Source organism: Diadema setosum, chromosome 12 (assembly GCF_964275005.1).
Source record: "Diadema setosum chromosome 12, eeDiaSeto1, whole genome shotgun sequence".
Lineage (NCBI taxonomy): Eukaryota > Metazoa > Echinodermata > Echinoidea > Diadematoida > Diadematidae > Diadema > Diadema setosum.
Window position 1 is genome coordinate 19,717,909 of NC_092696.1, and position 117,623 is coordinate 19,835,531.

The window sequence follows — 117,623 nt, forward strand, 5'->3', positions numbered from 1 at the left end:
CATGAACAGTGAAAGTATAAACATAAGCTGAAATATGATCAGATGAAAATGATAAGGTCATGAGTAATGAATGAATACCATTACATAACCCACGCTTTCCATATTGCCAGCACACTATAGGATAATAATATTCGTATTTGTGTAGGCCTAATAAACTATTAGACATGTACACGCACACCACACGCACACACACATGATTATTGAATATAAGTGTATACGGAGAAAGAGAGAGAGATGGGGGGGGGGAGGGTCAGAAAGAGCATAGAACATAATGGCCCGAATTCACGAAGGTGGTACAAATGAAACCATGGATTAAACCATGGACAAAACCATGGAGCGCCAAGTGTCGCACGGAATATTTCGTTACGAAATCAGTCATTTTGTCGATGAAATGATTTTTTTTTTGTAACGAAATGACAACATTTTGTAACTAAATGAACATTTCGTCCACGAAATGATATTTTCGTTAACGAAACGGTCATTTTGTCGACGAAATGACCAATGTCGTAACGAAATATTCCCTGCGACACTTGGCGCTCCATGGTTTTTGTCCATGGTTTAAACCATTACTTCATTTGTACCACCTTCGTGAATTCGGGCCAATGAGACATATAAGAGCACATCCGAACTAAAAATCAAATGATATATCTTTTTACTTGAATTGCAATTCTTCCCAATGAATCCGACCTCACACTGGCAGTCATACCCATCGATCGTCTCAATGCACGTTCCGTTATTTCGGCAGGGTGTGTTCAGACAGGCTGAAAGACGTTGGTTACGACACAGGAAGCATAAAGTAAAGGTACCAAAAAAAAAGAAGAAGAAGATTTGTTACGAAATATTTTTTTTTTTAAATCAAATCAAACACTTTTATTCATTCTAAAATATAACGATACATGTTCATGACTGTACAGTTGTATTTGCAACAGTTTTTTTTTTTTTTCCGTAGCATCTCAGTAAGTGAGATGCTATGGAAATGAACACTTGTACGTTTTAAGCTTTTATAAAGAAACTGGACACTGTATGGGGAAAGATTAATTTATTCTTGAGATGTCCCATTATCTGCATGATTTCCTGGCGCCAGCTTTTCCGAGTAGGAGACTAAATCCTCAAGGTCTATTATCTAAATCAGCTATGTGGACTTATACATCTGTCAGGGTTGGCTCAATGTCATGCCATTAGCGTTGGTTATTTGGGATAGGATGGTTTGGATGGGGCGTGGTGGGTTCTAAAGTCAAAGCTCACCAGGTCTCGCGCAGTACATCATCTGACCGCTTTGCTCTTCTTCTGGCAGCTGTCTTACACGGTGCCCCGCCGGTACGCGCTTCGGGAGAAGTTGGAAGTGCTTCCCGCTGGGCTTGTGGTATTGACTCGGACAAATGATCTTCGACATCCCGGGACAGACATCTGGTATTACAATCGATCCTGTCATGAGATATGTTAGAGTGAAAATGTTTAACATATTTTTTTTTCTTGGCATGTACTCGGAACAAGGAGGTACAGGCGAGGTAATAGGCGAGCATCGGACTAACAAGTGAGCATGTAATACATGTAGAATTTTTGGACTCCGATACCATAGTGTAAAACCAAGAATCATGAAAGATTCGTGTGATTTGTAATCTCAAAGGCCAAAGAAAACCGCCAGAAGTTTATCCTCTGTTTTTTTTTTTTTTTTTTTTCGGCATTGAACTTTACATGACACTGTAACCATATTGATTACGCAAGCGCCCTTTGAGTAATAAACACCGTTTTGGAGAAACATCATAATTCAAACTATTCCGTAACTTTGAACTTTGAGCATTTTGTTGAAAGTCAAATATCGCTCTCTCTTTGTCTTTTTTTTTTCCATAAAGTATGCTAATCGAATGTCTCCGATCAAGTATCGATTTTCAGTGACCCTTTTAACGTCTGGGACGTTGACCATGTTGACCATGGGTCATACATGGGTCATAGGAGGGAGAAATTTAAGATCAAGACAGAAGACACACACGCGCGCCCACGCACGCACGCACGTAAAGTGAGAAACGACAGCAAAAATTATAACCATAAGAAAAGTTGACGTCGCCTCTTCATAGGATTTTATTAATAATCTTACTCCATGCATTCAGACTTAATCACTGGACGATGAATCAAAAATAATTTCAAGCTTTATATTCATGTTAATGCTACATTGTATGTGCATAATATTCACACACACACACACACACACACACACACACACATTATACAATACCAGAGAATCACTAAAGCACAACGGCTAACCGGCTAATTCCGTTTCACAAGCATTCTAATGAAAACAAGCAAACCAACATACATACTTATAATTTGTTTGTTTTGTGTGTATGTATGTATAATTTTATGTTCTAACCTACTGTACTATAGCGTTGCCCTGGAATTAAACCTTTTAAAGTGTTTCACTTTATAACATAATATCTCTGTCACATTCTGTCACTTTTTCCTAACGATCTGGCAATTACAACCAGAACCTTGACCTAGTAATCGCCAGATGAAATAACTGGACTTACCGTGAATACCTCCGATGGTCCAGAAAAATACTACTTCAAAGATTGGGAACTGTTGAAAAGACGTAATAGAAAAGCATGATAGAAAATGGGATTACTGAAAAGAGCACTTACTATTCAAAAAAAAAAAGTAATTGGTCATGATGTATTCTGTTCTATGCGTGTATACAAAAACAAACAAACAAACAAACAAACAAACAAACAAACAGGAGATTAAAGGCTGCCAGCGTTCTGAAGCAGAAGACCCAATATTGCAGCTGTACACTCAACAGTTATTTCGTTGAATACGGGATCTAATTCTGCTTATTCCAATATTACGGGGATTGCCTTGCTTCTGTATGAATGGGATCTCGGTTATCTTACTTTTTTTTTACCATCTACGTTATAATGAAGTTTTGGGATGCGTGTTAGCAAAACAAAACAAGAAATGGAACTTGTTCATTATTAGATATGAATGTACACTGCATATAAACCGTAACATAACGCAATTTAATTTTCAACCGCACTATTGTACATCGTCATAATGATCCAGTCAGTGACAGTAGCACATTGATCATTCACCGCCAGTTGCAAGAGAAATATCAATGAAAAAATGTAATGATTGTTGTTATTACTGTATTTCGCCTCGTATTATGCATGTCGTTCATGATTATCATTTTTTTTTCAAATGAAGATGCAACGGGGGGAAAAATGAATGCACTTTGGGCAAATTCGGCTCGGATAATAAAGGGTGACCGTGTATCTGACAGAATTACAATTAATTTTCGTACAACATTGCAATGTATGTGTTTGAAGTGCGAATTTGATTAAGGAGAGCGTTTTCACTCTCTTAAAAAAGCGATTATGTTTTAGCATCAAATTAGTGTCATTTGTTTCGAGTCATTTTTTTGAAAGAGTGCATGAATACTGATTGTCTTTTTAAACAAAAACAAAAGTATATTAGATACTCGTTGAATTGATCATTTCATCTTTTACCTCATGAAATATGCTGTCCATTGCACTCACAGACATTCATTATTTGTATAACATAGAATTATCATGAGTCCCATTTTGTATCGCCGAGGGCATCATTCGGCCGAAATGAAATAGATCTGCTTGAGGGATAATTTAGTATTTGGATTTATCGTCCAATATACGGGTACATCAATAAAAGCGCACACACTAGTTATAGCAAAAAGCCCCCTCGATCTATGTGCACTTTTTGTATGCAATGTATGCCCTACCAGATGCACTTCTGATTCCGTTTGTTTTAAGATACAATAGTGTGTTACATTTAAAACAGAATTAACTCCAAATTCTACATCTCAAACCTTGAACATCAAAAAAAAAAAAAAAAAAATGAAAATGAACGCTGAGAACACCCAAAATTCAATGGGATCTTGAATGACTGATCTCTTACACAATCAATCGTTTAACATGTAAGCCCTGTATGTCTTCATTTGTGTGTGACCTGTGTCATTAAGTGTAATTCGTTCCATGAAGGCCTTAAATTTATTAAAATTCATGAAATTCTTCCGTCGAGGTGCTTTTTCTTTAATGCAACTGATTGACAAAGTGTCCTACCTCGACTTAGATATGCACTATAAATAGATCGAAACTTTAGTAGTACTCATGATAAAAGAAATATGCGTTGTAGGATTCGAACCTCCGATCTCCTGATCTCCGGACAGGCGTCATCTCCACTAGACCAGCGAGCTTCCGCCCGACAGCAAGTCCTGATCCAGCAATCGCTGGTTCTAATCCTTTATACCAGAGAGTGCTGGTTCTAATCCTGAAACGCTGATCAATTTATTGCTTGTTTACGTCAATGTATAGGGCAATTTGTCAATCAGTTGAGCCTTTCGTTTGTACTTTTTCCTTTCAATGTCTCTTATAATTCTCTCTTTCTCTCTCTCTCTCTCTCTCTCTCTCTCACATGGTCCTGAGGGACCCACGTTATTAAAGCAGTAAGCTTTTTCAATAGGTCTCTCTCGAAATAAATGCTAAGATTTATCCCTTCGAGTTGTACTTTTCCCTGCAAATGCTATATTGAACGGATATGAATCCATTGGCATCATTTATAGAATCAATACCCGTTTTCTTACGAATAAATCGTAAAATTTATTTCATCAAGTTGATTCTTTTCCAATGCATAATTTATGTTATATTTGAAGCAATGTCAACGCTAAAAGGTTAAAATAATATTCGCACGCTTTACAACTGTTTATTTCTATAGTAATTATGATATGAATCAATAAGCATTTCACATTACCCGTTATCTTTCAAGCACCTACATGCTCTGTGTGCATCGTGTTTTATTGGGTTATATTAGGACATTAGGAAATATTGAAATGACTTCAATTCAATTCAAAAACTTCGTACGTCACTGTGAATTATAACGAACTCGGCATAGCACTTTGCGTGATTCTGCATGCATTGGATCTTGTTTATTATAATCAGAGTAATATCCTCGATTGCTTATCTGTATACGCGTTGATGCATAAGGTTATAAGTGCAAACTCAAGGTCATGACCACAGAGGGTTTTTTTTTTTCGCCTTTTTAGGTTATCGGTAATAGCGTTGTGTCCGGTCTTCAAACAACAAAATTGTCTGTTGCTAAAGAGATGTGCAAATACAATATCTTGATATCGCAGTTTTCACGGTTAGACTCGAAGGGTATTCCTCAATCTAATCATGGATATCCAATCAGCTAATGGACCTTCATCAGATTCTTCTGTTCACCCGATGACGTCATAAGAATGACATCGGCTAAAAGAAAAACACGCCAAACTAGAAAAAGGAGAAACACGGCTGCTGCACAGTTGCTTAAAGCAGCAAATCAAAAGAACAAACGTGGACTGTTTGATAAAATGCATTATATCTATCTAATGAGTGTACTAAAGATAATTGAACACAATTACTAAATAAACATTTTTGTATTTTCTTGTCTGTGGTGGAGTTTAATATAGAAGTAGCGCATATTTCATATTCTGTACTCGTGTCTTTGCGTATGAGATTGATGTGATATAGTGGTTTTTTTCTGTCATTTATCAGATAAAGCGTTAGTAATTCTATTTTAAAAGAAATACATTGTGAAAGGCCTATATCTGTTTGTCATTTCTTTGCTTGTTTTACGGATGTATGGGTCACCTTTTGGTGATCTACAGCAATGATTGTTTTCAGAAAATTTACAAGAAGGTCCTAATGCCAAAAATATTATTGTAGCAAATGAAAGGTAAATACGGAAGTCATTATTACCACATGTCATGGGTTATTAGATATAACAACACACACACACACACACACACACACACACACACACACACTCAAAGTGAAATGAATAAAAAAGAAACAAAAAAACGGCCTCATGCCGGACTAAGTAAGACCTCGTTGGTAAGATTAAACAACGCTTTGGGTCTGTCAGTGTGTGTTTCAGTGTTTGTTTGTTTGTGTGTGTGTGTGTGTGTGTGTGTGTGTGTGTGTGTGTGTTTGTTTGTTTGTGTGTTTGTTCATTTCCATCTGAGAAGATGGCTGGATAGCCCATATTCAGCTACGTTTAGCTGGTCTTCCATGGGGTCCAGTTGGATGTGAGTTGCGGGACCACTTCACCGGGTTAAACACCCTGCTCTTTGCGATGAATGAATGAAGCGGGATCTTTTACGTGCATGAGTTGTTACTCTCTCACATACGGGACCTCCATTTTATGTCCTATCCGAGGGACAGAGTGTTTTGCCTCTTGCTAGAGGGGACGGTATGCTTACACACAACATTGCTCAGTCCAGACTCGGGTTCGAACCCGGGTCGCGTGATCGTGAGGCAGACGCGCTACCGACTGAGCCAACTTACCGCCCTGTGTGTGCATGGGTGGGGGATGGGGGATGGGGGTGGGGGATGGGGGATGGGGGATGGGGATGGGGGAATTTTATTGACTTGTATGCATGTGTGCAGAAGATCTCTTAATGAAATACGGGGGTCACAAAGTTGGAGCGCCTAGCCGTACAAGGGCGTGTGGGGTGTTCATTTGAGTGACAATTTTAGTTGATGCATTAAAAGAGTTGATTACAAATTGGACGGTAAAACGTTTTTCTCGGCTCGCTGCAATTGACGAATTTTACAAATTGAAAGTAATACCTACTCCACTTGTAGTCACTATAAATGTATTCATGACATTAGTTGCAGGTGAATAACGCTTGATGCCTAGCGCAATTAGATCAAGCCCCGTAGGCAATTTTCCGATTAAGGGTATAGGTAAAATGAATTGACGTTGGTCACGCTCGGCCGAAGTGTCTCACCGGAGGAATTAATCAATTCAGCCGAGAACAGGAAAGGATGTGTGTGTATGTTTGTTTGTGTGTGCGTGTGTGTGTGTGTGTGTATTTGTATATAAACTCTTTCACCATTATCGAAATTTTCAATGTGTAAAGTGTTTCAGTAGTTATTCCCGTACATTTCGAGTTTGATGTATACAAGTGTAGTTGTGTTGCGTAGTGTCATGATTAATCGAAAAATCATACATGTGTGAGTTATAAAAATAGATGTAATATATATATATACATATATGTAATAGAGAGAGAGAGAGAGAGAGAGAGAGAGCTAGTTGAACAAAACCCAACAACCCACAGCTGCAGAACAGGTCAAAACTCATCAATAGTTGCCAGATCAATGGTGTACACTTTCAATGTTTTTTTGCGAGGTAAAATTCACGCAGGCACTTACACACTGTACTATTTGAAATCATACCAATGTCAGGTTGCTCATGTAAAACCGACAGATCGAGATCCTAGTCCTTCTTGGTGTTTCATTACCAGTCCTGCGTTTTGTCGCATTACGTGATTACAGGAAACCAAAACCCAAAGAGGAATGTGCATGGATTGAGTAAAAGCAGCAACATTGTAGAAGACATCGTTGAAAGTTTGAGGAAAATGGGACAATCGATGCAAAAGTTATGAATTTTTAAAGTTTTGGTGTTGGAACCGCTGGATGAAGAGACGCCTAAAGACTATGGCGTCGTGTGTGGACAATAATATAAAGAAAATATAAAGGGAATTCCACTAAAATTCCCTTTTTTTAGCATAATGAAAGAGCACTTGACTAACCGCTTTCAGAAATCAGGAATAATAATTGCTACCCTTAACTATGTCAGTATCAAGTTGATGGAATGTGCAATTTTCATGAAAAATGAATTTTTGTGGAATTCCCTTTGTACTTTCTTTATATTGTTGTCCACAGGTGACGTCATAACCGCTAGTAGTCTCTTCCTCCAGCGGATCTCGATCGTTCGGTATCCAAAAGTTAAGTTTTTTTTTTTTCCTTTTTTTTTTTTTTTTTTTTTTTTTTTACTGCAGTTGTTACGTTTGTCTTTAAGAAATACAAAATAGGAGATTCTTAGTTCGTACTAAGAAAAGTTCAAAATAACGCCACTGAGGTGCAAGAAAGAAAAAAAGGAGTTTCATAGACGTGTTAAGAATGAGAAGAGTAGAGTTAGGAGCAAATCCAGCGAAAGTAAAAGCACGTGGGAGAATGAAGATGGAATGTGATGAGTAAAATAATCTGAGAAAGTAGGCGAGTAAAATAAGAAAGAGAAAGAGAGAGAGAGATAAAGAGAGATGAAGAGGACGGCAGGAGCGAGGGAGAAGAAGAGTGGATATAGGAAGTAAATGACTAAAACACAGTTTACAATTATGAGAAAAAGCAGAAAATCTCTTTTAAAGGACCAGCGGGAAGCTAAAACACTGATTTCAGATACACCATCAAAAACAAACACAATCAAAGGAACAATAACAAAAAAGATTTTTCACTTGGCAGTTGTGATATTGTTAGAGAAGGAAGATTCGAGGCAAAAATGCTGCTATATCATAGTTATAATTCGGTAAAGAACAATGTGACTGTGAAAAATTAACAAAACAGTCGACGGTAAAGCATTGATGCATTTTAGCTCTAAAATAATATCAGGTAATTTTATCTTTGAGTTCCTTTTATGCCTTCAGCAATTCGTGTCTTGTTTTTAATTTCAATAACTCGCTCTACTTCATTTTCTTTTCTTGGAACTACTGCCACATGTTTGATTTGAAGATATACTGTTAATAAATCAGTTTGTTGAAATAGTGAAATAACGGTTACTTACCAACATATTTGATAATCAGGTATTCCGTAATATGCGGTATTAATATCCAAACTCAGTCATCAGCCATTCCGATCCCTCAACAGGCAAGGGAAAACGTTCAATGTCGCCGTGTTAAAGCAATAATAATGACAGTAAAACTGATACAGCTAATTTCAGCGTCCGTCAGATGATTTCATCGGTACAATAAACCGGCGGATTTCAGTTGACTGAGCGAGCAGTATGCGCTCGGATGAAAAGCTAAAGTTTAATCATTGAATTAGCATCATCTGCGCAGGGTGTCCACGAATCGTGAGCACCAGAGTGGGAAATCCCGGTTGTGTGACCATGAAGTCTAATAGCGAAAAGTCGGCGTGAAATAAGAAGCGTTATAATTCATTGCATGCGACCCGATGAGAGTTTGATCCACTAATTACCGAACCCATCATCATAAAATCAGCTTTACAAAGGTTGTGGATTAGATTCTCTTCGCATCGCCCACGGTCACAAAGAGTATAGACCCAGGGATTCTGTGTCAGTTCTGGCTGGTGAAGGATGATTATAATTATTGGTCTGTTTGTTGTTATTCCGCCCGTCGCATCATTCATTTTGACAAAGAGCGGGGAAAACGGGAAGTTGGGTTGTCACCACTCATTATCAGGTAAAAAATGATAACTAAAAATGATTCATAAATGGTAAAACATCCTCTCCGTCAAACACGAACATAATACTGATCTTACACCACACTATGGGCTGCGTTTGTGTCGACATGAACGGCATTGTTCGTATTGACCATGAAAAAGACGTGTGTACCTGTCGAAAATTTGATCTGAATAAATAGCACTGTTGGAATAAAATGCATTTTTATCGTACTTCATCATCTTTTATACATATACATACATATGATATATATATAATTATTTGTGCGTGTGTGTGTGTGCGTGTGAGTGCATATGAATTTGATAGACAAAAAGTACAATTTGACACTATAAACATATCACATGAATTAGGAAGTATAGTGCAATGTGCCCTTTTTGATCGATTCAATGGATGATTTCGTCATGCAAGAATGATCAGGCCTATAGATGATTCTAGCTAAAATCTCAGAAAACCATTATGGGGTTAAAGCCATCAAAAATATGCCTTAGCCAATTACAAGAAAAAAAAATAAAGACCAGGCAAATGGGGAATCGAGCAATCAGTCATACGATAACTTATATCAGTTCAAGGTATAGTGCATTCCCATTATAATGACCACGGTTATAACGAAAGTCCGGTTACAACGAAGCAAAGATTAAGACCGCAACATTATTCAATTCTTGTTTTTTGTTGTTTATTTATTCGGTTATGACGAAATTTCGATGTAACGAAAGAAAACTGCCAATCCCGAAGACTTCGTTATAACGGGAGTCCACTGTACTAACAGTGTCGATTGCCACTTTGTGCGGTGATATAATCAAAAACATCAAAATGTCCTATATCTTAGTGTTCCCAAACCCTGTACTCTACAGTAGTAAAGACAAAAAATCTACTTACACTCAGATTTTCGTGTTCAGTGACTAAAACGAATTTAAGCAATTAAGAGTCTTGTCAACTAAAGTTGTCTTTCCAAGACCATTCATCTCGCTGATATCATTTAACCACTTTTTCTTTTCCTATGTTCATCATGTTCACGTTTGCACAATATCCATATCAAAATCCAGGCCACTTACACTTAAATCATCCAATAGTGAGAAACAGTGCTAATGATGCGTCAGGTTCGTATTTTGATATCAGAAGGATTTCAAAAGGCAGCCAAATGGAACTGTATCATCATTAGGCAACAATCATAATTGAGATCATATAAATGTCTTATTCATTCATTCATTAATTCATTCATTCATTCATTCACGTGATTCAAGTAAATTACATATCCAAGAAAACGTATAAGAACGCTTATTAAGAAGATAAATGCAGGCATTGACATTACAAAGTACAGTAATCGCAATCTACAAGGATGCCATTAACAAGAAACATGAAAAGAAAAGCGACAAAAACACTTAAAAACAATGAAAACGCTTGAAATGGGGAGGAATGCTAAAAGAAAAAAACATCAACCTCATATCCAACTTGACCCCATGGAAGACCAGCTTAACGTAGCTGAATATGGGCTATCCAGCCATCTTTTCAGATGGAAATTAACAAAAAAAAAACCAAAAAAAAAAAAAAAAAAACCAGCGCATGTAGGACGTATTCCCCCAAAGACAATAAAACAATTACAGAATCAACCTGCTGTTTATAAAAATGAAATATTAAATTGCATGAACTACGAATACAAACCTAACCAGCCCTTAACAATCACCAGATTAATCTTAACACTATAATGGTCTGTTGCAGGAATGTAGGTCTAATTGATAAAAAATGAAGATGAAGAGATAGACAGATAGCGAGAGAGCGAGAAGGAGAGAGAGAGAGAGAGAGAGGGGGGAGGGTTAGGGAGAGAATGTTCATAATATTATGTGCAGATAAAAAAAAAAAAAATGTCCTACGATTTGCCCGAGCCTTTGCCTGCCTCAATACAAACAACACTCGCCGCTTCGTACGGTCTGCAGTTGTATGTTTCGAATGGTGCATGTCGGCATTCAGCGAAGTTTCTTTCTTCACCGGTACACACCACATCATCCAGTAAGAAATAGCCAGAGCCCCGGCCGAATTTTGCACAGCGAGTAGCTTCCAAGGCCCCGACGTAGCCAAGCATCCGACAAATGACGTTTGCATCACGAATGTCCCAGCTGTCGTCACACACCGTGCCCCATTTAAATAGAACCTCCACTCGTCCTTCATTGTCACTGCTTCCATTAGCAAGTCGAATATCAAGTTTGTATGCTATGAAGAAATTAATAACAAAAGGGGAAAATAGTTAATGGTACATGGAATTTACGTATCGTCTGTTCTTCTGTAATTGATATGATATCTATTATATAAGAGGTGCTGGGTACCGTTAGAATAACAAGCATGCTGTCACATGAGCAACCTCAAATTCACAACCAACAGGTTTAACATGTGAAATCTAGCACAAGGAGTGTACTACATCAGCGTGTATCACCAGAATACAAAAACCCTCAATTCAGAGTCGTCATTGCAACAAAGCTTATTTCAAGTCACAAATGTAAGTTTCATTCATCATTCTTTTTTTTTTCTTTTTTCTTTTTGTCAAGTAGCAGAATCTCGGTGGGACCTCCTAATTGTCACATGAGCAACCTTTTTTTTTTTTTTTTTGTTATTTGGTCTGCTACTTTGACACGTAAGCATTCAAATAGAAACAAATCAAGTACAGTTATATTAACGTTTTGAACAATCGAGTTTTGGTTTTGGTACAAGGTTGGAGTTTTGATATGAAAATATCAAATACCAAAAAAAAAAAAAAAAAAAGAATAAACTAGACTCGGAATTTGACAAGACTGACAAATTAGGTGATCCGATTTTTTTTTTTAATCAAATGATTCGAGTCCTGATCGCAATAGGCATGACCATATAGGTGTCATCCTTGTTTAGAGACATTGGCCGTGTGATATTTGGATTCTCATTTAGAAAAGAGAGTCAGGTCTGCCATCTTTAGTACCAAATTCGGTATACACTATAACGAAGATACAGAATGAAGTACATATGACATTTGACCCCACTTTGCACAGACAAGATGGCATCTGAGCCAAAAGTTGTTATTTTGTGAAATGATCCTTGTAACATGGTCTTTACGTGTGCAAAATATGGTAAAGATAGGACATGTATTCACTAAGATACAGGATAAAACATTTATGACCTTTGACCCTAATTTACATACCCAAGATGGTGTCTGATCAAGTAGTTGTTATTTTGTGAAATAATGTACGGGACATGAACTAAACATGTACAAAATATGGTGGTGATAGGGTATGTTTTTCTTGAGTTATTGCAAAGAAAGTTGCAGAAACAAAGACATATTTCAATACATCGAAGATAAGCTTTAATTTCAACCAAGTTTTTGGACGTGATGCCGACTCCGTATGAAAAAACGAAGGGCACACTCACGATAGCCCAAAGTCTCAGCTACAACATACTAAAATCTTGGAGAAATTCACCGAAGCATAAGTGAGCTAGTGCTCAATAAAGATAGTCATGTCAGTTTTCATTTCCAGAAAAACTGCACTCCCATAGAGATAACACGTAAACTGGTCAAATTTGACAAGGTTACTTTTAATCCCTTTTCACGAGGTGATGCCGTCATCCAATCAAAATGTTGTTAATATATGACTGAAAGACCATTTAATAAGCTACAGCATATTGAAATTTGGATGAAAATCAACAAAAGAATAAGTGAGATATGCTTGAGTAAACTTAAAATTCGATGACGTCATTTTGAAAATTTACTTTTTTTATTTCATTAAGAAATTTGATATCTTTTCATCATTTTTCCAGCATTGCCAATCCATGAAATGACATGTACAACTCATCAGCTTTCAGAATATGTAAAAAAAATGGGGGGTCATCGTCCATCCTGACGAGTAAAATCGGATTCAAAATTGGCGGTTTTTTTGCATTGTTGCACTGTATATCGCCATTGACGCGCGCGCGGAATTTCAACTTTGACGGGCCCGTGTGACGTCATATTGAGTCGGATTGACTTGAAACTTGGTAGAAATATTCCTTGACATTTCAGGCATCCGATAAGTGTGAAAAAATGGGAAATTTCAATTGCATAAGAGCTGTACGTGCGTATATGTGCGCGCGCGTACGCGTCCGTCCAATTTTTTCAATTTTTCAAAAAATGCTCCAAATGGTCTGAAACGTGTGCAAAAAAAAATTGAGCTCGATTTGAGCATACAAATATTTCAACGCGCGCGTACGCGCACGTTTTAAGAGAAAATATGAATTTTGATCATATGAGTAGAATGCGCTTGACTTGAAATATATGTGACGTAAATTTCATTGAAAATTTTCATTCCATTAAAGAGATATGATTGAGAATGTGTTTTCATATAATGACGTCATAGTGACGTCATGATCGACTAATCACTATGATTTTATTAGAAGGATCGTCTTTGGGACATGATACATGTATGGTATAATTTTGACGTTGATAGGAAGAGGACTTTCCGAGATTAGCGATACACAATTTTTGCGGAGAAAGAAGAAGAAAAAGAAGAAGAAGAACAAAGAATCAGTACAGATACAGAAGGTGATCCGAGAGGATACTCGGATCACCTAATAAACGCGTAACTTTTGGCTATGCTGCTCTGGGTTCCGGGTTTGTGTCCCCCCGCCGCTCAGAAGTTGGTACAGTATAGCGCTGGCGTTGTGTCCGGTAGACTACCGGTACGAGGGACCAGCGTCGCTAGCTGAGCCAGACCTGCTGATGACCTGCAACCAACCTTGTACCAAAACCAAAACTCGATTATTAAAAACGTTGATTTAAATGTACTTGATTTATTTTGATTTGAATGCTTATGTGTCAAAGTAGCAGAGTAAATAACAAGAAAGATTGCTCATGTGACACATACACCTGTACCAAGCATAACAACCATAGCAATATACCACTTTTTTTCCATAATCTTTCATTGATTCCTATTCAATACAATTTCATGATAAATCGAATCATATGTATTACAGAATTCACGATTTAACAAAACACAATTATAATGAAATCAAAACAAGCTGTACTTTCAGCAGGAACAGTGTATTAGCAAAGGAAATACAATTCACCGAGAAAAAAAAAAACAACATACACTGCTTACTTGCTTTCATTAAAATCAAATGGATCTGTCCTTTTAACATGACAGCGCATTCATTAAAAAAAAATATATAAAAAGTATTTATATTAAATGGAGCTGTACTTTCAGCGTATTGGTGCTTCATACAAAGAAATATTTAACACATCAATATGCACCCAAATAAAATCGATATACAACCAAATGTACTCGATATTCCCGTTAATCACCCCCCTCCCCCTCCCCCTCCCCCCTCCCTCTCCCCTCTGCCCTTCCCCTCCCTTCCCCCCTTCCCCGTGGACATCTGGCTCCGGGTCCTTCCATACTTATTTTCAAATTTTCCCATTTACTAAAATGAATGGTTAAAGTTCCCTTCATTGATGCTAATTTCTTTTCCTCAAATCTATCCTCTAAAATATTTATAGAAATATTATTTTTTATTTCACGATATGTAGGCGGCTTTCTATATTCTCTGCTTTTAAAAATCAAATATTTAACCAAAATTAAAATGTGATTTAACAACTGATGTTTTCCCCTATTATCCTCCTTCCACCCAGACAGAATTTCTTCCCAAGTACAATTTTTAAATTCAACATTCTCTATCATTTCTTCACATGATTCCCAGAGTAATTTCACATGCTCACAAATATAAAATAAGTGTTTGTATGTTTCTTCTTCTTTTTCACAAAAAGAGTATAAATTACTGCAGTAAAACCAAACCTGAAAAGATGGTGATTTGTATAAACAATACCATGCATCAGTTTAAACTGAAACTCTCTTAATCGGCTATTTAATGTACATTGTCTTGGCCTTAAAAATATATTTTGTATCTCCTTGACAGAAAACCCATAATTTTGATTAATTCTATCAAAAATCAATACTGCACTTTCTTTTTCCTTAAGATATTGCAAATACATTTGTTTTGATCTAAAATTGCTAATGGCGATTGTTTTCCCTCCTATAATAAAATCAGTTTCCAAAATATCTTTTTCTTTTCTTTCTTATTTCTCCTCCAACCCATCGGTATATTTTCATAAATACATCTTGACAAAAAAATATCTTTAACTCCTAGACCTAAATCTCTAAAATATCACATTTCAATTCACCATTATTTCCTAATATATGTTTTAATCTATAAACTCCATTTTTATACATACTTTCATCATATATACAACTTCTATTCAATCGTATATATTTATTATTAAATATTATAACATTACCACTATACAAACTACTACTAACATTACTTCTCATTTGTTTCGTTTGTACCCACACTTCTAATAAATCCCTATAAAATAATGGAGCTCTCACTTTCAACAGCGCTGGTAAATAATCACACAAAAATATAAATTCTCCTCCTATATCTCTCGTAACAAAATTAAAATATTGCTTCCATTTTATATTTTCATCTTTATTAAGAAGTTTTCTTAACCCACATAACTCGCTGTGCTTTAACTAGATCAACAAAATTTATCATTTTTAACCCACATAATCTAAAAACAATATATCTTTTTTAATTTTATCTCTTTTTCCTTTCCATATAAAATCAAAAACCAATTTGTCTAAAGAATCAAAAACCCACCTAGGAACTGGAGTGAGAGAAGCTCGATATATAACTTTTGAATAAATATGTACTTTGAGTAATTGAATCTTTCCCGTCAAAGTTAGATCTCTTTGTTTCCAGAAATTCAAAAGAACTTTTATCTTACTCAAAATCTCTTTATAATTCATATTTTCCTTTATTCTCTCGTCTAAAGAAAAGAAAATCCCAAGTATCTTCACAAAATCAACTGTTTCTCCAAAATTAGTATCTAATTTCAAATGCTGATATAATCCCAATCTTAATACTTTAGTCTTATCCATATTTACCTTTAATCCCGACATTTTTTTAAATTCTTCAAACAACATCTTTAACCTTTAAATTGATTTCTCATTACGTATAAAAATAGTCATATCATCTGCATATAAAACTAATTTAATTTCCTCCTCTCCAAACTTTATTCCTTGTACAGAATTATCCCTTCGTAATCTATGCGCCATTATTTCCATGCATAAAATAAATAAATAAGGAGACAGTGGGTCACCCTGTCGAACACCTTTCTCCACTTTAAAATATCCGGTAGAAACCCATTCAAAACACAACTCAAAGCATTTGTATACAAAACTTGTACCCACTTTTGAAATGACGGGCCAAATCCAAAAGAAAGCAAAACCTTCTGAAGAAATTGATGAGAAACAGAATCAAAAGCCTTTTCAAAATCTATAGCCAATAAAAACCCTGGTAAATTATAATGAGATGTATGAAATATCATATCATCTATGATTCGAATGGCTTCCCCAATATTTCTTCCCTCAATATAACCTACTTGATCTCCCAAAATAACTTCATTCAAAACTTCCTTTATCCGTTTAGCTAAAATCTTTGTTAAAATCTTATAATCTACATTAAGAAGAGATATCGGTCTATAATTCTTCAATAAAAAAGGATCTTTCCCATCCTTAGCAATTAACTTAATTACTGCTTCCTTCTGTGAAGATGACATTTCCCCTAATTTGTATGCATGGTATCCATGGTATCCATGGTATCCATAATCGATTGTATAACTGATATTTGGCATAATTGACATGGTCTAGCCAATTAGGACTAACTAATTTGGATTCAGCGTTATTTATCACTTTTGAGAGCATTGCGTTCTGTATCTTGGATGAGTCCCTTATACTGTGTTAGAGTAAAAACGTTTACAAGGTGTACGCCTATAAGTATCAAAAGTGCTGTTAACTACATTATATAGCTAATGACTGGCGGGGAGGGAACATACCGAATGTTCCACCCGAAGGGTTTGAAATGCTATTGAGGGAGGTTAAAAATCCCGAGACGAAGTCGAGGGACTTATAGCCTCCCGAAATAGCATTTCAAACCCTGAGGGTGGAACGTTCGGTACATGTTCCTGACAACAAAAGTCATCATCTGTTATATTATATGGGTTAGTCAAATACGTCAAATACGTCAACCACCAGCACAACGCACTCGATCGCTCGCTCGCGCAGCAGAGCCAAATTCACTGTGTGCGCGCGGTCCTACATCTCTGTCATTTGATACGTGAAAATGTTTTCCCATGGGAGAACATTACAAGAATGTTCGCCCATGGGCAAACATAACGAATGTACCTCCATCACAATATGAATGTGTTTAGCCAATCACTAACCGGTATTTGACTAACCCATTTAATATAATACTTAAATGCTTACTTACGTTTTGGCGAGCAAATGACGCCTGCGTCTTCGTTATGATTACAATATTGTCATTGCCAAAGCCAGGATACTGACAGAGAGCCAGGTGACTTTCCTTCCCCGTTCACTCCATGTCGTCAAGGAGGATGCTGCCAGAACCCCGGCCAAAACTACTTCAGCAAGTGGACTCCAGGGCACTGTCGTAACCTAGCAACCGACAAGTGATGTTTGCCTCCTCCATCCCCCCACATGTCGTCACAGACTGTTCCCCACCAGCCACGCTCGACGGTAACTTCCACCCTACCTTCCCTCTCGTTCCTACCCCCGACAAGGCGGACATCAAATTGACGTGCTGTCGATAACAAAATGCAAGATGTATATTGAAAACAGTTACTTTATTATTGCACAGTATTCATATGTATTAATCATGATAAGTAGGCCCCATAACTTTTTATATGAACTATTTTAGTACAGGAACACTACAAAATGTGTGAAATGATGTACTTTCAAGTGTCAAATAAAACTGAAATTATACAAAGGGTCGCCGCCAGGCACTGATAGTTGTGGTTTGTTTAACTCCATCATCTTTTTTTGTTGTTGTTGTTGTTGTTTTTTTGCAAAGTCTACCTGGAACTTGATCTGATAATGTCAGCTATAAACTTACTTAAAAGTGTTCGATGAATTTCCGACGAGACGCCTCAAATGTTTAAGTAGTAAGAAGCCATTTGAGTTATTAATGGGTTTTTTATTAATTTTTTTAAAGCAATGGTACTTACGTGGAGTCTTGCATACAGCAACTGCCACTTCGTTGCATTCACGCGACCAAGAGCCCGTATACTGGCAGTCAGCTAAATTTTCTTCTGATCCGACACACTCCACGTCACCCATCACGAAATCCAAAGTCCCGCGGCCGAAAAAGGAACAGCAGGGGAACCACGTGGTCCCCTTATACCCGTGCGTCCTACAGACCACTGCGGCTTCATCGTAGCCTCAGTCATCCCTGCAGATCGAGCCCCACTCTCCATTGTACAAAATCTCCACTCTGCCCGATGTCGGTCGCGTTGACGCGACAAGGCGCACGTCAAATTTTGGCTTTGCTGTACCAGTCACCGAGGTGAATATAAAAGTGTAGGATACGCAAATTAGGCAAAGAGGAAATATTAGACAAGGGAAAAATTACTAAAACGGTAAATAGAGCTTTTCTACTAATCTCCACTCATATGTCCAAAGACATAAAAATCGGCGATGCAATTGGAAATCTTTTCAGTTGTGATTTCCCTAATCTTTTCGTAAATTCAGAATCCAAACCGATGTGCTAAAATTGAGCAAAGTACATGAATTTCGTCTCTTAATGCTGACGCTTACGCTCATTAGTGCATAAAATATGACACCTCCATCTTCGCTGTGTCCGCAATAGTGATGTCCAAAGCCGCCGTGGCTGCAGTTCAGTGGGGTGCCTTCGGTTCCGTCACAGAATAGGGCACTCATTAAGATTCTGCCAGAGCCTTAACCGAATCTGGCACAGCAGGGCGCCTCCAACGCCCTTTCGAAACCGAGCATCTTGCAGACAACTGTCGCTGACTGTGGCATCTTCAATACTCCAGAAGTCGCCACAGACTGTGCCCCACACTCCTTCGTGGCGAACCTCCACTCTTCCTTCATACTCATTACTTCCATCGACAAGACGAATTTCAAAACCTGGAATTAATGACACGGAATTGAATTATTCAAGTGAAATATTCATGTTTCATGTTGAATACAAGTACCTACTAGAGGATGAGTTTTAAATCAATATATCAGATATTAACATAATAGATATCGTGGCGCAAGTAGGTCGGGAAGTCGGTACTGCCTCTAATCCATTGAGACAAAATAAGTAAGTTTGGATTTAAAATGATCCCTGAGAACACACATGAAGCCTGTGAAACTATCTATATCAATTTCTCAATATAATTAAGAATTAAAAAACAAACAGACAAAAACTTCCAAACGTGTTTTCTTACAACAATTAAGTGAAGATGATTTTTTTTTTTTTTTTTTTTTTTTTGCCAGGACACTTTGTTATAGGACATTGGAAAAAAATCCCTAAACCCGGCAGGGTAAGGGATAAAAAAAAAACATCAACAACAATTAAGAAACAAACTTTTATGCTTTCATTTCCCTTTGTGAAACAGATTTCTACAAATTAAGGCCACACGTGTTGTTGGTTTCGTTCGCTGTACAAATGAATTGATATCAGTGCTCAATACATTACCTTCATCTAGAACAGAACACACAATGCTTGCATCTTTCTCGTGAACACAATTATGGGATTACAGCCGCGATGCTCACAATCGGCCAAGTTCTCCTCCTGCCCATCACATGACACGTCGTCCAATATGATGCTGCCTGAACCGGGACCATATTTAACGGGCCTCGGGAGGGGCTGCCGGGGGCTCGAGAAAACCCAGCATTCTGCAGACAACGTTTGCGTCATCGATACCGCAGGAGTCGTCACATACCGTGCCCCATTCTCCGTTGTATAGAACTTCAACTCTTCCTTCTCTGTCGGTAGCTCCTCCAACAAGACGAACCTTCGGTATCTCTCCTGTTGGATATTTCATTTGGTATTATAACGTACGAACTGCACATTACACAATCATTCATTTGGTTGATTTTAAGCAAAAACAAAAACAAAAACAAAAACAAAGCAAAAACTCAATACACAATTATATACTTTCATTCTTCCGTTTATGGAACGTTGTACCTTGACGTATACTGCAAAGACACATTTCTTCATACCTTCATATTTCTTTTCAGAGATGATGTTAATTTCATATTAGTTCGAATCATAGGACACTGCAATGAGATCGAAGCAATGTCTCATAACATTTACCACGGCAGTCCTCAGTCGATGTCTTGTTTGAAAAGTAATGTATCTGTATGGGTTCTTTAGATAGTGTTAATCGGCGGCAAACCATTGAAAGTTAATCTTTTGGAGTGAGGTCCAGTATTTGTAATACTGTGCGTCTGCGTGTGTGTGTGAGTGAGTGTGAGTGTGTTCTTTCCATCGGTTTTTACACCTCCTTATAGAGGAAAGTGAAGGTAAAGCTGCAGCGAATAACTTCAATTTCAGTTTTAACTTATATTCATATTTCTCACAAATAGCACAGGACAAAAAGAAAATAAACAATACCAAATTAATACAAGGTAAAAATTAGATGAAACTTCACAGTAATGCACATTAGTTTGTCTAGTATATATAATATCAGCAAAAGGTCTTTATAAGTACATTAGAGTTCGGCTATGGTTATAATACGAGAAATATGACGTGGCCTGCGTAAAAGCAAGCTAGTACAGCCACAAGTTCCGTGATAAGTCAGATAGGGGGATCATGAAATACAGATATCTACATTGTATTTAGACCATGATATGACTGGGAGAACCGAATTAAACAAGGGGAAAACAGTCAAATAAATGTTACTAAACAAAACACAAAAATTTTGGATATGATAACTTAAGAAGACAACAAGGCTCAGAGTTGGATACTAACCATCTGCAGAGCATAAATATGACACTTGCGTCTTCGTCGTATCTGCAGTTGTGTTCGCCGATATCAGGATACAAGCAAGAGCCCACATTGTCTTTACTTCCCTTATATAGCACGTTGTCCAGCAGGATATTTCCAGAGCCCTGGCCAAAATGGGCACAGCACGGGGCTTCGGCGGCACCTCCGAAGCCGAGCATTCTGCAGACGACAGTAGCGTCATCCATCCCCCAGGAGTTGTCACAGACCGTGCCCCATTCGCCGTCGTGGAGAACCTCAACCCGTCCTTCCATCTCATTAGTTCCATCAGCCATACGGTCTCCTAGTTCCTGACCTGATTGGAGGAATAACACGAATTGCCATAATGTAGGACTAACAATTGAGTACAAGTTGACCGTAGTACGCATTTCTCATAATTGGCGAAATCGTTATTGCAGTTACGTCGATATTAACGACATATAATTGTGATAATCGTATATTCATTTAACATATCATTTGTTGCATAAATGATAGATTTTTATGTTTGAATTCAATATCAAGTAATATACCCCTCCCGAGATGTTATGCAATTGTATCTCTTTAAGTGTTAACACTGAGAAGAGCAAAAACACATAATGAACCTTAGTGCAGAAGTAACATGAAAAATCGCGATAAGATAGTTATGATACACTTAACAGTGCAGGTAATATCAGAAATATTTTAGATACTTGTCTTATTGAATAAGTACGATTCATAATAAACCAGTCTCCCTGGAATTTCTACACACGATTGATACAAATAATGCCCGCATCTTCATCACCCGTCCGCGCGTGCAATTATTGATTCCGATACCGCCATGCTTACACTCCGCCAAGTGGTCCTCTGTTCCATCACATTCCACACTGTCAAGTAGAATCCGTTCAGATCCTCTGCCAAAGGTGGCGCAGCAGAGGGCTGCCCAGGCCTCTTGGAATTCCAGCATCCTGCAGACCACGTTGGCATCTTCTTAGCTCCAGGAGTTGTCACACACCGTGCCCCATTCGTCTTCTTGATGCAGAATCTCAACTCGTCCTTCTCTCACGTTTCTTCCATTGACAAGGCGAACTCCATGTGGAGGGAAAATAGAGAGAGAAATGAAAGATAGCTTGAAAATAAACTATCAGAAAAAATAAGAAAACGAGAATAAATCGGATTGTTACCATCTATAACACTGATAAGAAACACACCTTTCTCTGTCTCACTCTGTCGCATATAGTATACATATTTACCACATACTTTGTATGAAATCTTACTCGATGTTTAATTGTCTTAAAACGTATGTAAATACTCAAATATAATTTCAAAAAAGTTCAAATGCAAACTCTGGCAAATATAATGTCCATTTTCACTAGTTTGAGATTTTTTTTTTCATCAAAACTACTGAAAAAGAAAGAAAATGATCGAAATATGTGTGACAATTAAAAGTCAATCTTCAAAACAATATATTGTTATATATCAAGTGTAGCATCAGTAAAAATGATTAGATATTCTTCTTTTATGATGATTTTTAAGACGATCTTTAAAAAAAAAATCTTTCAATTGTTGTTACATTCAAACTGTTCGCATACATTCGGCTACTGAATGTATATCTAATCCTTATAAAGCAAAGATTGAACGGAACCAGAAACTAATACAAGTATATTTTTAAAGTTAATTCTCGTGTCCTTGAATCTGTCATCCCAAATTTTTCTCGTCATTGATTCATCGTCCATAAGTACATTTCATTTAACAGTTACTGGTGGATCTTCAATAGACAAATATCAGTATTGAAGTAGATGTGAGAAGACATGAAAATGAATTCAAGGAATGAAAAATCAATGTGACATTCAAGCGTGCGTTTACATGTCAGGTAAAATTTTCAAGATCATTTCATTACCAAAATGTTCATGGAAGATCTGAGATGTTCATGCACAAGGTTGTTTAAAGGAATGGAATAGTTTCATTTGAGACCTACACATTGTTTCAGCTTTCTTTAATTGACGAGATAATGAGAAACCTATTAAATGAAAGAAAGATATTATTCAGAGTTGTGAAGGTTCAGGTGCGAGTTTCTTCACTTTGTCTCCCTCTACAAATTGAATTTGTTAAGATCGCAACTGCTGATCTGTAAATCTGTAAATATGTTAATTTACAGATCAGCAGTTGTGATCTTAACAAATGAGAAACCTCTCATTAAATATGAAAGAGCATGTAATTCAAAAAGGAATGCAACATTTACTTGATGAAAATTGGTTTTGAAATGCCAGAGATATCCAGAACAAGTAATTTGAATAAAAGGTGGGACCCAACTTTCATAGGATGGTTTCGTTTTTGGATATCTCCGCCATTTCAAAGCCAATTTTCATTAAATAAGCAATGAATTTATATTAAAATGGTATGTTCTGTAAGATTTTTAAAGGAGGTTGCATAGTATCCAGCAAAAGTTAAAGCTCAATCCTCATCTCCACCTGACTATACCATCCCTTTAAGTACACTTTCTCGTGATATTTGAAATGGGTTGCTGTTTTGTATTTGTGTGTGTTTGTTTTGATGACAGCTTTATTCACTGTCCGACACAATAGCAACAAGCTAAGAATTCGGTTTCAAAAGGTACTACATCCATAATTTCAAGTTCTGAGAAAAACGTGATTTTTTTTTTTATTATCATATTTAGCAAGCTCAGACTGGAATGATATTTCCCCTTATTATACTGCTATATGATACAACACTAAAACCACTCTCAAAGAAAATCCAGGTCCATACATTTATTTTTAATGAATTAATCATTTTTTTATATTTTTGTGGATGTAGTACCTTTTGAAACCGAAATTTCACATACCAGAGATATATTCAGTGTGATGTTATGACATGTTTCAAGGATTTATTTTTTTTTCTAGCAGTCATGGTGTTGATGGGGATGGGATACGAGATCAAGGATGCCTAGATAATTGACAATGCCCTGCCCTAATTAGCAGCAAGAATAACAAACCAATGTGCACAGCTAATGCCCCACTTTTCGAATGAATGATTGTCATTGGCCATAAGCATTCCTACAATTTCCACATGCTTCAAATGTTCTGGATCCATCGAGCATGCGGAGGGGATCCATTACGTGTAAACGGTTATTGATGGGGAGGGGTTACAATATCTCACCAGGTGATTCTCTCTTCCCTGTTCTTCTTTTGTTTTTCTCTCACGAGCTTTTTCTTATGATTTCTTTCTTTTTCTTCTTTGAATTGATTTTTTTGGCAATTTTTCTCTCTTTGAATTCTCCCTTAGCGTGTCTCTCGTGTCTCATTTAAGTTCTTAAACGAATGCAATATTTTTTTGTGAGTCTCAATTTGGATTTAGGAAAAAAACACTCTACTACTCACGCTGTGCTTGCTTTTATCGATAAAGTAGCCCACGCTATTGACGACTCATCACATACTGTTGGAAACCTGGACCTGTCCAAGGCCTTTGACACTATCGATCACGGTATTTTGTTATACAAACTCTCGCATTATGGGATACGTGGAAAGGCCTTGGACTGGTTCAGGAGCTACCTAACTAACAGGAAACAGTTTGTAAATATCAACGGCTTCAGTTCCAGTTTAAAAACACTATCTTGTGGAGTCCCTCAAGGATCCCTTTTAGGCCCACTTTTGTTTATTCTTTATATAAATGACTTCAAAAAATTCATCTAATGTTTTATCTTTTCTTCTTTTTGCCGATCACTCTAATATCTTCTTTTCACATCGAAACCCAACAACCCTTTTAGATGTAGTGAACAGAGAATTAAAGTCGGTTCAAATGTGGATTCAAGCAAACAAGTTGTCTCTTAATGTAAACACAACTGTTTACATGTTATTTAGTACTTCTGCTATCCATTTGCCTGGCGATATAAAAATGAACAATGATTGTTTGATTCAAGTTGAATCGTTTAAATTTTTAGGTCTTTATATTGACCATGAATTAACATGGAAATATAATTTTATCTAAGATGCTTTCGAGAAATACCGGGATTTTAAATAAGCTAAAACATTTTTTTTTTTCCCCAAGTATATTTTGAAAAATTTATATTCAACGCGTATCTTACCCTATCTCTGTTACGGAATACTTGCCCGGGGAAATTGTGCCAAATTATATATTAATGAAATTTTCAAATTACAAAAACGGGCTATCCGTTCAGTTAATCTAGCCGACTATATTGTCACACGAATTATTTCTTCTTTGAAAACAGACTCCTTAAGGTTGCTGATTTGTTTTTATACAACTTAGGAACATTTATGTTTCAGTTATCAACCAACGGCTTGCCAGATGTATTTACTCAAATGTTTCAGAAAAACTGCGCCGTCCATGCTTACCGCACAAGACAAAGAGACTAATTTCACCTTCCACGTACTCGCACACTTCTTGCTCAAAAAACAATTGTTTTTACCGGACCTAAATTTTGGAATGATCTTCCCGCCGATTTAATGAATTGTTCTAGTATGTTTACATTTAAGCAAAAATTGAAATTAATGTTAATAAATGAACATAACCAGCCTGATTAGAATTTTTTAATGTGTAATATCCGCAGTATCCTTGTTTAATGTATATTTCTGGTTTATGTTTCCATTATAATCACTGCATCCGTACCTCTATTAACATTTCGAACTCATTATTAAATTGATTATAGATAATGTGCACGTATATACTTGTGTATCTATATCCCGTATTTCCACTCAGTTCTTATTCTTTGGATTCTTTGTTTTTTCTCACTTTTTCTTTTTCTTTTTCTTCTCTTTTAATTCGTTTTCCTTTCGTACCTTGATATTTTAGCTTTCATATCGTTTCGTCATTATTACTTTGTGTCCTATCTCCATTGATTGCATAGCAAATTTACACCGGTATTTTTTCATGGAACCTGCGTTTACAAGCTTTGCTTTTGCGGTTCCATCATATTTCACAAGTTATAGAGAATTGTCTTATGTACATTATGTATGCTGACACACTTTCTGTTCATGACCCGACTATAACATATTTTGTATTTTGCTTGGTTTGTATTCTTTTTTTGGATGTATTTTGATGTCAAGTGAAATATGAAAATAAACGTGCTGGCACTGTTCACTGTTTCTCTAGTGCAAGACCGGTGCAGTTTCAGTTATTCAATTCAAGAATACTGTATTCATTATCTTTTTTTCTTCACTTTTTTCCCCCATGGAAATTCGAAGGGAAAAGGTGAAAAGCAGCATCTGAATGTGCTGTATTTTCTTAACGCTGCATGTAATTGAATTTATTACATGAATTTCATTCTGGTATGTTCTTTATCAGGTAAAATAAATCTGATAATCTAAAAGCTGATAAAATCAATTAGACCGTCGATGAGTAATAGCTTTTATTAATAAGGAACATATTGTTGGAGTTTTTATGGACCTGAGTAAGGTATTTGATACTATTGATCACAAAATTCTTATCCGCAAATTAAAACATTATGGAGTTCGAGGAATACCTCTTCTATGGTTCACCGATTATTTATCTAACCGTGAGCAATATGTTGAATTTGATTCATGTTCCTCCAGGAGGTTAAAAATCAATTATGGAGTACCACAAGGGTCTATCTTAGGCCCTCTGTTATTTCTTACTTATGTTGATGATATAATTAATGTTTCACCAATATTAACTTACATTTTGTTTGCAGATGATACAAATATATTTTATTCACATAAAGATCCACAGATACTTATCCACACACTTAATTTTGAATAAATAGGTGAAGTTTCTTTCTGGTTCAAATTCAATAAATTATCTTTAAATATTGATAAAACTAATTTTATACATTTCAAAAACGTTCATTCTTCTGATATTGAATGTAATTTATATATTGATGGGTTACCCCTTGTAGAAAAAAAGTCTACTCAATTTCTTGGTGTAATTATTGACGCTAATCTTACCTGGAATGAACATGTAAATAATATCAGTAATAGTAAAAAAAAAAAATATTGTATCAAGAAACATAGGAATATTGTTCAAACTGAAAGATTTTTTTGAGAAGTCTCTTTTTATTTTATATAATGCACTGATTTTACCATACATCACATACTGCAATATGGTATGGGCAAATTCTAACAAGACAAAAATTCAATCAGTTCATCTTCTCCAAAAAAAGAGCACTCCGCATTTATACCAACTCACATTATCTTGCAAATTCTGAACCATTATTTTTTAACTTGAAAACTTTGAAAATCCATGATATTCATACATTACGAAGCGCAATATTCATGTACAAATACAAATCCAACACCCTCCCTTCCTCGTTCCACAACCTATTCACTGTGAACTCCAGCGTCTACGCTTACCCAACTCGACATTTTAAAGATTATCACCTCCACAATCCCAAGTTAATGATAGCTCACAAGTTATAGACATCATTATTATAATAACATAAAAGCAAGAGACCGCGATCATAAGCAGCAGCTTGACATGGATCGAGGCCTCGGGGTAAAATTCGAGACTTAAAATCAATTTAAATATCTGTATAACGGACGTGTCTACAAAAATAGAATCAATAGTCAAATCAAAAATATTGTAATGATTTATGAAATCAAAATTAAAGGGTTAATTCAAACTAGTTTTCGTTTATTTGTTATCAATAGGCATTTTTTACCATAATACTGTGCTGAGGTGAGTGCTGTGGATCGATCGATCGGCATTCCCACACAAAATGTTTTATCGATAAATCATTTCACATTTTTGTTTTAATAGTTATATGAGGTTACATATTTGCTGTTTAAGGTCATAAAACAGACAGGAATATATTTTATTGTTAGTGGTTTTCGTTATCACAAATTTAGTTCGTATTCATGTCAGCGGAGAAAAAAATTTAACGGGACAGTCGCTTCTCTTAATGTGAGAATATTATTTTCCTTTGACAAGATTAGATATATCCAGTGGATTGTTAAGTTTAGATTCGGTGACGTCTATCAGTTGCGGTTATTTGTCTGGGTTTATGATATTAGTTGTTGTAACATGATTTTAAGTATCGTTTGAATGTGAAGTTAGTAGTAGTAGCAATGTCAAGTATATCGATAGTTTATGTAGTGTGCATAGTGTCGGTTAGTTCACAGGTTGTGATTTATGAATGTAAATATCTCGTTATACATGTACAAGATGACTTATTTTCTGTATTTTTTTATGTTATCTTTACAGATCGTTATCTCAAATTTGCCTCAAATTCGCCTCAAATTCGCCTCAAATGCACCTCATATCCGCCTTGTGGATATTTTTGCAACTGAATAAAACATATGTTTGTTGGACTTGTTTGTGCATCGAGTGATTTGTGAATAACGACGATTAAACCGTGTGTGCGAACTGAAACTCCTCCGTTATCTTGTTGATGTAAATGTAAATGTAAATGTAGTACGTGGGACTAGGTGAAAGTCGCGTAATTTTTCCAGTCTCTCTGCTGTTTCTCCTTTGCTCTTGTCTACTAACTTTGATCCCTGATCCTTTTCTTGGGATGGTTTGTTTTGTCAATGAGTTCTCCTTCATTTTCCTCCATTGCTTCATCAAAATGTGATGAGTTTTTCAAGATATTTGTCAGATATGCGTGGTGGTTTTAACAGAAAGCCAAAACGCCAAAAGCTAACTTCTATTGTTTACAGATTAAGTCAGTAGACAATGGTAGAGGGTCAAGTCAATGCTGCTCTCTGATTGGTCAATTTCCCAATGATGTCGGAGTGGATGTAGTACCTTTTGAAACCCAACTAAAATGAATATAGTACCTTTTGAAACCGAACTGATTTTTAAACGTAATTTTAAAACACTTTCTGGTTGGAAATTCAGCTTTTTGTTAGTATATAGGTGTAAAGAGGTCCGAAAAATTAGTAGATCAAGACCAAAAAGTGGATTTTGACGGAAAATGGATGTAGTACCTTTTGCAACTGAGCTCTTCAAACATGTCGAGATATAAAAACAGCGCCCTCTGACGGTGACTTACTGTCTGGAGCACAGATGACATCTGGTTTAGTTATTACTAATGATTTAAATTACATAGTTTTTTTTTCAGTTGAAGGGTTTAATCTTAAAAATCAATTTATTCAAATCCCCTCTGTTGTATTCTTTTTTTTTCTAAAATTCGTTTAATGAAACAACGTGATATACTCTGAATGAATAATCAATTATTATTTACATAATCTGCAAGTGTTGATTTAACGATTCGCCTCCGAACCTTTCTTTTTTTTGGGGGGGGGGGGGAATGATATGCTACACGGCTTATACATCGAATACTGTCATGTTCATAGTGTGTGTGTATATGTACCTTGAATTAATTTGCAAGACAGTATATGCTTGCTTAAATGTCGTGTAACGTTGATTTCTATTACAAATATGTGTATTCTTTTGTTATGTGTGATTTGGAAAAAGGCAGAAATAAAATCAATCAATCAATCATATACATGATATTCTGCTATAGAGATGAGAGAAGGACGAGAGAGAGCGCTATAATATGAATGTAAGAATGACCCAAGTCCTCCATTCTTACATTCATATAATATTTAACTCATTCATTTCAGGCAATTCCGGGGGTGATTAAAATGTATCATTTATACACAAGATGAGTCCATGCAGAAGCTACAATTTTCCATGTCAAACTAAAATTTTACACACAGATGTTATGAATTGTGCAGTATTTAATCAGTACACAATAATACGTAAAAAAGTCTTTTTTTTTTCTCGATTGGTATTTTACAGTTCAAGCCCTGAGTGACATCCGATGATTATTCAATGTATGTACGGTTTACATTTTTACAAAAAGGAATATCTAATTAATGGTTATTCTTGTTAAAATTCATTGACTAAATTATTGGCGAAATTAAATTAAAATCTTAGATATGGATAATGTATCGTTCCTGTTTCATACTTTAAATTTAGTATCCGTAGAGATACGAAATTATGGCTGCATTAATACTTTCTGCTTGAGCAAAGGGGCAAGATGTAGACAATTTTAACAAAAACCAACGCAATGGTTACAGGTAGAATCCTTGATTTGCTGAAGAAAGAAGCACTATGAAGAGGCACCAGCGTAATGTGCTTCAACCATAGATATAACGGTTGATGACTAGACCTTCCCCACAGTTATGCTAATGTATATTTTCTCTCTGTTGCTCACTTGTGAATGGGGCTGTTTAAAAAACGGAGAATGACTCCAGAATTCTACAATTAGTGGAATATAGTTCATTGTGTGGGCGAATGGATTGCAATTAAAATTTCCTTTGGATAATGAGAGTATATTACTAGCAGATAGACACTTTATCCGCTGTCCTCCAGTGAAGTGCGCCTGAAGATTGAAACCAATCTATGTATCGACCTTGAGCAACGCAGTGAAGTGCTTGCCTTGCACACTCTGCTACCGTTCACAATCAGTGAAACCTTTTGTTTGTGCGTCAGTTTAATGATAAAATTGTCCTCATTTCTTCTTCTTCTTTTTTTTTTAAGGTGAGGCGGTTGTTTATCTGGTGAACGCACTTTCAGGCAATACGGGCCTATATGTGTATTGCATTACGTACATCACTTCAAAATTATACCTACATTCCATAATGAAAATTACGCATAGATCTAGTGCCGCTTTAGAAGAAAAGACAAAAAGAATAGAGCTTTAAAAGAGTAAAAGAACAAGGGCTATTTCGTTACATATAGTGAAGATTAAAGGGTGTGTACAGTTCTGGTCGAGGTGAGGATTTAGCTTTTAACGTTTTGCGAGATATTCAGAAACCACTCTATGAGATATCAAAGAGCATGCAGTTCCAAGGGGTATCACAAGTTTATTCGATGGAAATCGGTTTTGAAATGGCTGAGATATCCAAAAACGAGGTGAAACAAAGAGATCCTAATAAAGTTGTGGCATGTCGCGTTTTATCATTAGTACTTTTTTGGATATCTCAGCCATTTGAAAACCAATTTTCATCAAATAAACATTGAATCCTTCTTAAAATTACATGCTCTTTCATATTTCATAAGAGGCTTTTCATTATATCACTCAGGAATGTTCAAAACATGAATCCCCACCTCAGCCAGTACTGTACAGTCTCTTTAACTTTAAAGGGAGATGTAAACAACGATTCACAATCATACACACACACTGGGAAAAAATATGGCGGTAGCCCCCATTGCAGAGATTGTTAGACAATTGTTTTCTCAACGAAGGAAACAAAACATTCCAACATATTTATTGCAACATATGGGCCTACAGATTCTATCACTACAGTAGTAGCCATTATGAACTGAAAAGAAGTATTCAGCAGTTTAGACAGGTAATGAATTTGCGCGGCTCTATTCTGTTCTTGTAATATATGTGTATATAGTGCAAAAAAAAATGTACGTGTGGAAAGAAACCATACTACTTTCATATTCAAAGAGATTATACGCGAAAGGACAATTTGCAGACACATCACTGAAAAAAAAGCAATCCCACCAGTCCTGCTTTGGTGGAGGACGTCGGTTTCTGTGTGAGAGTCACTGAAAATATAAAAGCGGCCCAAAACATACCAATATGGCTCATGAACACGGGTGTGTCCTTCAAATATTTCTCGCATTTTTACACTGTGTTGTATGAGAAAATGTAGAAGCGCTTTCCGGTTTGATTAAAAAGAATGAGGAGGAGGAGAGGAGAGAGAAACATCATTCCGATCAGCCGAGCTGACAAGAATATGTGGCAAAATGTGACGAGCTTGAGTATCCTTACTACTGTCCCTCGGATAGGACATAAAATGGAGGTCCCGTGTATAAGAGAGTAACAAGTCATGCACGTAAAAGATCCCGCTTCACTCATTCATCGCAGAGAGCAGGGTGTTTAACCCGGTGAAGTGGTTCCACCCAACATCCAACTGGACCCCATGGAAAACCAGCTTAACGTAGCTGAATATGGGCTATCTTCTCAGATGGAAATGAACAACAACAACAACAACAACAACTGTTAAAAAAGTAATGAATGAATTAAAAAAAAATAATAATTTGTGGAAAACCAAGAAGAGATGTTCCATTGAAAAGAAAAAAAAATCCCAAATTTTCTTTTTCAGTGAAACATTTCTCGTCTTAACTCGTTGAATTTGATTAATTTTAGTAAAGAGGCATTTTTGTATGTGGGTCTCTTAAATTTTGGGTATTATTCCTTACATCCTTTTATGTCGTTTTTTGCAAAAGTATGTTGTGAGGGGCTTTCTTAACATGTCTCGTCTTAACTCGTTGAATTTGATTTAGTAAAGAGGCATTTTTGTATGTGGGTCTCTTAAATTTGTGGTATTATTCCTTACATCCTTTTATGTCGTTTTTGCAAAAGTATGTTGTGAGGGGCTTTCTTAACATGTTTTGATATCTAAAAGCACAGACAAATGAAATCAAAAACAAAGGAACAGACCTATGTTAATTATGTCTCTTACCTTCTTTGATATAGTAAGTCGCAATCAGGCCTTTTGTATCGTCCCCGACCGTTATAAGTCCGCACAAAATAACATATGGGCTACCAGCATTTCTTCTTTGAGAGGTTATCACTTTACTTCCACCCTTGGAGCCTCTCATCTTTTTTTTTTTCTTTTGTATAATTTTTTGTTTAAGGCCACAATTTTCAGTTTACTCTCTTTGGAATATCTTTGGTTTGCAGTACCAAGAAATAATTATAGATATGTGTACACATATCTATAGTTCACACGTGAGTGAACTATATTTTACTTAAGTTTACTCACATTAAGACCCATTTTTCCCCTTGAGACCATCAATAATGAATCTATTTTCTTACATCAATGAATTCAATTCAACAAACTTCCCCTAAAAATGATACGTACTTGATATTTACCAACTGAATCAAAAATCCTTGTGATGAAATAACAATTGGCAATTCTGCTATAAATTGTAAAAAATATAACAAGTTTTGTACTACGTCTTTATGTTGATTAACATTTAAATCAATTATAAAGCTCATCACAGATATTGAAGTAAACTTGCATCACAGTAATAACAGGAATTGATAAATGACTAAACTCATTTCTTCCCAAATATCTCTTAGTAATTCTGTATTCAACGAAAACATCACGGCGATTGAAATAAGAATGTTCTTTGACAATATCCTCGCAATAAAAAAATATGAAAAAAAAATGTACAGTGTCAATTATTTTTAAACTCACACGATAATAACCAAGAAATTTAAGAATTTTCAGAGTCCTTGTCTAAAATAATTTCATTTATTACTTTATACATTATACAACCGGAAACTAAATTAACATTTATTCTGTAAATACAAGGGATGTAAACAAAATAGTTATGGTATTTTGCAATATGGTATTTTTATCTTGTCATTCTATGTACTAACTTCATAACCACACATTCGTTAAAACCATTGCTTTTGATATACCAGGGAAGATTATATAATTATGCTGTGGGTCAAAGAGTTCTAATCTAATCAATTTTCTAATTTGGTGTGTGTGTGTGTGTGTGTGTCTTTGTGTTTGTGTATCTTTTGCATAGTAAAGTAAAAGAAATAAGAATGTTTTGCGCCTTGTGATTATTCAATAATAAACACAATAAACCCATCCAACTCCTGGTTCATGTACTTCTTTGCAAAACCATTAAATAATCGTAGTCGTAATTAGTTGGTTTATTAGTCAGGATTCCTTTTCTTTTTCAATTCTTTCAACTTTGTCAATTTGCGGAAAGAAAATTAATACACATTATGAACTCATAACCTGCCAATGCCTGCTGAGCCAAAAAGGAACATTATTTTGGCGAAACTCCTTATATTTCCTGGAAATATATTCATTCTTATCAGCTTGATGCAGAAAGAAAATGAGTTGCATCATAAAACATACAAATTCACACTTTCAATGAAGTCAAATTTATATTTATCACAAAGTTAAAAAAAAAACACACAATCAATATGGGTGCTGAAACTATTAACATGGACATTGCAGACATGATTCGGAAAGTGGGCTGATGAGAATATTGTTTGTATGTATTTTCTGTTTTTTCTTAAAAATCACATAGCACACATCAAATTTATTGAATGTACGCATCTGCATTGTACTGTCAATATGTAAAGTAATTTGAAATCAATATGCAACAATGCAATTTCACATGGTATTTACTCAGCTTTTATGCACCTATTTGACAAAGTAGGTGGTAGAAGTTTTTAGGAAAGGCAGATTTGAAGAAACATAGCTCAAGACCAGGTATCTTTAATCATCTAAATTAAAAATACTACGCGTGATACGTAGAACGTCCCTGTTTTCAATCACATAATAAGCGAATTGACTGTCTAGAATTGAACTGTAATGTTATCATGGAGTAAATAGCATATCATCAGCGTCTGATCGTTCAATTGTACTACTAATTGTCAGAGGCCCTGGCTTGATCAGCACAAACGACACTCGCCGCTTCGTAGGGACTGCAGTTATGTGTTTCGAATGGTGCATGTTGGCATTCAGCGAAGTTTCTTTCTTGGCCGGTACACGCCACATCATCCAGTACGAAATATCCAGAGCCCCGGCCGAATTTAGCACAGCAAGGGGCTTCCAAGGCCTCGACGTAGCCAAGCATCCGACAAATGACGTTCGCATCACGTATATCCCAGCTGTCGTCACACACCGTGCCCCATTTCCTATCGAACAAAACCTCCACTCGTCCTTCATTGTCACTACTTCCATTTGCAAGTCGAATATCAAGTTTGTATGCTGTGAACAAATAAGAAACAGGGGCAAAGAATGGTGTCAACATGTACCGAGAACAGTAGGTTATCACACTATCATCGTTTGTGACCCCGTAAGTGCTATCAGAACATTAATCATTTATTGACAGGATAAATTATTGAATAAACCGCTGAGACAGATGCCCACGGATTCTATAAGTGACATTAGGCACAATATTGATAATACTTCCTGTAACGAGTCTGCAGCGCCTAGCATTTGAAGCAAAAAGATCCATCAAGTGTAATAATCAAAACTTGGTAACTGCATAATACAGTAACCATGGTAACAATATTTATTGCTTACGTTTTGGCGAGCAAATGACGCCTGCGTCTTCGCGATGCCGGCAATTATTACCTCCGAAGCCAGGATACTGGCAGAAAGCCAGGTGACTTTCCTTCCCCATACACTCCATGTTATCAAGGAAAATGCCGCCAGAACCCCGGCCGAAACGAGCGCAGCAAGGGGATTCCAAGGCGCCGTCGTAACCTAGCAACCGGCAGGTGATGTTTGCCTCCTCCATCCCCCACATGTCGTCACAGACTGTTCCCCACAAGTCTCCGTCTTGGCTTACTTCCACCCTACCTTCCCTCTCATTGCTGCCCCCGACAAGACGGACGTGGAACTGAAGTGCTGTCGGTAACAAAATGCTACATGCCTTAGGCATAACTGCCCATGATTCTATACTTCACAATAGTATTGTTTTACTTAATCGTTTTTACTTAATCCTTTTAAGGGTTTCTTTGAAGGGTGCGTACAATGTTATAGTATTCTTTGTGCCAATTATCGCGCAAGGGACACAAAGGATCATCATCGGGCAGTGCAAGAATTGCATTTATATAGCTCAATCAGTCAATCGTGTTGTTACTTTCGTCACCTCCTATGGCGGCCTACACACGTGATACAGCATTCGGCATTTAAAAATCGTAGAAATTCAAATCACAACTAAACTTACTTTTATATTCGTTTCATAGTCCACGAAAAAGCTAAAATACTTATATATTTTTGATGGCGATCAAGACTATAGAATGTACAAAATGGAAGGGTATTTCCAAAGACAGTGACACTTACGTTGGGTCTGACAAACGTCATATGCCACTTCGTTGCAGTCTCGTGATGAAGAGCCGCTATACTGACAATCAGCTATATTTTCTTCGTATCCAGTACATTCCACATCGCTCATGATGGTATTCAGCGTCCCACGGGGAGTATCGAAGAATTCCCACCAGGAAGCTCCATACCCCAGCATCCTACAGACCACGGAAGCCTCGTTGTAACCCCAGTTATCCCTGCAGATGGAGCCCCACTCTCCATTGTACAATATCTCCACTCTCCCGGATGTCTGTTGCGTTGACCCTACGAGGCGCACGTCAAATTTGGGCTGGGCTGATTGAGTCAGCGAGGTGAGTAAGATAGTTAAAGACACAAGACATGACATCACAAGCAAATGACGATTGTCCTTTTTGCTTAACAACGAATTTCCTTTTGCGTTTCCATAGATATAAATCCTGTCAAAACGGATGAAATCTTTTCAAAGTTCAGTCGGGAGAACATTTTATGTATAATAACATTGTCTTTTCAGATATCAAGAGTTCAAATCTACGACTTTTCCACATGTTTTTCTGTGTTGATTACAATACACACACACACACACACACACACACACATCATAGTGCTGACGCTTACGTTCATTAGTGCATATGACACCTGCATCCTCGCTGTGTCCGCAATCGTGATGCCCAAAGCCCACATGGCTGCAGTTTACTAGGGAGCTTTCTGTTCCGTCACAGTTTAGGTCACTTATTAAGATTCTGCCAGAGCCTTCTCCGAATCTGGCACAGCAGGACGCCTCCAATGCCCTCTCGAAACCAAGCATCCTGCAAACTACTCTAGCATCTTCCAAACTCCAGGAGTCGTCACAGACTGTGCCCCACACTCCTTCGTGGAGAACCTCGACTCTTCCTTCATAGTCATTACTTCCATCGGCAAGACGGACTTTAAAACCTAGAATCAATGACGCGAATTAAAATAAGTACACATAATGAGGAGTAATTCACATATGATTCTTACAGAAGTAGAAGTAGATAGATTATATTTGTGCGAGATGAATACAGATTAGATATTAAATTACCGGTACCAAAGTCAGAAAGTTGCAACTGCCCCTTATCTTTATTTTTCATTAAGAAATATATCGCTAAGCCTGGTTTGGTTTAAGATAATCCCTGAGAACAAACTCAAATGAAGCATGTACAACTTTCTGTATCATCATGTGTACATTTCTACGACGACAAAGCAACAAAAACAAAACTTCATCACGCTACACTGTCATAGAATGGAGAATTAAAAACAGAGAGGCCAACGAAATTCTAAAGGAAAAAGCAATTTCACAGAAGTTTTGTAAGATTTGTTCACATATTATGCAAAACATACCGAGGCGTGAAAGTAATTCGCGTCGTTGGCTTTGGTACCTAAAAAAAAAAAAAAAAAAAAAAAAAAAAAAAAAAAAAAAACTACAACAACAACATTTTTCAATACATTACCTTCATCCGGAGCAGAACACACAACGCTTGCATCTTCCTCGTGTACACAATTATGGGACTTAAAGCCTCGATGCTCACAATCTGCCAAGTTCTCCTCCTGTCCATTACATGACACGTCGTCCAATATGATGCTGCCTGAACCGGGACCATAGCGGGCCTCGCGAGGGGCTGCCGCGGCCTCGCGAAAACCCAGCATTCTGCAGACAACGTTTGCATCATCGATACCCCAGGAGTCGTCACATACCGTGCCCCATTCGCCGTTGTATAGAACTTCAACTCTTCCTTCTATGTCGGTAGCTCCTCCGACAAGACGAACCTTCGGTATCTGTCCTGTTAAATATGTCATTAGGTAAATGTTAACAACTTAAACAGAAAATGACGCTGTTGTTCATTACGATTTGGTTCATCTTCGAGTACAAACAAAATATACAATACCTTCTCGTATGTTTATTGAACGTGGTACGTTGCACCGTGTACTGCGAATTTACATTTTCTAGTCCATAGTTTGCCTTTTTGCCCTGGCAGTTTGCAGAGACAGTTGATTCAAATACAATTTACTGGACATGCCGGAATTGAGGTGTTTTTTTTTTTTTTTTTTTAGTCTCTGTCTGCCTGTCTCTCCCGTTGTGTGTGTGTATGTGTGTGTGTCCTCAATACATTGGTTGCCCGTTTGTATGTTCACAGGTCAACCTCATAACAGTTCCGTTAGCTAGTGGTGGTTTGAGTAAAAGAACATCTGCTAAAGTGAGCTTCGATGTAAACGCCATTTGTTTGCTTGTTTGTTTGTTTGTTTTTTGTTTTCTATTGGCTTACACCTTCCCCAAGGGGAAAATGGTGATAAAACTGCAAAGACATGTACATTTAGCCTATAATTCCAAATTTTATGCATACAAAGATAACCAACGCAATGATTTCTTTTGAATGGAATACTGACCATCTGCAGAGCATATGACACTTGCGTCTTCGTCGTGCCTGCAGTTGTGTTCGCCGATATCAGAATGCAAGCAAGAGCTTATATTGTCTTCACCGCCATAACATCTCACGTTGTCCAGCAGGATATGTCTAGAGCCCTGGCCAAAGTGAGCACAGCAAGGGGCTTCGGCGGCACCTCCGAAGCCGAGCATTCTGCAGACGACGTTGGCGTCGTCTATTCCCCAGGAGTCGTCACAGACCGTGCCCCATTCTCCGTTGTGGAGAACCTCTACCCGTCCTTCCATTTCATTGGTCCCATTAGCCAGACGAATTGCTAGTTCTTGTTCTATTCAGAAGAACATCACAAATTGCTGTAGTGTTAATCAACTGAATGCCTCAAGTCCTCCAAAGTGTGCACTCCTGGCGACATTGCATTTCACATAAGGTTACAGCATGGATATTGATGACAAGTTTTATTTCAATAATATATGGTGGTACAACATTTCTCGCTGGTATCATTTCAGACGATAGAGGCAATCCTTGACCGTTTGAATATATTCTACATCAAGTAATGTTGAAGAAAACAAGATTTTGGATACTTCTCTTGCAATGTGATAACGGTGAGAAGCTATTGAAGCAGAACCATAAATTACATTAATTGAATATAATTAAGCATGAATTAAATTTTGTAATATAACTGTGACGCCTTTGGGGGGCAGGTCTGACTTTGATGAATGCTAAACTTTGAATTGGTCTATGATATGAAAAAAAAAATGAATAAACAATTGAATAAACCTTTCAAAGTTACACAATTTTGAATGTTTTATTGGCAAAGTTGGCTTTAAGTGCATTATTACCCCCATTTATTCTTCATTTTATGATCTCTGATTTTATACGGTAAACATGATGACGCATCACACGCACACACACACACACACTACATACTCACACACACACACACACACACACATATGCATAACATATGTTTAAGCATATATCGTATATTCCAGTTAGAATAATATTCGAATTCATGAAAAGTGCAGAGCACGTCAAAACCCAGATGGCGATAATTTCTCGTTGCATCTCCAATCGTTGTAAATCAAAATATGAGCATGGAATAAAAGTGGAGGCACAAGTAAACAGCTACAATATGCATAACATATCACTTACCGCGCTCTCTGCTTGCACAAACGGGCAAGATGCAGGTCAATTTCAGAAAAATCAAGGCACCGGCGAAAAACAATGTCTTCATCATGGTCACAGGTAGCAGCGTCGAGTTTTGAAGAAAGATCCACTAAGAGTAGGATACCACCTTTAGCTAGAAAACATGCATTTAACCTTTCCTATGTTCACGTCTGTGTGTGTCGTTTAAAAGAAGTAATTTGATCATACTCGAGTCCGCGGGGGATAGAAATGTGTTGACAATAAATATGTTGTTTTGATGTAAAGTATAAGAGTGTGACCAGCAGATTAATCTGCCCTGTAATGAATTGGAACAGAAGATTGAAACCAATCTCTATATTAACCTTGAGCAACCGATACCGTTACCTTTATCTATCATTAAAACCTGTGCGTTTTGTTTGCTTTATTTTGGGTTTGCCTTCTCTCTTTCCTTTTGTTTGCTTTTGTGTGTGTGTGTGTGTGTTTGTGTGTTTGTGTGTTTGTTTGTTTGTTTGTTTGTTTGTTGGTTGGTTTTTTTGGGGGGGGGGGGCGAGTGTGAGAAACGCAAGTTCAATCAATAAGGACCTTAGTGGCCTATTGCATACTTTTTTTTTTCATTGCAAATTAACGTCCAAATATCAAATGAACGACAAAACGTAGAAGAATGGTGAGACTGCCCCCCCCCCCCAAAAAAAAGAGCAATAGTAATAATCTAAAATGTCTGGATTAAAGAAAACAGAATTGTAACTTATACGAAATCAATCTATAAAGTATTCACGTGATAATCACTGTCTTATTTCACTTGGTGAAAACTAACCTAATACGGAAGGGATACACCACACACATATCTACACACGAACTGGAAAATTAAAGTGTTGCAGCCACCATTAGGGCAGGAAATGACGTATTAAAGCAGTGGCTTTCATAAGAAAGAAAATTAATACATTGCGATATATAAAGTGCGTCTACAGATGCAATCGTTAGAACACCCTGGGCCACATGTGCTTGACAAGAAATATTAAGGAGTTTGCACGAGTAATGAAGTTGCGTGAACCTTTTTGTGATACTGGAATACACGATAGTAATGACATTATTATTTATAGGTGGAAAAGAGAGAGAGAAAAAGAAAAGAAAAGAGTATACTTCAGGTAAGGTCACTTCGTTTAAAACACTCGGCCTTTTACGTCAACCGGTGTTTCTGTTTTGTAATGAAAACTGACAAGTGCACAATGAAAACTCTTCAAAACTTATGAAAAATGCTGCAAATAATTCCATGCATAATAATACATTCATGTGTGTGAAGGTGTGTGTGTGTGTGTGTGCGTGCGTGTGTGTGTGTGTTTTCACGCAGCACATATAGTGTAAAGCCAACGTATTTCTCCTTACTCGCATATCATTCTATTTCTTTTAATTGTCCAAAACAAGCACTGAAAATAGGCTAATGTCATCAAGTCTGACCTCAATTAAAAGGCTGTATGGACCTTACTGCACAATCTACACGATCAAAGCCAAAACTACTGAGTTCATCAGAAAAATAAATACCTAATCAGTTTGATATTTTCGTACATTTGATATGTTTATTTTCCAATCTAATTACTGTGACATATGTATAGATGATATATGTTTAGGCAAACATATTTTGTCTGAATTTATAATTTCCTCATTTTGAATTATATATATATATATATATATATATATATATATATATAAATATATATATATGTATGATTTCGTCATACATTCTAATGAGTCATTATATCTCACATATAAACAATCGCAGTCAGCAACTTTCATTTATCTGTGAAGTATCATAACCAACCTTGTGCTATGAATATCAACAAAATCCAATAGACAGAGCAAGCTCTCATGATCTTGTTATGTAGAAATGTTTCCATTTATTTTCGCTAGACTAACCTTTGACCACACCATGAATCTATTGCATTCCTTGAAAACGAGTAACTAAATACACATGCAAAAAGAATATATATTATATAATTAGGTAATAACCAAAAGCTTGATAGATTATATACAGTATGTCCTTGACAGAAATCTTGCTGCAATAATCTCAGCTTTTCTTCCTATACCTCTCGTCTCGATTCTACCCAAATGCATTGAAACATTATTAGTTGACAAAGCATCATGTACTTCTCTGTTTGATGATATACATGGCAGCAATAGCACCACAAACAAAAAGAAAGAAAGAAAGAAAGAAAGAAAGAAAGTAAGTAAGAAAGAAAGAAAGAAAGAAAGAAAGAAAGAAAGAAAGAAAGGAAAGAATGTATTGCGGTTGGTGCACGGTGCACGAGTAAGCTGGGTCATTACGGTAATATCCCAATGTCTGGCCATTCAGAACTCTGCGATAATTTTACCACGGGTTGTCTCACAAAGATAGTTGCTGGTATAAACACAAGAGAAGCCTGAACCTGCCAATTGTCCGACAGGCAAAGCCTCCTACTCTTTGATAGGTTTATATTCCACATCGAATATAAGTCTTCATAATGAAGACTATTTTGTTGGTGAAGGTGAACGCAGTATCGCGTAGCGGACCAGCCATTGCTTTTTAGTCTAGAATAAGACACGCTGTACTGATTATGAACCTATACGCTACAGGACCATTATTTAACCACAGGCTGCAACAGGCAGAGCTGATAAATGACCAACGTGAGGGCCTGTGGTCATGCATGATCTCGATCAGTATGATTAACATATATTTAACTCTGAAAATTCCACCTTGACAACTGATTGACAACGTCCTTCACAATCAAAGTGACCTTCAAATCAAGAGGAGTCGATGAAAACAAATTGTCCTTATTTTAGGGTTGCATTATTTTCTTTCCATTATGAATATCGCTTATTTCATAATATAAAGTAACGTATGATATCTTATTTTGGTTGCAGAACTTTCCAAAGCCTCTCAAAGGGATGGTATATGTCATTTTTAGATTTTTGCAAGATAACTGATTACATGAAAGGAGCATGGATGCATGTTAGAGAAATATAACGCTTAAAGTCGGTTTTAAAATAGCTGGATATCGAAAATTGAAATAATACGAAGTGGTCATAATAAAAGGTTGATACCACGTTTTAATAGGACCTATTAGTTATTAGATATCTCAGCCATTTAAATACCAATCTTTATGAAATAAACTTTTGATCACTCTTGAAATTGTGGGTTTTTTTCCTTTTATCATATGTGGTTCCTAATTATCTCGCAAAAAGTTAAAATCTGAACCCCCATCTCAGTCCAAAATATATAATCGCTTTGATTTCTGAGTCGAAACTGATCTTCAAATTGGAAACACATTAATGAAGACTAAAGTCCAAGTCTGTCTCCCTCTCAAAAAAAAACAACAAACAAACATGAAAATGATGTTAATACAGTTTGTACGACGCCAGACCGACTTGAAAGCTTAAAATGCTTACCTTATAAACATATGCTTGAGGTAACCATACAAATGCAAAAGATAAATCGCAGAAGTGTGCTTACCCCAAAACATTGCAACTAATACTTCAACGAGTTTAGATATCAACTGGAGAAGGACATGACATAATATAATTTGATATAATTTGTTTGTTTTATAAAACTAATGATACAGATGACACTTTTTGAGGCAATGTCAAATCGATATACGACACAAAGAATAATTACAGTTATATAAGATTATAACCACAGCTAGATTTCGATCTCCGCTAAGTTATGCTTGGAGCAATCTTTTTGGATCACAAAGCCTTGCTACTGCATGAAGCTTGGAACGTGATAATGACAAAACAAATAAGTGCAAATATATTCGCAACCTATTGCAAGAGTAATTCTACTGACTGATCATGACTGAAAACTGTCAGTGTAATATACACTGCGGTTCTTTTACTTTCGTTTAATCAATATTACGTGTGGGTCGACAAATAACTCCAGCGTCTTCTCCATGTACACAATTATGTGTCCCAAAGACACGATGCTGACAGTCAGCTAGATTGTCTTCTTCTCCAGAACAGCTCACATCATCCAGTAAAATATCGCCAGAGCCCTCTCCAAATTTCGAACAGCAACGAGCATCCAAGGCCTCTTGATAACCAAGCATTCTGCACACAACGTGGGCGTCTTCGATACCCCAGGAATCGTCACACACGGTGCCCCACGTTCCGTTGTAACGAACCTCAACTCGTCCTTCATTGGCACTCCCTCCATTCACAAGACGAACCTCAAGCTCCTCTGTTATTTATTTTAAAAAAAAACAATAGTCGGTGACATTGTTTTCTTTAACTGTTCCATATCTCACAATCACGCCCTACTATAAAGATACAATATTAATGGACCTTTGGAATAGAAACATCACAACTGCACAAGAAAAACACTAAACATAATCAAAGAGGACATTGGTACATCTGAACTGTTCTATAACATCCAACTATTTAAAAATTAAGTACTTTTTATTCTGGTTTTTTTTTTCTTCTGATTTTCATATACCCGTCAGGATATTATTTAACTATCGTTCTCGATGAATGGAAGCTTTAATGAACGTGTGTTTACTTATTTATTTTTGTGTGTTTACTTATTTATTTTTGTAGGCATTTTGTAGGCATATGGATGTATCAAAAAATGTAAGTACTATTTCCAAAGGACGGTTCTGCGACGACCAAAAATGTGAATAAGTAAATAAGTAAATGAAATAATAGCCTACGATCGATTTATTGATTGTGTTCTTTTTTTTCATAACAACCACAGCAGTTTCCTTGATTTTAGTTACAAACGGGAGCCCAGAGAAGTTCTTATGAGAGTACAAAAAGCCTATAAGGCACTTTGAGATGTTTACAGGAAAAGGTAAATACCAGAGTTGAATTGATGAGACCATAATCATCATCCTCACTGTGGTAAGTTCCTTCAATGAGACTCACATTGCTCGGTGCAGCAAATGTACGATAAGGGAGTATTCAAGAAACGTACCCCCTTGGTTGCACACAACGCCGGCAACCTCGTCTTGCCAACAATTATGTTGTCCCATTGGATGGTGGGAGCAATAAGCTAGGTTACGCTCTAACCCAGAACATTCCACGCTGTCGAGCAAGATATTGCGGGTGCCAGCTCCGAATCTGGCACAGCAAGGTGCCTCCGTTGCGCCACTGAAGCCCAGCATCCGGCAAACGACGTGCGCATCACCGAGATCCCAGAAATCGTCGCAGACCGTGCCCCACTGGCCATCTCCTAGCCGGACCTCAACCCTGCCCTCTCCGCTGCTTTGACCGCCTGCCAGACGGACCTCAAATAGCTGCCCTGGCTGGGCTGCAATTCGAAATGAAACGCAAACATATCGATAAGCTAACGTACAAACACAGGGCTAAAATACGACTTACTTTTGTAATGTTTCGTGAAAGTATTTTTTTGGGCAAGTTTATTATGAAATCTTTTCACTCTGTCCTTAGGAGTCATTTTGTCTTGCGTCTCTTCTTATCTCAATTTTGTTGGTCTGAGTTTGTGAGCACATCATTGCGCAACTTTATACAACGCAGTCGCTGCATAAATAAAAACGCGTCATTTTGAGTTCTGCAACGATGAACCCCGACGGTCAGGGATTGCGCTAGAAAGTGTCTTTTTTTTCCATGGATTTATTGCGAGGGATCTCTATGGATTTATCTATGTACCTTCTGAAATATAAGCATGCACTTTACGTGAGTAACGTATAAATTCTTACAAGTAATGTATATATAATTAAGTTTTGTAGTTGTGTTGTGGTTCCCCGATGTGATGGCGAGGCCCCGTCCGTGTGACGCCGTGATTCGCACGACGTCTGGTCTGGCTAATCATAGTGATGGAACATATACAGGCAGGCCCTACATTTTTCATATTATGCAATATGCAATCAACGTATGGACCACTACACATTATCGCAAGCAAACCTTTGTTTTTTCTTGAAAGACGATGTCTACTTTCTCATTCGTACTGACCTACTTTGCATCTTACACCGACGTCCTCTCCGTGGTTGCAGTTGTTTATCCCATACCCACGGTGATCGCACTGGGCAATGTTGGCCTCAACACCAACGCACTGGGCGTCATCCAGCCAGATGCCACCAGAACCTGGCCCGAACGTTTCTGGAGGTGCAACAGACGCAAGGCCGCCGTACCCCAACATCCGACAAATCACCTGGGCCTCATCCTCACCGAAGTAGTCATCACAGACTGTCCCCCAGGTCCCATTAAACAGCACTTCGACTCTACCCTCCGCTGCAGTCTCCCCGTCGCGGAGGCGTACCGTGACATCGCCATCTTTATGTGAAGTGCGAGTCAGAATTTCAGATTATTAAACGTTGGTGCTTTTAGGGTCTATATCTTTCACGCCTGAAAAAAAAAAAAAATTGGATGTTTACCATTAAAAAAGTATTGTATTAGTATTGTTTAAGAAGTACTCCGTGAATTATACTGTTTTCCCCCCCCCCCTCTCTCTCTCTCTCTCTCTCTCTCTTTCTCTCATGATTTTGACGTCTCTTAAGGCTTATGTCAAGATATCGAAAATTATAAAATAACATGTAATTCCGCTAACAACGGCATTTATAATCATGACGGAGCACTTATTTATTATTTTTTTTATGAACGAAGGACTACAAAAGCAAAATGTATTGTAAGTTCTGTCAAAGAATATGATGTTCTCTCCCTGGTGATACAAAAAGCATATAATACTGACACGAGCTTTATGTGAAGCGGTGCTACAAATCCTACTGCATTTTCTCTATTGTAACCCGTTGGAGATTAGCCCCGATTATGCTCGGGCACGTGTCTATAGGAAAGACGTGTTGTAGCCCAAGCAATCCATCCTCAACGGGTTAATGTCGATAGATTTATCTCCAATCAAAATTTGTTTCACAAAGACGAATCTACAACATCTCGAAGTAAAAAAGAAAAAACCCAAACAAACAAACAAACAAACAAACAAACAAACTCAGAATATGAATATTTAGTTTTAGAGAATGTGGATAATGTAAAGTCGTATACATGGTTTATACCTCACTGATAAAGAAAACTCTAGTACAGGGTTCATACTTCATTGACTTCCGAGCAATCCTTCTTCCCTAAACTTGGCTGCCACCAGTGAGACATTCTCTTACAGTGTACTTCTTTTGTGAGAAAAAAAAAATATTAAGTCTTACCTCTTTCACCAAATGAGGTAATGGTGTATCTGCACATCTCTCTCATGCTAGAGAAGCCAAAGTAGGTATGCAAAGCGCTTGTAAATTCATCATCGGGTATCGGAGGGGAGAACACATTAGAAATGTTATGAAGAAGGGAACCGAATTCAGTGCACCTATTCTCGTCCATAAGGATTTCACGAGCTCGACTGACCATATTCGCTGCAACCGAGTCAGTGGTTCCCATAGACACTGCAGACGTGATAGCACTACAGAGGTACTCCCTGTTCTCAAAACCCGTTGCAATTGCAGCAAAGTGCGGAATGTCCACGAAGAACACCTTAACAAAATCTTCCGGCTTGTCAGAGGGTACAACGTGGCTAGGATATGTTTGGGATGTAATCTCGTCCCAGCTATCGCATATTTCGGCAGCTCTGGGAAAGAGAGTTTTCAAGAATTCGGTAGCGAATTCAGTGACCAGGTCTCGAATGGTCCGTCCAGAACCAACGAGCTCTCCAGCTGCCTGGCAAACTGAATCTTCGTCGAATTCCCCAATACCGTAAAGATCTTGGAGAAGCTGTTGAAGTTGGGCCAGAAAATCAAACGGTCGTAGAGGATTGTTTCCAGAGGGCAGTGGGGTGGTGAACCACTGGATTGGGCGCCCGGATTCAGCATTCGCTATGATCTTGTCATTCCACGAGGGAAATAATGTCGCGTCGGAGTCGTCCGAAGAAGCTGATGCCCAGGTATGCGCTTTGTGTGTTTTGGAATATGTCTGAGAAAGTCCGAATGCCGCGAAGAGCGACCGACAGTAGTCCTCACCCTTCAACGATGACCCATTTCTCAGAGATTTCAAAACCGGATCGCAGATTGCTGCCAGTTGATCCATGGGGCCTCTGTCAGCTGGTTGGGTGAGAATGGCGGGCAGACGGGGAGCAATCCTCAGGCAAAATTCCCCTACAGCCTGGAGTTGGCTGTCTGACGTCCACATGAGCCCTGCGGTGTCGATCAGGTTAGCGACTGCAAGAAATGGACTCAGTTCGCCTGGGATATTCGAATAATCATCTAGGCCGTTCTGTTGCACATACGGCAGCACGCACTGCAGGGCTGCCTCCCAGTCCACTTCAAGTGTAGTCGGAAGAGGACACGGCTCGAGTCGACCTTTAGTAGGAATAGCGCCAAATAATTTTATGTGTTCTATAAAAATAAAGTGTCAGAATCAATGCCAAGGGAACCAGAACAATCATTCCAGGTGTCTCTTGAAAGATTCAGAACAGCAATACAGTGATGATACTAACAAAACCCCAGAAAGAAAATTTGAGATCAGCTAGTAAGGAAGTTGAAGATGAATACAACTTGACGAAGAATTCTAAATCGCATTTAAGTGTGAACGTTTTGAAAGAATTTGAATTAAGATTATATTTTACAAACAAATAATCGCATCATGTCAATTCTGAATTATAGAAGAGCATCTTCACCGCACAAGCTAAATTTTGATTGTGGAGTTAATCAAAAAAAAAAGTAAAGGTAAGTGAAAACCAGCTTAAAGGGAACGCAAGCCCAAAGAGCAATATGGGTTGAGTGAAAGGAGCAATTGGTAGAACACAACAGTGAAAGTTTGAGGAAAATTAGACAATCAATGCAAAAGTTATGAATTTTTGAATATTTGGTGTTGGAACCGCTGGATGAGGAGACTACTAGAAGTTATGACGTATGAGTGGGCAACATTACAAAGAAAATAATAAAGATAATTCAACAACCGCTTTCAGAAAGCAGGGGGAATAATTGCTACCCTTAAAATATGTAATTATCAAGTTGATGAAATTTGTAATTTTCATGAAATATGAATTTTTGTAGAATGTTCTTTATATTCTTGTCCACTCATACGTCATAACCTCTAGTAGTCTCTTCCCAAGCGGTTCCAACACCAAAACTTTAAAAATCTATAACTTTTACATCAATTGTCCGATTTTTCTCAAATTTTCACTGTTGTGTTCTACTAATGTTGCTGCTTCCACTCAATCCACATTGCTTTTTGGGTTTGCTTTCCCTTTAACAAAAGTTTCAGGGTGATGTTTTGAACTCGTCCTCGATCTATTCCACAATTCGTCCAATGAGTGAATGAATTTGTCCCAGGAAGTGGGCCTAATACTTAAATTAGTCATTTGGTCATTTAGTCATTAGTCTCACTTGCCGGACGCGTTCTACTTAAGTTCTACTTGCGGGTATTCTGTGTGACCTGCGTTCCAGGCGCGTTGAGGGCTGTCAACTCAAAGAAGAAATTCTTCTGTAGGAATGGTAGAAGTCCCAGAGAATGTCATTATCTTGGCCGCATACGGGGACTGCGAAGTACTTACGCCGGAGTTGCTTGCCAGTTGCTGCTGCTAAGGGCCTACTACTGGCGTTCTGCGCGGATCTCTGCGGGCAATCCCCGTGACTCACCCGGAAAAGTTTTGCTCATGCTCAAAACCTGGCTGCGGGTAAGTCGGGCTTGCGTGCGCTCCTCCGGGCAACTGCGGGCGAGATAAGCGCTAGGTATTGTCAAGTGCGGACCAACTGCGTAAAGCTCCTGGTAGCTAATTTGTTTCCCCGTAAGGCAACATGCAAAACTTCCCCAGATACGGTGTGACGAGGCCTTGAGCATGCTCAAAACTTGTTCCTAGTGACTCGCGGGGGTTTGCCCTCAGAGGCACAGGCAGAATAATAGTAGGAGACCCATAATTACCAGCAGCACCTCGCTGGCAACTCCAACGCAGGTACTTCGCAGTACCCGTAAGTCGCTCGTAACAGAAAACGGATCGGTTCAAAAGCTCTCTCGCGCAGGTCACACAGAAGACATGCAAAAAGAAGGTAAGTGGCACGCGTCTAGCAATTAAGACACAAGTGCGAAACTCGCAAACATTCTTGTCCTCCCGCAGAAAATTCCCCTACGTGCTGGAAAATCCCTACTCGCAACAAGCCCGCGTAGCTTGCCCGGAAACGTGTGACATGGCCCCTATTTATCTTCACCCGGGCGGGAGAAGCCACATGACTGTACTTAAATACTCTGGTATTAGAGCCGTACCAACATGGTAGGGTCCCAGCAGGTTTTATGGCCATAATTCCGATGTTTAGAGTATGACGATAGTTAACATTAAAGGTAAAAGATATTCATATTTTGCAAAAACGCACTTTCATGTTCCGTTTTAATACTAATTCATTACCGTGTTCATTCGAAAATATGTTCCATTTAAATGCAAAAGTTCACTCGTATCCAATAAGGTAAGCAACAGACGTGCACATATGTATCCCCAAAACACTCTTAGCCCATAAATCCGTAAGACATATTGGCCCAGATATTTGGAAGTAATTACCCCCTGAATTACGTAACATCAAGTCCATATATTCATTCAAAAATACAGTTAAGATAAGTGCTTGTATTCGCCATACCTAGATATTTTCTTTTTTCTTGTGTATATATGTGTGTGTGTGTGTGTGTGTGCGTGTGCTATCAAGGTAACACAAACATGTCTATTTTGAATAATCAATGCTAGAGATTACGAGATAACTTGAGACCAAAAACACGATCCAGCTTCTGTCCAACAGAGTGCAATTATCATTTGCTCAACGTTGCCTGTAAACGACCGTCCATTTTACCCTTCCGGTGGGTCCATGAAAACGTCCACGCTTTTACTTTCACTTTGCTTATTATTATGTTACGGCTGTACCTACCTTCATCGACGCACGTGACAGCAACATCTTGCCAGTTCCCTTTGCAGTAATCAGTTGACAAGTAACCCTCATTATGACACTCGTCGAACCTTTGTTCAGCTCCGGTGCACTGTATATTGGAGACAATCGCAGTATCGTCATTTTCTGGGTAGTACGTGAAGAGATTGAGAGAGCTGCCGTCGAAACCAAGCTGTCGACATACGACGGACGCGTCATCAAAGTCCCAACCGTTACTGCAAACTGTTCCCCATTCGCCGTTGTAGAAGACTTCAAGCCGTCCTTCTAGATCATTCCGTCCCCCGACAATGTGAATGGGCACATCAGGACCTCGATCAACAAGTATGGGTAGTTCGGTGAGCAATGCAAAACTCTGATTTATTAAATGCATACCACTATTACAACAGCTGTTCATCTGGACTTCATATTAATCATTTCATTTCATTTCATTTCATTTCATTTATTTATTTCTTCATCCAAATTCAATTCATTTCATTTCAATTCAATTCAATTATTTTCACTCTTCTTTTTCCAACAAATGAATACAAAACTATGTCACAGTTGTAGTTTGTGTGAAGCATAATTATTTGAAAGCATTAAACTAAAAAAAGCAGCAGTGATAAACTGGAATTGAAGTGAATAACTGTTATAATGAGAAACTACTCAGTATAAAACTTAGTTTCCGTTCGCTACAACCAAATCGTCCAAGTAAAAATGCCCTACTTCTTAAAAAATAATAATGGTTCTCGTCTATAATAGAAACCTTCGGGTTATGCTATAACACTCATTAACTAATTCTTTGAAGTTAAACTTTATACTCCAGCTAACGAAAATATTCATCGTTCTTACCAAGAGCTACCCAGAGATCATATAATACATATACATGCAATCAAGGAGGAAAAGAAGAAAAAAAAAAAGAAGAAGAGGGTCTTTAACAATTTCTGCACAGTGAGGGACTTTGTAGACTGTGCTATACCTAACATGGAATTTCTGTGTCAACCAGCATTCGAAGCACACAGAATTTTGATACTGTGAACGCCGTAATACCAGTAATAATGATTTAGTAGAAGTAGTAGTAGACGCCCGTCATTATCATAATTATTGCAAAAAATTAATCTACTCTATGCGCATATTCCGCTTTTTCTGATCTCCAACTTGAAAACAAGATAATGGATCACAGTAGTCTTTACTTTATTCCGATACTGTAGACTCCATCAAAAGTACAGTGAACTTTAAAACTGAGAAGCTGATAATTTCTCGTTCCTGTTTTATGTGTTTTATTAAATCAAATGTAAGTGCAGAGAGATACAAGTTAACGACTAGATTGCTTACCTTGCTTACTGCTTGAGCAAAGGGGCAAGATGCAGGCAAACAGAAGAATCCACGCACTGGCAAAACATAATTTCTTCACCATTGTCACAGGTTGAATCGTCGATATTTTAACAAAGAAACTCTATGTAGAGGATACAAGCTCTGACTAGAAATACATCAAACAATAAACCTTTCCTACAGAGTTATGATATCTTGTTTCCGGGATGTTCCGTTTACGTCTGAATGGAACAGTTCAAAGAGAATGATTCGATAATTCTTCAATCAGTTGGGGTTGACAGACACAAGAGACACGCAGAAGTTCATCAATCTCCCCCGCATAATATGTGGGCAAACACATAGCACATAAATACAACGCTGCAGACAAAATGTCGAGTCGTGTATTTCGGGAGACGTATAACCCACACCACGCAAACACAATTGGCACCTCCCTACCAACTGAAAGCACAGAAGAAGAATGACCTTGGGGGTACTTGTTCACAAGTCCCTAAATGTGGGCCACTAGCGTGCTGTAGCAACAAATTGAGGAAACCGGACACTGGGAATGTTTAAACGGAATTTCACTCTCAAGAGTGAGAAAGTGATCCTTAGACTGTACTTGACAGGAGCTGGATTACTCCACGCAGGCATGGAACCCTTTAGTAACCTCTGAAAAAACAAAACGATATAAAAAAAAATAGATAAAGAGTTAAAGCGAGAGCCACAAAACTTATCCCAAACATTCAACATCTGTCATATCCAGAAATATAATCGAGATTAGCGAGACTTTGGAGATGATAAGAGAGAGGGGAGATTCATTAGATAAGGAAACAAATCGCCAATGCAAATCCGGGAACTACCTGAGAATGCCAGAGTTGCTAGAAGAAGAGGCTAATCCATGAAGCTAACCATATCAAGAAGACGCCTTGACATTAGGAAGATCTCGGAAAGAGAGTTTTCATCGACTTGAACAAACTAAAATATTAGATTCTGATTTACGCCCCGTACTCCCAGCTTCAAAGGACAATTATGCGAACTGTTTTTCTTAATGGATCCCATGGGACTCTACGAACCCGATCACACAATACTATCTACAGTGAAGGGCGAGTTTCACCACAGTAGTTGCGGGTTGTGACTTTCAAGGTAAATTTGAGGTAAATTCAAGGAAATCAAAATTTTACCTTTTGATATATTAGGTATGAGATAGTAACCAACAAACTGGACTGTCGTCTGATGAAGTGGAACTGAAGACTGAAACCAATCTATGCATTGACCTTGAGCAAGTTAGTGAACAGCTTACCATGCGCAGGCTGCTACCGTTATCAGTCACTGAAACCTGTGCGTTTTTTTCAGTTTGATCATGGACCTACAACGTTGTAGCGCGATGATTTAATTCTGCACTTGCCTTCGTTCTTTCCTTAAGATAGGGCCAAAGAAAGATAATAATGCCAGTTGCACGAAACTTTTGTGATATGTATAGACCTACGTGTATTTCAACGAATCTGTGTAAATAGTGCCGATGAAAGATAATAGTGACGATGTATATCTATGGATGGAAAGAAAAAATGAAAATAAAGCAAAATTAATACTTCAGGTCTGGTCATTTTGTCGCTGAAAACACTTGACCTTTTTGTTAACCTTGGTTTCTGTTTTATGACGGTTATTGACACATGCACGAAGTAACCTCAAAAAATGCTGCGTATAGCTACATATTTATCTTTTTTTATCATCATCATTGCGCTTGTTCAAAAAGTGATGCAACTTTAAAAGTCTGACCTAGATGAAAGGGCTGTATGGAACTTACTACACATGATCTCAAGCCAAAAGATATTTCTAGAAATATTTTTGGAACATTGTATATCTTTATGTTTATGTATATATATATATATATTTATATAAATGCATATATGAATATATAGGCGTACCTGTGTTTGGTGCCTTGTCTGCTACCGGCGGTTTCACGCTGTCGCGATCTTCAGGCAGACTGACAAAGTGGTGTGTTTCTGTGCTCATGTGGCGCGGTGGATCGGTTTGACGCATGGATGGTTTTTCTTTTCCGGTGTCTGCACTTGGATATAAGTTCGGAACTTTTGAGTGTTTTTTTTTAAATTCTGATAATGATGGCCTTCTCATCGAGACAGAGGTTGCACATGCCACTCCTTAGAGTTAAGTTTGACCTTTTTTGGGGGATGTCCCATGTCAAACCGATCCACCGCGCCACATGAGCACAGAAACACACCACTTTGTCAGTCTGCCTGAAGATCGCGACAGCGTGAAACCGCCGGTAGCAGACAAGGCACCAAAACACAGGTACGCCTAATATGCTCTGCTTTACAGCATTGAGCACTTTTCGATCCTCAACAAACCATATATTCCCGACGGATAATACCCAACGGAGATATATATATATATATATATATATATATATATATATATAGATATATATAAATATATATATATCATATGTATATATATATCTATATATATATTATATATATATATATATATACAATGTATATAATATATATATTCATATGTGTGACGGAAGGAAAACTTGCAGTATAGACGTTGAAGTGATGTTCAGTCTGCAACGTCTATACTGCAAGTCTTCCTTCCGTCACACACATATACCAATGATGCAGTACCCACCACGTACGAGGCAAAGCCCGCTTCACGTTATATATATATTCATATATATATATATATATATATATATATATGTTCATATATATATATATATATATATATTCATATATTTATATATATATATATATATATATATATATGAACATATATATATATATATATCATATAATTACTTCGTCATCTATTTGTAATGAGCCATTACATCTAGCACTTAGAAAATTAAGGAATACACGTGTATATCACAGCAATATACATACAACTGTGACCCTGCACCTCAAAACAAACAAAAAGTCGCCAGACATGAATTTTTAGTTAAGACCATATTCTGAAAGAGCAGACTTTAAGCTTTAAAATGATGTATAACTCAAATCAAATGGACTCTCCTAACCTATCTAAACATTGGAAAGAAAGCACAAACTCAGGAAAATGTGAACTGAGAAAAGAGGCTCTGAAGTACAGTGTCTATTCAAGCGCTTAATCTTTACTAAACCGTGCTGGCTGTGCGATGAATGGTACAAAAAACAGGAAGTAAACCAACACAGTAACAACAATGAAGAGATTATCAAATTAAACTGAAATTAAGCATGCCTCATTAACACATTCTGTTAATAATTAATGCCAACTTTCAAAGCAGTACCACTATCCTTTCAAAAGTTATCAGAGTTGAAAGTGAAGAGTATGGACAAGGCTTTCAGAAATGAAAAAGGGATTCTAAAGACACACCTAATCACACTATTGTATTCTACCAAAAATGTTCGAGATAAACTGCCAAAAAACACACTTTCCTGCCCGTTTTATGATACCAAATTTTAGCATGATGTAAAAAAAGACCTGCTCTTTCAGAAAATATGAAAAAGTCAAATTCGGCTAGGTTGACCCATTTCACTTATTTTCAGTCCTCACGCAAAATTTGTGTGTGCGACTTTATGTTCGTTTTGAGGTGCACGGTCATACAGTATTATAACATGAATATCGACAAAAACAAAACACACCCGATAAAGCAACTAAGTTGTCATGATCTTCTTCTTTTTTAAAAAGCAGAATGTTCCCATTTATTTTCCCGTATATCTGTAATAACGACCATTTACCATATCATCAATCCATAGCATTTCTTGAAAGCAACTATTATCTAAATACAAATAATTGTGAAAGAGAAACGAAAGGTATATGAAAATGTTAACGAATTAGTCGTAATAACAACCAACTACTTTAATATTATAAACCGTAAGATTATGTCCTTCGGCAATAATTGTGTACCAGTAATCTCAGCTTTTCTTCCCTTACCTCTGTTCTTAATTCTTCCCAAGTGTACTGAAATATCATACTTTGAAGACGCATCCTGCGCTTCTCTTTTTAATAATATGAATGACAGTGAAAGCAAAAAACAACAAGAAGAACAACAAAGAATGTGTATGAGCGACAAGAGTGTTGTAAGAACAGTCACTAATATCTCAACGTCTGGTCAGTGAGAACCCTATGATGACATTTTTGTACTAGATGTTATTTCACAAACATGATTGCTGGTATAAACATCAGAGAAGTTAGACGCTACCATAGTTGTGCGATGGGTAGAACCGGGCCTCTACTCGACCTTGTGGCTTTGATAGGTTAATATTCCACATCGACCGAAGTCACGAGAATAAAAACGTTAGTGAACAAAGCTGGGACATGGTGAAGGTGTATACGATATCTAGTGGCGGACCTGTCATTTCGCTTTCATCCCCTGTTTCTCGCTGTTAGTCTTTAACATTCGCTTTGCTGATTAAAAACATTTTATATCACCAGGACCTTCACTTAAAGGATGCGATAAGGCAGAGTTGACCAAACTGACCAACGAGAGATGGATACCCGCGACAACATCTGTTTTCTAATGGTCTTATTGCGTTCTATGTTTTACATCCCTACACTAAAATTCCACCTAGACAACGTTCTTTTTTGACAACCAAGCTGACCTCTGGAATTAAAAGAGTCGCAGAAAACAAATAAAGAGTTTGTTCGCAAAAACCGATAAGTCCATATTTGCCAAATGGAGATATTTGCGATTAAAGGTCAAGTAAAATAAAGAGAATGATAAGAAAGTTTTTGCCTCTTGACCATAACTTCAAAAATGTACCTTTATGTGTAGTGACCAATATATCATTTAAAAGGTATTATTTTGTACTTTGTGACAGAGACCGAACTTTAAAACCTTCAAAAATGGACTTATCGGTTTCTGCGAACAAACTCTTCAAATATTCTTTGTTTTATCAAGCTGCCCTCTGGAATTACAAGAGTGGTAGAAAACAAATATTTGTTTGTTTTATGCTGCATCCAACTGGACCCCATGGAAGACCAGCTTAGTGTAGCTGAATATGGGCTATCCAGCCATCTTCACAGATGGAAAATGAACAACAACAACAACACCATTCATTTGTTTGTTTATTTGTTAGTTTTCCAGTTTGAATTTGGCTATCGATCTTTAATCTTTCATATGATGAAGATAAAGTTAAGCATATTGTTCTGTTTTGGTTGCAGAGTTTTGAAAAGCGACTTTTTATATAAAATATATGATAGTAGACAAAAATCTGCGTTTCTCTCTCTCAAAACAAATTAAGATGATATATTATAGACTTTGCAAGGCGTCATGTAAACTGAAGAGCTATAAATGCTCGAACTGCAACTAGTGCAAGATAGAAATTCAAATACGAGAAAGTGTATGATTAATGATAATATCTCATAAAATGTAGAAGCAATATTGAGCTATTTTCTTTGATAAAATTCTTATCTTATTTCTACCAATTCTATGTAATCGACTAAAACCGTAATCATTCGAAACGATATCGCACGTGTCAATATGATGATAAAAAGGTGATAATTCCTCCAGCAAAGTCATTCCCTAAAGCCTTGACTTTGTAATTTATCTATTCTACGGTGCATAAAAACCTGTACTCAACAAATGCAAATTATTAAGTCAGAAAATATATGTTTACCACAAATAGACATGATAAGAAATATAAATGTTTTTTGGGAATCATACCAACACCTCAGAAGGGTTAGCCATGAGTAGAATAACAAAATACAAAACAAAATGATTTGGTTTTCCAGAATATTTAAGCGCTTAACTTAAAATTAGAAAAATCGAAGCCAAATACAAGAAAAGAGGATATTTCTATCGCCGCTATAGTAAACTAAGCTTGCATCATTTAAATAAAATTAATCAGTGTAATCATTTTGCTCACGCTTTATGTTATATATTTATTGAATGAAAAATAAAAATAAACTAACCTGGACTGAAATAAATTATAGTCGTGGTCCTTTATGAACCTTGCTGCATAACTAGATAACGACAAGGTAACGAACAGGTAAGTGCGAATATATTCGCTACTAATTAAACGAGTATTTGTGTTCTTTGTCAGAGATTGAGAGTAGTAACGAAAAAAAAAAAAGGTATTCCAAAAAAAAAAAATGTCCCCATAATAATAAAAAAGAAGAGCAACTACATTTCTTCTAACTCCGTTTAATCCACTATGCCTGTAGAAATACAAACAACTCCGGCGTCTTCTCCGTGAACACAATTATGAGTTCCAAATTCACGATGCTGACAGTCAGCTAGGTTGTCTTCGTTTCCAGAACAGCTCACATCATCCAATAAGATATCGCCAGAGCCCTGTCCAAAGTTCGCACAGCAACGAAAAAAAAAAAAGAATAAGTACAAGACCGCTAAATACCAAAGAGTAATACCACAAATGATCATTTCTTGTTATACTAAATTGTGAAATCAAAATTATAATAGAATAATAATAATAGCACCAGGGATTGATTAAATATAACTCTTCCATAAAATACATCATGTTTCACGTAATAGTGTTAAAGCCACTTTGTATTGGAAATTAATCTCAAGGTGGTGTTAATCTTTTAATCTAAACAACAACAGAAAAATTAAACTCTGATAGTTTTAGGTGTTAACGTACAAGCCTTCGTCAGCCTTACGGAATGACCCATCTTCGGCTTAATCATTTCAATGTCGATAAGCTTATAGGAGTTACTAGTTAGTAGTTTGTACTTTGTAGTTCCCCCCCCCCCTTAAATTTCAGTCTCTGTTGAGGGAAAGTCGGTATGTCCTGATGTAGAATCTTTTGTAAACTGCGCTTTCAAATTATAAAGGTTAACGCTCTAGTACTTTGCACATTACATGTATCTAGGTCCATGAGGTGGTCTTCAGATTTGATATAGATAATAATTATTGCAACTGATTGACAAATTGCCCTACATCGACGTAAATAAGCACTACATCGATGTAGGGCAATTTGTCAATCAGTTGCAATGAAAACATCTCGACGGAAGAATTTTCATATATTTGAATAACAAAAGCAGTACCCGCTGCATGCTATAAGTATTAGAACCAACACTTGCTGTCGGGCGAAAGCTCGGTGGTCTAGTGGAGATGACGCCTGTCCGGTGATCAGGAGGTCGTAGGTTCGAATCCTACTCCAGTATGTACGCCCATGATTTTTTATCATGGCTACTACTAAAACACTGATCAATTCAGTGCTTATTTACGTCGATGTTTCAAGTTCAAGTTTCAAGTTTATTTCATATTTCCATTTCTCAGTGATGGGATCACAAAATGATTGACAATAAAACAAAAGTACAAAACATATACAACCATATCTTATGTTTGAAGAAAAAAAGACAAACTAACATTACACACAAATATAAATGGTCATTTTCATCTGAGGATATCACAAATAAATGTCAGAAATATGATGGGGCCTACATAAAAGCAATGACGCTTGTAAAAACTGTAGGTTCCCGAATTTATAGGCGTGAAATTATACGGAGAACGGAAATGTTTATCTCGACCAACTTAAATTGTACCAGTGCAAAATCAGTATTAAAAACGAACTATCGAACCACATGAATACTTTTGTATCGCTTAAACGAGACTGTACATATTTCGCCGTGTTTACACACACACATACACACACACACACACACACACACACACACACACAAAGTGCTATAACGGTATCGTCAAATAACTTGGAGCTGCAGACAAAGACAAAAGACTGGGGGTATTAAAAAAAAGAATGTTGCTAAGAGCCGGGTAGTGTGTATCCACTAAGTAATAGCCGTTTTAGTTTGCGTTTGAAGGTGAATAAGGATAAGGAAGAAGTAATATCTTGAGGGAGGTCATTCCAGTATCTGGGTCCAGTAAACATAATTGTTTTCTTTGCAAAAATAGTGCGAGTACGGGGAAGGTGATAGGCGTCACTCTGACGAGTGGGGTAGCAATGAATAGAGCGATTTCTTTTGAACATGTGAATAAAAACGGATGGTAATTCATTAGTAGTTAGTTTATACATGAAAATTCCAAGATTATAATAAAATAGGTCTGGAATTTTCAGAATTCTGTTTTGATGAAAAAAACAGTTGGTATGAGCAAAATATCCGGCGTGGTTTATAATTCTTATTGCTCGCTTTTGAATGCGAAGAAGGGAATCTAATAATAAATTGATTGCGTTTCCCCACGCCAAAATTCCATAATTAAAGTGTGGAGATATTAAATAAGAATATATACTCTGCAAAATATAAACAGGGAACAAATGTTTCAGCTTGTTTAAAATTCCAATATTTCTGGACAAAATTTTACTTACAAAATTAATATGAGTTTTCCAGGATAATTCTCGGTCAATCCAAAGCCCTAAAAACTTTGCGTTATTGACCTGCGTTAAACATATATCATTTATTTTGATCTCATGTGGGACAACATTCAAAGAATTACTGAATACCATATAATAAGTTTTTTCTATATTCAGGGATAATTTGTTGGCATAAATCCAGGATTGCACAGACCTAAGCTCAATATTCATCATATCAATTAATGTATTAGGGTCTCGATGAGAACAAAACAAACTTGTGTCATCAGCAAAACAAATAAATGATAAAATTGGAATGATTTTTGAAGGTCATTTATGTATAAAATAAATAAAAGTGGGCTCACGAGGGAGCCCTGTGGGACTCCACATGAGATAAATTTTAACTGCGAATCATAGCCGTTAATGTTAACAAATTGCTTTCTATCAGTTAAGTAACTCTTAAACCATTCGAGAGGTGGCCCGCGAATTCCATAATGATACAGTTTAGAAAATAAAATTTCGTGATCTATCGTATCAAAAGCTTTAGAGAAATCAAGAAAAACTCCAATTGTGTGCTAAAAATTATCTATAGCATGAGCTACCTTGTCTATAAAAGTGAGTAAAGCATGGGTTGTATTATAATGTTTTCTGAAACCAAACTGAGAATCTGATAAAATATTATGATTTGTGAGAAATTTCAATAATCGCGTGTAAACTAACCTTTCAAGGCTTTTAGAGATCGAAGTCAATAGAGATATTGGTCGGTAATTATTCACCAAATCTTTCTGTCTCTTCTTAAAGACAGGGACAACTTTTGCAACTTTCATTTTATTGGGGACTTTACCATTAACTAGAGATTGATTAAAAATGTATGTTAAAGGAGAAATGATTTGATTCAAAACATTTTTTAAAAGAAAATTTGTAATTCCATCATATCCTGAACTTTTTTTATCGTTTAGATTCTTGACGATATCAACAATTTCTTTTTCAACAATAGGTTCAAAAATATTGATTGAGGATTCCTATTACCTAAGTATCTATGATATTCAGTTGGGGATTTCGGGATTTTACTGGCAAGATGTGGACCAAGACTTGCGAAATAATTATTAAAAGATTCCGCCATGCTAACCGGATCGTTAATCTGCCGGCCGTCCGCCAAAATATATTTGGGAAGATCAGTATTGGTTTTGTATTTGAGTGTCTCGTTAATCACTTTCCACGTACTCGTCACATCATGTTCATATTTAACAAACTGTCGCGAAAAATAATTCCGCTTAGCAACACGTATTAAGGATGTCAATATATTCCGATATCGAGTATATCTTGATTTATTTCGAGGGCATGGATCTTTGCGATATTTATGAAAAAGACTATTCTTGCGGTTAATGGACCTGAGTAGAGATTTTGTTACCCATGGTTGTCGAGGTACTTTTTTGTAATTTGAATGGTGAGGCCTTTGAAGAGGAACACTAGATTCATAGTTAGTGGTCAAAATAGTCATACAATTTTCAAATGCTAAATCAGTATCGCTTTGAGAGTATACAGTGGACCAATCTTCTAAACTTAATTTCTCCCTAAGTTTATTAAGGTTAGATTCAGACATTACACGAATGCCCGGATTGTGGGTATGAGAAACATTAGCAGTCATAAAATTTGACACAAGGGCATAGATTGGAAAATGATCAGTGACGTCAGAAACTATTATGCCAGATGTGATGTCAGAAAATAAATCATTTACAAAAATGTTATCAATAAGAGTAGATACATCATCGGTTATTCGAGTCGGTTTTCTTGTAAGGGGAATAAATGATTTCGACAACATAAGGTTCAGAAAATCTGCGCACATAAGATTATCGTTGTAATTAAGAAGATTGAGGTTAAAGTCACCCATGACAAAACATGTCTTACTATCAAAATAACTGCTTGAAATAAGGCCGCAAAATAACTCTAAAAATTCAGCAGGGTTTGAGCCAGGTGGTCGATAAATCTCCCCAATTATAATATTACCTTTATTTAAGGTTTTGACCTCAATAAATAGATTCTCAAAAACTTCTGACATCACGCTATATTTTTCCAAAAAAAAACACAATCTAATTTCTGTGACACATAAAATCCGACTCCTCCTCCTTTCTTCCATGTTCCATTATTTGTTATGAGTCTAAAGCCGTGTATTGTAAGCAGCGAAGAGGGTGATGTCTCCTTTAACCAAGTTTCACTGAGCCCGATGATATTATATTCGGTTTTCAACGTGCTCACAAGAGAAAGAAATTGATCAAAGTTTTTATTTAAGCTTCTGATATTAAAATGTGAAATAAAAAGTTGAGTTACGTCATTATGAGTGAGTGAAAGAAGTTCATCCTCTGTGTGATAGTGAGTGAATACATTTTGGACTGCGGCATCGTTACAGTCGAAATCTAGTCTCAATTCAGAAGTCTGCATATTTAAGAAAGTGACGATGTCGGAATCTTCGCCCTCTTCGCTGTTTACTGAGATTACTGGTGTCATATCAGCAGGTGACTGAGGATAAAGCATGCTAACAGCAGCGGCGTTCGAGTTAACAGTGGTATTTGGATTCATCATTGTGCATGATACAGAATAGGTGAATATAAAGATAGGCTGTTAACAGAAAATAGGTGCTCAAAAATACATCTGCTGTTGGATTTTAAAGGAAAATAGGTGAAAGAACATTTACCCTGATAATAGACGGTTAAGGAATGTTAAGTTTCCGTACGCAAAACAAGGCATGTCAGAAATTCAACGGTATCTGCGTGAGCATAATGCGTAGGGAATGTGGTTGTTACTAGTCTACAGAAGGGCACAATTGCACTGAACAGTTCAGAGAGGTAATTGCAAAGGCAAACAGACAATAAATTATTGGGGGTGGTCGAAAACACCGTAGAAACACATTTGTGTAAACACAAGGATAACAGTTTGCTCAGGGTAGGTGGCAACTTACATAGAGGAGTCAGATACACCAGGATGACACATTTTTGCATAAACATTAATAACAAATTTCTGAGAGGAGTCGGAAGCACCGTGGCAATACATCTTTGCATATACAATAACAAATAGCTGAGAACAGGTAGTAAGTTGGTTTGAGCGGTCAGAGACACCGGAATAACACGTTTTTGCATACACAAGGATGGCAGATTACTGAAAGCTGACAAGTTGGTAGCTGTGGAGAGCACCGGCATAACACATTTTTGCATACGCAATAGGAAGTTCATTAACACTGTTATGTAAATTTTTGTGAATTTCGCTAAGAGAGACAGCACAGTGGGCGTGAAAATAGCAATATAGACAGGTATACTAAGTACTGGTACTTTACATAATGAAAATGACAAACCAGTTCTCTGTTTAGATCTTAACATACATGTGGCTATACGTACGTTCATAAGTATGCACTTGGCACAATTGTGAAAAATCAATTTGTTGGTTCGCACAGGTGAGATCGATTTTGGTGTAGCGTACAAGGAATGTATGTCAAGGCAAAAAGCAAGCACTACTGAGCACAAAACAACATCAAAGTAGAAACGAAGATCAAACGCTGTGTCGTGTGCGTACTCGAAGCACACAGAAAAATACATAATCAGAAAGAAATTGCTTACATACATGTCTTCTATAAACCGTTTTCTCCAGATATTACCCGCAGCCACCCCCTCCCTCCCCCACCCTTGAAAAAAAAACCCTTTGCAGTCAAAATATGAACGTCATTGCAATCTACGTCTTTTCTCATTACATATGAAATGATATTATCATTTTCATGAAGTTGTGAAATAAAAAAGACAGAGGTTATGTTTAATTAATTCTTAACGAAGTACACGAACTGAACTATTTCATGTCAGACATAGTAGTCAATGACTACAAAAGAAAGCGTATGACGTTTTGCATTTCTTTTTTCATGTCGGATATAGTAGTCAATGACTACAAAAGAAGGCATATGACGTTTTGAATTTTTTTTTTTTTTTTGCAATTGCTGAATATTAGAAAAGATGTGGGGAAAATGAGGAAGACACTTTCTTCCTGTCAGTATAAAAAGCAAATTTGTTGTTGAACAGTATATTAAATCATTGCTATTCAATCACATGAGCGTATAATGAGCGCACTGTTAAAATACAACTACAGTGTAGGTTTATACTTCAAAATTCATTTCAACCGAATGACTGTCTGAGCCGTGGCTTCGCCCTTATACACTTAGTATGATAGTTAAGTGTAATGTTTCTCTTATATAAATGGCAGAAAAGGAAGGGAAAAAGAACTAGAGATTGTAATTTGTCATCACTGACAATTTAAGGTGATCCGATTTTTTTTAATCAATGATTCGAGTCCTGATCGCAATAAGCATGACCATACAAGTTTCATCTAGTGTTTAGAGACATTGGCCGTGTGATGTTTGCATTCTCATTTAGTAAAGGGAGTCATATTTGCCATGTTTGGTACCAAATTCTGTATACACTATAACGAAGATACAGCAACAAGTACATATGACCTTTGACCCACCTTTGCACTCCCAAGATGGCATCTGATGAAATAGTGGTTATTTTGTGAAATGATTCTTGCGACATCGTCTAAACGTGTGAAGAATATGGGAAAGATAGGACAGGTATTCACAAAGATACAAGATGAAACATTTATGACCTTTGACTCTAATTTACATACCCAAGGTGTTGTCCGATCAAGTAGTTGTTATTTTATCAAATAATGTACGTGACATGAACTAAACATGTGCAAAATATGGAGGTGATAGGGCGTGTATTTCTTGAGTTATTGCAAAGAAAGTTGCAGAAAGAAAGAAATATCTCAATACATAGAAGATAAGCTTTGATTTCAACCAAGTTTTTTAACATGATCCCGACATCGAATGAAAAACCGAAGGGCACATTAGCGATAGCGCAAAGTCTTAGCTACAACATATTAAAATCTGGGAGAAATTCACCGAAGCGAAAGTGAGCTAGTGCTCGAAAAAGACAATCAGTCAATTTTTCACATTTAAAAAAAAATCCCTCCAATAGAGATAACACGTCATAACGAAGATACAGAAAGAAGTGGATATAACTTTTGACCCCAATTTGCACAGACAAGATGGCATCTGAGCAAAAAGTGGTTATTTTGTCAAATGATCCTTGTAACATGGTCTTTGCGTGTGCAAAATATGGGAAAGGTAGGACATGTATTCACCAAGATACAGGATGAAACATTTATGACCTTTGACCCTAATTTACATACCCAAGATGGGGTCTGATCAAGTAGTTGTTATTTTATGAAATAATGTGCGTGACATGATCTAAACATGTGCAAAGTATGGAAGTGATAGAGGCTGTTTTTCTTCAGTTATTGCAAAGAAAGTTGCAGAAAGAAAGAAATATCTCAATACATCAAAGATAAGCTGTAATTTCAACCAAAAGTTTTGACGTGATCCCGACATCGTATGAAAAAAACAAAGGGCACAGTTACGGTAGCGTTAAGTCTCAGCTACAACATATCAAAATCTGGGAGAAATTTACCAAAGGGTAAGTGAGCTAGTGCTCGGTAAAGATAGTCATGTCAATTTTCATTTCCAGAAAAAACTGCACTCCCATAGAGATAACACGTGAACTGCTCAAATTTGACAAGATTACTTTCAATCCAATTTTACGAGGTGATACTGTCATCCAATTAAAATAATGTCATTTATGTTTGAAAGAATATTAAATAAGCTACAACATATTGAAATCTGGGTGAAAATTGACAAAGGATTAGTGAAATACGCTCGAATGAACTTGAAATTTGATGACGTCATTTTGAAAATTTACTTTTTTTACTTTATTAAGAAATTTGATATCTTTTAATCATTTTGCCAGCATTGCCAACCCATGAAATGACATGTACAACTCATAAGCTTTCAAAATACGTAAAGAAAATGGGGGGTCACCGTCCATCCTGACGAGTAAAATCGGATTTAAAATTGGCGGTTTTTTGGCATAGTTGCACTGTATATCGCCATTGACTCGCGCGCGGATTTTCAACTTTGACGGGCCCGTATGACGTCATATTGAATCGGATTGACTTGAAACTTGGTAGAAATATTCCTTGACATTTCAGACATCCGATCAAAGTGAAAACACGTGAAATTTCTATTGCATATGAGCTGTGAGTGCGTATATGTGCGCGCGTACGCGTCCTTCCGATTTTTTCAATTTTTCAAAAAATGTTCCAAATGGTCTGAAACGTGTGCAAAAAGATTTTGAGCTCGATTGGAGCATACAAATATTTCAACGCGCGCGTACGCGCACGTTTTAATAATAAATACGATTTTTGATAATATGAGTAGAATGCACTTGACTTGAAATATATGTGACGTAAATTTCATTGAAAATTCCCATTCCATTAATGAGATATGAATGAAAATGGGTTTTCATATAATGACGTCATCGTGACGTCACGGTCGACTGATCACTATGATACATTAGATCTGTCATCTTTGTGACATGATACATACATGGTATGATTTTGAAATTGATAGGCAGAGGACTTTCTGAGCTAACTTCTGCACAACTTTTGAGGAGAAATAAAGAAACAAAGAAGAAAGAATCAGTACAGATACAGAAGGTGATCCGAGAGGATACTCGGATCACCTAACAAGTCATCAACACTCATGGTACCCATTTGGGCAAGACTTCCTTTTAAAGATTTGGGAGTGATGTTACAAGTCAGACTAAATTTACGTAGTTGGCAGAAGATTTGGAATTGTTATTCAGCATTCATAGCAATGGCTGGGTAAGTTAAAAAGGAAGAAACACTAATGTAAACGATAACAACTTGGGTACTTGCTTACCAATCAAGTCGCAAGAGATTGTCTAACTTAAAGGTGCACATAGGAGCTGAAGATAACACGAGACTCGCGACTTACAGATTCAGTCACGGTACAGGTTCCAGGTCGCGGAGCCTTTCACTTTCCATTTAAGGAGTACTTCTGTGCCAGCTAGGTATATCTTGGTAGAAGCGGTTTTTTTTTTTTTTTTTGTTTGTTTTTTTTTTTGTTTTTTTTTTTTTTTGCTTTCTGAGGTCGTAGGCTGTTTTCGCGAGAAGGCTTCTCCTGGCTTTGAGGGCAGGGGGCAGATCCGTGCGGACCGTGATCCGTTTGGATTCCTGAACGGGGCCGGTGCTGGCTCGCGGCTGACTTGTTTGGCGCTGGCGCTGGTCGAACGATTCAAGAACACGGTTCCTGTCGCGGATATAGACAAACTTTGCAATTATGGCTCGCGGAACAGGGTCTCGAGATGGGGCTCCATTGGTCTGGCCGGAAGCAGCGTTGGCGTTGTCGCGCCGGGGGAGCCGGTGAACGTTCACGAGGGCAATATTGGCGGCATCGTCTGCGCTTATCCCGAAGTAGCAAAACATATCGCCAAGTGTGCGCTCAACATTTTCGTTTGGCGTTTCCTTCACTCCGTAAAAGAGCAGGTTTGCGCGACGGCAGTAAATCTCCATTGCCGTGAGCTTATTTTGGAGTTTGGTAATTTCGGCTGCCATCTTGCTTTCCATTTCTGGAAGCTTCTTGCTCTCAATCTCGATTATCTTGTCAGAGTTCATGGTTACGGAGTCTTCTAGTTCTGACAGTTTGGCGTTAATTGAAGCGACCTCTTGCGAAAGAGTATCAAGCTTTGCACATACTGTAGATGAAGAACGAGTTATACTTTGTTGTATGTCCGCCAAAGTCAGGTCACTAGATGCGCCATCATCGCTCCTTGAGTGAGACTGGCTTGCGTCGGCACGGCTGGGTTTCGGAGGGTGTTGGGTGGGAACAGACCGGTCTTTGCTGGCAGCTCGAGTAAGGCGGGTCGCCATTTGGACTGATGTAGGGCAATTTGTCAATCAGTTGCAATGGAAACACCTCGACGGAAGAATTTTCATGAATTTCGATAATTATTATGTTAAGAGGAGGTGCTAGGGCGTTTGTGCTCAAGAAATCTAGTCCTAAGTGAGAGTTCTGTTTTACTAATGGACGATTCCTGACAATCATCCTGGTGTTGTTTTACTTGGTAAGTAACCCTGTACAAGAGACCTGTGTTGCCCTCTATGTTGTGTCAATCGGCCCTTCGAACCACTGACGAAGTATCCTTATGCAAACTTGTCTGATTCAAACCAATCCACACTGATCAGCATCTCGTTTTCTTATCTAATCATTCTCTTCAGCATTGGTGATGAGTACATGGTGTTTTTCACAAACTGTGTTTCTTGGGGCTGAAACGGTAAGTACCGACTACTGACGCATCAAAACAGCTCTCTCGAACTGCCGCTATACTCAGTGGGGATTCCACAGGGTCACCCAACCCTATATAGAAAATAGTCCAATATCATAACAGACTCAACAAATATATCAAAAGGACACATTGTAGTGGCTCGCGAGAAAGGGGATTCCGATGCTTTACGTAGAAAACTTAACAATTTGGTACAAGGGGAATATGTTTAAGAGACTAGCTAAGACACTTCGCAAGTACCTAGTAGTGACGGAAGTCAAAACTGAGAAGGATATCCTTGGTCCCTTGTACAGGATTACTTGCCAAGGAATTATAATTAAAGGTGCTTGTCACGAATTGTTTATTGGTGCACTGTTTACAGAAAGCTCGCTTAAATTGAGAACAGATTCCTTGAACACAGACATCCCAGCTCCTCCTCCTTTCTGATGTTTCCAAGCATATCTACTTTGAATCTCATGGGCAAAACGTGAACGTAGATAAAGCGAAGTCCTGGACAGGGAATCTTGATATTTTGAAAAAAAAAAAGAAGTTAAGGAAGCAATTAAGATCAATGCCTACTGACCCTTTTATCAAGAAAGACGAGTGACGTTTGAACGTTCAAAACGTATCATGAACTCCTTAACCACTACCATTTGAACAAGGCAAAGACGGGTCATTCCACTGATAAAAACTATAAAGTTGACATCTTATCCCGTTGAGGACCGGTCCCTAGTATATTTGCGCAAATTTCTGCAGTTTGAAATGTGTATTTTAACAAAATCAGTCTGCATTCAACAACAGGAATTCGGTGGTTAACATTTGTATTGAGATCAAAGGTTTAGAACTATTTTCTGGTTTCTTGTATGTTCGCCTACTCCACCATACCTGTGGAGCTACAGATAACTCCCGCGTCTTCATTATGTCCACAGTTATGTGTCCCAAATTCACGATGCTGACAGTCAGCTAGGTTGTCTTCGTTTCCAGAACAGCTCACATCATCCAGTAAGATATCGCCAGAGCCCTGTCCAAATCTCGCGCAGCAAGGAGCTTCCGAGGCTTCTTGGTAACCAAGCATTCTACACACAACGTTAGCGTCTTCTAGCCCCCAGGAGTCGTCACACACGGTGCCCCACTCTCCGTTGTTCCGGACCTCAACTCGTCCCTCATTGGCACTCCCTCCATCCACAAGACGAACTTCATACTCTTATGACAATAGTACATGAAAAAAGAGGAAGAATTAGTTGCTAACACTTTTAATTCCCCTTGACTGCATGTTATGTCACCGGTGGAAAAACAAATTAAAGAGATCTGTGCTCAAATATTTCGCTCTATATTACACGAGAATCTCAAAAGAAATAAAGAATTCACACATCCGTTTTAGCCATTTAACTTTTATTAACGCTTAAGTTCGGTAATATTTAGAGTTTCGCGCAGAGGGTAGGGCGCCTAACTGTTATGTCAAAGAAAAAAGTGATCACAAGTACAAGGCCACAAAATGCCAAGAAGTAGTACCACATATGATGCCTTTCTTCTTCCATTATTGTGAAATCGAAATTATCATGACATAATAATGTGAACACTAGATATTGATTTGCGATAATAACTCTCTCATAAAATACATCATGTTTCACGTAGTAGAGTTAAACCTCTCTTTCGGAAATTCATCAAAAATGTGGGTTAATCTTTTAATCTCAACAACAAGAGAAATAATAAAATCTGATATTTTTCGGTGTTCACGTAACAGACTTCGCCAACCTTAAGGAATGACCCTCTTCGGCTTAATCATCCCAATGTAGATAAGCTTATAGAAGTTAATAATTACTTGTTTGTACTTTGTAATCCCTCCTCCCATTTCCCGTCTTTGTTGAGGGAAAGTCGGTATGTCCTGATGTAGATTATTTCTGTAAACTCCACTTTCAAAGTATATAGTTTCCCGCTCCAGAACTTTGCACATTATCTAGGTCCATGAGTTGGTCTTGAGATTTGACAGAGATTATTATGTTTAGAGGAGGTGCTAGGGCGTCTGTGTTCAAGAAATCTAGTCCTAAGTGAGAGTTCTGTTTTACTAATGGACAATTCCTGACAATCATCCTTGTTTTGTTTTACTTGGTAAGTAACCCTGTACAAGAGACTTGTGTTGCCCTCTATGTTGTGTCAATCGGCCCTTCGAAGCACTGACGAAGTATCCTTATGTCAACTTGTCTGATTCAAACCAATCCACATTGACCAGCATCGCGTTTTCTAATCTAATCATTCTCTTGAGCATTGGTGATGAGTACATGATGTATTTCACAAACTGTGTTTAATTCGGTTAAAACGGTAAGAACCGACTACTGACAAATCAATAAAGCTCTTCAAGACTGAGGCTATGCTCAATTGGGAGTTTCTCATGGTCACACAGCCCTACAAAGAAAATAGTCCAACATCATAACAGACTCCACAACTATATCAAAAGGACCGATGCTTTGCGGAGGAAACTTAACAAGTTTGATACAAGGGGAATAACCTTACCCCTCTAGCCACTAGGACACTTCGTCAATGCCTAGTAGTGACGAAAGTCAAAACTGAGAAGAAAGATATCACTGATCCCTTGTATAGGATTATGTCAAAAATGAAGATAATTAAAGGTGCATGTAACGAATCGTTCATTGGTCAAACAGAACGTTCGTTTCAATTCGGAACAGATTCATTGAACACAGACGTTCCAGCTCCGCTTCTTTTCTGACGGGTCATTCTACGGATAGGGGCTGTAGAGCCGACATCTTATCCCGGTGAGGACGGGTCCCTGGTATATTTGGGCAAGTGTCTGCAAGGGGAAATGCGTATTGTTATGAAATCAGCCTGCCTTCAACAACGGGAATTCGGTGGTTAACGTTTCTATTTAGAACGAAGGTTTAGATCTATTTTCGGGTTTCTTGTATATTCGCCTACTCCACCATACCTCCGGAACTACAGACAACTCCGGCGTCTTCTCCATGTCCGCAGTTATGACTTCCAAATTCACGATGCTGACAGTCTGCTAGGTTGTCTTCGCTTCCAGAACAGCTCACATCATCCAGTAAGATATCGCCAGAGCCCTGTCCAAATCTCGCGCAGCAAGGAGCTTCCGAGGCCTCTTGGTAACCAAGCATTCTGCACACAACGTTAGCGTCTTCTAGACCCCAGGAGTCGTCACACACGGTGCCCCACTCTCCGTTGTTCCGGACCTCAACTCGTCCTTCGCTGGCACTCCCTCCATCCACAAGACGAACTTCATACTCTGCTGGTACTTGTACACGAAAAAGAAGAAGAATTAGTCTCTAACACAATTCCTCCTTGACTGCATGCTATCTCACCGCTGGAAAAAAAAAATAAGGAGATCTGTGCTCAAACATATTTCTTTATTTTTCCCGAGAATCTCAAAAGAAATAAAGAGTTCAAACTTTCTTTTTATCCATGTAACTTTCATTAACGCTTTAGTTCGGTAAGATTTAGAGTTCACGCCGAGCGTAGGGCGACTGTCATGTCCAACAAAAAAAAAAGGGGGGGGGGGGATCACAAGTACAATACCATAAAATACCAAGAAATAGTACCACATATGATGCATTTCTTGATCCATTACATTGTGATATCAAAATTATCATGACTTTATATGTTAGCAGTATATATTGATTTGCCATAACAATTCACCCATAAAATGCATCATGTTTCACGTAAAAGATTTACAGCTTCTCTCTCTGGGAAATTCATCCAAAATTGGGGTTAATCTTATAATTTCAACAACAAAAACTTAAACTCTGATATTTTTAGGTGTTAATGAAACAGACCCATCATCGGCTTGATCATCAGAATGTAGATAAGCTTATAGGAGTTAATGGTAGTTTGTACTTTGTAGACCCCCCCCCCTCCCATTTCGAGTCTTTGTTTAGGGAAAGTTGGTATGTCCTGATGTAGGTTACTTCTGTGAGCTCCACTTTCAAAGTATAAAGTTTCCCGCTCCAGAACTTTGCACATTATCTAGGTCCATGTGGTGGTCTTGAGATTTGACAGAGATCATTATGTTTAGAGGATGTGCTAGGGCGTCTGTGTTCAAGAAATCTAGTCCTAAGTGAGAGTTCTGTTTTACTAATGGACGATTCCTGACAATCATCCTGGTTTTGTCTTACTTGGCAAGTAACCCTGTGCAAGAGACCTGTGTTGCCCTCTATGTTGTGTTAATCGGAACCTCGAAGCACTGACGAAGTATCCTTATGTCAACTTGTCTGATTCAAACAAACCCACGCTGACCAACATCTCGTTTTCTAACCTTATCATTCTCTTGAGCATTGGTGATGAGTATATGGAGTATAAACAAACAGTGCTTCATGGAGCTGAAACAGTAAGTACCGACTACTGACAAATCAAAAAGGCTCTCCAGAATTACTGCGGCTATGCTCAGTGAGCATTCCTCAGGGTCGCACAGCCCTACAAAAAAGATAGTCCAACATGATAACAGACTCCACAATTATATGAAAAGGACAGATTATACTGCCTCACGTGAAAGGGGATTCCGTTGCTTTCAAGAGGAAACTTAACAAGTTTGGCACAAGGGGAATAGCCTTACCCCACTAGCCACTAGGATACTTTGTCAGTGCATAGTAGTGACGAAAGTCAAAACTGAGAAGAAAGATATCACTGATCCCTTGTACAGGATTACTTCAAAAAGGAAGTAAGGTGCATGCCACGAATCGTTCATTGGTGTAACAGAACGTTTGTTTTAATTAGGAACAGATTCATTGAATACAGACATTTCAGCTTCACCTCTTTTTTGACGGGTCATTCTACTGACAAAGACTTTAGAGCTGACATCATATCCCGTTGAGGACGGGTTCCTAGCATAGTTGGGCAAGTGTCTGCAGCGGAGGATGCGTATTGTTACAAACTCAGCCAGTCTTCAACAACGGGAATTCGGTAGTTAACATTTGTATTGAGATCGCAGGGTTAGAACTATTTTCGGGTTTCTTGTATGTTCGCCTACTACACCATACCTCCGGAACTACAAACAACTCCGGCGTCTTCTACATGTCCGCAGTTATGAGTTCCAAATTCACGATGCTGACAGTCAGCTAGGTTGTCTTCGTTTCCAGAACAGCTCACATCATCCAGTAACATTTCGCCAGAGCCCTGTCCAAATCTCGCGCAACAAGGAGCTTCCAAGGCCTCTTGGTAACCAAGCATTCTACACACAACGTTAGCGTCATCTATACCCCAGGAGTCGTCACACACGGTGCCCCACTCTCCGTTGTTCCGGACCTCAACTCGTCCCTCATTGGCACTCCCTCCACCCACAAGACGAACTTCATACTCTGCTGGCACTTGTACACGAAAAAGAAGAAGAATTAGTATTTAACGCAACTCCTCCTTGACTGCATGCTATGTCACCGCTGGAAAAAAACAAAATAAGGAGATCTGTGCTCATACATATTTCCTTATTTTTCCCGAGAATCTCAAAAGAAATAAAGAGTTCAGACTTTCTTTTTAGCCATGTAACTTTCATTAATGCTTTAGTTCGGTAAGATTTAGAGTTTCGCGCCGAGCGTAGGGCGACTGTCACGTCCAACAACAACAAGAAAAGGATCACAAGTACAATACCACAAAATACCAAGAAAGAGTACCACATACGATTCATTTCTTGATCCATTACATTGTGAAATCAAAATTATCATGACTTAATATATAAGCAGCAGATATTGATTTGCGATAACAATTCACCCATAAAATACATCATAATTCACGTAAAAGAGTTACAGCTTCTCGCTCCTGGAATTTCATCAAAAATTCGGGTTACTCTTTTAATCTCAACAACAGAAAACTTAAACTCTGATATTTTTAGGTGTTAACGTAACAGACTTCGTCAACCTTACGGAATGACCCAACTTCGGCATAATCATCCAAATGTAGATGTGCTTATAGGAGTTAATAGTAGCTTGCCTTTGTAGACCCTCCCCCCCCCCCCCATTTCTCGTCTTTGTTGAGGGATTATGTCCTGATGTAGGTTACTTCAATCTTCTGTGCTTCACTTTCAAAGTATAAAGTTTCCCGCTCCAGAACTTTGCACATTATCTAGGTCCATGAGGTGGTCTTGAGATTTGACAGAGATTATTATGTTTAGAGGAGGTGCTAGGGCGTCTGTGTTCGAGAAATCTAGTCCTAAGTGAGAGTTCTGTTTTACTAATGGACGATTCCTGACAATCATCCTGGTTTTGTTTTACTTGGCAATTAACCCTGTACAAGAGACCTGTGTTGCCCTCTATGTTGTGTCAATCGGCCCTTCGAAGCACTGACGAAGTATTCTTATGTCAATTTGTCTGATTCAAACCAATCCACATTGACCAGCATCGCGTTTTCTAATCTAATCATTCTCTTGAGCATTGGTGATGAGTACATGGTGTATTTCACAAACTGTGTTTAATTCGGTTTAAACGGTAAGAACCGACTACTGACAAATCAATAAAGCTCTTCAAGACTGAGGCTATGCTCAATTGGGAGTTCCTCATGGTCACACAGCCCTGTAAAGAAAATAGTCCAACATCATAACAGACTCCACAACTATATCAAAAGGACCGATGCTTTGCGGAGGAAACTTAATAAGTTTGATACAAGGGGAATAACCTTACCCCTCTAGCCACTAGAACACTTCGTCAATGCCTAGTAGTGACGAAAGTCAAAACTGAGAAGAAAGATATCACTGATCCCTTGTACAGGATTATGTCAAAAATGAAGATAATTAAAGGTGCATGTCACGAATCGTTCATTGGTCAAACAGAACGTTCGTTTCAATTCGGAACAGATTCATTGAACACAGACGTTCCAGCTCCGCTTCTTTTCTGACGGGTCATTCTACGGATAGGGACTGTAGAGCTGACATCTTATTCTGGTGAGGACGCGTCCCTGGTATATTTGGGCAAGTATCTGCAAGGGGAAATGCGTATTGTTACGAAATCAGCCTGCCTTCAACAACGGGAATTCGGTGGTTAACGTTTCTATTTAGATCGAAGGTTTAGATCTATTTTCGAGTTTCTTGTATATTCGCCTACTCCACCATACCTCCGGAACTACAGACAACTCCGGCGTCTTCTCCATGTCCGCAGTTATGACTTCCAAATTCACGATGCTGACAGTCTGCTAGGTTGTCTTCGCTTCCAGAACAGCTCACATCATCCAGTAAGATATCGCCAGAGCCCTGTCCAAATCTCGCGCAGCAAGGAGCTTCCGAGGCCTCTTGGTAACCAAGCATTCTGCACACAACGTTAGCGTCTTCTAAACCCCAGGAGTCGTCACACACGGTGCCCCAATCTCCGTTGTTCCGGACCTCAACTCGTCCCTCATTGGCACTCCCTCCACCCACAAGACGAACTTCATACTCTGCTGGCACTTGTACAAGAAAAAGAAGAAGAATAAGTCTCTAACATAATTCCTCCTTGACTGCATGCTATGTCACCGCTGGAAAGAAAAATAAGGAGATCTGTGCTCAAACATATTTCTTTATTTTTCCCGAGAATCTCAAAAGAAATAAAGAGTTCAAACTTTCTTTTTATCCTTGTAACTTTCATTAACGCCTTAGTTCGGTAAGATTTAGAGTTCACGCCGAGCGTATGGCGACTGCCATGTAAAACAAAAAAAAAAAAAGGGGGGGGGGGGATCACAAGTACAATACCATATAATACCAAGAAATAATACCACATATGATGCATTTCTTGATCCATTACATTGTGATGTCAAAATTATCATGACTTTATATGTTAGCAGTATTATATTGATTTGCCATAACAATTTACCCATGAAATACATCATGTTTCACGTAAAAGATTTACAGCTTCTCTCTCTTGAAAATTCATCAAAAATTGGGGTTACACTTACAATTTCAACAACAGAAAACTTAAACTCTGATATTATTAGGTATTAACGAAACAGACCCATCTTCGGCTTGATCATCAGAATGTAGATAAGCTTATAGGAGTTAATGGTAGTTTGTACTTTGTAGACCCCCCCCCCCTCCCATTTCGAGTCTTTGTTTAGGGAAAGTTGGTATGTCCTGATGTAGGTTACTTCTGTGAGCTCCACTTTCAAAGTATAAAGTTTCCCGCTCCAGACCTTTGCACATTATCTAGGTCCATGAGGTGGTCTTGGTCTTGAGATTTGACAGAGATTATTATGTTTAGAGGAGGTGCTAGGGCGTCTGTGTTCAAGAAATCTAGTCCTAAGTGAGAGTTCTGTTTTACTAATGGACGATTCCTGACAATCATCCTGGTTTTGTCTTACTTGGCAAGTAACCCTGTGCAAGAGACCTGTGTTGCCCTCTATGTTCTGTCAATCGGCCCCTCGAAGCACTGACGAAGTATCCTTATGTCAACTTGTCTGATTCAAACAAACCCACGCTGACCAACATCTCGTTTTCTAACCTTATCATTCTCTTGAGCATTGGTGATGAGTATATGGAGTATAAACATAGAGTGCTTCATGGAGCTAAAATAGTAAGTACCGTCTGCTGACAAATCAAAAAGGCTCTCCAGAATTACTGCGGCTATGCTCAGTGAGCATTCCTCAGGGTCGCACAGCCCTACAAAAAAGATAGTCCAACATGATAACAGACTCCACAACTATATCAGTACGACAGATTATACTGCCTCACGTGAAAGGGGATTCCGTTGCTTTCTAGAGGATACTTAACAAGTTTGGCACAAGGGGAATAACCTTACCCCACTTGCCACTAGGACACTTTGTCAGTGCATCGTAGTGATGAAAGTCAAAACTGAGAAGAAAGATATCACTGATCCCTTGTACAGGATTACTTCAAAAAGGAAGTAAGGTTCATGCCACGAATCGTTCATTGGTGTAACAGAACGTTGGTTTCAATTAGGAACAGATTCATTGAGCACAGACATTCCAGCTTCGCCTCTTTTCTGACGGGTCATTCTACTGACAAAAACTTTAGAGCTGACATCATATCCCGTTGAGGACGGGTCCCTAGCATATTTGGGCAAGTGTCTGCAGTGGAGGATGCGTATTGTTACAAACCTATCAACAACGGGAATTCGGTAGTTAACATTTGTATTGAGATCGAAGGTTTAGAACTATTTTCGGGTTTCTTGTATGTTCGCCTACTACATAATACCTCCGGAAATACAAACAACTCCGGCGTCTTCTACATGCCCGCAGTTATGAGTTCCAAATTCACGATGCTGACAGTCAGCTAGGTTGTCTTCGTTTCCAGAACAGCTCACATCATCCAGTAAGATATCGCCAGAGCCCCGTCCAAATCTCGCGCAGCAAGGAGCTTCCGATGCCTCTTGGTAACCAAGCATTCTGCACACAACGTTAGCGTCTTCTAGACCCCAGGAGTCGTCACACACGGTGCCCCACTCTCCGTTGTTCCGGACCTCAACTCGTCCCTCATTGGCACTCCCTCCACCCACAAGACGAACATGATACTCTGCCGGCACTTGTACACGAAAAAGAAGAAGAATTAGTCTCTAACACAACTCCTCCTTGACTGCATGCTATGTCACCGCTGGAAAAAACAAAATAAGGAGATTTGTGCCCAAACGTATTTCGTTATTTTTCCCGAGAATCTCAAAAGAAATAAAGAGTTCAAACTTTCTTTTTATCCATGTAACTTTCATTAACGCTTTAGTTCGGTAAGATTTAGAGTTCACGCCGAGCGTAGGGCGACTGTCATGTCCAGCAAAAAAAAGGAGGATCACAAGTACAATACCATAAAATACAAAGAAATAGTACCACATATGATGCATTTCTTGATCCATTACATTGTGATGTCAAAATTATCATGACTTTATATGTTAGCAGTATATATTGATTTGCCATAACAATTCACCCATAAAATACATCATGTTTCACGTAAAAGATTTAGAGCTTCTCTCTCTTGGAAATTCATCAAAAATTGGGGTTAATCTTATAATTTCAACAACAGAAAACTTATACTCTGATATTTTTAGGTGTTAACGAAACAAACCCATCTTCGGCTTGATCATCAGAATGTGGATAAGCTTATAGGAGTTAATGGTAGTTTGTACTTTGTAGACCCCCCCCCCCCTCCCATTTCGAGTCTTTGTTTAGGGAAAGTTGGTATGTCCTGATGTAGGTTACTTCTGTGAGCTCCACTTTCAAAGTATAAAGTTTCCCGCTCCAGAACTTTGCACATTATCTAGGTCCATGAGGTGGTCTTGAGATTTGACAGAGATTATTATGTTTAGAGGAGGTGCTAGGCGTCTGTGTTCAAGAAATCTAGTCCTAAGTGAGAGTTCTGTTTTACTAATGGACGATTCCTGACAATCATCCTGGTTTTGTTTTACTTGGCAATTAACCCTGTACAAGAGACCTGTGTTGCCGTCTATGTTGTGTCAATCGGCCCTTCAAAGCACTGACGAAGTATTCTTATGTCACCTTGTCTGATTCAAACCAATCCACATTGACCAGCATCCGTTTTCTAATCTAATCATTCTCTTGAGCATTGTGATGAGTACATGGTGTATTTCACAAACTGTGTTTAATTCGGTTAAAACGGTAAGAACCGACTACTGACAAATCAATAAAGCTCTTCAGGACTGAAGGCTATGCTCAATTGGGAGTTCCTCATGGTCACACAGGCCTACAAAGAAAATAGTCCAACATCATAACAGACTCCACAACTATATCAAAAGGACCGATGCTTTGCGGAGGAAACTTAACAAGTTTGATACAAGGGGAATAACCTTACCCCTCTAGCCACTAGGACACTTCGTCAATGCCTAGTAGTGACGAAAGTCAAAACTGAGAAGAAAGATATCACTGATCCTTGTACAGGATTATGTCAAAAATGAAGATAATTAAAGGTGCATGTACCGAATCGTTCATTGGTCAAACAGAACGTTCGTTTCAATTCGGAACAGATTCATTGAACACAGACGTTCCAGCTCCCCTTCTTTTCTGACGGGTCATTCTACGGATAGGGACTGTAGAGCTGATATCTTATCCTGGTGAGGACGGGTCCCTGGTATATTTGGGCAAGTGTCTGCAAGGGGAAATGCGTATTGTTACGAAATCAGCCTGCCTTCAACAACGGGAATTCGGTGGTTAACGTTTCTATTTAGAACGAAGGTTTAGATCTATTTTCGGGTTCTTGTATATTCGCCTACTCCACCATACCTCCGGAACTACAGACAACTCCGGCGTCTTCTCCATGTCCGCAGTTATGACTTCCAAATTCACGATGCTGACAGTCTGCTAGGTTGTCTTCGCTTCCAGAACAGCTCACATCATCAGTAAGGATATCGCCAGAGCCCTGTCCAAATCTCGCGCAGCAAGGAGCTTCCGAGGCCTCTTGGTAACCAAGCATTCTGCACACAACGTTAGCGTCTTCTAGACCCCAGGAGTCGTCACACACGGTGCCCCACTCTCCGTTGTTCCGACCTCAACTCGTCCCTCATTGGCACTCCCTCCACCCACAAGACGAACCATCATACACTGCTGGCACTTGTACACGAAAAAGAAGAAGAATTAGTCTCTAACACAACTCCTCCTTGACTGCATGCTATGTCACCGCTGGAAAAAACAAAATAAGGAGATTTGTGCCCAAACATATTTCGTTATTTTTCCCGAGAATCTCAAAAGAATAAGAGTTCAAACTTTCTTTTTATCCATGTAACTTTCAATAACGCTTTAGTTCGGTAAGATTTATAGTTCACGCCGAGCGTAGGGCGACTGTCATGTCAACAAAAAAAGGGAGGATCACAAGTACAATCCAATAAAATACAAAGAAATAGTACCACATATGATGCATTTCTTGATCCATTACGTTGTGATGTCAAAATTATCATGACTTTATATGTTAGCAGTATATATTGATTTGCCATAACAATTCACCCATAAAATACATCATGTTCACGTAAAAGATTTACAGCTTCTCTCTCTTGGAAATTCATCAAAAATTGGGGTTAATCTTATATTTCAACAATAGAAAACTTATACTCTGATATTTTTAGGTGTTAACGAAACAGACCCATCTTCGGCTTGATCATCAGAATGTAGATAAGCTTATAGGAGTTAATGGTAGTTTGTACTTTGTAGACCCCCCCCCCTCCCATTTCGAGTCTTTGTTTAGGGAAAGTTGGTATGTCCTGATGTAGGTTACTTCTGTGAGCTCCACTTTCAAAGTATAAAGTTCCCGCTCCAGAACTTTGCACATTATCTAGGTCCATGAGGTGGTCTTGAGATTTGACAGAGATTATTATGTTTAGAGGAGGTGCTAGGACGTCTGTGTTCAAGAAATCTAGTCCTAAGTGAGAGTTCTTTTTTACTAATGGACGATTCCTGACAATCATCCTGGTTTTGTTTTACTTGGCAATTAACCCTGTACAAGAGACCTGTGTTGCCCTCTATGTTGTGTCAATCGGCCCTTCGAAGCACTGACGAAGTATTCTTATGTCACCTTGTCTGATTCAAACCAATCCACATTGACCAGCATCCCATTTTCTAATCTAATCATTCTCTTGAGCATTGGTGATGAGTACATGGTGTATTTCACAAACTGTGTTTAATTCGGTTAAAACGGTAAGAACCGACTACTGACAAATCAATAAAGCTCTTCAAGACTGAGGCTATGCTCAATTGGGAGTTCCTCATGGTCACACAGCCCTACAAAGAAAATAGTCCAACATCATAACAGACTCCACAACTATATCAAAAGGACCGATGCTTTGCGGAGGAAACTTAACAAGTTTGATACAAGGGGAAGAACCTTACCCCTCTAGCCACTAGGACACTTCGTCAATGCCTAGTAGTGACGAAAGTCAAAAGTGAGAAGAAAGATATCACTGATCCCTTGTACAGAATTATGTCAAAATGAAGATAATTAAAGGTGCATGTAACGAAGCGTTCATTGGTCAAACAGAACGTTCGTTTCAATTCGGAACAGATTCATCGAACACAGACGTCCAGCTCCGCTTCTTTTCTGACGGGTCATTCTACGGATAGGGACTGTAGAGCTGACATCTTATCCTGGTGAGGACGGGTCCCTGGTATATTTGGGCAAGTGTCTGCAAGGGGAAATGCGTATTGTTACGAAATCAGCCTGCCTTCAACAACGGGAATTCGGTGGTTAACGTTTCTATTTAGATCGAAGGTTTAGATCTATTTTCGGGTTTCTTGTATATTCGCCTACTCCACCATACCTCCGGAACTACAGACAACTCCGGCGTCTTCTCCATGTCCGCAGTTATGACTTCCGAATTCACGATGCTGACAGTCTGCTAGGTTGTCTTCGCTTCCAGAACAGCTCACATCATCCAGTAAGATATCGCCAGAGCCCTGTCCAAATCTCGCGCAGCAAGGAGCTTCCGAGGCCTCTTGGTAACCAAGCATTCTGCACACAACGTTAGCGTCTTCTAGACCCCAGGAGTCGTCACACACGGTGCCCCACTCTCCGTTGTTCCGGACCTCAACTCGTCCTTCGCTGGCACTCCCTCCATCCACAAGACGAACTTCATACTCTGCTGGTATTTGTACACGAAAAAGAAGAAGAATTAGTTTCTAACACAATTCCTCCTTGACTGCATGCTACCTCACCGCTGGAAAAAAAATAAGGAGATCTGTGCTCAAACATATTTCTTTATTTTTCCCGAGAATCTCAAAAGAAATAAAGAGTTCAAACTTTCTTTTTATCCATGTAACTTTCATTAACGCTTTAGTTCGGTAAGATTTAGAGTTCACGAAGAGCGTAGGGCGACTGCCATGTCCAACAAAAAAAAAGGGGGGGGGGGGATCACAAGTACAATACCATAAAATACCAAGAAATAGTACCACATATGATGCATTTCTTGATCCTTTTCATTGTGATATGAAAATTATCATGACTTTATATGTTAACAGTATATATTGATTTGCCATAACAATTCACCCATGAAATACATCATGTTTCACGTAAAAGATTTACAGCTTCTCTCTCTGGGAAATTCATCAAAAATTGGGGTTAATCTTATAATTTCAACAACAGAAAACTTATACTCTGATATTTTTAGGTGTTAACGAAACAGACCCATCCTCGGCTTGATCATCAGAATGTAGATAAGCTTATAGGAGTTAATGGTAGTTTGTACTTTGTAGACCCCCCCCCCCCCTCCCATTTCGAGTCTTTGTTTAGGGAAAGTTGGTGTGGCCTGACGTAGGCTACTTCTGTGAGCTCCACTTTCAAAGTATAAAGTTTCCCGCTCCAGAACTTTGCACATTATCTAGGTCCATGAGGTGGTCTTGAGATTTGACAGAGATTATTATGTTTAGAGGAGGTGCCAGGGCGTCTGTGTTCAAGAAATCTAGTCCTAAGTGAGAGTTCTTTTTTTACTGATGGACGATTCCTGACAATCATCCTGCTTTTGTTTTACTTGGCAATTAACCCTGTACAAGAGACCGGTGTTGCCCTCTATGTTGTGTCAATCGGCCCTTCGAAGCACTGACGAAGTATTCTTATGTCACCTTGTCTGATTCAAACCAATCCACATTGACCAGCATCCCGTTTTCTAATCTAATCAATCTCTTGAGCATTGGTGATGAGTACATGGTGTATTTCACAAACTGTGTTTAATTCGGTTAAAACGGTAAGAACCGACTACTGACAAATCAATAAAGCTCTTCAGGACTGAGGCTATGCTCAATTGGGAGTTCCTCATGGTCACACAGCCCTACAAAGAAAATAGTCCAACATCATAACAGACTCCACAACTATATCAAAAGGACTGATGCTTTGCGGAGGAAACTTAACAAGTTTGATACAAGGGGAATAACCTTACCCTCTACCCACTAGGACACTTCGTCAATGCCTAGTAGTGACGAAAGTCAAAACTGAGAAGAAAGATATCACTGATCCCTTGTACAGGATTATGTCAAAAATGAAGATAATTAAAGGTGCATGTAACGAATCGTTCATTGGTCAAACAGAACGTTCGTTTCAATTCGGAACAGATTCATTGAACACAGACGTTCCAGCTCCGCTTCTTTTCTGACGGGTCATTCTACGGATAGGGACTGTAGAGCTGACATCTTATCCTGGTGAGGACGGGTCCCTGGTATATTTGGGCAAGTGTCTGCAAGGGGAAATGCGTATTGTTACGAAATCAGCCTGCCTTCAACAACGGGAATTCGGTGGTTAACGTTTCTATTTAGATCGAAGGTTTAGATCTATTTTCGGGTTTCTTGTATATTCGCCTACTCCACCATACCTCCGGAACTACAGACAACTCCGGCGTCTTCTCCATGTCCGCAGTTATGACTTCCGAATTCACGATGCTGACAGTCTGCTAGGTTGTCTTCGCTTCCAGAACAGCTCACATCATCCAGTAAGATATCGCCAGAGCCCTGTCCAAATCTCGCGCAGCAAGGAGCTTCCGAGGCCTCTTGGTAACCAAGCATTCTGCACACAACGTTAGCGTCTTCTAGACCCCAGGAGTCGTCACACACGGTGCCCCACTCTCCGTTGTTCCGGACCTCAACTCGTCCTTCGCTGGCACTCCCTCCATCCACAAGACGAACTTCATACTCTGCTGGTATTTGTACACGAAAAAGAAGAAGAATTAGTTTCTAACACAATTCCTCCTTGACTGCATGCTACCTCACCGCTGGAAAAAAAATAAGGAGATCTGTGCTCAAACATATTTCTTTATTTTTCCCGAGAATCTCAAAAGAAATAAAGAGTTCAAACTTTCTTTTTATCCATGTAACTTTCATTAACGCTTTAGTTCGGTAAGATTTAGAGTTCACGAAGAGCGTAGGGCGACTGCCATGTCCAACAAAAAAAAAGGGGGGGGGATCACAAGTACAATACCATAAAATACCAAGAAATAGTACCACATATGATGCATTTCTTGATCCTTTTCATTGTGATATGAAAATTATCATGACTTTATATGTTAACAGTATATATTGATTTGCCATAACAATTCACCCATGAAATACATCATGTTTCACGTAAAAGATTTACAGTTTCTCTCTCTGGGAAATTCATCAAAAATTGGGGTTAATCTTATAATTTCAACAACAGAAAACTTATACTCTGATATTTTTAGGTGTTAACGAAACAGACCCATCTTCGGCTTGATCATCAGAATGTAGATAAGCTTATAGGAGTTAATGGTAGTTTGTACTTTGTAGACCCCCCCCCCCCCCCTCCCATTTCGAGTCTTTGTTTAGGGAAAGTTGGTGTGGCCTGACGTAGGCTACTTCTGTGAGCTCCACTTTCAAAGTATAAAGTTTCCCGCTCCAGAACTTTGCACATTATCTAGGTCCATGAGGTGGTCTTGAGATTTGACAGAGATTATTATGTTTAGAGGAGGTGCCAGGGCGTCTGTGTTCAAGAAATCTAGTCCTAAGTGAGAGTTCTTTTTTTACTGATGGACGATTCCTGACAATCATCCTGCTTTTGTTTTACTTGGCAATTAACCCTGTACAAGAGACCGGTGTTGCCCTCTATGTTGTGTCAATCGGCCCTTCGAAGCACTGACGAAGTATTCTTATGTCACCTTGTCTGATTCAAACCAATCCACATTGACCAGCATCCCGTTTTCTAATCTAATCAATCTCTTGAGCATTGGTGATGAGTACATGGTGTATTTCACAAACTGTGTTTAATTCGGTTAAAACGGTAAGAACCGACTACTGACAAATCAATAAAGCTCTTCAGGACTGAGGCTATGCTCAATTGGGAGTTCCTCATGGTCACACAGCCCTACAAAGAAAATAGTCCAACATCATAACAGACTCCACAACTATATCAAAAGGACTGATGCTTTGCGGAGGAAACTTAACAAGTTTGATACAAGGGGAATAACCTTACCCCTCTACCCACTAGGACACTTCGTCAATGCCTAGTAGTGACGAAAGTCAAAACTGAGAAGAAAGATATCACTGATCCCTTGTACAGGATTATGTCAAAAATGAAGATAATTAAAGGTGCATGTAACGAATCGTTCATTGGTCAAACAGAACGTTCGTTTCAATTCGGAACAGATTCATTGAACACAGACGTTCCAGCTCCGCTTCTTTTCTGACGGGTCATTCTACGGATAGGGACTGTAGAGCTGACATCTTATCCTGGTGAGGACGGGTCCCTGGTATATTTGGGCAAGTGTCTGCAAGGGGAAATGCGTATTGTTACGAAATCAGCCTGCCTTCAACAACGGGAATTCGGTGGTTAACGTTTCTATTTAGATCGAAGGTTTAGATCTATTTTCGGGTTTTCTGTATATTCGCCTACTCCACCATACCTCCGGAACTACAGACAACTCCGGCGTCTTCTCCATGTCCGCAGTTATGACTTCCAAATTCACGATGCTGACAGTCTGCTAGGTTGTCTTCGCTTCCAGAACAGCTCACATCATCCAGTAAGATATCGCCAGAGCCCTGTCCAAATCTCGCGCAGCAAGGAGCTTCCGAGGCCTCTTGGTAACCAAGCATTCTGCACACAACGTTAGCGTCTTCTAGACCCCAGGAGTCGTCACACACGGTGCCCCACTCTCCGTTGTTCCGGACCTCAACTCGTCCTTCGCTGGCACTCCCTCCATCCACAAGACGAACTTCATACTCTGCTGGTATTTGTACACGAAAAAGAAGAAGAATTAGTCTCTAAAACAATTCCTCCTTGACTGCATGCTATCTCACCGCTGGAAAAAACATAAGGAGATCTGTGCTCAAACATATTTCTTTATTTTTCCCGAGAATCTCAAAAGAAATAAAGAGTTCAAACTTTCTTTTTATCCATGTAACTTTCATTAACGCTTTAGTTCGGTAAGATTTAGAGTTCACGAAGAGCGTAGGGCGACTGCCATGTCCAACAAAAAAAAAGGGGGGGGGGATCACAAGTACAATACCATAAAATACCAGGAAATAGTACCACATATGATGCATTTCTTGATCCTTTTCATTGTGATATGAAAATTATCATGACTTTATATGTTAACAGTATATATTGATTTGCCATAACAATTCACCCATAAAATACATCATGTTTCACGTTAAAGATTTACAGCTTCTCTCTCTTGGAAATTCATCAAAAATTGGGGTTAATCTTATAATTTCAACAACAGAAAACTTAAACTCTGATATTTTTAGGTGTTAACGAAACAGACCCATCTTCGGCTTGATCATCAGAATGTAGATAAGCTTAGAGGAGTTAATGGTAGTTTGTACTTTGTAGACCCCCCCCCCCCCACACTCCCATTTCGAGTCTTTGTTTAGGGAAAGTTGGTATGTCCTGATGTAGGTTACTTCTGTGAGCTCCACTTTCAAAGTATAAAGTTTCCCGCTCCAGAACTTTGCACATTATCTAGGTCCATGAGGTGGTCTTGAGATTTGACAGAGATTATTATGTTTAGAAGAGGTGCTAGGGCGTCAGTGTTCAAGAAATCTAGTCCTAAGTGAGAGTTCTGTTTTACTAATGGACGATTCCTGACAATCATCCTGGTTTTGTTTTACTTGGTAAGTAACCCTGTACAAGAGACCTGTGTTGCCCTCTATGTTGTGTCAATCGGCCCCTCGAAGCACTGACGAAGTATCCTTATGTCAACTTGTCTGATTCAAACAAACCCACGCTGACCAACATCTCGTTTTCTAACCTTATCATTCTCTTGAGCATTGGTGATGAGTATATGGAGTATAAACATAGAGTGCTTCATGGAGCTAAAATAATAAGTACCGTCTGCTGACAAATCAAAAAGGCTCTCCAGAGTTACTGCGGCTATGCTCAGTGAGCATTCCTCAGGGTCGCACAGCCCTACAAAAAAGATAGTCCAACATGATAACAGACTCCACAACTATATCAGTAGGACAGATTATACTGCCTCACGTGAAAGGGGATTCCGTTGCTTTCAAGAGGAAACTTAACAAGTTTGATACAAGGGGAATAACCTTACCCCACTTGCCACTAGGACACTTTATCAGTGCATCGTAGTGATGAAAGTCAAAGCTGAGAAGAAAGATATCACTGATCCCTTGTACAGGATTACTTCAAAAAGGAAGTAAGGTGCATGCCACGAATCGTTCATTGGTGTAACAGAACGTTGGTTTCAATTAGGAGCAGATTCATTGAACACAGACATTCCAGCTTCGCCTCTTTTCTGACGGGTCATTCTACTGACAAAAACTTTAGAGCTGACATCATATCCCGTTGAGGACGGGTCCCTAGCATATTTGGGCAAGTGTCTGCTGTGGAGAATGCGTATTGTTACAAACTCATCAACAACGGGAATTCGGTAGTTAACATTTGAATTGAGATCGAAGGTTTAGAACTATTTTCGGGTTTCCTGTATGTTCGCCTACTACACCATACCTCCGGAACTACAAACAACTCCGGCGTCTTCTACATGTCCGCAGTTATGAGTTCCAAATTCACGATGCTGACAGTCTGCTAGGTTGTCTTCGTTTCCAGAACAGCTCACATCATCCAGTAAGATATCGCCAGAGCCCTGTCCAAATCTCGCGCAGCAAGGAGCTTCCGAGGCCTCTTGGTAACCAAGCATTCTGCACACAACGTTAGCGTCTTCTAGACCCCAGGAGTCGTCACACACGGTGCCCCACTCTCCGTTGTTCCGGACCTCAACTCGTCCCTCATTGGCACTCCTTCCACCCACAAGACGAACTTCATACTCTGCTGGCACTTGTACACGAAAAAGAAGAAGAATTAGTCTCTAACACAACTCCTCCCCGACTGCATGCTATGTCACCGCTGGAAAAAAAAACAAAATAAGGAGATTTGTGCCCAAACATATTTCGTTATATTTCCCCGAGAATCTCAAAAGGAATAAAGAGTTCAGACTTTCTTTTTAGCCATGTAACTTTCATTAACGCTTTAGTTTGGTAAGATGTAGAGTTTCGCGCCGAGAGTAGGGCGACTGTCTTCTCCAACAAAGAAAGGATCACAAGTACAATACCACAAAATACCAAGAAAGAGTACTCCATATGATGCATTTCTTGATTCATTACATTTTGAAATCAAAATTATCATGACTTAATATGTTTGCAGTAGATACTAATTTGCGATAACAATTCACCCATAGAATACATCGTGTTTCTCGTAAAAGAGTTACAGCTTCTCTCCCTTCGAAAGTCATCAAAAATTGGGGTTAATCTTTTAATCTCAACAACAGAAAACTTCAACTCTGATATTTTTAGGTGTTAACGTAACAGATTTCGTCAACCTTACGGAATGACACATCTTCGGCTTAATCATCCCAATGCAGATAAGCTTATAGGAGTTAGTATATTTGTACTTTGTAGACCCCCCCCCCACTCCCATTTCTAGTCTTTGTTGAGGGAAAGTCTGTATGTCCTGATGTAGGTTACTTCTGTGAGCTCCACTTTCAAAGTATAAAGCTTCCCGCTCCAGAACTTTGCACATTATCTAGGTCCATGAGGTGGTCTTGAGATTTGACAGAGATTATTATGTTTAGAGGAGGTGCTAGGGCGTCTGTGTTCAAGAAATCTAGTCCTAAGTGAGAGTTCTTTTTTACTAATGGACGATTCATGACAATCATCCTGGTTTTGTCTTAATTGGCAAGTAACCCTGTGCAAGAGACCTGTGTTGCCCTCTATGTTGTGTCAATCGGCCCCTCGAAGCACTGACGAAGTATCCTTATGTCAACTTGTCTGATTCAAACCAACCCACACTGACCAGCATCTAGTTTTCTAATCTAATCATTCTCTTGAGCATTGGTGATGAGTATATGGTGTATAAACAAACAGTGCTTCATGGAGCTGAAACAGTAAGTACCGACTACTGACAAATCAAAAATGCTCTTCAGAATTACTGCGGCTGTGCTCAGTGAGCATTCCTCATGGTCGCACAGCCCTAGAAAGAAAATAGTCCAACATGATAACAGACTCCACAATTACATCAAAAGGACAGATTATACTGCCTCACGTGAAAGGGGATTCCGTTGCTTTCAAGAGGAAACTTAACAAGTTTGGCACAAGGGGAATAGCCTTACCCCACTAGCCACTAGGACACTTTGTCAGTGCATAGTAGTGACGAAAGTCAAAACTGAGAAGATATCACTGATCCCTTGTACAGGATTACTTCAAAAAGGAAGTAAGGTGCATGCCAGGAATCGTTCATTGGTATAACAGAACGTTTGTTTTAATTAGGAACAGATTCATTAAACACAGATATTTCAGCTTCACCTCTTTTTTGACGGGCCATTCTACTGACACAGACTTTAGAGCTGACATCATATCCCGTTGAGGACGGGTCCCTAGCATAGTTGGGCAAGTGTCTGCAGCGGAGGATGCGTATTGTTACAAACTCAGCCAGTCTTCAACAACGGGAATTCGGTAGTTAACATTTGTATTGAGATCGCAGGGTTAGAACTATTTTCGGGTTTCTTGTATGTTCGCCTACTACACCATACCTCCGGAACTACAAACAACTCCGGCGTCTTCTACATGTCCGCAGTTATGAGTTCCAAATTCACGATGCTGACAGTCAGCTAGGTTGTCTTCGTTTCCAGAACAGCTCACATCATCCAGTAAGATTTCGCCAGAGCCCTGTCCAAATCTCGCGCAAGGAGCTTCCAAGGCCTCTTGGTAACCAAGCATTCTACACACAACGTTAGCGTCATCTATACCCCAGGAATCGTCACACACGGTGCCCCACTCTCCGTTGTTCCGGACCTCAACTCGTCCCTCATTGGCACTCCCTCCACCCACAATACGAACTTCATACTTTGATGGCACTTGTACACGAAAAAGAAGAAGAATTAGTATTTAACGCAACTCCTCCTTGACTGCATGCTATGTCACCGCTGGAAAAAACAAAATAAGGAGATCTGTGCTCATACATATTTCCTTATTTTTCCCGAGAATCTCAAAAGAAATAAAGAGTTCAGACTTTCTTTTTAGCCATGTAACTTTCATTAATGCTTTAGTTCTTTAAGATTTAGAGTTTCGCGCCGAGCGTAGGGCGACTGTCACGTCCAACAACAACAACAAGAAGAAAGGGATCACAAGTACAATACCACAAAATACCAAGAAAGATTATTACATATGATTCATTTCTTGATCAATTACATTGTGAAATCAAAATTATCATGACTTAATATATTAGCAGCAGATATTGATTTGCGATAACAATTCACCCATAAAATACATCATAATTCACGTAAAAGACTTACAGCTTCTCGCTCTTGGAAATTCATCAAAAATTAGGGTTACTCTTTTAATCTCAACAACAGAAAACTTAAACTGATATTTATAGGTGTTAACGTAACAGACTTCGTCAACCTTACGGAATGACCCATCTTCGGCATAATCATCCAAATGTAGATGTGCTTATAGGAGTTAATAGTAGCTTGCCTTTGTAGACCCTCCCCCCCCCCATTTCTCGTCTTTGTTGAGGGATTATGTCCTGATTTAGGTTACTTCAATCTTCTGTGCTTCACTTTCAAAGTATAAAGTTTATCGCTCCGGAAATTTGCACATTATCTAGGTCTATGAGGTGGTCTTGAGATTTGACAGAGATTATTATGTTTAGAGGAGGTGCTAGGGCGTCTGTGTTCAAGAAATCTAGTCCTAAGTGAGAGTTCTGTTTTACTAATGGACGATTCCTGAAATTATCCTTGTTTTGTTTTACTTGTTAAGTAACCCTGTACAAGAGACTTGTGTTGCCCTCTATGTTGTGTCAGTCGGCCCTTCGAAGCACTAACGAAGTATCCTTATGTCAACTTGTCTGATTCAAACCAACCCACACTGACCAGCATCTAGTTTTCTAATCTAATCATTCTCTTGAGCATTGGTGATGAGTATATGGTGTATAAACAAACAGTGCTTCATGGAGCTGAAACAGTAAGTACCGACTACTGACAAATCAAAAATGCTCTTCAGAATTACTGCGGCTGTGCTCAGTGAGCATTCCTCATGGTCGCACAGCCCTAGAAAGAAAATAGTCCAACATGATAACAGACTCCACAATTATATCAAAAGGACAGATTATACTGCCTCACGTGAAAGGGGATTCCGTTGCTTTCAAGAGGAAACTTAACAAGTTTGGCACAAGGGGAATAGCCTTACCCCACTAGCCACTAGGACACTTTGTCAGTGCATAGTAGTGACGAAAGTCAAAACTGAGAAGAAAGATATCACTGATCCCTTGTACAGGATTACTTCAAAAAGGAAGTAAGGTGCATGCCAGGAATCGTTCATTGGCGTAACAGAACGTTTGTTTTAATTAGGAACAGATTCATTAAACACAGATATTTCAGCTTCACCTCTTTTTTGACGGGTCATTCTACTGACACAGACTTTAGAGCTGACATCATATCCCGTTGAGGACGGGTCCCTAGCATAGTTGGGCAAGTGTCTGCAGCGGAGGATGCGTATTGTTACAAACTCAGCCAGTCTTCAACAACGGGAATTCGGTAGTTAACATTTGTATTGAGATCGCAGGGTTAGAACTATTTTCGGGTTTCTTGTATGTTCGCCTACTACACCATACCTCCGGAACTACAAACAACTCCGGCGTCTTCTACATGTCCGCAGTTATGAGTTCCAAATTCACGATGCTGACAGTCAGCTAGGTTGTCTTCGTTTCCAGAACAGCTCACATCATCCAGTAAGATTTCGCCAGAGCCCTGTCCAAATCTCGCGCAACAAGGAGCTTCCAAGGCCTCTTGGTAACCAAGCATTCTACACACAACGTTAGCGTCATCTATACCCCAGGAGTCGTCACACACGGTGCCCCACTCTCCGTTGTTCCGGACCTCAACTCGTCCCTCATTGGCACTCCCTCCACCCACAATACGAACTTCATACTCTGATGGCACTTGTACACGAAAAAGAAGAAGAATTAGTATTTAACGCAACTCCTCCTTGACTGCATGCTATGTCACCGCTGGAAAAAAACAAAATAAGGAGATCTGTGCTCATACATATTTCCTTATTTTTCCCGAGAATCTCAAAAGAAATAAAGAGTTCAGACTTTCTTTTTAGCCATGTAACTTTCATTAATGCTTTAGTTCTTTAAGATTTAGAGTTTCGCACCGAGCGTAGGGCGACTGTCACGTCCAACAACAACAACAACAACAAGAAAGGGATCACAAGTACAATACCACAAAATACCAAGAAAGAGTACCACATATGATTCATTTCTTGATCAATTACATTGTGAAATCAAAATTATCATGACTTAATATATTAGCAGCAGATATTGATTTGCGATAACAATTCACCCATAAAATACATCATAATTCACGTAAAAGACTTACAGCTTCTCGCTCTTGGAAATTCATCAAAAATTAGGGTTACTCTTTTAATCTCAACAACAGAAAACTTAAACTCTGATATTTTTTGGTGTTAACGTAACAGACTTCGTCAACCTTACGGAATGACCCATCTTCGGCATAATCATCCAAATGTAGATGTGCTTATAGGAGTTAATAGTAGCTTGGCTTTGTAGACCCTCCCCCCCCCCCCCCCATTTCTCGTCTTTGTTGAGGGATTATGTCCTGATTTAGGTTACTTCAATCTTCTGTGCTTCACTTTCAAAGTATAAAGTTTATCGCTCCGGAAATTTGCACATTATCTAGGTCTATGAGGTGGTCTTGAGATTTGACAGAGATTATTATGTTTAGAGGAGGTGCTAGGGCGTCTGTGTTCAAGAAATCTAGTCCTAAGTGAGAGTTCTGTTTTACTAATGGACGATTCCTGAAATTATCCTTGTTTTGTTTTACTTGGTAAGTAACCCTGTACAAGAGACTTGTGTTGCCCTCTATGTTGTGTCAGTCGGCCCTTCGAAGCACTAACGAAGTATCCTGATGTCAACTTGTCTGATTCAAACCAATCCACATTGACCAGCGTCGCGTTTTCTAATCTAATCATTCTCTTGAGCATTGGTGATGAGTTCATGGTGTATTTCAAAAACTGTGTTTAATTCGGTTAAAACGGTAAGAACCGACTACTGACAAATCAATAAAGCTCTCCAGGACTGAGGCTATGCTCAATTGGGAGTTCCTCATGGTCACACAGCCCTACAAAGAAAATAGTCCAACATGATAACAGACTCCACAACTATATCAAAAGGACCGATGCTTTGCGGAGGAAACTTAACAAGTTTGATACAAGGGGAATAACCTTACCCCTCTAGCCACTAGGACACTTCGTCAATGCCTAGTAGTGACGAAAGTCAAAGCTGAGAAGAAAGATATCACTGATCCCTTGTACAGGATTATGTCAAAAATGAGGATAATTAAAGGTGCACGTAACGAATCGTTCATTGGTCAAACAGAACGTTCGTTTCAATTCGGAACAGATTCACTGAACACAGACGTTCCAGCTCCGCTTCTTTTCTGACGGGTCATTCTACGGATAGGGACTATAGAGCTGACATCTTATCCTGGTGAGGACGGGTCCCTGGTATATTTGGGCAAGTGTCTGCAATTGGAAATGCGTATTGTTACGAAATCAGCCTGCCTTCAACAATGGGAATTCGGTGGTTAACGTTTCTATTTAGATCGAAGGTTTAGATCTATTTTCGGGTTTCTTGTATATTCGCCTACTCCACCATACCTCCGGAACTACAGACAACTCCGGCGTCTTCTACATGTCCGCAGTTATGACTTCCAAATTCACGATGCTGACAGTCTGCTAGGTTGTCTTCGCTTCCAGAACAGCTCACATCATCCAGTAAGATATCGCCAGAGCCCTGTCCAAATCTCGCGCAGCAAGGAGCTTCCGAGGCCTCTTGGTAACCAAGCATTCTGCACACAACGTTAGCGTCTTCTAGACCCCAGGAGTCGTCACACACGGTGCCCCACTCTCCGTTGTTCCGGACCTCAACTCGTCCTTCGCTGGCACTCCCTCCATCTACAAGACGAACTTCATACTCTGCTGGTACTTGTACACGAAAAAGAAGAAGAATTAGTCTCTAACACAATTCCTCCTTGACTGCATGCTATCTCACCGCTGGAAAAAAAAATAAGGAGATCTGTGCTCAAACATATTTCTTTATTTTTCCCGAGAATCTCAAAAGAAATAAAGAGTTCAAACTTTCTTTTTATCCATGTAACTTTCATTAACGCTTTAGTTCGGTAAGATTCAGAGTTCACGCCGAGCGTAGGGCGACTGTCATGTCCAACAAAAAAAAGGGGGGGGGGATCACAAGTACAATACCATTAAATACCAAGAAATAGTACCACATATGATGCATTTCTTGATCCATTACATTGTGATATCAAAATTATCATGACTTTATATGTTAGCAGTATATATTGATTTGCCATAACAATTCACCAATAAAATACATTATGTTTCACGTAAAAGATTTACAGCTTCTCTCTCTTGGAAATTCATCGAAAATTGGGGTTAATCTTATAATTTCAACAACAGAAAATTTAAACTCTGATATTTTTAGGTGTTAACGAAACAGACCCATCTTCGGCTTGATCATCAGAATGTAGATAAGCTTATAGGAGTTAATGGTAGTTTGTACTTTGTAGACCCCCCCCCCCCTCCCATTTCGAGTCTTTGTTTAGGGAAAGTTGGTATGGCCTGACGTAGGTTACTTCTGTGAGCTCCACTTTCAAAGTATAAAGTTTCCCGCTCCAGAACTTTGCACAATTTCTAGGTCCATGAGGTGGTCTTGAGATTTGACAGAGATTATTATGTTTAGAGGAGGTGCTAGGGCGTCTGTGTTCAAGAAATCTAGTCCTAAGTGAGAGTTCTGTTTTACTAATGGACGATTCCTGACAATCATCCTGGTTTTGTTTTACTTGGTAAGTAGCCATGTACAAGAGACCTGTGTTGCCCTCTATGTTGTGTCAATCGGCCCTTCGAAGCACTGACGAAGTATCCTTATGTCAACTTGTCTGATTCAAACCAATCCACATTGACGAGCATCTCGTTTTCTAATCTAATCATGCTCCTGAGCATTGGTGATGAGTACATGGTGTATTTCACAAACTGTGTTTAATTCGGTTAAAACGGTAAGAACCGACTACTGACAAATCAAAAAAGCTCTTCAGGACTGAGGCTATGGTCAATTGGGCGTTCCTCAGGGTCACACAGCCCTACAAAGAAAATAGTCCAACATCATAACAGACTCCGCAACTATATCAAAAGGACCGATGCTTTGCGGAGGAAACTTAACAAGTTTGATACAAGGGGAATAACCTTACCCCACTAGCCACTAGGACACTTCGTCAGTGCCTAGTAGTGACAAAAGTCAAAACTGAGAAAAAAGATATCACTGATCCCTTGTACAGGATTATTTCAAAATGAAGGTAATTAAAGGTGCATGTCACGAATCGTTCATTGGTGAAACAGAACGTTCGTTTCAATTAGGAACAGATTCATTGAACACAGATATTCCAGCTCCGCCTCTTTTCTGACATGCCATTCTATTGATAAAGACTTTAGAGCTGACATCTTATTCCGTTGAGGACGGGTCGATGGTATATTTGGGCAAGTGTCTGCAATTGGAAATGCGTGTTGTTACAAAATCAGTCTTTCTTCAACAACGGGAATTCGGTGGTTAACATTTGTATTGAGATCGAAGGTTTAGAACTATTTTCGGGTTTCTTGTATGTTCGCCTACTCCACCATACCTGTGGAACTACAAGCAACTCCGGCGTCTTCTACATGTCCGCAGTTATGAGTTCCAAATTCACGATGCTGACAGTCAGCTAGGTTGTCTTCGTTTCCAGAACAGCTTACATCATCCAGTAAGATATCGCCAGAGCCCTGTCCAAATCTCGCGCAGCAAGGAGCTTCCGCGGCCTCTTGGTAACCAAGCATTCTACACACAACGTTAGCGTCTTCTAGACCCCAGGAGTCGTCACACACGGTGCCCCACGTTCCGTTGTACCGAACCTCAACTCGCCCTTCATTGGCACTCCCTCCATCCACAAGACGAACTTCATACTCTGCTGGCAATAGTACAAGAAAAATAAGTAGAATCGGGGAACAGTACAACTCCCTCTTACTTCAGTTTAACGTTGAATGTCAATCTTTAAAGAAATAGAAATCTTTATGTGACAACACTTGCTCTTTTAAACTTCAGATATTAGAAAATGTAAAATTTCTTTTGTTGCATTTTACTCTCTGGTTACTTTATTATAACGGTAGAGTATAAAGAAATTAAGTGATTATAACACGTAATAGAATGTCACAACATACCATTGTATGGAGAAGTAGTGCCACGAAAGAGGCCTATTCTGTTTACTTTGAATGCAAAATTTACGCAATCATAACATGCAGTAATACACAATATTGATATTTATTACAAGAATGTCTTCTCACATAATTGGACATACAGTGCTCATTCCATCAGAGTTATAACAGCATGCAATACAAACATCACAAGTTCACAACGTTTAGGGAAGAGAGGCCACACATGATGCACATTTTTTTTTCTTCATAATTTGAAATTGAATTCATGAAATAATGTAAAAAGTAAACAAATTTTGACATTTTTAGGTAATTGTCCTCTAACTTGATACAAAAAACACACATTTCTGTTGCCTACGTCAATATACCTGTGGGACGGCAAACAACTCCGGCGTCTTCTCCATGAGCACAATTATGAGTTCCAAATTCACGATGCTGGCAGTCAGCTAGGTTGTCTTCGTTTCCAGAACAGCTCACATCATCCAGTAAGATATCGCCAGAGCCCTGTCCAAATCTCGCGCAGCAAGGAGCTGACGTGGCCTCTTGGTAGCCAAGCATTCTACACACAACGTGAGCGTCTTCTAGACCCCAGGAGTCATCGCACACGGTGCCCCACGTTCCGTTGTATCGAACCTCAACTCGTCCTTCCTTGGCACTCCCTCCATTTACAAGACGAACTTCATACTCTTCTGGCACTAGTACAAGAAAAAGAGGAAGAATTAATTGATAACGCAACTCCCATTTGACTGCATGCTATGTCGTCGGTGGGAAAGAAAATAAAGAGATCTGTGCTCAAACATATTACTTTTCTTTTTCTCAAGGCTCTGAAAAGTAATAGAGATGTTCAGACGTTCGTAGTGCTGTTTAAGTTTCGTAAACGCTTTGGTTGTGTAAGATTTAGAGTTTGGTTCCGCCGGTAGAGCGCTTGTGATGTAAAAAAAAAAAAACAATCATAAAAGAAAAATTACAAGTACACAAAATACCTAGAAGTAATTCCACAATGATATATTTCTTGTTCCATTCGATTTGAAAAAAAAAAATTGTAACGTAGTATGATATTACACGTGTCACAAATGTACACATTTATGTACATGTATGATGTACTGTATGCATGGTTGTTTTAATGTGTATGTACACAGGTTGACCAGATTAATGGAGAACATTCTATGTGGTATAGATATAGTACATACAGGCTGACCAGATAAGTGGAGAATTTTCTAGGTGGTATACAATGTAGCTATACAGTACATGCATGTAACAGGAAATACATTATAGCTCACTCAATCTAGAATGATTTCACCCATTCCAGAATGTTCTGGGAAGTGCTTACATGTTTGGCTGAGTGAGGCACTGTCCCTGTAGCCCAATGTGATTGGTAGTTAATTTTGGCAATGATGTTATGCAGTGAGTCATCCAGGTTTCCTGGAACTAGGACTTGCCAGTATGTTCAGGTGTGTGGCCCCAGGTTGGAGAGAGTTATAGAATGTGCTAGAAGGGGGTGAATAGATAGTATATAAGCTAGAGAAATTCTGCAGTAGGCAGAGTACCCAACACCTCTGCTCTGAGAGTTACGTCACTTCTGGCTCTGAAGCGACTTGTTATAGTCAGTCCTGTGTTTCCTACTGACCTGTTATGTTTGTGGAGATAAGGCCTGGGAGACATTTTTGCCGGCAGATAATTAATTTGCCTACATTGGAGATAGACTCCATATTTTAATGTCAACGGACATTGCTACGGAAAAGCTGTGACGGGCTGGATTCCTAGCTGAACATTATTGAGCGAATCGTCATTCAACGCATCGACTGGATGTGGTCATCGTAACGTTGGATTCTGCACGTTTCGCTGTGGACATTATACCGTGGATATAACGTGGACTATCGTAACCAGCGCCTCTGGATTTTACGTTGGAGGAATCATTCATTGGGGCATCAAGGACCATTCATCCGTGCATCGAACATCGTATTTGGACATCACCAAGGGACTACTATATGAACCTCGTGACTAAGAATATGCTGTAATGCGTGTAAGTGATTCCACTACTGTTTTATAATTGTTTCTATTGATCATTATTGTACTGATGTGAAACCGATTACCAGTCTGTACCCACAATATCACTGTTAATAAACCGCCTGAACATCAGTTGATTGTTTCTTTTGTGCGATCATTCTCAGTGTGATTTTGGTCGTAACACACGATACTGATATTGGATATCTCTCCTGAAACATATAACATGTTTGACGTAATAGAGTTAAAGCTAATCTGTATTGGAAATTCATCTAAAGTTGGTGTTAATCTTTTTATAGCAAAAAAAAAAATGTCGCCTCTGATATTTTCTGGAGTCAACTCAACAGACTTCGACAACCTTATGGAATTACAAATCTTCGGCTTGAACACGTGAAGGTCAATAAATAATTCGTAGTTTGTAATTTGTGCTTTGTAGCCCTCCCCCCCCCCCCGCTCCTCCCGCTCTTTTTTGTCGAAAGTCGGTTTGTCCTGATGTAGATTACTTCTGTAAAATCCCATTTGAAAGGACGGGGTTCCCGGTAAAGAAGTTCAACATTATCGAGGTCTTGAGATTCCATATTGATAATAATTATGCTTTAAGGAGACGTGGCTAAGGGGTCTGTAATCAAGGAATCTGGTCTTAAGTGAGAGTTCTGTTTCACCAATGAACGACTCCTGACAACCAACCTGATAGTGTTATACTTGACAAGTAATACTGTACAAGAGACCAGTGTTGTCCCTCTAGGCTGTGTCATTCGGCACTACGAAGCACTGAAGAAGTATCCTTATGTCAATATGACTGTTGAGCATCTCGAGCATTGGTGATGAGTACATGGTGTATAAAGAAACTGTGTTTCATTGGGCTGAAACAGTAGAACCGACTACTGACACATTGAAAAAGCTGTCCAGAACTGCCCCTATGCTCAGTGGGCCTTACAGAGGGTCAGCGAGCCCCAGAAAGAAAAGAATCAAACATCATAACGGACTCTACAACTACATAAAAAGGACAGATTGTACTGTCTCACGTGAAAGGAGATTCCGATACTTTGCGTAGGAACCTTAACAAGTTTGGCACAAGGGGAATAGTTTTAACGAGAACACTTCGTCAGTGCTTAGTAGCGCCAAAAGACAAAACTGAGAAAAAGTAAAAAAAAGCAACCAACATCAGTGCCTACTGACCCTTTTCTCAAGGCAGACGACGGGCGTGACAACATTCAAAACGTACTATGGCCTCCTTAACTACCGTCAGGTAGACAAGTCGAAGACGGGTAATTCTACTGATATTACCGAGTTGACATCTTATCCCGCTGACGATGAGTCCCGAGTATACTCGTGCATATGTCTATGGGAAATGCGTGTTGTAGCGAAATCAGCCTGCCCTCATGAGGAATTTGGTAGATAGTATTTTGTATTGAGATCAAAGATTTAAAAATATGTTTCTAGGTTTCTCGAATGCTCGCCTACTCCACATACCTGCGGAACTGCAAACAACTCCGGCGTCTTCTCCATGAACACAATTATGAGTTCCATAACCTCGATGCTGACAATCAGCGAGATTGTCTTCTTCTCCAGAACAGCTCACATCATCCAGTAAGATATCGCCAGAGCCCTGTCGAAATCTTGCACAGCAAGGAGCTGACGTGGCCTCTTGGTAGCCAAGCATTCTACACACAACGTGAGCGTCTTCTAGACCCCAGGAGTCATCGCACACGGTGCCCCACGTTCCGTTGTATCGAACCTCAACTCGTCCTTCCTTGGCACTCCCTCCATTTACAAGACGAACTTCATACTCTTCTGGCACTAGTACAAGAAAAAGAGGAAGAATTAATTGATAACGCAACTCCCATTTGACTGCATGCTATGTCGTCGGTGGGAAAGAAAATAAAGAGATCTGTGCTCAAACATATTACTTTTCTTTTTCTCAAGGCTCTGAAAAGTAATAGAGATGTTCAGACGTTCGTAGTGCTGTTTAAGTTTCGTAAACGCTTTGGTTGTGTAAGATTTAGAGTTTGGTTCCGCGGGTAGAGCGCTTGTGATGTAAAAAAAAAAAAAAAAAACAATCATAAAAGAAAAATTCCAAGTACACAAAATACCTAGAAGTAATTCCACAATGATATATTTCTTGTTCCATTCGATTTGAAAAAAAAAATTGTAACGTAGTATGATATTACATGTGTCACAAATGTACACATTTATGTACATGTATGATGTACTGTATGCATGGTTGTTTTAATGTGTATGTACACAGGTTGACCAGATTAATGGAGAACATTCTATGTGGTATAGATATAGTACATACAGGCTGACCAGATAAGTGGAGAATTTTCTAGGTGGTATACAATGTAGCTATACAGTACATGCATGTAACAGGAAATACATTATAGCTCACTCAATCTAGAATGATTTCACCCATTCCAGAATGTTCTGGGAAGTGCTTACATGTTTGGCTGAGTGAGGCACTGTCCCTGTAGCCCAATGTGATTGGTAGTTAATTTTGGCAATGATGTTATGCAGTGAGTCATCCAGGTTTCCTGGAACTAGGACTTGCCAGTATGTTCAGGTGTGTGGCCCCAGGTTGGAGAGAGTTATAGAATGTGCTAGAAGGGGGTGAATAGATAGTATATAAGCTAGAGAAATTCTGCAGTAGGCAGAGTACCCAACACCTCTGCTCTGAGAGTTACGTCACTTCTGGCTCTGAAGCGACTTGTTATAGTCAGTCCTGTGTTTCCTACTGACCTGTTATGTTTGTGGAAATAAGGCCTGGGAGACATTTTGCCGGCAGATAATTAATTTGCCTACATTGGAGATAGACTCCATATTTTAATGTCAACGGACATTGCTACGGAAAAGCTGTGACGGGCAGGATTCCTAGCTGAACATTATTGAGCGAATCGTCATTCAACGCATCGACTGGATGTGGTCATCGTAACGTTGGATTCTGCACGTTTCGCTGTGGACATTATACCGTGGATATAACGTGGACTATCGTAACCAGCGCCTCTGGATTTTACGTTGGAGGAATCATTCATTGGGGCATCAAGGACCATTCATTCGTGCATCGAACATCGTATTTGGACATCACCAAGGGACTACTATATGAACCTCGTGACTAAGAATATGCTGTAATGCGTGTAAGTGATTCCACTACTGTTTTATAATTGTTTCTATTGATCATTATTGTACTGATGTGAAACCGATTACCAGTCTGTACCCACAATATCACTGTTAATAAACCGCCTGAACATCAGTTGATTGTTTCTTTTGTGCGATCATTCTCAGTGTGATTTTGGTCGTAACACACGATACTGATATTGGATATCTCTCCTGAAACATATAACATGTTTGACGTAATAGAGTTAAAGCTAATCTGTATTGGAAATTCATCTAAAGTTGGTGTTAATCTTTTTATAGCAAAAAAAAAAAATGTCGCCTCTGATATTTTCTGGAGTCAACCCAACAGACTTCGACAACCTTATGGAATAACAAATCTTCGGCTTGAACACGTGAAGGTCAATAAATAATTCGTAGTTTGTAATTTGTGCTTTGTAGCCCTCCCCCCCCCCCCCCCCCCGCTCCTCCCCCTCTTTTTTGTCGAAAGTCGGTTTGTCCTGATGTAGATTACTTCTGTAAAATCCCGTTTGAAAGGACGGGGTTCCCGGTAAAGAAGTTCAACATTATGGAGGTCTTGAGATTCCATATTGATAATAATTATGCTTTAAGGAGACGTGGCTAAGGGGTCTGTAATCAAGGAATCTGGTCTTAAGTGAGAGTTCTGTTTCACCAATGAACGACTCCTGACAACCAACCTGATAGTGTTATACTTGACAAGTAATACTGTACAAGAGACCAGTGTTGTCCCTCTAGGCTGTGTCATTCGGCACTACGAAGCACTGAAGAAGTATCCTTATGTCAATATGACTGTTGAGCATCTCGAGCATTGGTGATGAGTACATGGTGTATAAAGAAACTGTGTTTCATTGGGCTGAAACAGTAGAACCGACTACTGACACATTGAAAAAGCTGTCCAGAACTGCCCCTATGCTCAGTGGGCCTTACAGAGGGTCAGCGAGCCCCAGAAAGAAAAGAATCAAACATCATAACGGACTCTACAACTACATAAAAAGGACAGATTGTACTGTCTCACGTGAAAGGAGATTCCGATACTTTGCGTAGGAACCTTAACAAGTTTGGCACAAGGGGAATAGTTTTAACGAGAACACTTCGTCAGTGCTTAGTAGCGCCAAAAGACAAAACTGAGAAAAGTTAAAAAAAAAGCAACCAACATCAGTGCCTACTGACCCTTTTCTCAAGGCAGACGACGGGCGTGACAACATTCAAAACGTACTATGGCCTCCTTAACTACCGTCAGGTAGACAAGTCGAAGACGGGTAATTCTACTGATATTACCGAGTTGACATCTTATCCCGCTGACGATGAGTCCCGAGTATACTCGTGCAAATGTCTATGGGAAATGCGTGTTGTAGCGAAATCAGCCTGCCCTCATGAGGAATTTGGTAGATAGTATTTTGTATTGAGATCAAAGATTTAAAAATATGTTTCTAGGTTTCTCGAATGCTCGCCTACTCCACATACCTGCGGAACTGCAAACAACTCCGGCGTCTTCTCCATGAACACAATTATGAGTTCCATAACCTCGACGCTGACAATCAGCGAGATTGTCTTCTTCTCCAGAACAGGTCACATCATCCAGTAAGATATCGCCAGAGCCCTGTCCAAATCTTGCACAGCAAGGAGCTGACGTGGCCTCTTGGTAGCCAAGCATTCTACACACAACGTGAGCGTCTTCTAGGCCCCAGGAGTCGTCACACACGGTGCCCCACGTTCCGTTGTACCGAACCTCAACACGTCCTTCATTGGCACTCCCTCCATTAACAAGACGAGCCTGAAGCTCTTTTAATGTTTATAAGAAATGATAGATGTTGATATACTTCCTTTTACTTCTAAAAATATATCAAGTGTAATGTTTTATACTGTGACCAAATACGAATATTTGATTGGATTTAAGATTGTCAAGTTGGAATGTAACTGGATGTAAACTAGCTGTTTCCTCGTTAGAACTTGTCGAAAACCTTGGAAATGTTTACACATAATACTCAGAGGTTTATTGCCTTTTTGTGTAAAAACCCAAGCATCTTTATTTTATAGACAGATAGGAATGTATTTGGACATATCGGATAGGTTCTCATTCGCAAAAATTGGCTAAATAAAATTGATTTTCTGTCGTCCACGATAAATGCTAGAGCATCATTAATAGCCATAATATTCCAACTCTCATTCTGAAAAACGTAAGTGTAATATACATTAAAACTCGTCTTCCTGTTTTGTTTTGTTTTGTTTTTTAATCAATCTTACCTGTGGAACCAGAAACATCACAACAAGACGAACACTAAGCATTTCTCTAAGTCATGAGAAAAACGAAAAGGAAAATTGCTAAATATAATGTTTTCTTAAACATCGAGGTGTGCATTTGTCTTTTTTTTTTGCAATCAGTGGTAATCAACTGTCCTTGCAATAGCACAAAATGTCAGGCTACGTGCAGTCCATTTACAATAGTATCATTTCATGTCAGCCAGGGTATAATAAGTTCTGTCAAGTTGAGTTACAAGCTGGAGCCCATGCGATGTGTAAGGAAAAGAAAAGCAAGTAAGAAACTTTGGGATCTTTACAGGGATATGACGCATTTTTGTCACTTTATTCATTACCTTCAGCGAGGTGCTCGTGGCTCGGTGCAGCAAATATAAGAAGAAAGTGGTGGAATACACAAATACACGATACACAAAACGAATAGGCAGTGTTTGCATGCACGAATACACGAAACGTACCCTCACGGACGCACACAACGCCGGCATCCTCTCCGTCCATACAATTATGTAATCCGACAGGGGGATGATAGCATTCGGCCAGATTGCTCTCCGACCCGGAACATTCCACGTTGTCGAGCAAGATACTGCCGGTTCCTTCTCCGAATCTGGCACAGCAAGGTGCTTCCGTTGCGCCACTGAAGCCCAACATCCGGCAAACGACGTGTGCATCCGCGAGATCCCAGATGTCGTCGCACACCGTGCCCCACTGGCCATCTTCGAGCCGGACCTCAACCCTGCCCTCTCCTCTGGTTTGACCGCCTGCCAGACGAACCTCGAATAACTCACTTGGCGCGACATTGCCCGCTGCACGTCCAAATAAACATTCGAACAAACAAATAAGCAAACACAGGGCAAAATCACAGCTTACTTGGGTAATATGCCTCATGAAATGCAATATTTCTATAAAGACCATGAATCACTTTTCATTCTGTCCGGCAGATTCCTTTTCTTTTACGTCCCATTTTATCAAAGGTTTGTGTGTTTGACTTTGTGAGTATATCAATGTGATGGGTCACAAACAAGAATATCGTTCATAATGTGCGACATATAGGCCCTACGAATGTACATAATCTTTAAGAGGCCTACTTCATCCTTGAAAGACGATGTCTATTTTTTCATTTTTTTTTTTTACTGACCTACTTCGCATCTTACACCGACGTCCTCTCGGTGGTTGCAGTTGTTTATCCCATACCCACGGTGATTGCACTGAGCAATGTTGGTCTCAACACCAATGCACTGGACGTCATCGAGCCAGATGCGACCGAAACCTGGCCCGAACGTTTGATAAGATGCAACAGATGCAGGGCCGCGGTACCCCAACATGCCGCAAATCACCCGCGCCTCTTCCGCACCGAACAAGTCGTCACAGACTGTCCCCCAGGTCCCGTTAAACAGCACTTCCACTCTACCCTCCGCTGCCGTCTCCCCGTCGCGGAGGCGGACTGCGACGTCGGAATCTTTATGTGAAGAAAGGTTCAGAATTTCAGACTATTAAACGTTAATGGTTAAGCGCACACATCTGTCATAACTGAAAAACAACAACAACAAAAAGAACAAGGCCAACCCATACACACGCACACAAACACAGAATCAGTGTTGTCCATTTGAGTTGATGTGTTATAGGTACTCTCTGAAAATACTTCGAGCCGTATATATTGTTATATATTGTTAACTTGTTTGTTTTTTTATCTTGCATTTGTTAAAACTAATGTGAAAATACTGTGAATTATAAAAGAAATGAAAGCACGCAAACATTAGCAATTATATAAAGAGACAATTTCTCTGTAGATTTAGCTCTTATGAGAGAAAGACAATATGATCAAAGTTCCTTAATGTATGTGTTATCTTGGAATATTAAGCTTGCGCAAGCAAATGTTCTCATGCTGTTGGTACATGAAAACATTGACTGACACGAATTCCACTTGGAGGAGTGTTAAAAATCATGACATTTCATTGCCTGTATGTCGATGAATTATTCTGGAATAAAGATAAATTTTGCAGAAAAAGGATCTAAAACGTCGTAGAAAAAATAAAAAATCAATCTAAAACATGGATTATTAATTTCAGAGAATGTGGAGAGAGAAAACTTACTCCATGGATGTTTTACTCCAAGCTATTCTTCCTCGCAAACATTAGCAAGAGTAACACATTCGATGATAGGGTATTTCTATGTCTTACCTCTTTCACCGAATGAGCTGCCCGTGTATCTGCACATCTCTCTCATACTGGAAAAGCCAGTGTAGGCATACATTAGGCGTGTGAAAACGTCATGGGGTATTGATGGGACGGATGCGTAAGAAATGTTGCGAACAGCGGAACCGATTTCTGTGCACCTATCCTCGTCCACGAGGATGCCAAGAGCTTGACTAACCATATCCTCTGCAAGCGAGTCGATGAGTGCGGTAGACACTGCAGACTTGATTTCACAACAGAGGTCTTCTCTACTCTCAAAACCCGTTGCAATTGCAGCGAGGCGTGGAATTTCCACGAAGAACACCTGAGCAAATGCCTGCTGGTTGCCAAAGGGAATAGCGTAATCAGGATACGTTCGGGATGTAATCTCGTCCCAGTTGTCGCATATTTCGGCAGCTCTGGGTAAGAGAGTTTTCAAGGATTCGGTAGCGAATTCAGTGACCATGTCTCGAATGGTCCGTCCAGAGCCAATTAGCTCTCCAGCTGCTTGGCAAATGGAATCCTCGCCGAATTCCTCAATACCGTAAAGATCATGGAGAAGCTGTTGAAGTTGGGCCAGAATATCAAACGGTCGTAGAGGATTGTTTCCAGAGGGCACCGGGGTAGTGAACCATTGGAACGGGCGCCTGGATTCAGCAAATGCAATGATCTCGTCAGTCCACTGGGGAAAAGTTGTCGTGTCTGAGTCGACCGGGAGAATTGTTGGCTCGGTATATGTGTCAAATATAGTGGAATAAGTCTGGGAGAGTCCGAATGCCGCGAAGAGCGATCGACAGTAGTCCTCGCCGTTCAGGGATGTCCCACTTCTCAGAGATCTCAGAATCGGATCGCAGATTGCTGCCAGTTGATCCATGGGACCTGTGTCAGCTGCCTGGGTGATAATAACGGGCAGCCGGGGAGCAATCCTTAGGCAAAATTCCCCTACAGCCTGGAGTTGGCTGTCTGACGTCCACATGAGCCCTGCGGTGTCGAGCAGGTTGGCAACGGTAATAAAATGGGCCAGCTCCCCCGGAATTCTCGGGTATTGCATTCGGCCATACTGTTGAACATACGGCAGCACGCACTGCAAGGCTGCCTCCCAGTCCACTTCAAGTCCAGTAGGAAGAGGGCATGGCTCAAATCGACCTTTGATAGAGCCAAAGAATACTGCTGCATTAAAATGGTTTCGGAATCGATTTTAAGGGAACCAGAACAAAGATGGTAGGGTTCAAAAATAGCCGTACAGGGATGAAATATTTACTTTCAAACAAAGATGTTGAAAGGAAATTTCACTTCCCTACGAAGGATTTCTGCAGAGTAAAATATTTAAAGACTAACAAGTAAACGTAGTATACTAAAACAAATAAGAGGTGAAATTTTCATTGAAATGTTACCAGGGTTAAACGGGGACCGGATACCTTTCAGATTCTTGCAATTGTATACCTGTAAATTAGTTATACTGAGTACAAAGTTTCACAATTTAAAGATGATTTATAGATGAGGAATAAGAATTTATTTATTTATTTTTTTTTTTACAATTCATCACAAATCACAAGAAACTATATAGGATGATAACATAGCAGCCTCACCATAAAAATGCATGAGTTGGACTCAAGGAAGCAGAACAAAGAAGAAGGCATGTATTGATTCTACACAGGTGACGCAAGTGGTATCGTAATGAAATTACTCTGCTACATTTCTGAAATAATATGTGAGGCTACTATGTCATTAATTTAGTTCATTGTAATTTGTTGAAGATCTTTCAGAGTATTGGTCTTTCTTCTGAAGGACCACAATAAATTCCACAAATCTAAATATTTAGCTGTCGATTTATGTACTACATGATGTGAAATAATGAAAATCGACTTGAACACCCCTTTAAGAATTAAACGAGTTGGAACATTCCAGTTTTGTTCTTACAAACAAATAATAACGATCATATCATATCGATTATAAAAAATAGAACAGCATCTTCTCCTGACAGGCTTCAATTGAGATTCTACATAATGCATTAATGCATAGAGAACTGTGTAATTTATTTTCTTCTTTCTATTCATTCCTTTGAAAATGACTTTTAAAACTTTCATCCTTTCCACCTGAATGATTGTAATGTTATGACGATTTGATGATTTGATAGTTTTGGACGTACAAAGTCGTAATCAACTTGGGACAAATATTAGGAAGGTCATCTCGTCGTTTGTTCTACAATACGCCTGATATAATACAAATGTAGGATGAATCTGAGTGACTGTGTCAAAGGTTACATGTTCATAGGCCATTGCTACTATAATACTGGTGTTTACTGTGCTGACGTTTAACGTGTTATTATTATCCAATATTTCAGTCGTACAAATCTCGTACAAAATGCATAATAATTATGCAAAGAGATATAGACCAATGTGTTTGTGCGCACGCGTGTGTGTGTGTGTGTTTGTCTGTCTGTCTGTTCGCATTTATGATAAAAAAGAGTATTTTTACGGAAGTAAAGACATTTGCGTTATCAATATATACTAAAAGCCATATTTGACACAGTTTCTGTCAAAAGAGTGTCATCGCTTTTGTTAAACGTTGCGTTTGAATTACGGTCACTTTTAACCGTAAACATGCTCCTTGCGTCTACAGTCACATCGCGCATTAGGGGGAATGGTTAGCATTGGTTGAGGTGATGATTCAGCTTTTAACTTTTTGCGAGATACCGAGAAACCACTTTTTGAAATTGTAAAAGCATACAAATCTATTAAAGGGGAATTCAAAGTTTCTTCGCCAAAAACATGCTTTGAAATGGCTTGAATATCAAAAAGTAAAGAGAAACAAGGCGAATTTAATAAAAGGTGGGTCCTACCTTTTTTATGATCGCTGTGTTTTTGATATCTTATAGGCATTTCAAAACCAAATTTCATCATATAAACTTTGAATTCCTCTAAGAATTACATGATCCTTCATATTTCATAAGACGTTTTTCATTAGCTTAAAACAAAAATCATTGTCAAAAAAACGTTGGAAACCTGAAGCTCCATCTCAACCGAAAATGTATAAATGAAACGTCCACCCTCTAAACGTGTGGATTGAACGAATGCAGAAATTCTGTAGAACATAATGTCTTCAAAAGTTGTAAATTTTTAAGGTTTCTGTGCTGTCACTCTTGTATGAGCAAAGTAGACTGTACTATAGATTGTGACGTCACATGCGCATAATTGTAAAGAGAAATTCACACATTTATTTTCTTTTAAAAAAGTACACATTTCCTCATCTTGTTAACGGGTATCATCATTCCCCTTGCCTTCTGAAAGAGGCAAGTCAAGCGCTCATTAATACCTATCGGCGAAAAGATGAAATATGTTGGATTTTTTAGAATTATTTTCTATAATCGTTCTAGGCATGTGACATCAAAACAGTTTTAAGAGGATAATCTGATTTTCTTCAAATTTTCACTGATGTGTCCGAGAAATATCGTTGCATTCATTCAAGCCAAGTGTACATTATAAGGGCGAGCTTGTCCTACAATTGGAACGACTTTACAATGTTTACCTACCTTCATCGAAGCATGTGACAGTAACTTTTTGCCTGGTTTGGCAGTATTCGAGTTGCGAGGAACCTCCGTTCGGACACTGGTCGAACCTCTGTTCATTCCCGGTACATGCTACATCGGTGACAATCGCCGTTCCCTCACCTCCTGGGTAGTACGTGTAGAGATTATAGGAGCTGCTGTCGAAGCCAAGCTGTCGACATACGACGGACGCGTCCTTAAAGCCCCAACCGTTACGGCAAACTGTTCCCCACTCGCCGTTGTAGAAGACTTCGAGTCGCCCTTCTAGATCATTCCGTCCCCTGACAAGGCGAACTGGCACGTCTGGAACTTGATCAACCAATTTGGATAGTTCAGTGAGCAATGTAAACTTGAGCAGACAAACAGTATTGTCCGTAAAATCGAATGGACTCATTTATGTTATGACTTATAGTAGTACAAAGGAGAGGCTTGTGTGTGTTTTTTTTTCCTGTAGTCCCCTCTAACTACAGTGATTTTGAGGCATTACGTAAAGAAGGGACGATAATAATATGCCAGCGTAAACAAAAGTCCTGCAGAAAATAATCTAAACCTTTATTGTTTATTTAGGCCCACAATAAGTTGATTTCTTCTTTGAACAATCTTAAAAGAAAACTACAAATGTTGATTGAATCGTTGATTATGAATACTTAAATAGCAACACAGATGGTTGCTTTGGCGAATAGAATAACTGATCTTTGGTTATGACTGTCTGCACTTTTCATCATTTGAAAGGCCTAACTTCTCGTTGTCCATTTTCATTTTGTTTTTGTTTTTTTATATGCAGGAATCTTGAGAGGCGCCACGTGAATAATTCCGAGATGATTTTTTTTTTCCAGCAGACTTCGTCCCATCGGTTTCAACAACCCATAGCATAAATAACACATGCATGAATACAAACACACACACACACACACACGCACACGCGCACTCACAAGCAAGCGTTTATGTGCTGAAAATGTTTATTCCTCGGTCCATTTTTGAAGTTATTGATTCAGATTGTTTAAAATCCAGGTAAGATGCTTACATATAAATGAGAATACGAACTACAACCACGGAGGTGTGAGAGAAGGAGATGCAACTCCTGCTGTCCTTTGAAGTCATGCTCGTCACCCGCCGAGAAGTTATGTGCTTAACTACAGTTGGAAACCAGGGCTTTGACAAAAGAGAGCATCAATAATCGGGACTATAGGGCTCTCACACCAGGAAAGACCCCCCCCCCCCACTGCAGTTCGCTCTCTCTTTCAATGTGATGGCAACAATGAATTTGTGTGCATTATATTGCAGCAGCGAATCAAAATGCAGTGTAACACTAACAATTTTAACAGCAAAATTATTAAGTTTTTAAGAAGACCAAATTTTCATTTTATGTCGATTTGCGCATTACGAAGAAACTAGAAATATAATGTTTATAATATCGAATTCGTTCCTAAACGCTTCTCAATCAATTCGAGCATTTCACTCTAGATTTTAAGATGAAATATAGCTTGTAATTCAATGAAAAGTGAAAGGCATTCGTTGTCTCCAAACTTCGTCTTGCAAACTAGAGCGGTGTCGAGCATGACTTAGAAGCGTAGTGGAATGTTAGACATCCCATTGTCAACGCTTTGAACCCAAGCATTTGTTTCAGTTATGGAGAGTTGCCACTCCATCTATGTAAACCATCCCTGCTACAACCGACAGACTCACCAGGTTGGCTGAAAGAGGAAGTTATGGTAGAGCACAGGGACTGAGTGCTTCTGAACCCAGTGTACTGGTAGAACATGATGTTGACAAGGAATCTGGGGAAGAAGTCGTACAAGAGATCTCGAACTTCGCTAGTTACAGTCAAGCACCTTTGTTCGGCGGTGAGGATGCTTAGGATGTTGCCTGCGATGTTCGCAGCTCCTTGATCTATCTCCCTGTAGGCATACGGGAGAAATGTTTGAAGATCAGCACAGAGTTGTTGTCTGTCCTCATATCCGGCCAAGACAGACAGTAGTCTTGGCATATCTTCAAGTAGCAGTCGACTGGCATTGGCAGGAAGCTGTAAATCGCTTTGGACATAAGAGACAATGTCGTCCCAGCTTTCACATATCTCTTGTACCCGAGGCATCAGACCTTTAACATACTCTTGTAGAAACTGCCTGACGAGTCCCCTTAAAGTTGCTCCCGAAGACACCAGATCACCTGCAGCACGACAAACGCTCGCAGCATCGTACGACGTCAAGCCGTACAAATCTCTTTCAATTCGGCGGACCAACCCCATAAAGTCAAACGGTCTTAGAGCATAGGGCTGTCCGGGGGTGCTGGTGGCGGTACTTTCGAGAAAAGGCGTTGTGGTAGGCATCTGGGCTGGGAGAAAGTTGGTAAGGTTGTAAATCAGCAGGCAGTGCGCTTCTACATCCAACTCGGTTTCACCTCTCAGTGCTGCTAGTATGGGGTCACATGCCAGTTGAAACAATCCTGGTCCATTGGTTATAACAACGAGACGTGGTGCAATTTTGACGCACATCTGTCCCTCAGCCTCAACTAGAGTGTCAGCCGTCCAAGCGGCGCCGAGAGCTTGGATGACGTCCGAAACCGTCAGGAAAGGGAGCAATTCCCCAGGGTTGACGAATGGTTGCACCTCTTGCTGGAGAAGACAACGATACGCCGCATCCCAGTCAACAGACCATTCAGAATATTCAGGACACGTGTCATTTTGTCCATCTGGTATGACAATTAAAAAAAGAAAAATTAAAACTGGTTATAATTCGTCCTTATTAAATTACATTAAAGATCAAATGTGAAATGGAAAATTTGATAACTATGTAATAACCATATTGGTCATCAGGTCACAAGGTCATCAGATGACTGATAAAAGTTGATAATTTATGGCAATCGTCACAGCGTGGTTGAAGTTATACTTAGTATTAAATATCATTAAAGGTGTGTTTTCTTTTTCCTTTGGTTTCCCCAACCTAGCGACAGAAATGCAACAAGTTTATTCAATTGCGTATCCCCAATCGCGTATCTCACCCGTAGTTACCCGTAGTTGCGCACGCAGGTCCTATTTTCCCCCAGCCAATAAAGGCCCTGTCACACCTTTCCGGGTAAGCTATGCGGGTTTGTAGCGTATGGGGATTTTCCAGCACACAGGACATTTTTTTTTTTCTTGCGGACAAGCATTTGGGCGAGTTTCGCGTGCGTCCTACATGCTGGATCCGTTCTACGTGCATTCCATGTGACCTGCGTGTCAGGCAAATAGGTGGCGAGTGATGGCTGACAACTTGGTGAAAGAATTACTCTGAAGGAATAGGCAAAATTGCAACAAATTGCCATTATCTTGCATAGATGCATAGATCCACAGGCAACCTACGTACTTCCAGAGGGTCAAATACTTGTGACTTGCGACATGATGAAGCCATGGGCATCCTACTGTTGTTCTGCGAGAGCCTCTGCAGGCAATCCCCGCGACTCACCCTGAAAACTTTTGATCATGCTCAAATCGGACTTGAGAGAGCACCTCCGGGCAACAACGTGTGTGATACGTGCTAGGTACTGTCAGGTGCGGGCCAACTGTGGAGAGCTCCGAGTAGCAAATTTGTTTCAGGTCGCAAAAACTTCACAAGATACCGTATGACAAGGCCTTGGGCATGCTCAAAACTTTTTTTCCAGGTGAGTCGCGAGGTTTGGGTCATTGTCCAGAGAGGTACACGCATAACACCAGTAGGAGTCCCTTACCAGCAGCACGTCGCAGGCAACTGCAACGCAGGTTCTTCGCGGTATCCGTAAGTCTTTCGTAACAGAAAACAAAGCTCTTACGCAGGTCGCACGGAATACACGCAAGTAGAAGGTAAGTAGCACGCGTTTAGCAGGTACAGCTGTAAGACTCAAGTGCGAAACTCACAAACATTCTTGTCCGCCCGCAGAAAATTCTGCGTGCTGGAAGATCCCGATTCGGAACAAATGTTCTACATGACCATGTGTGTGTAATTCGAAAAAAAAAATGTAGTTAATACAGGCAAAACCATATTCCCATGCCGACTTATATATCACCGCTACTATAATTTGTCCTTTTTGTTTTGGGTGGTTTTTAGGTGGTTTTAGTGAAGTTTGATATTGACGCAGCTGAAATATGAGATTTTTATCTTTTTTTTGTTTATGAAATGAATAGGAATTGTGAAACAAGACATTATCAACTTACTGATTTGAATGTATTCATAACAAATGGCCAGGTCAAGAAGTGTTGTCTAAAAAATTTTGAAAATTCAAAATGTCATAACTTTCTTACTTCTGATCTGATTTTGATCATTTTTGGAACGTTCTGTAGGGAGTTTTCTTCCTTTCTTTAGAGCTAGTCTAGTTTAGGTGGATTTCCACTTTAAGGGCAGCAATCGTTCACCAGCTAGAAGAGACAAAAGGTTATTGAAAGAACACGTTGGAAACACTGCTTTGTATCGCATATTGTTCTTATCCCTAGTTTTTCCAAATTTTTTCTCGTATCACTAGCCTATAGGTTATTGTAAGCACCAATTTCAATCAAGATGGTGAAAAAAACAAGAGAAAGTCAAGGTCTTTACATTGTCAACGTCTACAAGACCCCTGCCACCCTGTTGTACTCCGAGACCTACCCCAAGCATAGTCTCCGGTACTGCATATGCCGGCTACCTCAACTGCCAGCACACTGACTGGGAACATGATTACTGCACCCTAATAGTAACGAGTTATGCAACTAGGCTCAGAACTCTACCTTAACCAGCTATTCAACAGACGTAAACCTGCAACTTTCTTATACTCCGACCGATGGGACTCTCCCACCAACCCAGACCTTGAATGGTAGCATAGAGAATCTTCTTATGGCACTTAAAGGCTAGGGCAAGACAGCTTCCCTCGATCAACAGCCATCAAAAACCTACTATTATCAGAGCCACGCACCTTGTATCGCAAACTCTAACAAGACCAGCAAAGAGATTGAAATTCCGCAAGCAAACTGGAATATCTACAAGGAAAAGACAAAAACGTGGAAGCCTATCTTCCCTTTCCATAGTGAGGCCTACTGACATCACCGAGGCATATTCCTCCATGTAGTCAGCGCTTCGTCAAAAGCAGCTATCCCTCGAAGCTGTCGAAACGAGTACATCCCCAGATGGGACATGTGGGATGAGGAATGTGAAGAAAAAAAAAAAATATTGGCAAAATCTCTAAAATGAGTACGAAAATATGAAATATAATGACGCTTTCAAAACAATAACTTTGTTGAAAAAAAAAACTAAAGAAAGAACCAAAGCATAAACATGCGTGCTAACATGACTGCAAAAGATTTTAAATTGGATGCCCAAAAATGAATGTGAAAGAACGAGTTCAGCATGTCCGTGATTACGTGACTATTATCATTCTAAATTGAATGAACAAAAAAATGAAATTGTGCTTGTTTTACGAATTTAGATTGAAAAGGTATTAATTAGAATGAGGCTAAAGGTAATTTGAATTCTCCAAGATGAATCTGAATGAAGAAATCGCAAATTCCAAATATTCCGAACATGTCAGCTACCTTTAATTTTACTAAATTTTGCTAAATTGAATGTAGCAACTAGGAATTGGACTGACAAACAAAAGTGCGAAATTAGCCGGGAAAACCTGTATTAAATTTGTTATTATCATCATTGTCATCATTATTATTATTACTACTACTGCTATTAAATTTTTCCTTGGAGTAAAGACTATTAGTATTATGAGCGAATGATATAGAATTAACTGTGGAGGATGAATTTATGATATCATTAATCTATTGAGAAAGAGCAGAGGGCCAAGAAATGATCCCTGAATGAAACACCACACGCAATGTGGCATTTACAAGATTCGAGAAATTTGAAATAATACAAATTGTTTTCTACAAGATAGATGAATAGTTCATGAATGTATAAATCCATGAATGCTATATCTTTGTAACTTATTACTCAAAATATCATGATCCATCATATCAACCTATTTTATATGAAATCTTTTCTATTCTCAAATAATTCAGTTACTTTATCTGAAAAACAATGAATTCTTGCAATTTTGGTAGAATGTCCTCTAAAACTAAATCGATGAAGTATAAGTAGATTATTAAACATGAAAAAAAAACATAATAAAGCAATTTATTAATCATTTTTCTCCAAGTTTTAGGTAAAGTAGGGGCTATGCCTTTTAGATATTGCTCTGCAATTACTCAAAAAGACAGTTTTGTTTTGTTTTTTAATATAGGTTTTCCCGGCCAATTTCGCACTTTTTTCAGTCCAATTCCTAATTGCTGCATTCAATTTAGCACAATTTAGCCTAGACGGCATGTTCGGTATTTCAATTTTATAATCTTTTCATACAAATTCATTTTGGAGCATTCAAATTACCTTTTACATCATTCGAATCAGCACTTTTTCAGTTCAAATTCGTAAGACAAGCACCATTTCGCAAATCGTTCATTCAATTTAGCACGATGTAGTCACGTGATCACGTAAACGCTGCGCTCGTTCATTCGAATTCATTCTTGGGCATCCAATTTCGCATTTACTGCAGTCGTGTTTAGCAGACACGTTTATGCTTTTATTCTGATATCACCTTTGCAACAGTGCTTTCAAAATAAGTGTATGTGTTTATAATGTTCGATAGCATTATTTCATTCACAGATACATTGATCTTAAGTTTGTTTTGTCAATAATTGGGAGAAGGAGGTTTCAATTTACATGATTATTTCTTTCATCTGCATGTTTCATTATTTTTATTTGGTGGGTGCTAGACTGCGTTAATTATCATTAGGAATAAATAAAAGTTCTTGGATCAGCGCCAGCCATCAATTTGTCAAGGTTATTACCCTCAAATGCGTCTATGGGCAATTCCACGGTAACTGACGTTACGCGTAAGGATTTTCATGAAATTGTTTACGTTGTAGTTTTGTGAATGAAAGCACCTGGGGCTTGCAATTAGCACTGATGAATAAGTTCATGAGAATGAAGAAATAGGTGGAAAGTTTTTCTCTCAAACTGCATTTTTTATCACATAGCAAGTGAAAATGTGTCGGTAGATTTAAATGGAAATATCTCATGTCCATGGCTTCTAGCCTTTATGTGTTTAATATGGCAATACACCTAGGTTCTTAGGAACAGGTGTGCAAAATAATGTGCACTTTAGATATTTCCTTTTAGCACCATGCCAATTTTAGTGACGGCATGACGGTAACTGACATTACGTAACTGACGTTACGTAACTGACGTTACGCTTACATTTGCCATAGGGTTTACACATGCAAAATCATGATTGGGAATAGTTTTGTGATATTTTATAATTCTGACCTTTCAGAATGATTTGTTTGATATGGCATTATACCTTGGTTCATCAATTATAAATACACAGATGAAATGAAACATTCGTCCATTTTCTTTGTGTCCTATGAAAACATAAAGGTAAACATGTCAGTAACTGACGTTACGTAACTGACGTTACACATACTTTTGCTATGGGGTTTACAGAGAACTAATTTATTTAACAGGTTATTCCTGCTGCACTATACCAGTATAATCCCAGGCAATTACTTAGCAACAAATTGAAATGAAATCTAAAGACACAAATGGGGTGGGGCCCTTAGGGGGCCATAGCCATAGCACAGTTGGGCAAAAATAATGTAAATGCACCAGAGGATATTTCTTGACGTTTGTCTTAAGATTGAATGCTTATTCAACAGTTATGATTACACAGAGCTATTTAGATTCAGCAGTTCCAAGTATAGATATATTGACATATGATAAGTAAGGTTTTTTTTTTTTTTTTTTTTAATGAACAGGAAAGTTTCTATCTAGAGTGCCCCACCCATAATACTCTGCAGTACTACACAAAACAAGGATATTTTTGTGTGTGAAAAAAAAATATCTTTCAGGTCATGGGGAAAAACACATATCAACTCATAAATATGCATAAATATGTATGAAATCTACTGTGATATAAAATATTTCTTCTTCTTTTCTGTATTTTCCTCCTTCTCCTTCAAGGCATTGTTAGGGCCATAAATGAATAAAAAAAAAATGATCTCCGTCAATTGATTTAAGTGAAAAGTGTTGCACTTTTAATATTTCTCCGTGAAGAAGAAACATTATGCTTTTTTGGTCAAAAGAGCATTGTTGGTTTATTCCTTGCTTGAAGTAATATACGCTGCTGTTTTTCTTTTCCTTTTCACTGATGTATCAAGGCTTGCAAATACATCCCAGATACCAAGAAATATGACTTTGCATCGAAAACATTCTAAGATCAATATAAACGAATCTTCCTGTTCATAATTATCATGTATCACAAAATGTCCCTGAATGAATGAAATAAAGTAATCAACAAATATGAACAATTTTTCCCCCTAGAATCACCTAGACTCACTTAGAGCAAC

The 117,623-nt window shown here is 38.8% G+C and overlaps 3 protein-coding genes and 1 pseudogene across 3 annotated transcripts; all 4 read right to left on the reverse strand.

Moving 5' to 3' along the window:
• Positions 1-19,023: 19,023 nt before the first annotated feature.
• LOC140235789 (scavenger receptor cysteine-rich domain-containing protein DMBT1-like) lies at positions 19,024-22,042 on the reverse strand. Its single transcript, XM_072315795.1, has 4 exons — positions 21,925-22,042; positions 21,117-21,415; positions 19,887-20,142; positions 19,024-19,253 (listed from the first exon to the last, which is right to left on the reverse strand). The coding sequence occupies exons 1-4, from the start codon at positions 22,040-22,042 to the stop codon at positions 19,024-19,026; spliced, it is 903 nt and encodes a 300-aa protein (XP_072171896.1).
• A 12,371-nt stretch (positions 22,043-34,413) lies between these two features.
• On the reverse strand, positions 34,414-67,604 carry LOC140235790 (scavenger receptor cysteine-rich domain superfamily protein-like). Its single transcript, XM_072315796.1, has 13 exons — positions 66,817-67,604; positions 51,541-51,548; positions 50,212-50,538; positions 46,522-47,661; positions 45,323-45,643; positions 44,325-44,660; positions 43,272-43,592; positions 38,244-38,567; positions 37,388-37,639; positions 36,456-36,773; positions 35,841-36,155; positions 35,127-35,402; positions 34,414-34,757 (listed from the first exon to the last, which is right to left on the reverse strand). Exons 1-13 carry the CDS (start codon positions 67,602-67,604, stop codon positions 34,414-34,416), a joined length of 5,070 nt encoding a protein of 1,689 aa, XP_072171897.1.
• Positions 67,605-68,867: 1,263 nt separating this feature from the next.
• On the reverse strand, positions 68,868-105,780 carry LOC140235791 (scavenger receptor cysteine-rich domain-containing protein DMBT1-like; annotated as a pseudogene).
• A 3,452-nt stretch (positions 105,781-109,232) lies between these two features.
• On the reverse strand, positions 109,233-113,914 carry LOC140235792 (uncharacterized). The gene is made up of 3 exons (XM_072315798.1): positions 113,848-113,914; positions 110,942-111,943; positions 109,233-109,564 (listed from the first exon to the last, which is right to left on the reverse strand). The coding sequence occupies exons 1-3, from the start codon at positions 113,912-113,914 to the stop codon at positions 109,233-109,235; spliced, it is 1,401 nt and encodes a 466-aa protein (XP_072171899.1).
• Positions 113,915-117,623: the final 3,709 nt, after the last annotated feature.

Excerpts from the sequence above, each read along its gene's own strand:
- LOC140235790 (XM_072315796.1), bottom strand. The coding sequence starts at position 67,604 with ATGGCGACCCGCCTTACTCGAGCTGCCAGCAAAGACCGGTCTGTTCCC. Across the intron at positions 45,644-46,521 it reads TACCTCATTTGGTGAAAGAG|ATGGCGATGTCACGGTACGC; the intron begins GTAAGACTTAAT and ends CTTCACATAAAG. Across the intron at positions 44,661-45,322 it reads CGGTGTAAGATGCAAAGTAG|CCCAGCCAGGGCAGCTATTT; the intron begins GTCAGTACGAAT and ends TTCGAATTGCAG.
- LOC140235789 (XM_072315795.1), bottom strand. The coding sequence starts at position 22,042 with ATGCTGGAATTCCAAGAGGCCTGGGCAGCCCTCTGCTGCGCCACCTTT. Across the intron at positions 21,416-21,924 it reads AGAGGACCACTTGGCGGAGT|GTCAGGAACTAGGAGACCGT; the intron begins GTAAGCATGGCG and ends TCCTCCAATCAG. Across the intron at positions 19,254-19,886 it reads GGAGGAGAACTTGGCCGATT|GTTTTGAAATTCGTCTTGTC; the intron begins GTGAGCATCGCG and ends CATTAATTCCAG.
- LOC140235792 (XM_072315798.1), bottom strand. The coding sequence starts at position 113,914 with ATGTTCCCAGTCAGTGTGCTGGCAGTTGAGGTAGCCGGCATATGCAGT. Across the intron at positions 111,944-113,847 it reads TACCGGAGACTATGCTTGGG|ATGGACAAAATGACACGTGT; the intron begins GTAGGTCTCGGA and ends TTGTCATACCAG. Across the intron at positions 109,565-110,941 it reads TTCCTCTTTCAGCCAACCTG|TTCCAGACGTGCCAGTTCGC; the intron begins GTGAGTCTGTCG and ends TGGTTGATCAAG.